This window comes from Spinacia oleracea, chromosome 1, assembly GCF_020520425.1.
Source record: "Spinacia oleracea cultivar Varoflay chromosome 1, BTI_SOV_V1, whole genome shotgun sequence".
Classification (NCBI taxonomy): domain Eukaryota; kingdom Viridiplantae; phylum Streptophyta; class Magnoliopsida; order Caryophyllales; family Amaranthaceae; genus Spinacia; species Spinacia oleracea.
This window is the reverse complement of record NC_079487.1, coordinates 118520239-118648568: the sequence shown is the minus strand read 5'-3', so window position 1 is coordinate 118648568 and position 128330 is coordinate 118520239. Positions and strand designations below refer to the sequence as shown.

Here is a 128330-nt window from a genome sequence, read left to right as displayed (position 1 = left end):
TTGATATAATGATATTGTAGTTTAGTAATTAAAAATACTCGTAAATCGGTAAATACGTAGATTAATAACTTGTTTAATTAGAAATAGAATGAAAACATTAATCGATAATGACTTGACAAGATCTAGAATGAAATCGATCCAACCCGAGACCTAAGTGAGATGACCCTAACCGAAATCGAACTAGTGCTGAATTGACCCGAACTGAAATGACCCGAGTCAAAGTCTACCCGACCCAAAGTTACCCAACCCGGGTTTGACCCGACGAAACCCGTTTAGAATCCGACACGGGATCACCGGGTCCGTTTTTTACCCGAACCGAACTTGACCCAACCCGAAATTCACCCGGACCCGACAACAATTGACCTGAAATTGACCCGAACTCAATAGACCCGACTCAAACCCGATCTGATCCCGATAAATTAACTTTCTTCAAGTCTATACGCGCAAAAATCATAGAAAGTTAATATGATAACGGGTTGTTTGGTTGACATCTAAAAATGGGGAAGTGAAAATTCATGGGAATTTATAAATTGGTTAGTTGTTTGGTTGACATAAAAAAAGAAAAAATGAAGGAAGTTGAAATTCATGGGAAGTTTGAGTTCCTACAAAACCTGAGAAGTAAATTATCAAGTCCTTCCCTTGGTCATTCAAAGTTCATGGGGATTTCTAGTTCTCATGTTGTCAACCAAATAACTTTAAGAAATTCCCATAAATTTAACAAGGGAACTAATTTCCCTTGAATTACAACTTCCTATGGGAATTTAATGCTCATATCAACCAAACAAGCTCTAACTACATTGAAAATGGGTCTAATAATATCCGACATGACTATAATACTTTTTGTAGGTTGGTGAAACTTTATGGTCAAACTTTTTAAAATTTAAACCAAAAAAATACAATGGGGCGAAAATTTAGGGAAGAAGGGAGTAGTATTGAATAAAATAAAATTAGTTCTTTAAAAAAAAATACAATGCCAATGTTGATGTTTAAACTTTGGAATCCAAACCGCTAGGCTACATGTGTTATATTAATGCATGATTTTCTATTAAATGCATTTTAATAACTGTTTTAGTTTGTTTGTTTTTTTACATGGGTAGATATTAGTCCAACCTTTGCAACAAAAAAAAAAGATATTAGTCTAAACTATGTGCAACGTAGATCCGCCCATGAGTATAATGATTTGGTATAATTTGATTTGGTTGGAGAAAGGGTGGAGTCTTAATAGAGTCTTGAATTTTCAAACTCACTTCAAGACTTGTTGTAGTCTTTTACTCTTTTACCACATTATCCGAAGACTTATACTCGAGACTCACCTTAAGATTCACTTTAAGACTTGGGATTAGCTGGGCAAGCATCAGCATTTATTGCTAAAGGATATACAACTATTTTGTAACCTGTAACCTGATTTTATTCGAGCCCAAGTAACCCGAAAAGTAAGGGCAATAGCAATAGTGCAAACCTTATCGAGGTTTATTTTTATGCCACATTATCATTTTACAAACCCATTTTCAACAAACCTTGTGCTAACAAAAGACAAACCTATTTAAAATTTTATGTATGGGACCACCCATATATCATTCAACTCACATAAAAATAAAATATATTTTCTAATTCTTTTTACTTTATTAGATGCAAAGAGGTTTGTTTTTAGTAACCTCTCTTGAAAAAAACTTAGGTTAGCAATAGTAAAGTTTGTATACAAACCTCAAAAACATGAAACAAACCTCATGAAAAACCTCTTACTGTTATTGCAATATTGCCCTTATGAGTCAAAACCCAACAGAAATCATTTTTTACCTGACCGATTATTGAAAATCATTGTATTTATAGTAACAAAATGAAATTATGAGAAATTTTAAACGTAGTAAACACGTTGTTGTTACTATTATTGGGTGTAATATTATTTTAATTTGAATTATACTATGGATAAATTTGAACAAATACAAACTTGTGTAGGAAAATTTGTTAATTTGTGCTCATATATTGTTTATTTATTACCTAAATTAATGAAAATATAATATAAGCTTTAAAATCTCTCAACCTTTTGGGTCGACCCAAACCCGAAAGTTATGGTTCTTGAACAAGTATTTGTAAACCTAAATCTGAAAGTGACCGATCCAAATTAACTCGATTCCGAAAATAATTTTTTTACAACCCGATCTGACTGATCCGTTGGGCGGATAACTCTACCTTGTAGATTTGATAAAATCTTAGCCACTCAATCGAATGGAGGGGGTAGATTAAAGCAACGTCATTAAAAGTTAACAAAATAAACAGAACAAATCAACAACCCTAACAAGCATAAACTCCTAAAGAAATTAGGGTTTGTTCTGAAATTCTTGAGCCACCCTCTTCTCTTTTCAAATGTAACTAGTTTTAGGCCCGGATGATACCCGGGTTACTGCAGTAACATTTAATTCCCTTTTTATGTATTATATTTATTAGTATATTTTTACAATGATAACATCTAACGTGTTGTACCTAATGGTAAATACTTTATTGTTTATACGTAAGGTCGCGGGTTCAAGTTTTATACATGCTCCATTTATAAATTTCTAAATATATGAAGTTTACATGAAATGAAATACTCATAAACAGAGCACCACATAACACATAAACTTCTTTAGAAACATATTTTAATATATAGTATAGATATGTTAGTATAGTTTTTGGTAAACAATTAGGTAATTTGGATTATTATTTTTGTGAAACACGTAGTAGTACGGAGCATTTTTTTTTAAGGAGTACAAAGTATTAATTAAATATACGAAGTAGTGTTAGTATTTCTAATTTGTTTGCTTATTTAAAATAATATTTGTAAAACTAAATACTTTGTACTTGTATTTAGTTTTGGCCTTGCCGCTGCATAGTGCGTATAAAGCTTCCTTTTATAAATATTCACTTTATAATTTCCATCTACCCCTTATGTGAATAGATCGATTCTTAAAAGCAGACATGAAAACACGCTCTTATATATACTTGTATATCTTCTCCTTTTAGGAATATATCTTCTCCTTTTTAGAAATATATCTTCTCTTAAATGCATATACGCTTGTAAACACGCTACATACATAGAAGATTTATTTTCTTTCTAATAAATACAAGATCTACGTTAATTATACTTAAAAAAAACTAAAGATATTATAAAAAATTCCCTTAAAATCAAAATATACACAATAATTATTTTTGAAATTAAAGATCACACAACATCAACATTTATGTATAAATAGAGCACTTCAATTCACACATCCATCACTCTAGAAAACCAACAAGTTTACAATTTTTTTCCTTCATTATCTTACACACGTACTACGTATATTTCTCCAAAAAAATGGTTAAACTATTTGCAACAAATGCCTTAATCTTGGTCCTAATTTTCTCAGGTTTATACTCTTCACACCTTTTTTAATAAATGTTTTAATTAATGAATAGTTTTTTTAAAAAAAAACTTTTAAGTTCTGCTACTTGTTTATCTATTGTACTCGTAATACTTGGTTGGCGAGTTAGAACTTATCACTTATGTCTTTTGCACGAAATATGAATTTCCTTAATTAGTTGTATTGTTACTACCTTATGAAGGATCGCTAACTACAATATTTTCATTCCTTAATTTTCGGTTGGAGTCAAATTATCATTTCCGGTTGGAGTCGAATTATCAGGTTGTGATTAATCGTGGTGCTACTTATTTCAAATATCTAGACTCCGTTTCTTGTTGAATTTATTTTACGTATATTGATAGGTTGTTCCCTGTGTAATTATGGAAATTTAGTCCTTGAATTATTATACTAGCTCACCTTATTCCCTTAAAAAAAGAACTATTTTCTTCGTAATTCTTTAGTAATATTTTATTCATTATTTTCTTTGCAGCAATGATGGCTATTAGTGCACAAAGGATATGCCCAACTCCTTATAGTGAGTACAAAAACTGCACTCTTACCGACTGTGGGAAAAAATGCTATGAAGAAAGAAACCATGCAAGGGGAATATGCGTCGAAACTCCAACAGGGAGTGATGAATACATATGTTATTGTAACCAACTGTGTTGATCTTATGCTATCAAATGTTAAGAAGCTTCAAATAAATTAATTACTTCATATATATTTTGAATTAATTATATGTTGCTCACCATTGATTAATAGTAACATTCTTATATATTGAAGTATAACTAGTTTTAATCCCGTGTGATGCACGGAAGTTCTATGGATTAGCAAATACATAATGGAAAAAATTCACTAAAATACAATATTTATTAAATTCAAACAACACATTACAATCATCAATATCCCTACTTTAATAGGACATACGGAGTACATCATTATAGTAATATTCCATTAATAAATATACTTAGTATATAGTAGATTATAAGCATTGCTAATAGCAATACATTTTCCCACACATTAAGAGTTTAACTCGCTATTACTAATACATTTCCACCTACATTGTATTTACCTTATCAAGAGCAACAATCAAACATACAATGTAGCATTTACATTGGATTTTCTATAATGTCGTCTTCTTTGGTTTCATCACCTACTCTTGGCAAAATTTAATTTGTTTGATTCTTTGTACAAATAGTTGAAGAGATACTTGATTGCCTTTGTTTCGTCACATTTTTTCATATCTTCATTCAACGTCAATCCATTGGTAGGACTAGTAATATTTTTTCCAACGACATTACCTTTTTTACACCTGTAAAGTGGGCGTTATGTTGGTATGTACCTCAATAGATCGTCTAACGTTTGTTTTATAATTTTATTACATGTATTAAATTACTCGGTATAAATTACTTTTCTGCCTCACTCTCTCGCAACAACATCTATACTAGTGAATCATAATAATTTACTCCTAATCACATAACAAAACATGTTGATAAAAAAGACAACCAATAATCAGAAGATCCATAAAAAAATCGATTACAAATCAGAAATGCAACACATCTGAGTGAGTTACTTATGTTATCAAACGGTGAACAATGAAGTAACTATTTTTTTCTCCATATTTCTAGTGACATGCTATATATTATGTTAAGTGCATAAATCTTTATAGAAGCATTTTTTTAGAACGTTTAGATTGCTGGAAACAATGCAAAGAATGAGTTTTAATTCTACCATTTTGTGAAAATGTCCCACGTTGGTAGAAAAGAAAAGTGGAGATTTTATGTTTAGTATTTAATGAAAATTGCTTTGTCCCACATGGAAAGTAAATGGAGTTCTCCCTTTTTTTAAATATAGGGAAGTATTGTTTATACTTTGAAGTACTTCCCCTAGTGGTTTGGGCTAGAAGGGGGTATCTCCACGTGCGCCGCCGCCGCCGACCGGCCGGTTCGGTTCGGTTCGTGACGGTTCCTTGATTCTTGCATACGTTTTAATTACCCATTTGAATTCTGATCTTCGGTTTTATAACGTTTTGATTGCCTCATTAAAATCTGACTTTCAGTTACAAAATAATTGTTCCTATATAATCCGTTTTGGGGGATCGGTTTCTGGAGACCAAATAATTCAAACTCTCTCTTCTCTTTTCTTCACCTAAATTCTAAGCATCATTATGAGTTCCAAATTCCTCCTTAGTTGAGTGCAAATTTCGGAGGAACGCTGTGTAAAATCTTGGGGGGCATCGCCATTTCAGATTGCACCATAGTCGGGGCGAACTTTGCTTCTAAGACAGTGTTTTATAACACGTTGCAGCTTTACATACATCAAATATTCGGCCCACATTTTATTAACATTTTCGGTTTTTACGGTATTATTTCCTACAATTTAGAAGCAAAATTTCCTACTGTAAAATCTGAGTATGGACTCATCTTTTATCAAAACACTTCCCGATCTCTCAAAATTTGAAGCTCTCAACGTTACCAATTACAAACGATGGGCTCAAAAATTGATGATCTTTTTTGAGCAATTGGAGGTTAATTACGTCCTTTTCCAAGACAGTCCTCGACGTCCTCTCACCGAGACATCTGATGCTGCCGCTGCCACACCAAATGTTGATGAACAGATCTCCAAGTATGAGAAGCATAACAAGTTCATTAGAGGTCACCTTCTCAGTCATATGGGTAACTCTTTTTTTTATCTTTTCATCAATAACAAATCTTCTAAATCTGTTTGGGAGACCTTGGAAAAGAAATATGGTACAAATGATGCTGACAAGAAGAAGTATGCTACGGGAAAGTGGTTACAGTTCAAGATCGTTGATGACAATTAATCCAATCATGGATCAAGTCCATGAGTACGAAAATATGGTTGCTGATATTCTGGCAGAAGGTATGAAGATGTGTGAGGTGCTGCAAGCTAATGTTCTAATTGAGAAGCTTCCTGATTCATGGTCCAATTACCGTAATCATCCGAAGCACAAGAAGAAAGATATGTAACTTGAAGAATTGCTCAGCTACATGAAGATCGAAGAAGCCAACGGATTGAAGGATAAGGATTCTTCTCCTTATGAACTTTCTGTTAAAGCTAACATTATGGAATCTTCTTTCTTAAAATCTGACAGGTTTAATAAACAAACAAGAATGCTGGAAAATTCAAGAAGAATAATCAGAATACCATACAACTTGATGTTCAAGGTAAGAAAGCTGGAGACTTCAAGAAAAATGGGAAGTCCGACAAGGGATCTGGTGGCTGCTAAGTTTGTGGTAAGTCAGACCATAAGGCTTGGCATTGCTACTACCGCAAAGATGTTTCAAACAGTGGCCAGAAACCGGATCAAACCAAGAATCAGGCTCATATTGTTGAAGATTTAAATGAAATTATTGCTGCTGTAATTTCTGAAATTAATTTAGTGGATAATAAAACTGAATGGATTGTTGATACAGGTGCAACTAAGCACTTCTGTTCGGATAAGGAATTGTTTGCAGAATTCAAAGAAGCTACGGGAGGTGAACAAGTTTTTATGGGAAATTCAAGCAGTTCTGAGGTGCTTGGCAAAGGAAAAATACTCCTAAAGCTGAATTCTGAAAAATCTTTATCTTTGCAAAATGTATTGTATGCCCCTTCTCTTCGCAGGAACTTAATTATATTTCTGGTGCTCTCCTTAACAAAGCTGGTGTGAAACTTGTTTTTGAGGGTGATAAGCTTGTTTTATCTCGTAATGGGGAATTTGTGGGGGAAGGGATATTTATCTGGTGGTTTATTTATTTTAGAGACTGTATCTGTTGCTGATTTTATGAATAAGACTTCTAATTCTGCTTACTTGCTTGAGTTTGTTGATCTTTGTCATGGTAGATTAGGACATGTCAATTATGGCTCTATGAAACGTTTGCAAACAATGTCTTTAATTCCTAATCTGAATATTAATGGTCAAAATAAGTGTGAAATTTGTGTGAGGCTAAGCACTCTAGAACTCACTTTAAACCAGTTACTTCTAGACAACCACTTTTGTAGATGACCATTCTAGATATACTAAAGTATATCTTTTAAGAACTAAAGATGAGACAGAACAAAAGTTCTTAATTGATAAGGCAGAAGTTGAAAATCAATTAGACCGTACGATTAAATAGATAAATATATCACGTAACTAGATTACAACTTTTGTTGACAGGAGTTTTATCATCGTGCATGTACCACTTATGGGTCATTTCATAATTAACGTATAACATACATACTCAGTACAATTGTTTCCCAAAATTCTATCTACTCTGTAATTCTTATGTCATGTGTTTCTATACCACTTGAAATCATACTTCTTAATGATTTTTTCTATATGTTGATGTATTTTCAAAAGCTCTATTATTTCATGTAAATAAGAACAGATGAAGTATTAAATTGTACTCTTATTGTGAACAGGTCTTTAATTATATTGGAGTTCTCATTGTCTTGTAAATCTTTGAGCACCATTATATCCTGCTGACAGCTGTGTATTGTTGTTCTGTTCAGTTTTCCTTTATTTTGATATAGTCCTCTTGATTGTCTCTAACATTTATTTTATAAATTTTTTTTTTGCAAAAATAGGATTTTGTAAGGTACTTTTAGACAAATTTACTTTTTTTTTTTTGGATTCAAAGAGAACTAGAACTGGAAAGCAGTGTGTGCTCCCTTAAGGTTACGAGCATAGTGATAGAAATTTGAGGACGCACACAAAAGTTTTGATGGACTTGAATAATATAACAAAATTGCATTTTTATCATTAATTACATTAATAATTAATAAGAATTGTACAACAATATTTGCGAGAGCCCATATCTCTGACTTATCTTTTTGGTAGAACCCTTATTTCTACCCCTCATATTTGTGGGAGCTATCTTGATTGGTTCACCTCTAAACTTATGCAAATACAACATATTTATATTTGGTGCATACTGATTTCTATATTTATCTATACTTGTCTAATATTACATATTTTCACATCACATGTCTAAAATATTTCTAGATACATCAATACTTGATTTTTTTCATTACTTATCTAGAATTTTCTAGATTAACCTCTAATACATAGCAATGTTATGGTTCACTGTTCACATATACATAGTCGATTGCAACAACCATTAGCTGGCGTAGTTAGCATGAAACATGTAATAGCTTAGTGGTAAAAGATTCCATGTTTAAACTCAAGGTTATGAGTTCAAACCTTACCCAAACGATGTTAAAAAAATTCATGTAGATGAAGATTATATTGAGCGAATGACCCATAAGGAGAGGATCTGAAAAATACAACTTTGGTTAATCAAAATAAATCTTAAACCTATCAAAAAAAACAAACTTCTAAACGCAACATTTAAAAACGAAGGAAATTAGTTAAATTGACACTTATATAGCAACTGGATTATATCTACCTATATATGTCGCATAATGTAGTGGTAATATAAGACTCAAAGTAAATGTCGCATAATGTAGTGGTAATATAAGACTCAAAGTAAAGCAGTAAAGCAAAACGAGGGAGTTCTATGATCGACAACGTAAACATTCTCAGCTCCTCCTATGTCTTATCTCTAAATATCAACCAACTAATTAATTAACTTATCACTATTAAAACGATTCATGCTTGAAGTCTTACTACTTAGTTTTACGCTAGCTCTGTTTTAATCAATCCTCATCACATTATTTCTATCATATTTTTTTATTTTTTTGACAAAAGCATATTTTGGCTGCACATATATTAATTACTACTAATTTAATTAGCTAAATAAGCGAAACCATAATAATTATGATTGGAAAAAAAATCAAATATAATCTCTTAAATTAAAGTGTTATATACAAAACGCGAAATTAAAAACGTAATGATGATCCCTAGTCAATGGTAAGGCGTGACCATTTTTAAACTTTGCTCCACGTTTGGTCGAATGAAGTATTTTTGGATATCTGATATGTGCTTGCAAATGCATATCATAACAAAAGACAAAATAGGAAGAAAAAAAAAACAAAAAAGAAATTGAATGGTACTTTTTTAAACAAAAATAGTACTTTTTTTTACAGAATTGTACTTTTTTTAACATGAATGGTAGTTGAATTTGCATGATACAAAGAGGTACGCCGCTTCTCCCCTCTCTACCTCTTTTCTCTAGGGTTTACAAAAATTAGGGTTTTCTAGGGCGGAAATAGTCAATTTTCTTCGGAAATTTGGTTATCTCCGCCCCTTCTCTTTCATTTCTGTTGTGTTTTTGCGTTAGATCTCAATAAAACTACATAGTTTCAGTGTGGTAAGTACCCCTATGGTGGGTTTGATTGTTTCGGTGTAGTAAGTACCTCTATGGCGGGTTTGTTTTTAGTTAAGTTTTGTGTGTTTAGTTTAGTTCAGGTTGTTTCTTTGGTAAATATTTATGTGGGATCGAGGAGGATGTTAATCTTTCGACTACAATCAGACGAATCGGACGGAAATCATATTTTTCACGGCTATAACAGATCTATAGACCCCCTCGTCAATGAAGGCTGTAAACACAGCGATATAAATGAGGGTATACAGAATGTTTGATGTACTACGATCGTAGTTATGGTGAAAAGGAAGTTTTTATTTGATTAGATTGTTATGTATTTGTTATATTTAAATCTTTATGGAGATGTCGTATGACTTTTTATCAATAAATTAATTTGTTTATTAAAAAAAGTAAAAAAAAAATAATAAAAAAACATTAATAGTACTTCTTTGAGGGTTTTTCCATTCCGAAGGCTCGAACCCGAGACCTTGGTTAAGGAGCAAGAGGTCCGGTTAAGGAGCAAGAGACCCTTAACCACTCATGCCAACTTCAATTGATAGAGAGAGTTGACTTGTAGAAAAGAATAATCCGTAATTAGGTTTTGAACTTTTTGGTTTTGCGCCAGACACAATATTTTGAGTTAGGATGACGCCCAAGAGTCAGTTTCTTTTTTTCCTTTTTTTAAATGGGAATATAGTACGCGCTCTAGCACAACTTAGGGATGTCAATGGGGCGGGGCGGATGCGGATGTAGGTCCCTCCATCCCCATCCCCACCTAAAATTTTCATCCCCATCCCCGCCCCATCATCCATGGCGGGTACAAAATTCATCCCCATCCCCGCCCAAACGGGTGTAAGCTAAAATTCATCCCCGCCCCACCACCCAACTGGGTATCCATCCCCGTCTTATCCCCGCTTCATACCCGCCTAATTTTTATTATTTAGCAAACATTTGCTATATATACGGAGTAATCAAAGTTAACTATAGAAAAAAAATACCTTATGACTAAAGTAACCTATATAATCGTAAAAAATACTCGTCATAACAAAAAAATCCAAACAAAAAACATAAAAATCTCACCTAAATTTATATTATCACCTAAAGATGCAAATAAATCCAAACTCACCCCATGACCCATGGCGGGTATGAAGCGGGGCGAGTGGGGATGGAGCGGGGCGAGTGGGGATGAGGCGGGGCGGGCGGGGATGGGGCGGGTTCAACACAAAATCCACACCCGCTCCATCATCCATGGCGGGTACGATTTTTATACCCATCCCCGCCCCATCACCCGCCAAACCTACCTCCATCCCCGCCTACTTGGGGCGGATGCGGGGCGGGTCTCCCTCGAAACCCGCCCCACTGACATCCCTAGTGCCACAACTGCACCACCGCAGTGTATACAATTAATTCGTTCCAGCTACATATTAGCTTTAAACTATTTTTTATTGGGGTGAAAACATACGAAACGGTTAACTGCTCTATATTCTTTCCACTATGAAACTGCCATCATAGACGAGCGCTCTATATTATCTTGTGGAACGCTTAACACACTTGACCGCTCTATATCCAACGTTTACTTAGACAATAGGCACAATTACTATTAATATTTTCTAAGTGTTACTTGCATTTGTAATTTCAGTTACTTTTATAGTTTTAAGAAAGTTACTTTTAATCCAACTACTTATATAGTCACTTGAAACATTACGGTGTTAAATATTCTACTAGTGTTGCTTTTAATTTGTATGTCAATTGTGTTACTTTTAAAAACTAGGCACAATTACTACTTATTTACTAAGCGTTACTTCTATTTGTAATTTCAGTTACTTTTACAATTTTAGAAGAGCTAATTTTAATCAAGCTAGTCTCAATTAAAACATTATGATATTACTTTAATATTTTACTAGGATTACTTTTTGTATGTTAGTTGTGTTACTTTTAAATATTACGCTTAATTAGTCGATCAATTTACTAATATTATTGAGTTTATGGTAATGATGTTACTCTTAAATTATATGCACAATTACTTTTACTTACAATGAGAAAACATTTTAGGTTTTATCTAATAATAGTTATTTACTAAATATGAATTACTTATTTTCAAAATTGTTGTTACTTTTTTAGTTTTATGGTAGTTACTATTATTTCATTTAGTATTCCATTAATATATTAACAAAACACTGAAGTATTTATATGTATATTACTTTTCCAGTTTTAGCGTAGTTACTTTTACGAATAAAATGCGTTACTATTATTTTAAGGGTTACTTTATTTTTTGTATAAATGTTATTGTCGTCCAAAATTTGGTTACTTTCATATTATTCGGGAATTAGTTGACTCAATAAATAAAGTTACCCTTCATAATCTTAAGGGTTGCACAATTTTTTTTAATAAAAAAAATAATAAAAATAAAAACGGATAAAGAATGTTAAATAAAGAAAATGACAAAAGGGGGAAAAAGTAGCTAATTGGAGTTCCCTGGACGTACTAGGCAAAAGATAAGCATTGTAGTTTTGTTAAACCACTAATCCACGTGACATTTATATTACACAATTCTCCTCATTTGTTTAAAACGTATATAATCCTGTTACGCTAATAATTTCATATCTAATGCATGTGAACATGTCACAACACACATATAAGATTTTGGGTTATTGCCACATATAAGCTCTTATTTAATGGCTGAGAATAATATATTAATTATATAACGGATACACACCATTTTATTGTAGTTATTGTAAAATCATCCTAATATGATCAATTTAGTTTAGCATGCAAAGAATAAGACATTGTGTAAAATTATAAGACAATTAAATTGAATTTCATCAACTCTATATGGTTACCGATATTTTGTCACTCTTCATAGTCGATTAGAGACATTAATATTAATACTAATAATAGAGATCGATCATGAAAACCATATAATTATTCCATTATCTTTTCCATGTTACTGACAACCCGTCACGATAATAGATACCCGTAGATACCCCGTGTATAGCACGAGACTAATATTTAAGAACGATAGGAGTAGCTTGAATTACTAACTTTTAACATAAAATCCACATTTATACTCCATAACTTTTTTTTTATTATTATTATTTGGAAAGAAAACATGTCGTGCATAAAGGAGTACGATTTATATCACCCTTCCGGATGAATACAAAGAGTACGTCTTAGTTTCACGGTCAACGGCACTGGCAGATTGAATTGGGTGATACTTGGCTATGGAGGGCAAGGTTCGAACCCAGTGATTTCTGGATACTTACATCCTGTAATACATGATCGAATTTTCTACATTCCTTTTGATTTGTTTATATCCAGTTTTAATTCATGTAAAATGCATGTTTTACCATTGTGATGTCCTTTGTTGATATATTTTGTTACGTATGAGTAATATTATTTCACAAGATTCACGTGATATATTATTTGACATTTATAAATGTGTGAATTTAAGATCAAAGTTTAATTTTTTTAATTAACTCGGACCACTGAATGTATAGCGTAAAATAAAAAAAGGAAACGATGATACTATTGAACATGAAAAAAGTACTCCGTAATAAGTAGTACGTAGTAGAAGTTAGTAATACAACCTGATGCCACAAAGATGAGCAGTATTCCTAGAATAAGGGGCTTCAAGAAGGCCGCCATTTTCATTCTCTAAATAATTAGCTTAGCTTAGCTTAGCTTGTTTTGAAGGATAATACTTTGGAAAGTTGGTTTTGGTTCACTTTTCAATCACATATATGTCATTATTTATAATGTTTTAACAAGGTAAGGCATAGTTGCCTGGAAATTATTCTCCTCAAAATATACTAATAAGATAGTATTTTAAAGATGACTATAATTAATGTAGTCAATAAATAAGGCACTAGCTCATTTAATTAGTTAAGGTTAACAAACCTATTTTAATGATCCACAATCTAATTAATAATACTCCTATAGAAAGTCAATGATTCCAAAGCTAAGGGAAACCATGCCCTTTTATCATTTCATATCACCAAAGGGCCAATCCATGAGTTATTTGGATAGAAGAGTTATTGTACTAACATCATCGGTCTTGCACGTACAAGATGTATAATAAATTTATTATACAACGGGATAACTTTTATTCATATTTTTGTAACTTTTTCTCAGTTTTTTGTAACTTTTAATATGTTTTTATTAAATTTTATATTATGAAAAAGAAGTTGATGGACAAACATTTTAAAGGGTTAAATAGTTACATTTATACATTATTAGTGACTTTGAATGAGTATTTTTTATTAAAATGAAAAAACTTATCACTAAAAAAATAGATAAATTTTACATAAATTAGGATAACTTTTAAGCATTTTAAGTTAATTTTTACTCTAATACGTAGTATACACTATTTATTGTACACCACTTGTAAATAAGAATTTGTATACTCACATTGTTGAGAACATACCTTATACGGAGTATATATATATATTTATTGTTAACGTGTTCTCCACCGTGAAAGACCTTTTTGTCATTTTATACTAAGGCCATGTTCTTTTTGGCTTAATTCCAGTTTTAGGACTTATTTGGCAGTTCAGTTCAGTTCAGGAGCATTCAGTTCAGTTCAGTTCAGTTTAATTCAGTTTAATTCAATTCAATTTAACTTAATAATAATAATAATATTAAATAATAATATATCAACAAAAAATCAACCCAGAAAATCAACCCAGAAAATCAAGAAAAATCAACCCAGAAAATCAATTCGAACAAAAATCAAGAAAAATCAACCCAGAAAATCAACAAAAATCAACCCAGAAAAATCAACATAACTCAACCCAGAAATTCGAACAAAAATATCAACAAAAAATCAAAAACTCAAGAACAAAAACCCAGAAAATTCGAAAACTCAAGAACAAAAACCCAGAAATTCGAACAAAAATATCAACAAAAAATCAAAAACTCAAGAACAAAAACCCAGAAAATTCGAAAACTCAAGAACAAAAACCCAGAAAAAATCGAAAACTCAACCCAGAAAATTCGAAAATTTAACCCGGAAAATCAACAAAAATATCAACCCAAAAATCAACAAAAACCCAAAAAAAATCGAACAAAAAAAATCAACAATTCGAACTCAGAAATTCGAGAATTCGAACCCAAAAAACAAGAACGTGAACCCAGAAATTCAAACCCAGAAATTCAAACCCAAAAAACCCAAAACTCGAACCCAAATTCGAACCTAAAAAATCAACAAAATAAAATAAAAATCAACAATTTTACCATGAATCCAAGATTTAGAAGATTTAGAGGTCAAATTCGACCATGAAAACTCTAGATCTAGAATTTTTATGGTCGAATTTCACCATCTAAAGCTTTAATATAGAGTTTTTTTTTAGAGATGGTGGTGGAGGCACAAAGGCGGCGGAGGTGTGGTGGTGGTGGTTGCGGCGGAGAGGTTTTGGGAGGAGAGAGAGTGAAAAAATTGAGGGAGGAGATTGAGGTAGGAGAGAGAGTGAAAAAATTGAGGGAGGAGAATCGGAGATTGAGGGAGGAGAGAGAAAATGAAATCAGAAGAGGGAGGGGAGGGAGGGGACGGACGTGAAATCAGGAGGGAGAGAGAGAGAGTGAAAATATGAGTGAGGAGAGAGTGTGAAAGTGATGGGAAGGTAATATGAATTAAATGATTATTTTTGGAAAAATAAATTGATTAAATATTATGGGTGGGGAAAATTAGGTGGAAATATAGGTAGAATCTTTAGGTATTTTGGTAATTAGATAGAAATGTAAGGGTATTTTAGGATAAAATGTACTACGTATGTCCAAAAATAGAATAGATTCTAAGTGGATACAACATTATGAAACGCCCAAAAAGGAAACGGATACAACAAAAAGAAACGGAGGGAGTATTTATTATTTATTATTTATTTCGGTAATATATTCTGTTAAGTTAGTTCAGTTCAGTTCAGTTCAGGAGCATTCAGTTCAGTTCAGTTGATGTTAACTTGATGGTGTGACTTGCCACATATAAGATTTTGGGTTATTGCCACATATAAGCTCTTATTTAATGGCTGAGATTAGTATATTAATTATATAACGGATACACACCATTTTATTGTAGTTATTGTAAAATCATCCTAAAATAATCAATTTAGTTTAGCATGCAAAGAATAAAACATTGTGTAAAATTATAAGACAATTAAATTGAATTTCATCCACTCTTCATAGTTTAAGGGAGTTGAATTAACTTATTTAGTTTAATAGGTAGTAGTTGATAGTGGGGTATTATTTTAATGTAGTTAGTGGGAAATGTGTAAAGAAGTGGGGTTGGGGGAGAGTAGGGGTTGAATTTTTAATTATTTTTTGTATGGAGTAGGGGGTATGTGGGTTAATAGGGGTGGAGTGAGAAATAATATAATATTGTTAGAATATTTCCATTTTTAGAAACAGTTCAAGTATTAAGGGACGGCCCGATAAGGAAAATAGGTCAAGTATTCCGGGACGGAGGGAGTACATTCTCAGATTTAATAAAAAAAAGGCTTTCAAACCAATGGTAAGTCTTGCAACTTTAAATATTGAAGGGAGAACAACCTTTTCTTTCTTGACCTTGAAAAAGAAGTCACCATTTTCATGGGGTTCAAATTTACAGGACACAGAAAAAACGGGGGAGGAGAGAGAAAAGGGAAAGAGATGGAGAGGCAAATCGGGGAAGTTGACGTGAATCACAATGAAGAAAAGGAAAACAAGAAAAATCAGGCAGGGAAACGTGTGAATGGTACGTGGGAGTTACTGTTCATAAGGAACAGTCAACCATCTCCCACTTTTTAAGGGTTACTAGTGGGCGGGGCCGCACGCGATGCGCGCGGTATGCTTAGGAATAATAAAGTTGGTATCAACTTTGTCTAATGCTATATATATATATATATATATATATATATATATATATATATATATATATATATATATATATATATATATATATATATATATTTGTACTAATGATATGTAGAGTGACAAGTTGTATCGACTTTGATTAATTTATTACTGTACAATATATGATATGTCATTTGTTTGCTATGTTATTAGTTTTTTGGAGAAAAAAAAGGTGTAAAATTTGGATTTAGTTATCTATTTAGTTAAAATAGAACAATGCTCGATTAGTCGATCGTCTTTATTAGGTTAAAGAGTTTACATTAACATACAATAAAAAAAAAAATTGTATTTCATTGCATGTGTAGAAAGAGCAATTAATTTTTTATCTTGACATAACAACAAATATCATTTCCAACTCTTAAACTTGAATAATAAATAAATAAATAATGTTCTAAGCCATTTTCTTGTCAAATGTTGTTTATATACAAATTAGAGGAATATGTAGATAAATTCGAGAGTTACATCCCAACAATTAATACATTCTTTCAACATCACTCTGTAAATAGATTCCCTTTACACCTCTTCATCACAAACCAACACCTATCCTAGAAATCCATAAATATAGAGCTAGATCTACTAATTTCTCTATCGTTCATCATGCCTCTTGACAGTGATAAATTGACACTCATTCAGTATTGAACCAAGAATAACAACTACCTCCTCGCAAGACATTAACAAAGTTGCAGCGCTTTAATCTTCACCCTCATGACTATGTTTTCTCACTCTGTAGGACTCATTGTCTTCTCCTTGACACAATTGTTTGTTCACCTTGAGCCTTCATGCAAAATTTAGTTATTATAACTAGATGCTTGAAAGCCCAAAGAAATAATTAATAATCAAAGGGTGTTTTTTCTTGCGAACTTTGAAAAATGCACTTGAAGTAGAATGTAAACCAACCTGATAATGAACACACTCAATTATTTGACAACATATTGAGGATCTATCAATAAATTTGGACTAAGTACTATATTAATGTTCTTCAAAACTGTCTTCATCCCTTTTTCCCTCTGCTTTCATGCGCACTCTCTCACAACTACAACCAATGTCATTTAAATATATCATCAAATGCAAGTGAACCAAAAAAAAAATCTAGTTTAGAGACTTTAAGCGCGCAACTACCCCTCTAACTTGTTCTTTAACAAACCTAGATGAAATCCCTAGCTAATTGCGAAACCCCAGTCCTATATTCCAGTGAGAACATTGGTCATAGATGATAATAATCACCCAATGATCCTTAATTTGAACAAAAACCAACCAACAAGTTCCATAGATATCAGCAATAAGACTCAGTAATAGACACCAGAAGATCCAAAGTAAAAGAATAAAGCATATCATCTACATACCAGGGAAGCAAACCCGCCATTTGAAAGATATAATTAATGTCCTAGTTCATTTTGCCTAGCTAATTAAGTCCCCTGACCTCTTTTTAGTTGTTGCCAAGTAAACATGCAATAAGTGAAATTTCTGCTACATAGATCAATATAATTATCAAAAGATACCTTATATTCAATTAGCTTTTTCTCGTCCTCCTTCTCAGCTCCATAGTCCTCTGTGAGACAGTTATCGTTGTTTCTTAGTCATAAGTGTACTCTAGTCGCAACATGCGTTTGAAGATCTGGAGATGAATCACCAGTGGTTCAATCAAGTTATACAATAGGTTTCCTCCATGGAACATCAACATTTTTAGTATTGAATATCTAGTTGTAACGTTGTTTGTGTACTTCTGTAGGAAGCCTAAAGAAAAATAATGATAAAACAAATAGATGCTCAATATTGAGAATGAATACTCGGTATATGGTTAGTTTTGTGTGTCATTACATGCAAGCATTATTTTAAGTAATACTGCATACCTCAGTTTATTGCCACAAGCAATCTGAGACTCATTCCCCTAGATGAGTTAATATGTCTCTTTACCTACTCATCATGTCGCGCCCAAAACCTAATCTTTACTTTATCACTTAAGTTGAGTCGCACAGAAAAATTGGTCAATTCATCAGATTAAATACAATTTGGACAAATACAAATCACACTCCTATATGTTTTTTAAGGTCATTCTTTCACTAAAATTGTTCCATTCATCAAAACAAAAATATGATTTTGATTTATGTCTTAATTGCTACTTTCTCTGACTATTGTAAATCAACAATAATAGGTAAAATTCATCAAAAAAATGGATAGAAACAAAAGATTGATTAATACCCAAACAACAAAAATGTCACACTTTATTGGGATTTCAACTACTTTAATGACATCAGGAACAATGGTTGCATTACCATCTACCAGCATCGAGCGCATCAGGCAATATGAAATGTTTTTGTTAATCACCATACAATATCAAATCCTAATATCCACTTTTATAGGAGAGAGAAAACCCAATTTAAATTCTAACAAAGAAGAAAATTGTTTAATTAAAGATGGTGAATTAAAAACCCAACTTGCATGTCTGAAAAAAAGAATTCATGTTTCGTTTGCCACTTAGACAATTTTACAAACAGATGGTGGGCATCGAAGCGTAAACAAAGTGGAACACAATACTAATCAGTCCATAAATTACTAACCTGGAAATAAATTGCTATGGATGACAAAATCAAACCTGAAAATATCAAAACAAAACAAAACAATAAAACGAAATTAAAAAAAAAAGAGGTTAAAATTAGATGCAAACGCCATTTTTGAGCTGTCAATAATGTGAATTTATTTTGATTAATTTGTGTGGATTAGAGAACTGGGAAGAAAATCTTAACAAATCATCATGCGATTAAGCGGTTTCTTTTAGATGAGAGTAAAAGTGAAGAAATAGAGAAGTGATGACTACATAGTACAGAGAGCTGAGAGAGAAGAGATTGGGAAAGAAAAGAGAAACGGAAAAAGGGCAGTTGGGGATGAAATGTACTCACACGTGGGAGCTGACACAGCCAACTACTGTTCATACTTTAGCTCCCACTTTTAAAGATTAAAGATTAAAGATATGTCATTCTCAATCTATAATCTATAACCATATATAACAATGATAAGTATCACAGTGCAATTACCCAAATTCTTATATGAGACTGTCCTCACCATTAACTGATGGTGAGACCAGTTCATACTTGTGAATTTAGGTATGTTACTTCTATAGTTTAGACATGTTACTTTTTTTTTATAATTTTAGTGGAGGTACTTTTTTTAGTTTAGGAATGTTACTTCTATAGTTTATACATGTTACTTTTTTTATACGGAGTAGTTTTAGGGGAGATACCTTCTTAGTTTAGGTATGTAACTTCTATAGTTTAGACATGTTACTTTTTTTATATATATAATTTTAGAGGAAGTACTTTTTTTAGTTTAGGTATGTTACTTCTATAGTTTATACATGTTACTTTTTTTATATGGAGTAGTTTTAGGGGAGATACCTTCTTAGTTTAGGTATGTTACTTCTATAGTTTAGACATGTTACTCTTTTTTTAATAATTTTAGAGGAGGTATTTTTTTAGTTTAGGTATGTTACTTCTATAGTTTAGACATGTTACTTTTTTTATAATTTTAGATGATGTACTTTTTTAGTTTAGGTATGTTACTTCTATAGTTTAGAGTATATTACTTCTATAGTTTAGATCTGTTACTTTTTTTATATAGTTTTAACGGAGGTACGCGAGACGCGCTGGTGCAATCAAGTACATCAACATGTGTGACCCTTATTAAGAGTGATATTAACTAAATCAATTATTAACAATTATTAACATGAGTGGCCCTTATTAAGAGTGATATTAACTAAATCAATTGAGGTTAATTGGTATGAGTGGTTAAGGGTCTATTGCTCATTGACCAAGCATGGAGGTATTCATGCAAACTCTCCTACTAAACTCTCCTACGGGAGATTAGTCCATGCAAACTCTCCTACTGGAGATTAGTCTATTCGCCGAAAGAGGTGGGAACTCCTCGTAGTAAAACAAAAAATAAACTAAAAAGAATCAATATATAATCTAGGATTTTTTGCCAAAAAGGACCTTTTATAAGCATTTTTTTGCGAGAAAGGACCTTTTATGTCAAAATTGGTGAAATGGGACCTAAAATACAATATTTTTTGTTAAGTGGGACCTTTGCCCGGATTCTTGGAGTCAACCCAAGTTTCTGGCGTTGACTTCGACACGTGGCAGCCGGAAACTGCCACGTGTCAATATCCTTATTTTAAAAAAAAAAAATTATTTTTTTTCCCAAAAATCATCGTTTTACTGAAACAGTTTTACCCCAAAAAAAAATCGATTCTCGATTCTCTTCTCTCTCCTCTGCTCCTTCAACTCGACGCCATTGTTGAAGATTCAAGGTTGAAGGAAAGTGCTTCTTCACTCAAATTGCTTGCCACGAATTGTTACTCAGGCCTCCACGAATCAGGTATGCTATTTCCCCCCCTCAAAATCCTCTTCAATTGTTGTAATTTTGGGTCGAAAAAATTAGGGTTCTTCCCAAATTTGGGGATTTTGTAATTCGTTGTGTATTTGTGTTTTAGATTGACAATGTCCCATCAAAAAGCGAAAATTTGGGGACTAATTCAGTTTTACTTAGTGGTTGGTGTAGAATGAAGAATCTAATGGAAGCTGGTGAAATCTGGAACGAGATGATTGATCAAGGTTTGAACCCAGATGTTGTTACTCATAACATAATGTTAGATGGGTTGTTGAAGGTTAATAAGAAATCTGATGCAATCAAGCTTTTCGAGGTGATGAAAGTTAAGGGTCCACCCCCAAATGTTCGGACCTATACTATATTGATTAGGGATTTGTGCAAGCATTCAAAGTTGAATGAAGCTGTTGCTTACTTTGATGGGATGACTTCTTCAGGTTGTAACCCAGATGCTGCTGTATATACTTGTTTGATTACTAGATTTGGGAACCTTAAAAAGATGGATATGGTGTTTGGTTTGTTAAAAGAGCTGAAGGAAAAGGGTTACCCACCTGATGGGCAACTGTATAATGCTTTGATTAAGTTGATGACAAATAGAAGAATGCCGGATGATGCAGTTCGTGTTTACAAGAAGATGATTCAGAGTGGAATTGAGCCAACAATTCATACATATATTATGATGATGATGAAATCTTACTTTGATTTTTTTTTTTTTGTGGGTAAAAATGTTTCAGTAAATGATGTTGGTTTTGGAGGGAATTTTTGGGAAATTTTTTTTTTTTTTTTTATTTTTTAAATAAGGATATTGACACGTGGCAGTTTCCGGCTGCCACGTGTCGAAGTCAACGCCAGAAACTTCGGTTGACTCCAAGAATCCGGGCAAAGGTCCCACTTAACAAAAAATATTGTATTTTAGGTCCCATTTCACCAATTTTGACATAAAAGGTTCTTTCTCGCAAAAAAATGCTTATAAAAGGTCCTTTTTGACAAAAAATCCTATAATCTAATAAATTTTATTCATTACTACTAATTTAATTAACTAAATAAGCGAAACCATAATAATTAAGATGGGTACAAAAATCAATATAATATCATAACTTTATTCATTATTATACTAAAAGAATGAATGCAACAAGTCTGCAATCAATCTTATTTATTACTACTATTATTACTACCATGTATACAATTATACATAGTAGGAGGAATTAAACAAAAACAAAAAATTACAGGCCTGTATCAATTATTAGACTTAAAACGGCATGTGTTTAATGATATCAATAGCATTAGTAGCAAGCTCAGCAAGTGGTTCCATAATATCTTCAACTCTTGTAATCTGTGCGTCTGTAGCACTCGATGTTTGGAGATGATTCATGCAAGTATTCATAGCATTAAGTACTGAATTTACGCTGTTGGCCATGCTTGCCCTCTTCGACACCTTAACAGCCCTACCTCCGCCGCCCAAGTGGGTGGTCAACTCATATGCATCCAACAAGTGTGTCACCGATGAAGCTATTGTAGTACCACATCTTTGAAGGGTCTTGACTTCGTTAGTCCATTCTTCAGGGTGTTCTGATAGGTTTATAAAACTACTTGACACAGATTGGACCTCCGATATTGTAGCCTGGATTGCAAAACGGGTTGCACTTTTGGGGTTACCACTTATATTGCTGGCTTATGGGATCAGGGTATCTAAGCAAAGGGTATCGTAAGAAGCGTCATTGCATATTTTTTGGACGAAATCCATGGCCGAAGTGTCGGTTGCTAAGGTAACAGAACACATTGAAACAAACAAAAGTGTTGTGGTGGCTAAGAGAACGAACAATTGACGAGCCATTGTTATTGTTTGTTTTCTCAAAGGCCAACTCAGTTGATCTCTACGATTTTGATGGGAATAAAAGCTTGCATGAACCCCATATATATAGTAGTACGTGTAAGGAGTTTGAGAATTACTCAACTTATACTACTACATAAATAAATAAGATATAAATAAATAGATAAATATATCACGTAGCAATTTTATTTGACAGTACAAGTGTTTCCTAAAGTTGTATTTACTCCGTAATTCTTTTGTTATATATCTTCTATATCACTTGAAATCGTACTCTATTCGTTTAATACATAAGATAATTTTTTGACATAAAGAAGAGTAATATCATTAGAGTTATAGCTATACCGTATCTACAAGAATACATAAGATAATTAAGTAGACAAGTATTTGACGTTGCTAGACGTACTACAAGTTTGATTGAAAGGATTTTTAGTTATCGGGAGATTTAGTTACACTAGAATACTGTTTACATGCAAATTTACGTATAGACGTACAGAATTACAGATCCTCTAACTCTCAATTTGTATACATTATATTCTTCCTCCGTTACGTTTCTTGTAGTACGACTCACTAGATTTTTCAGTAGTCAAAAGTAAAATAACTTTGACAAATTCAGCAATCAAACTTGATACAAATTCAAACGCATTACAGCAGTTTATGTTGGATATTAAGTATGAAACAACAAATTGTTTTGTGCATTTTTTCTTGTTCATGAATCAGGCCAATTTCAAAGTGAACTTTAATGTTGTCTATTTCAATTCATTCAAGTTCTATGGAAAAGAGAGGAACAAATAATTGAAAGGAAAATGGGTAGAAGAAGAGGGGCATCATCACTTATCAGTAAATGGCTGTTGGTCGGGTCGGCCCGACGTCCGACCAACCCGGCCCAAAAAGTCTGGCCCAACACGGCCCGACATGAGCGCGAAGTCATAGGCCTGGTATATGCCGCATTTTTTTTTGGAAAAAGCACAAGACAAGGTATGACAAAGCACGTTAAATTTAGTAAATTAGGTTTAGGCACGACGACCTAACCTTTCTTAAAAAACTGGCCCGTTCAGGCCATGGGCTCAGCCCAAATCCCACAGCCATCTTTAATATCAGTACTCTTTAGTTGATTAGGGTGGTACTTTTAGCAACTAAGACGTGAAAAATAAAGGTTCACAGCTATAATAATATATCGTTTTTCGAAAGATTGTTTAAAAGGTAAGGATTTCTGAATTAGCAGAATCGTGATCCAAATTTTGGGTTGGTTTTTCCCTGACCATTAGGTCTAGGTCTTGACCAATCCAAAAAGAAGGCTCGGCTCTACCGATGTTAAGTCATGGACTGGTTTCTTCAGCCCTTTTTCTGATTGCAGAGTTGCATGAGTTTTTATCATTTCAAACCATCAAATGGCCAATCCTTTTCACAAATTTAAGGTTACTAAAGTTGTTACTGAGTATAAGATATGAGAACCATTGCTTCTGGTTTTTCTTTTTTTTTTTTTTTTTTTTGAGGTTATTCAAAGACGAAAACAGAAACGACCTCATAAGATTCATAACACAACCTGGTACAAGCTGAAAGCAAATGCTGACAATTTGCCCAGTGATGGAGTCTAATAAAACATCATATTCGCTGCATTAATTCCAGAGGGACTTTCATCAAACTACCATACAACAATGTAATATATCATGAATTTGTAGGGATCACAAATGCTGCAACATAAGCTAAACCAAATAATCCAAGATAGAAAATATAAGGTACAATGGTGTGCAACACATATGTGGTTGCCTGGGGAAGGATCTAAACGTTGTTCAAAGCAAGCCCTTAACAAGTTAAATCTATTCGGTCATTGGCACGGGGCTTGCAGCAGCAGCACCCCAAATATCCAACAACGAATTCTGTGGCTCCAATTCTTCATGCCACAGTGGAAGTTGGTCACCTGGGTAGAAATTTCTGGTCACTCCCTCTTCGTTGATCTGAAACGATTCAATAAGAGTTAGATTTTCATCAGCATTGTCGCTATATTACATGCAACATTCCAGTTTAACTAGAAGAAAGTTAATAGTTGTTAACAGAAGACAAAAGGGAAGAAAGGGGGATCTTACTATGACAGTTCGAACAACACCACCACTGGCGCCATCTCGAGCAATAGCAAGGGAGACTGCTTTCTTCACTAATTCCTGAAATAGAAAAATAAATGGTTCTTCAGAGAATAGTATTTGCTTTCTCAAATTAAAGAGGAACAAAAAAGGGCAAACCAATTTATTATGTTGCATTTCCATAATCCATAATAGTATTCGTAGTATTTTACTTTGACAATTTTTGAGACAACCAGGAACGAAAAAAATTGACAGATTACAATACATTGATATGCTACAAAGACAATGAGATAAAAGATGGGGGGTAAGGGAGAGGGAAACACAGCAATCTAGGTCTTCTTTAAATTGACTGAATTTATCAGTTCAGAACCATTGAAAAAATTTAGCATAACAGTATTCAGACCAGTGAACAGCCAGCCAAATTATATTCATGACTCATGAGACAAATTGAGGGTTTCCTTGATGCAGGTCATGTAGCTATGAGTTTTGTGATCAACAAGTAAATACCTCAGCTTCATCCTTGGACATTCCGTCTTTCCATGCTTGATCAAGAAATCCATACAAATATGAGGAGCCAGATCCTGCAAAAGAATGATTTAACAAGTTAAGCATCCGCATGGCAACAAGGCAGCATCGCAATAAGTAATCAAGCTTATAAGAACACGTATAGAAAATAACTATAACCAATTAAGAATAACATGAAGGCAAACAGAGTTATCAAGTTGTAGCCCTGAACTTCTTTGGCCAGGTAAACAAGAATACGTATTTAAATCCTTCATCATCCAAGCACATACTTCCTCGTTTCATTTTAGTTGACACGTTTCTATAGGCACGTTTGTCCGATTTCAAACGTTCATATATTCCATTTTCAACAAGCAAAAAACTATAAAAAGTCAATAGTTGCAAAATATACATGAGACAAATCTAATAAAGTAGAAAACCAATAGGTACTATCCTACCATGCTTGTTGCAGGAGCCTCTATGAAGGCATTGGGGTAACGATAATGATGACAAATCACAAAAGAAAGCCAAATTATAAATAGTGTCAAAGCAAAAAGTGTGTAACTAATTAGAAACGGAGGAAGATTCAGTGTTCCAACACTTCCAATATAGTCTCTGTCCCTAAAAGATCGCCCATTTCATCTTTCAAAGTCAAAGTCAAAATTAGCTTTGACTGTAGTTACCACCAATAGACAATTAAAAACATACGGTCTTGTTAGATTCGTCTCAAATGTGTTTTCAAAACATCATCTTCTTATAATTTTATCAATACAGAATTGAAGAAATTACTAGTCAAAGGTGTGTCTTGGAGTTCAGATGAACAATAAATGGGTAATCCTCGGAGGAACGGAAGGAGTATCAAGCTAAATAGATCATTGAACTACTTCAACTCAAGCTAAGTTGGGAAATCCTCCAACTTATAATTACTTCTGCTAAATAGATCTCCTGATTGTTTTAGCTTTTATTACAAAACAATTAACACTTATTCATGGAAATCATAATCTAGTCATTTTCATCACAACAAGATGACCAAAACCACAACATCTACAAGCTATGAAGCTCGGGTACGCCTCCCAGGCGCCGTTTCCCGTACCGGGTACGGGTACGGTACGGATTCGCCTTGGATTCGTACCCAAAACAAATCCAAAGGGCCGGGTACGCGGGCTATGTTTGGGAACGGCTAAGGTGAAGTCTGGGACGGGGTGGGTACGTTTTCTAAGGAGGAAGACACGTACCCTATAGGTTTCATGAAATCTGAGAGGCCCGCCGGTCACCGATCGTCTCGCCCAATGATACAATGTCCATTGAAAAAGATGGCGAAGGAAGAAGAAGACGACTGTTTTTTTGTTTGTTAATAATGGCGATGGAGAAAAAGGATGAAGAAGACGAAAAAGAAGACGAGCCTTGTCCTTCTATTAATTTATTACGGAAGTAGTATTTTAGTTTTCTTTTATTCATTATTAAGTGTTTAGAGGCGTACAGCTGTACAGCAAGGCAGTTAGATTCTTAGTTTAATATTATGAGGATGAGGATGTACAGCTGTTACTCATTACGCCTGTTTGTTAGTACTGTATTGTTTTTTCACACTGACCAAGTCTTTACCAGCTGTTTTGTCTTATCAAAAAGAGTATTTTTTTCTTTATTTATTTTTCTTTTTTCATTTAATTTTTTATACAAGTAAGGAACACGTGATATAAACATTTATTTATTGAGAGGTTATTTATTTTGTTTTATGGTTTTAATTTTTACAGATTCTAAAATTTAAAGTCCCATAAAGGTTATTTAGATATTAAATTTAGTTATTTTTTTGGTATTTTTAACTATGAACTATTTATATGCGGATGTTTAATTTAGTTAAATTTTTTTTTTTGCCGAAGCCATACCCGTTTTTTGCAATTTTAATTTTGCCGTTTTCTGTCCCCGTACCCGTTTCCGTGCAACATAGTCTACAAGTATACACTCACAAAAAACCTGTGAATGCAAAATATTCGCACCAACATTAACCTAAAAGTGAATCTCAGTCATGAACATGAATCAACAATCTCAGACAGCAGCACAACTACAAAACTCAATATTTTTGAAGCACGTTATGTAATTATGGCAACTGGCACACCACAGACACTTTAAGGCTCTGTTTGGTAAGGCGTAATACGTTTTCATTGTAAAATGATTTTCCATGGAAAACATTTTTCAAGGGAAAACACAATTTCAAACTAGTTTTCCTTTGTTTGGTACTTTAAAGGAAAATGAGAGAAAATGGTGAAGATTAAGGGGAAGAAAGGAGAGGGAGGTAAGGAGGAAAGAAGGAAAAGTGTTTTCCCTCCCTTTCAAATGGAAAAGGGTTTTCCACCTTTGAGGGAGTCGTGGAAAATTGTTTTTCATCCCTTACCCAACCAAACAACGTAAAATGATTGAAAAGGGAAAATTCGTTTTCCATGAAAACGTTTTACGCCCTACTAAACGGAGCCTAAGTCAATCAGGTAACTACAATTATGAACTCAATGTCAAGTGTGGCAATTGCGCTCAAGAAGGGACATACCTCCAATGGAAAAAGGCTGTTCTATGATTGTCCCACCAAGTGGAATTCCATATATTTTACCCCCTTCATATTTATCCCAACCTCCGACAATCATGCCTGTTTGTAGTGTATCCTGTAGGAAGTTCACAAAACATTAGTTTACCATAAAGCAACCAAGGAAGAACAAACTAAAAGAGTGTTATGCATAACAAGACAGATGAAAAATATGATGAACAGGAAACAAAATGCCACATGCAGACATAGCACAATAACCTCCGTCGCCTAGTTAAAGAACGTAATAATTTACAATTTGCCAGGCAAAACCGTGAAAGAGCAAGTAATGAAGACAGAAAAAAATTATTACCCTCCAGATCCTCTAATCAAAATGTGCCTTAGGACAATTTACATAATTAATTAGGTAAAGACTGACAACAAGAACACCTTCCGCTGGCATGTTCAAGGGAAGACAATGTCCACTGTACACAAGGTTATCACTACCTATACAAGACTCGCACGAAATGTTGGTTTTGGTTACTCGCATAAAATACAATAATTAAGTACACTAAGGACAAGAATGGAGAAAAAGTTGACATGGCCGATCGGAGTAAACCCATAAACAGGTTGTTCCCGACAAAATAATAACAAAAACTGTATCAAGGTATGACAATGAGAATAAGACACAAACAAATTATAAATCTAAAAAGTTCAAACCAACCTTATTGCCATACGCTAGTAGTCTGACAAGATTCGCAGCAACTTTGACAGTAGCAGGCTGTCCCAACTGTATCCTGTTATACACAAATATAAGCAAAAAATATAAAAAGAATGGAAAAGGATAGGAGACATTAAAGAGTGCAAAACGTTCTCCAAAATTCAATATCAAATTGTGTATGGGTGAAACTCCCTTAATGTCATTCTAATATACGAAGTATTTCTTTATAACTTCGACGAGTAACATATAAAAATATAAATCTGCATATTACTCTAATTAATGTTCTAATTTTCACCATGGCGACCATGCTAAAAGAGTTTTGATTATCTTTAAGCCCTATCTAAAAAAAATGAGATGTTACTCCGTAACTAGCAATCTTGGAAGATTAAAAGGCCCAAAACAAAGAAAGGCGTCAGAAGCTCTTTAAAGGCCAGATAATAAAGATATGAAGCCTAAACAAGACTCGTAAAGGCTTTTGGAATATACATGTCTTATCCATGTCTCTCAGATCCAGCATCCATGCCCTGCATAGGTTGGAGCCTAGCTTGAAAAACTAGGAAAATGATTATGATTATCGTATTTGTACGTTTTATTAGCAATCTGTTACTGTGCCACATAAGTTCTCTTAGTTTGTGGCTGACAGCTAACTCGTTTGCAGTGCATAATTTGGTCTTCAGTTTTAGACCCATGAGTCAAGAGACTCAAGACCCGCATAATCATGAGGGTGTTCACTACTATTCTGAAACTTTGTAATATCTTTAAAATTTATGATACATAAATATCAAATGAAAGGTACTGTAATGGAAAAGCAATCCTGAGCTGCAGAAAGTTAATTTGAGTCATCATACAAAAACCATTTCCTGTACATTGAGGTTTTGCTTATAAATTTTAGAACAGCGTTTGTATGACGGCATTGGAGTCACACAAGACAAGCCTCCAACCAGATCCTTAATCAACAAAGGAAAAGAAGCTAGAGCCAGGATCCCTTGATTCTTTTGTATTCCCTACACTGAGAGGATCTAGATCCCTCGAATGGAGGATACATATTTGCAGAATCTGTTTTACCCTTTTGGCAAGTGGTTGGGCAGAAAAGGGAAAGAAACGGAAAAGTGAGCATAAGAACAAGAGAAAAGCCGATGTCAGTTTCTCTTCGGCTAAATGAAGTCCAAAATACTCTTACCTCTTAAAGCATTCCACAAAAACAGTTGTATAATATCATTATATCAACACCATTCAAAAAGAATACAGAAAGATAAGAGGGAAAAAGTTCAAGAACTTTGAAGCACGAGGAAAAATTCATCACAAAGAATAGCTTAAAAAACTAGAAGTTGAAGAAGCATGAAGAAGTAGGCTTACGTGTGCTGATGAAGAAAATATCGTACATAATCAGATACTATCTGAGAGTCTGCAGCCTGCAATATTGCCCATGATTAAAATCAGTGAACTGAAAATATCAGCCAGCACCTATGTATCTTATATCAGTCACTCGTTGCTTTATAATAATTACAGATTTACAGCAATAATAGGAAATAGAATATAACCAAGGAATAGTGAAGTTAGGAAATTAAAGACAGGTATCAGCATTAACACGAGCTTTAGGGTTTTTTTAAAAAAATGATACAATTTCGATATAAGTTGCCAAAACCTCGAATGCTTAAATAGTTAAATATTACGAAGTTCCAAATTCTATACATGCCTTGCATAGATATATAAAGAAAAAAAACAGGGGTGCAAGGAGTCCCCATAGCCAGAGAACGAGGCCCAAGGAGAAGGAACACATTTCACACACACAAGGCATTTATTTAAACAAAAACTTTGTTATGAAATTTTACAAAATGCTTTCTGCCCGAAACATCATTTGTGCAAAAAAGGATTGAAGACCCTTCATCCGTCACACATGCCCATTTTCTTACCAACTTAAAAGACACTTCTTTTATCAGCAATTTGGCATTGTTCTTCACTACTTAAAAGTGTAAAAGATAAGAGGATAAGAACCAGATATGAGAAAGAGCAGAACCAAGGAAAAGAATGAGGTGTAAATCAAATAGGAGATGTCAAAGAATCAAATTGAGAGACAGAATTCAGAAGGCAGAATGAAGGGGTTGAGATAACTAATTAGAAAATTCAATGTGTTCTTTGTTTACATATTACATATTACCTCTTCTTTGTTTAGTTAACTACAGCTCTAGGCCAATAAGTTCTCAGAAGGAAAAACCATAGAAACATCAGAGTGCCTCCCTTTCTAAAAGGCAATATGGAGCCTGCACCCCTTTCACCTTAAAGGTGTGTTCTATTCACCTGATTTTCACTTATTTTTTCTGAACTTATTAAAACTTACCAAAACTTAATTTAGTTATACGTTGTACTTGGTCAACCCTTATTTTTCCTGAACTTATCGTATCTGAACTTAACTGAACTTATTTTTCCTGAAATAAGTGGAAATAAGGTGAATAGAACAGGGCCTTAATAATGGGTGGTCTGGCAACGAGGCCAAAACGCCCTGTGCCTCATGCCTAGCAATGCACAAGCAATCTCTACACTTGCCATTATTTATAAAAGGTCCCTGCCTCCCTTGATCTTTCCGGGTAAAGCAGACCCTTGGTTTTCAAGACCTTATTTTAGATAATGGTCCTAACCAAATCCTATATAATAAGAACTTACTGCACTGCCTTAAGCCTATATCGTCATGACATAAAAAAAAAATATTACTCATTCCTTGACCCCCCCCCCCAAGGTTATATCTCCGAAACAGGTGAAAACAAGCTTCTGGAACAACAGAACCTCCATACTTCTTTACTTCATACAAGTTTTGAAAATAAATTGTAATTGAAATCAATAAAACTGAAGAGAAGGCAACTACAAATTGACGAATTGATATTACTTCTTTATTTTAATATAAACCCACTAAGAAGATCAATCTCCAAACCCCAACTTATTGAGAGAATAAATCTTGATTTCCAACTACTATCGGTTGTAACTAATGAGTAACTCACATAAATGGACCACAGATTTCTCTTTTTATAACACAACACTGCTAACACGGGAAAAATCTGAAGCAGCACTTGCCAACAAGAAAGCACCGTCTCATCGCAAATGGTTCAGTGCTCACTCCAAGAAATGCAATCTAAGAAAATGTTCACCGTTACCTTATTAACATTATCAATACCTCGGTCAAATGCTCTTCGCAGTCCTAAAAGAATAGTATGTAACAAGCAAATAACAGCATTCAATGGATCCATACATCTCCAAAAAGTTTAGCTGTCCAACCTTGGTAATACAAGGAAAGTTGTACATATAATTTTCAAAAAATTAAGATGTAATTGTTCTCCAACAAAAATAAATCCATACTCTACCAAGTTCCAAGTCTACCGACACAACGAACTAACATGTTTACGTTCCCAATTTCTACCAATTAAAACAGACAAGAGAAACTCTAGGCCTTTTTCTTTTCACTTCCCTTCCCGTTCTTTCTTGCCCTTCATAGTCATCACAGAAACCAAACGAGGAGAAAAATAAGTACCTTCTACACTACTTTCAAATAAATGAATTAATGGGGCTTTAACTAAGTAAAGATGGGCTATCTATTGGACCTTTCACCGGAAAGTATTACCCATACTAATAACAGCATCCCCTAATAATTCAAGAAACTAAGGAACATGCTTGCAGTTACAAGCCTAAAATTATTTGATTCCCTTTTCTCCCACTGATATAATATAGCAAGTTTGAACCGCTTATCAATGCTCAAAAGTCGAGGAACTGAACCAACATTCACAGAAGCCTGTATCTGAAAACCAGTAGGATGTGAATCTAACAACAAAACTGATCCGTCTAGCCAATCATACACACTAATCCCAGGAAGAATTATGATTTTAACTTGGAAATTTGTACCACGATAAAACACATCCAGCATCTCTGTTACTCTATAAACAGACAGCATACCCAAGAACTTCTAACTCTACAAAGAACAACAGCTGTAAAATGACTGTGCCACAAAAATTCCCTGAGTAATATCAGACACCTAAAGATTTAAGCTGAAAGAAATTGACAAGCATTCCCCCAATACAACCCCAGAAATGTAGTCTGACTGACGTACCAGCTAAACTATTAAGTATATCAGACCCTTAAATATATCAAAATACACAATCCTAGATAAGAGAAAATCAGATGATACATAAAACGCAATACTAAAGATACCAATATTACATAAAAGAATCAAAATGCCAACAATAAAGAGTAAAATTAAGATGGCATTACCGATCCAGAACGGCAAACATAAACATTATCAGTCAATTGAGTTATCTTGTCCGATGCACGATTCGCAACATAAACACCTGTCAAATACGAAAGCAACATAACAAAACTATCAAACTCTATAAAATAAAGTTCGAACTAGCTAAAACCCTAGAATCAAAAATCCCAAATTTTGTTTTAATCCCAAGTTCAAAATGAAATGAAACCCAAATCAATTGGTGCAAATTGAAGATTTGGGCCGGTGAGAAATCGCAAAAAAAGTGGCCCGAAAACCTAGTTACCTGTGCTAGTACGAGAATCGGCGCCGAGGATAACACCGTCCTTGTAAGTGACACCAATAATGGTGGTTCCCATGGAATGAGGGGCGTTGAGACCGAGGTCCTCCATTTTCGTATGCTGTGGAGAGAGAGATAGAGGGATTTGCAGAGAAATCGGACGGTTTTGCAGATGGTGAAAGGGGAATGAGGAAAGAGGAGAGTATAGATGGAGATCGCAGAGCACACTGACTTATTGAGCAAGGCAATAACGTATGAAAAAGCAAATGCGGCCTACTTTTTTTATTTCTTTACTTTTTCCTGGCTCGGCTCTCGGCTAGGTGGCTTTGAAAGCGCTGGTGACACGATACATCTCACAACTTAAGCTACTCAAACTCGACTTGGTTAAAGACTTAAAGCTCGATCAACATTTTCCTCAAGTGAACTCTACTCGAGATACTAAAAAAAAAAAAAATCGCCAAAAAATTGATATTATTATTTGAATGATATTAATACGAATACGGATCGGGTTTTTTAGAAAATATTTCGGTCCGTTTTTCCGGTGCAATCCGAATTTTTTTAGAAGTTTGCGGGCTTTGGGCAAAGTGAAACAACAATTTTAGTTATAAATTTGGCCGGTTCGAAATTGGGCCGAAAAGCCTGTTATTTTTTGGCCCGAAATAGCGGATTTTAAGACACACAAAATTGGCCCCAAGCTGGCTTGACCCGACATAATTGACTAATTTTTATGCTCTCAGCCTGGCCTGCCTTTTGATCAGGTCTAACTAAAGTTTAGTGACCTTCTATATAATGTTACATGGTTAATTAATGATGTAACACAATTTACTATTCTTGTATTACTAGCAATACCTTTTATAACTCAGTTATTTATCAACACTCTTTATGTAGCGAGTTGTATCTCATATGACACGAACGGCGTTTGTAAGAAAGTATATATGTAATTCATATATTATTCAAAAACTACAAATACAAGATTCGAACCCACGACTTGGTTAATTCATATAGCGTGTCAGTGTGTCACGCATAAATTTTATAAAATTATGCTGATTTAAATTGAAAAAAAACTCATCAAATAGGTCTCATTTTTCAAAAACTACTCTTTACCATGTTTTAAGTCCAAGGTAGATTTATAATAAAAAGGTTGCATGTAACGCCCCAACCTCTAATTCAATTATTAAAGCATAATTAGCAGCGGAATTAACCTAATTGGGTCGGGACATTACCCGCCGTAACTCCCTATTGGGAATTACAAGGCAACCATCAATCATAAGCTACTAAATCCCAAGAGTTATTATAATAATTCTTTATATTGCCGAAATAAAAGTACATAGCTTACTAAGAGTCTTTGATTAAACTATCAAAACTTAAAACATAAACTAGGTGGGAATTATTAAAGTGAAATCCTCGCCACTACTCGTTCCCATCGATCCCAGCGGTACCTAAAACAGAAAACAAAATAACGGTGAGCCGAAGACTCAGTAACGAACTATTCTAGCAACGTAAATTCTTTTCAATTCATTTTATTTAATAACACAGGGAGAGTAGAATAACGTAAAACATTTTATAAAATCCTTTATTTAATTCATTTTCAACTTTAGGGTGCACATGCTAGTCGTGGCAAGTATGACATGGTGGAACGTCTTCCACGATGGACCGCTGTCCATAAACATGGGGCCTTGGCCCGAAAACATGAGAGCCTTGGCTCAATGGGCGGATGCCCCATGGGTACATGCATGACCGAGAATCGTAACCTGTGAACATATACTGCCAAACGGACTAGGAATTTCACTTTCATTTATCATGTTTCGTTTAATTTTACATTTTAGCCTTTTTACTTCAGTAGAAGTAACATAATTCCTTTAGATCATGAGATCATGATAAAACATCATTTAGATCCTGGGATCCATAAAATATCATTTCTTTCCTGGCATCATAGAGACATCATTTCATTCATGGTTTCTTATAAAGATCGTTTTATAAGAATTTCAATCAATCATATTATAATAAATAATTCAATCAAATCACATTTCATTTCCCGCAATTCATAAAACATGTCAAAGCATTCAATTCATAAATAAATCATAACATTGTATTTTCATAAACGCATTTATTAGGGAATTGCGGGTACTAGCAATAGCCGTTACCTCACTTCCACGATTTTGCTAAGGATTTTCGTTGGTTTGTTCGTCCTGAGCTCCGAGTCCGAATTCTTTCAAAAGATTAAATTATTGAATTAATATTAAAACGATAAATATTGTAAAATCAATATTTCTAAATAAGTTTTAGTTGATAAATTCATAAATTAATTAGATAAAGTTTATAATCAAATTCAAGTTTTAAGGGAATACATGTGTTAGTAGTTTAAATTTGAAAATAATAATAATGCTAGATAGTTCTTAAATTTAATTGCATAAAATAACACTCATTGGAATGAAATAGCAAAAATCAGAAATTTTAATAAGAAGAATTGGGCCTAAGTAGAATTTGGGCTTACTTTGAGTTATTAAGCAAACCAAAGTTCCAAAGTTGGAACTTGGTTTCACGCACAAGGCAGAGCAGGCACGAAGGAGAGAAACAGGAGGGTGAAGCAGCGGAGGGAGAAGAGATGGAGGGCGGCGGCTGGGTGGTTCTGGGCGGCGCAATGCGCTGGTGATGGTGGTGGCAGGGAGGTACGGTGTCGACTGGAGTGGCTTCGTGGAAGAGAGAGGCGGAGGGAGTTGGGCGCAGAGGAGAGGGACGACGAAGGGGAGGTTGGGCGCGGGGGAAAAGGGACGGCGAAGGGTGGTGGTGCGGGTTGTTGGGGTTGCCGGAGAAATAAGGCAGTGGTGGTGGCGGTAAGTGGTGGTGGCGACTGGCGGCAGTCACGGTGGTGGTGGTTATGGTGTTCTAAAATCTTGAATTTATTTTAAATGAATTTCAATGGTGAATTATAAATTGGTGGTTAATCTGATTTGTGGTTCATTTGGGATGATTGAGCAGCTATTTATAGTTGTCATGGGGCTCCATGAATGCAACAACTCAGCTTGATTGTATTGACAAGTGGAAGAAATTGAATCAATGAAAGTGATGATTAAGATGAGCTATTCTAGTTTAGATTTCCAGATATTCAAATAGGTTTGATGAGTAAGTCTTGAGTTGCATTATGGTGGTGACAAGTAGATTGAGTTGCCTTGTGGTGGTGACAAGTAGAAAGTGAAGGTTTTGACTTCCATGGCCAAAGTGGCGTGAGGAAGAAGAAGAGAAAGAAGAGAAACTGACTTGTTTCATTTAGGTGTTAATAAGGGTAATTTCGTAATTTTGAGCTAATTTTCAGAATTTAATTACTATTAACTAAAATTAAAATAATGATTTGGCTAAATTAATTTCCGAAAATAATTTTATAAAGTGCAAGTAATTGAATTTATTTTCCGAATAAGTCGTTAACGAAAACGTACGAAATATTTAAAACGTAATTATTCTCGAAAATACGAGATTAATATAATCTGAAAAAAAAAATCGTGAAATAAAACTTTTGTAAAATAGGTTTAGTTTTCGAATAAAGATAAGAACGTTTCGAAATTATTTAGAATCCGAAAATATTAAGATTAAGCTTGTAAATATGAAATTTAAATTATAAAAATTAAAAATTCAAGCGAAATAAAACTTCGTTAATTAAAATAAAGTTTGAATTTAGGATTTAAAATGATAAAAATACTTAAGCATAATTAATCGAGTTTTAAAAATTCGGGGTATTACACTCTTACCCCCTTAGAAAAAGTTTCGTCCTCGAAACTGGAGCTCAGTCGAACTTTCCATTCTTAGAAATCATACATGTCATACTTAATCGTTTTATTCGTTATGCAAATATGATCGAATAACATTATAACATAATCATTCATATAACATAATAAAGATTCATACGTCTTATCGTTTCTAAACGAATAACTGGGGATATTTCGATCTCATTTGTGCTTCGACTTCCCATGTGGCTTCAGATGTCAAGTGATTGGCCCACAAGACTTTAACCATTGGAATTACTTTGTTTCTAAGTCGCTTTTCTCTTCGTTCAAGAATTTCAATTGGTTTTTCCTCATATGTAAGATCGTTACGCAATAACAAGGGTTCGTGCGTAATCACATGACTAGGATCAGGAACATATTTTCTTAACATCGACACGTGGAACACATTATGCACATTTTCCAAGTCGGTTGGTAAAGCTAGCCGATATGCTACTGCTCCTACTCTTTCTAATATCTCATATGGCCCGATGTATCTTGGGCTCAATTTTCCTGTTTGACCAAATCTCATTATTCCTTTCGTTGGCGAAATTTTCAAGAACACGTGATCTCCAACTTCAAATTCTAATGGTCTTCTTCGTTGGTCTGCATAACTCTTTTGCCTACTTTGTGCTGCCTTCATTCTCGATTGGATCAAACGAATCTTGTCAGTAGTTTCTTGAATCAATTCAGGTCCTATAACACGTGCTTCATCAATATAACTCCAGCACAACGGTGTTCGACATCTCCTTCCATAAAGAGCTTCATACGGTGCCATACCAATGGTGGCCTGATAACTGTTGTTGTACGAAAATTCAACCATAGGTAGGAACTTTTCCCAAGTTCCTTGAAAATCTAAAACACATGCTCTCAACATATCCTCAACAATTTGGTTAGTGCGTTCTGTTTGCCCATCAGTCGTTGGGTGAAATGCAGTACTGAAGTTGAGCTTTGTTCCAAGAGCTTTCTGCAATTCTTTCCAATAGGTGGATTGATATCTCGTATCACGATCAGAAATAATCGAACTAGGCACCCCATGCAATCTCACAATAGTATTCACATATAGTTCAGCCAGTTGATCTAAACTCGAATTGTTCTTTACTGCTAAGAAATGTGCTGATTTTGTCAATCGATCAACAATAACCCAAATAGAATTCATTCCCTTGGTTGACCTCGGTAAGCCCAAGATAAAATCCATCGACACGGAATCCCATTTCCATTCTGGCACATCCAGAGGTTGTAACAAACCTGCTGGTCTCTGATGTTCGATCTTGATTCTCTGACATGTCAAACATTTAGCCACATAATCTGCTACTTCTTGCTTCATATTGCTCCACCAATACACTTGCTTCAAATCTTTATACATCTTATTTCCTCCTGGGTGAATCGAATATGGTGAACTATGAGCTTCTTCTAAAATTCTCTTTTTCAACTTCTCATCATTAGGCACACATAATCTTCCCTGAAACCTTAACGTACCATCTTCTTGAATGACAAAACCGAGTGACTTTCCTTTTCCCACCCCACTCCTTATTCTCTCTAATTGTGAGTCTTTACATTGCGCTTCCTTAATCTCATCAATCAAAGTTGGCTTTATTACCATCACATTCAAACAAGCACTTCCTTCCTTGATAAACTCAATTTCCATCTTTTGCATATCATCTTGGTTGGCTCGAGAAAAAGTTAGGATTGAGCTTAGGTGAGATTTCCGACTTAATGCATCGGCAACAACGTTAGCCTTTCCGGGATGGTATTGAATATCAAGGTCATAATCTTTAAGAAGTTCTAACCACCTACGTTGTCTCATGTTGAGTTCTTTCTGGGTGAAAATATACTTAAGACTCTTATGGTCAGTGAAAATTTGACACGACGCTCCGTACAAATAATGTCTCCAAATTTTTAGAGCGAAAACAACAACTGCAAGTTCGAGATCATGGGTAGGGTAGTTTTGTTCATGAACTTTGAGTTGACGCGAAGCATAAGCTATAACTTTTCCATTTTGCATTAAGACACATCCTAACCCCTTCTTAGAAGCATCACTATAAATCACAAATCCCTCAGTCCCAGATGGAAGGGTAAGAATAGGGGCAGTGGTGAGACGTTTCTTAAGTTCTTGAAATGCACATTCACAATCATCGTTCCACACAAATTTGGTATTCTTCCTAACTAATCGAGTTATGGGTAAGGCAACCTTAGAAAAGTCTTGAACGAATCTTCGATAATATCCAGCTAAACCCATAAAACTCCGTACTTCAGGTACATTGGTTGGTCTAGGCCATCCTACAATTGCTTTTATTTTCTCGGGATCAACAGATACACCTTTCTCAGAAATAATATGACCTAAAAATGATATTTTCTTAAGCCAGAATTCACATTTGAACAACTTAGCATATAACTGGTTTTCAATCAACATATCTAACACTTTTCTCAGATGCTCCTCGTGTTCCTCATTACTCCTAGAATATACCAAAATATCATCAATGAAAACAACTACAAACTTATCAAGGTATGGTTTAAAAATACGGTTCATCAAATCCATAAATACAGCTGGCGCATTGGTTAATCCAAAAGGCATCACAACAAACTCATAGTGACCATATCTGGTTCTAAAGGCTGTCTTTGGAATATCCTCGGGTTTAATTCGAAGTTGATGGTATCCAGACCTCAAGTCAATCTTTGAAAACACTTTTGCACCTCTAAGTTGGTCAAACAAATCATCAATACGGGGTAAAGGATACTTATTCTTAATAGTAATCTTGTTTAACCCTCTATAGTCTATGCATAACCTCAAAGTTCCGTCCTTTTTCTTCACAAACAATACAGGGGCTTCCCAAGGTGAAACACTAGGTCGGATATATCCTTTTTCAAGTAACTCATCTAATTGTTTCTTTAATTCTTGTAACTCAGCTGGTGCCATTCTATATGGTGCCTTAGAAATGGGGGTTGACCCTGGGGTTAATTCAATGCTGAAATCTAATTCTCTTGATGGGGGCATACTAGGTATTTCTTCTGGAAAAACATGCGGGTATTCACATACAACAGGGATGTCAGTAATGGAAGACGCAGGGGTATTTAGGTCAACAACACTACATAGGTAACCAGATAAACCACTCTCAATCATTTTACGTGCTCTCAAAGCATGGACAATTTGAATCGTTGGTTTTCTTACTAACTTATGGAATGAAATTCTATCTCCATTTGGTGTTCTAAGGGTCACATTTTGCCTCGAACAATTAAGGTTAGCTTCATACTTAGTCAGCCAATTCATTCCCAAGATTACATCAAATTCAGATAGGTCAAACGCTACTAAGTCTGCTAGAAACTCTACTTTTTCTATTACAATGGGACAATCTCTATACATGGTTCTACATTTCACTCTTTCTCCACTAGGAAGGGAAACACTCATAGCATGAAAGTCACAACAAGGTTTCGAACTTAAACATTTAGCAAACAATGGTGAAATAAAGGAATGTGAAGCTCCAGAATCAAAAAGAACATGGGCAGGTAAAGAATGGATAGAAAAGGTACCGGTGATAACATTATCATCCTCATCTGCTTCATCTTGTCTCATCACAAAAACTCTTCCAGTTGGCGGTGGTCGATGTGGGTTGCGGTTTGAACCTGAGGCATGGTTGTTGTTACGACCACGATCGTTGTTAGTTGGAACTGGTCCTCTCATGGTTGACGTCACTTGATTTGGGCAATCTCTGACGTAATGATCATGACTTCCACATCGGTAACAAGCATTTGTGCCCACACGACATTCACTCTCAACATGACTCCTTTTTCCACATTTGGCACATCCTTGCGATCGATTGTTCCTTCCCTGAAATCCTTGTCCCCTATTATTTCCTTGATTACCATCGTTCCTCCTTTGATTTCCCTGATAACTTTGGTTAGGCTTCTTTGCTCCTCCTTGGCTTTGGTTATCATTTCTCCTTTTATACCCAACATTCTTCGCTTCTCGAAGTAATACCACTCGCTCTACATTAACTGTGATATCGACCAAATCCTGATATGAAGTAAACCTTTGAGTGGACAACCTATCCTGGTACTTAAGGTGCAGACCTCGCTCGAAACGGTTCATCCTGGACTGTTCTGTCGACACCAAGTCTGGTGCAAACCTTGACAACTCCATGAACTTATTTGCGTATTCCAGCACGCTCATTGTTCCTTGTTGTAGGTGGAGAAATTCATCTTCCTTTTGTTTCCTTAAGGATGGTGGATAAAACTTGTCTCTCATTAACTTCTGGAGTTGGTCCCAACCAAATCCTGACACATTCTTTCGTTCCTTGTTGACTTTCCACCATAATCCTGTTTGGCCCGTTAAATAAAACACCGCAAAGTTAACCTTCCATTTCTCCGGGCATTGCAGGGTTTCAAACAACTGATCAATGCGACTTATCCAATCCTCGAACTCAACTGGATCGGGCTTGCCATCGTAGGATGGTGGGTTGAGCGATGAAAAGTTCTTGAACATCGTTGCGTTCTCGTTCCCACTTACATCTTTCTTTTTCCGAGAATCATGGACTAACTCGGCCAACATTGCACTCACATTTTCCAACCGTTCCATTCTCTCCTCATGTCCATCAACATGGACATTGTTATCATCATGAACATGGTGCTCATTGTGAGCCCCGTTGGTGACATCATTGATAGCATCGATAGTCGACATTCTGTGTAACATATCTTATCAGATTGAAGCAAAATAATAATAAAATAATCCCTTTGATCCCATTCCTACACTCACACTCATATTCATTTTAACTTAGCAAGATTTAAGAGCATTCATTTTAATTCATTCCTTAAAACTCTTTACTTAAAGCCTAATAAATTCAATTCGTGCGAAAACCCATAAGGTTTAGCACTTATGGTCCAGAACCTTTGCTCTTGATACCAAACTGTAACGCCCCAACCTCTAATTCAATTATTAAAGCATAATTAGCAGCGGAATTAACCTAATTTGGTCGGGACATTACCCGCCGTAACTCCCTATTGGGAATTACAAGGCAACCATCAATCATAAGCTACTAAATCCCAAGAGTTATTATAATAATTCTTTATATTGCCGAAATAAAAGTACATAGCTTACTAAGAGTCTTTGATTAAACTATCAAAACTTAAAACATAAACTAGGTGGGAATTATTAAAGTGAAATCCTCGCCACTACTCGTTCCCATCGATCCCAGCGGTACCTAAAACAGAAAACAAAATAACGGTGAGCCGAAGACTTAGTAACGAACTATTCTAGCAACATAAATTCTTTTCAATTCATTTTATTTAATAACACAGGGAGAGTAGAATAACGTAAAACATTTTATAAAATCCTTTATTTAATTCATTTTCAACTTTAGGGTGCACATGCTAGTCGTGGCAAGTATGACATGGTGGAACGTCTTCCACGATGGACCGCTGTCCATAAACATGGGGCCTTGGCCCGAAAACATGAGAGCCTTGGCTCAATGGGCGGATGCCCCATGGGTACATGCATGACCGAGAATCGTAACCTGTGAACATATACTGCCAAACGGACTAGGAATTTCACTTTCATTTATCATGTTTCGTTTAATTTTACATTTTAGCCTTTTTACTTCAGTAGAAGTAACATAATTCCTTTAGATCATGAGATCATGATAAAACATCATTTAGATCCTGGGATCCATAAAATATCATTTCTTTCCTGGCATCATAGAGACATCATTTCATTCATGGTTTCTTATAAAGATCGTTTTATAAGAATTTCAATCAATCATATTATAATAAATAATTCAATCAAATCACATTTCATTTCCCGCAATTCATAAAACATGTCAAAGCATTCAATTCATAAATAAATCATAACATTGTATTTTCATAAACGCATTTATTAGGGAATTGCGGGTACTAGCAATAGCCGTTACCTCACTTCCACGATTTTGCTAAGGATTTTCGTTGGTTTGTTCGTCCTGAGCTCCGAGTCCGAATTCTTTCAAAAGATTAAATTATTGAATTAATATTAAAACGATAAATATTGTAAAATCAATATTTCTAAATAAGTTTTAGTTGATAAATTCATAAATTAATTAGATAAAGTTTATAATCAAATTCAAGTTTTAAGGGAATACATGTGTTAGTAGTTTAAATTTGAAAATAATAATAATGCTAGATAGTTCTTAAATTTAATTGCATAAAATAACACTCATTGGAATGAAATAGCAAAAATCAGAAATTTTAATAAGAAGAATTGGGCCTAAGTAGAATTTGGGCTTACTTTGAGTTATTAAGCAAACCAAAGTTCCAAAGTTGGAACTTGGTTTCACGCACAAGGCAGAGCAGGCACGAAGGAGAGAAACAGGAGGGTGAAGCAGCGGAGGGAGAAGAGATGGAGGGCGGCGGCTGGGTGGTTCTGGGCGGCGCAATGCGCTGGTGATGGTGGTGGCAGGGAGGTACGGTGTCGACTGGAGTGGCTTCGTGGAAGAGAGAGGCGGAGGGAGTTGGGCGCAGAGGAGAGGGACGACGAAGGGGAGGTTGGGCGCGGGGGAAAAGGGACGGCGAAGGGTGGTGGTGCGGGTTGTTGGGGTTGCCGGAGAAATAAGGCAGTGGTGGTGGCGGTAAGTGGTGGTGGCGACTGGCGGCAGTCACGGTGGTGGTGGTTATGGTGTTCTAAAATCTTGAATTTATTTTAAATGAATTTCAATGGTGAATTATAAATTGGTGGTTAATCTGATTTGTGGTTCATTTGGGATGATTGAGCAGCTATTTATAGTTGTCATGGGGCTCCATGAATGCAACAACTCAGCTTGATTGTATTGACAAGTGGAAGAAATTGAATCAATGAAAGTGATGATTAAGATGAGCTATTCTAGTTTAGATTTCCAGATATTCAAATAGGTTTGATGAGTAAGTCTTGAGTTGCATTATGGTGGTGACAAGTAGATTGAGTTGCCTTGTGGTGGTGACAAGTAGAAAGTGAAGGTTTTGACTTCCATGGCCAAAGTGGCGTGAGGAAGAAGAAGAGAAAGAAGAGAAACTGACTTGTTTCATTTAGGTGTTAATAAGGGTAATTTCGTAATTTTGAGCTAATTTTCAGAATTTAATTACTATTAACTAAAATTAAAATAATGATTTGGCTAAATTAATTTCCGAAAATAATTTTATAAAGTGCAAGTAATTGAATTTATTTTCCGAATAAGTCGTTAACGAAAACGTACGAAATATTTAAAACGTAATTATTCTCGAAAATACGAGATTAATATAATCTGAAAAAAAAAATCGTGAAATAAAACTTTTGTAAAATAGGTTTAGTTTTCGAATAAAGATAAGAACGTTTCGAAATTATTTAGAATCCGAAAATATTAAGATTAAGCTTGTAAATATGAAATTTAAATTATAAAAATTAAAAATTCAAGCGAAATAAAACTTCGTTAATTAAAATAAAGTTTGAATTTAGGATTTAAAATGATAAAAATACTTAAGCATAATTAATCGAGTTTTAAAAATTCGGGGTATTACACTCTTACCCCCTTAGAAAAAGTTTCGTCCTCGAAACTGGAGCTCAGTCGAACTTTCCATTCTTAGAAATCATACATGTCATACTTAATCGTTTTATTCGTTATGCAAATATGATCGAATAACATTATAACATAATCATTCATATAACATAATAAAGATTCATACGTCTTATCGTTTCTAAACGAATAACTGGGGATATTTCGATCTCATTTGTGCTTCGACTTCCCATGTGGCTTCAGATGTCAAGTGATTGGCCCACAAGACTTTAACCATTGGAATTACTTTGTTTCTAAGTCGCTTTTCTCTTCGTTCAAGAATTTCAATTGGTTTTTCCTCATATGTAAGATCGTTACGCAATAACAAGGGTTCGTGCGTAATCACATGACTAGGATCAGGAACATATTTTCTTAACATCGACACGTGGAACACATTATGCACATTTTCCAAGTCGGTTGGTAAAGCTAGCCGATATGCTACTGCTCCTACTCTTTCTAATATCTCATATGGCCCGATGTATCTTGGGCTCAATTTTCCTGTTTGACCAAATCTCATTATTCCTTTCGTTGGCGAAATTTTCAAGAACACGTGATCTCCAACTTCAAATTCTAATGGTCTTCTTCGTTGGTCTGCATAACTCTTTTGCCTACTTTGTGCTGCCTTCATTCTCGATTGGATCAAACGAATCTTGTCAGTAGTTTCTTGAATCAATTCAGGTCCTATAACACGTGCTTCATCAATATAACTCCAGCACAACGGTGTTCGACATCTCCTTCCATAAAGAGCTTCATACGGTGCCATACCAATGGTGGCCTGATAACTGTTGTTGTACGAAAATTCAACCATAGGTAGGAACTTTTCCCAAGTTCCTTGAAAATCTAAAACACATGCTCTCAACATATCCTCAACAATTTGGTTAGTGCGTTCTGTTTGCCCATCAGTCGTTGGGTGAAATGCAGTACTGAAGTTGAGCTTTGTTCCAAGAGCTTTCTGCAATTCTTTCCAATAGGTGGATTGATATCTCGTATCACGATCAGAAATAATCGAACTAGGCACCCCATGCAATCTCACAATAGTATTCACATATAGTTCAGCCAGTTGATCTAAACTCGAATTGTTCTTTACTGCTAAGAAATGTGCTGATTTTGTCAATCGATCAACAATAACCCAAATAGAATTCATTCCCTTGGTTGACCTCGGTAAGCCCAAGATAAAATCCATCGACACGGAATCCCATTTCCATTCTGGCACATCCAGAGGTTGTAACAAACCTGCTGGTCTCTGATGTTCGATCTTGATTCTCTGACATGTCAAACATTTAGCCACATAATCTGCTACTTCTTGCTTCATATTGCTCCACCAATACACTTGCTTCAAATCTTTATACATCTTATTTCCTCCTGGGTGAATCGAATATGGTGAACTATGAGCTTCTTCTAAAATTCTCTTTTTCAACTTCTCATCATTAGGCACACATAATCTTCCCTGAAACCTTAACGTACCATCTTCTTGAATGACAAAACCGAGTGACTTTCCTTTTCCCACCCCACTCCTTATTCTCTCTAATTGTGAGTCTTTACATTGCGCTTCCTTAATCTCATCAATCAAAGTTGGCTTTATTACCATCACATTCAAACAAGCACTTCCTTCCTTGATAAACTCAATTTCCATCTTTTGCATATCATCTTGGTTGGCTCGAGAAAAAGTTAGGATTGAGCTTAGGTGAGATTTCCGACTTAATGCATCGGCAACAACGTTAGCCTTTCCGGGATGGTATTGAATATCAAGGTCATAATCTTTAAGAAGTTCTAACCACCTACGTTGTCTCATGTTGAGTTCTTTCTGGGTGAAAATATACTTAAGACTCTTATGGTCAGTGAAAATTTGACACGACGCTCCGTACAAATAATGTCTCCAAATTTTTAGAGCGAAAACAACAACTGCAAGTTCGAGATCATGGGTAGGGTAGTTTTGTTCATGAACTTTGAGTTGACGCGAAGCATAAGCTATAACTTTTCCATTTTGCATTAAGACACATCCTAACCCCTTCTTAGAAGCATCACTATAAATCACAAATCCCTCAGTCCCAGATGGAAGGGTAAGAATAGGGGCAGTGGTGAGACGTTTCTTAAGTTCTTGAAATGCACATTCACAATCATCGTTCCACACAAATTTGGTATTCTTCCTAACTAATCGAGTTATGGGTAAGGCAACCTTAGAAAAGTCTTGAACGAATCTTCGATAATATCCAGCTAAACCCATAAAACTCCGTACTTCAGGTACATTGGTTGGTCTAGGCCATCCTACAATTGCTTTTATTTTCTCGGGATCAACAGATACACCTTTCTCAGAAATAATATGACCTAAAAATGATATTTTCTTAAGCCAGAATTCACATTTCAACAACTTAGCATATAACTGGTTTTCAATCAACATATCTAACACTTTTCTCAGATGCTCCTCGTGTTCCTCATTACTCCTAGAATATACCAAAATATCATCAATGAAAACAACTACAAACTTATCAAGGTATGGTTTAAAAATACGGTTCATCAAATCCATAAATACAGCTGGCGCATTGGTTAATCCAAAAGGCATCACAACAAACTCATAGTGACCATATCTGGTTCTAAAGGCTGTCTTTGGAATATCCTCGGGTTTAATTCGAAGTTGATGGTATCCAGACCTCAAGTCAATCTTTGAAAACACTTTTGCACCTCTAAGTTGGTCAAACAAATCATCAATACGGGGTAAAGGATACTTATTCTTAATAGTAATCTTGTTTAACCCTCTATAGTCTATGCATAACCTCAAAGTTCCGTCCTTTTTCTTCACAAACAATACAGGGGCTTCCCAAGGTGAAACACTAGGTCGGATATATCCTTTTTCAAGTAACTCATCTAATTGTTTCTTTAATTCTTGTAACTCAGCTGGTGCCATTCTATATGGTGCCTTAGAAATGGGGGTTGACCCTGGGGTTAATTCAATGCTGAAATCTAATTCTCTTGATGGGGGCATACTAGGTATTTCTTCTGGAAAAACATGCGGGTATTCACATACAACAGGGATGTCAGTAATGGAAGACGCAGGGGTATTTAGGTCAACAACACTACATAGGTAACCAGATAAACCACTCTCAATCATTTTACGTGCTCTCAAAGCATGGACAATTTGAATCGTTGGTTTTCTTACTAACTTATGGAATGAAATTCTATCTCCATTTGGTGTTCTAAGGGTCACATTTTGCCTCGAACAATTAAGGTTAGCTTCATACTTAGTCAGCCAATTCATTCCCAAGATTACATCAAATTCAGATAGGTCAAACGCTACTAAGTCTGCTAGAAACTCTACTTTTTCTATTACAATGGGACAATCTCTATACATGGTTCTACATTTCACTCTTTCTCCACTAGGAAGGGAAACACTCATAGCATGAAAGTCACAACAAGGTTTCGAACTTAAACATTTAGCAAACAATGGTGAAATAAAGGAATGTGAAGCTCCAGAATCAAAAAGAACATGGGCAGGTAAAGAATGGATAGAAAAGGTACCGGTGATAACATTATCATCCTCATCTGCTTCATCTTGTCTCATCACAAAAACTCTTCCAGTTGGCGGTGGTCGAGGTGGGTTGCGGTTTGAACCTGAGGCATGGTTGTTGTTACGACCACGATCGTTGTTAGTTGGAACTGGTCCTCTCATGGTTGACGTCACTTGATTTGGGCAATCTCTGACGTAATGATCATGACTTCCACATCGGTAACAAGCATTTGTGCCCACACGACATTCACTCTCAACATGACTCCTTTTTCCACATTTGGCACATCCTTGCGATCGATTGTTCCTTCCCTGAAATCCTTGTCCCCTATTATTTCCTTGATTACCATCGTTCCTCCTTTGATTTCCCTGATAACTTTGGTTAGGCTTCTTTGCTCCTCCTTGGCTTTGGTTATCATTTCTCCTTTTATACCCAACATTCTTCGCTTCTCGAAGTAATACCACTCGCTCTACATTAACTGTGATATCGACCAAATCCTGATATGAAGTAAACCTTTGAGTGGACAACCTATCCTGGTACTTAAGGTGCAGACCTCGCTCGAAACGGTTCATCCTGGACTGTTCTGTCGACACCAAGTCTGGTGCAAACCTTGACAACTCCATGAACTTATTTGCGTATTCCAGCACGCTCATTGTTCCTTGTTGTAGGTGGAGAAATTCATCTTCCTTTTGTTTCCTTAAGGATGGTGGATAAAACTTGTCTCTCATTAACTTCTGGAGTTGGTCCCAACCAAATCCTGACACATTCTTTCGTTCCTTGTTGACTTTCCACCATAATCCTGTTTGGCCCGTTAAATAAAACACCGCAAAGTTAACCTTCCATTTCTCCGGGCATTGCAGGGTTTCAAACAACTGATCAATGCGACTTATCCAATCCTCGAACTCAACTGGATCGGGCTTGCCATCGTAGGATGGTGGGTTGAGCGATGAAAAGTTCTTGAACATCGTTGCGTTCTCGTTCCCACTTACATCTTTCTTTTTCCGAGAATCATGGACTAACTCGGCCAACATTGCACTCACATTTTCCAACCGTTCCATTCTCTCCTCATGTCCATCAACATGGACATTGTTATCATCATGAACATGGTGCTCATTGTGAGCCCCGTTGGTGACATCATTGATAGCATCGATAGTCGACATTCTGTGTAACATATCTTATCAGATTGAAGCAAAATAATAATAAAATAATCCCTTTGATCCCATTCCTACACTCACACTCATATTCATTTTAACTTAGCAAGATTTAAGAGCATTCATTTTAATTCATTCCTTAAAACTCTTTACTTAAAGCCTAATAAATTCAATTCGTGCGAAAACCCATAAGGTTTAGCACTTATGGTCCAGAACCTTTGCTCTTGATACCAAACTGTAACGCCCCAACCTCTAATTCAATTATTAAAGCATAATTAGCAGCGGAATTAACCTAATTTGGTCGGGACATTACCCGCCGTAACTCCCTATTGGGAATTACAAGGCAACCATCAATCATAAGCTACTAAATCCCAAGAGTTATTATAATAATTCTTTATATTGCCGAAATAAAAGTACATAGCTTACTAAGAGTCTTTGATTAAACTATCAAAACTTAAAACATAAACTAGGTGGGAATTATTAAAGTGAAATCCTCGCCACTACTCGTTCCCATCGATCTCAGCGGTACCTAAAACAGAAAACAAAATAACGGTGAGCCGAAGACTTAGTAACGAACTATTCTAGCAACATAAATTCTTTTCAATTCATTTTATTTAATAACACAGGGAGAGTAGAATAACGTAAAACATTTTATAAAATCCTTTATTTAATTCATTTTCAACTTTAGGGTGCACATGCTAGTCGTGGCAAGTATGACATGGTGGAACGTCTTCCACGATGGACCGCTGTCCATAAACATGGGGCCTTGGCCCGAAAACATGAGAGCCTTGGCTCAATGGGCGGATGCCCCATGGGTACATGCATGACCGAGAATCGTAACCTGTGAACATATACTGCCAAACGGACTAGGAATTTCACTTTCATTTATCATGTTTCGTTTAATTTTACATTTTAGCCTTTTTACTTCAGTAGAAGTAACATAATTCCTTTAGATCATGAGATCATGATAAAACATCATTTAGATCCTGGGATCCATAAAATATCATTTCTTTCCTGGCATCATAGAGACATCATTTCATTCATGGTTTCTTATAAAGATCGTTTTATAAGAATTTCAATCAATCATATTATAATAAATAATTCAATCAAATCACATTTCATTTCCCGCAATTCATAAAACATGTCAAAGCATTCAATTCATAAATAAATCATAACATTGTATTTTCATAAACGCATTTATTAGGGAATTGCGGGTACTAGCAATAGCCGTTACCTCACTTCCACGATTTTGCTAAGGATTTTCGTTGGTTTGTTCGTCCTGAGCTCCGAGTCCGAATTCTTTCAAAAGATTAAATTATTGAATTAATATTAAAACGATAAATATTGTAAAATCAATATTTCTAAATAAGTTTTAGTTGATAAATTCATAAATTAATTAGATAAAGTTTATAATCAAATTCAAGTTTTAAGGGAATACATGTGTTAGTAGTTTAAATTTGAAAATAATAATAATGCTAGATAGTTCTTAAATTTAATTGCATAAAATAACACTCATTGGAATGAAATAGCAAAAATCAGAAATTTTAATAAGAAGAATTGGGCCTAAGTAGAATTTGGGCTTACTTTGAGTTATTAAGCAAACCAAAGTTCCAAAGTTGGAACTTGGTTTCACGCACAAGGCAGAGCAGGCACGAAGGAGAGAAACAGGAGGGTGAAGCAGCGGAGGGAGAAGAGATGGAGGGCGGCGGCTGGGTGGTTCTGGGCGGCGCAATGCGCTGGTGATGGTGGTGGCAGGGAGGTACGGTGTCGACTGGAGTGGCTTCGTGGAAGAGAGAGGCGGAGGGAGTTGGGCGCAGAGGAGAGGGACGACGAAGGGGAGGTTGGGCGCGGGGGAAAAGGGACGGCGAAGGGTGGTGGTGCGGGTTGTTGGGGTTGCCGGAGAAATAAGGTAGTGGTGGTGGCGGTAAGTGGTGGTGGCGACTGGCGGCAGTCACGGTGGTGGTGGTTATGGTGTTCTAAAATCTTGAATTTATTTTAAATGAATTTCAATGGTGAATTATAAATTGGTGGTTAATCTGATTTGTGGTTCATTTGGGATGATTGAGCAGCTATTTATAGTTGTCATGGGGCTCCATGAATGCAACAACTCAGCTTGATTGTATTGACAAGTGGAAGAAATTGAATCAATGAAAGTGATGATTAAGATGAGCTATTCTAGTTTAGATTTCCAGATATTCAAATAGGTTTGATGAGTAAGTCTTGAGTTGCATTATGGTGGTGACAAGTAGATTGAGTTGCCTTGTGGTGGTGACAAGTAGAAAGTGAAGGTTTTGACTTCCATGGCCAAAGTGGCGTGAGGAAGAAGAAGAGAAAGAAGAGAAACTGACTTGTTTCATTTAGGTGTTAATAAGGGTAATTTCGTAATTTTGAGCTAATTTTCAGAATTTAATTACTATTAACTAAAATTAAAATAATGATTTGGCTAAATTAATTTCCGAAAATAATTTTATAAAGTGCAAGTAATTGAATTTATTTTCCGAATAAGTCGTTAACGAAAACGTACGAAATATTTAAAACGTAATTATTCTCGAAAATACGTGATTAATATAATCTGGAAAAAAAAAAAATCGTGAAATAAAACTTTTGTAAAATAGGTTTAGTTTTCGAATAAAGATAAGAACGTTTCGAAATTATTTAGAATCCGAAAATATTAAGATTAAGCTTGTAAATATGAAATTTAAATTATAAAAATTAAAAATTCAAGCGAAATAAAACTTCGTTAATTAAAATAAAGTTTGAATTTAGGATTTAAAATGATTAAAATACTTAAGCATACTTAATCGAGTTTTAAAAATTCGGGGTATTACATTGCACCTCCATCTAATTAGCCTTCTGGATATTTCGTTTAATTTAAAAACTTTTTTTTTCAGGAGAAACAAATTGTTTTCCCTCCATCCCTTTTATCTCCCATAGTTCTCTCTTCCCTTATCATCTCCCTCCACAATTCCGAGTCTCCTTGGGGAAGCTACAACAATATCCTTTTTTTTTTTAGTTTTTTTTTTTTTTTTGACATTGGGTGAAAATACAGATCGAAAAGCAGGGGAAATAAAATAAAAATAAAATAAATACATAACCTAAATAATAAAGTGATATACGGAGTAACATCTAATCACGCTCGAGCGGGTGAAGAGTGGGAATAACACCGTTGTCCACTGCAGATTTTGCACACATATGCGCCTGATGAACTTGAGATCTGTCGACCTTGAATATCTTAATATTGATGATTAGATAAATTATACAAACACGGTGTATTTTTCAAACCAAACAAGCGGTAGCTAGTTCGATTCTACACACGTTGCAAGGTTCATACCTCGTACTCCCTAACCCTATTATCCCCCTTCTTATACACTTCTTCAGCGTCAATGTTATTCTCGTACCTATATCTCTTGTGTTGCTCTGGCCTTCTTCTTTTTCTAACTCCATGATATAGGTGGATGCAATAGAAATTCGGTTAAGGTTGTTGTCGGTGTAAAGGTGAAATGGTTGATTAAGACTCTGTTTGATTCACATGTATTTTGATTGGATCTGAACTTATCGACTCATCAGAAATATGTGAACGTGCTTTTTGTTGGAAAAGCTTTTTTGGTAAAAAGAATTTATTTGTGTGTTTAATTGTCTTAAGGGAAAAAAATTACTTAACTTATCAAAACTTACTTCTTACAAAAATAAGTCATAATTAAGTTAAATAAGTTGTAACAAAGGGACTAAGTCAAAAATATAGTAATCATCTCCACGAGCACCATAAAAGTTTGCTTTTTAGGAGGGGGTATCCTCTTGCAACTAATTATGGATAGGACACCATTGTGATGAACAACCTTGTTCTTGTGGACTTCTCTTTGAAGACCCAATAACAATATATCATCAAATGGTTATGGAATAATATTGAATGTATAGTCTCCCTATTTCAGGGATAACAGATAGATAAGGTTATAAGGCAAAATAAAAGATAACAAAATAGAATAAAATAAAATAAAATAAAATAAAAAGTTCCAACATTCTCAAGGAAGCCAAAAACTAAACTTCTGAAGAAACTAATCCAATTCACAATTGGTGTCGACAAAGAAAACCAATAGCAAACCATCAACCAAGTGAAGTCGAAAACACCAAGAACACAGACACATGCAACGGTCATAGACTCATAGGAGATGAGTATGGCGGCTACTGCGACGACAGACCACCTACATGTCTTGGGTCGTAGATCTACAAATCATGGCGATAAGAGATTCATACCACCGATGAAGGGAAAACCAGTCAAACAAGAGGGCCGGGTGAGACACCGAAGAAAAACCACCAACGACAAGCAATCCAAGGGCCAAAACGAATTTGGGGGCTAGGTGTTTAGAGAGAAGGGAGAACCCTCTCTTTAGAAAACCGGACTGATTCACCTTATTGACCATATATGTTAAACATTAGTTGTAGAATACCAATGAACGACAATTGCAATTTGCTTATAGAAGAAAATAATAACTGCAAATGACAATTGTAAAAGTGAAGAATGACAATTGCTCTGTTTGGGCAGAAGTTGTACAAGAATTTCAGCAATCTTACAGAAACTGTACTCTTTTTAGTCTTACCTTCTTGCCACTTCTGAGACTCTTATGTTAGCCACAAGGCAACTAACTCGTCATATTCCGGGTTAAAACAAGACACAAGTATCAACACTAGTGAGATACATAAACTCATCCAAATTCATAGGCGGAAATTCTGGGTTCACATAACTTCCATGTCAAATGTCTTACAGTACATAATTGCCTCATTGCGGTCAAAGCAAAGGGCTAACAAGCTAACGGACAAGCCGCTGATATATATCTCTTCCATGTTAGGATACAAGTATTACTCTTTGCCTACAATGAGTAAGAGGAAACTAAAGAGGGTATCAGAAAACTGCAGTTGTTAGGAGCACCTTTAACTTCCTACAATTAATTTATTGGTGTAGTTACGAGTCCATTGCTACAGTTTCTTGACGTGGAAGAAGTTGAAGGGATGGAATATGATCCTTAACAGTCACGTGTGGTGCTGCAACGAGCTTTTTCTCCTTTGTTGCTCCCTTCACAACGTCAAGTACCCTCCTCACCTCGTTGGCTAGCTCAATCACATAATCATCCTCATGATCTGCCCAAGAAACCAAATGTTAACTTGAGAGCTTGGTTACAAAAGAACACATTGCATACAGTTCATGAATAAAACAATCAGCAACATCCAAAGATACGAAATGGACAGCTCATCTCGGACAAACAATGGAAATGCGTGTCACTTGTGAGGGAGGAATAAAATGGTTTCCAACTCTTTCAGAAAACAAAGACAAAATAGGGATTGAAGGTTGCGTGCGGAGCCACGTGTGTTATTTCACTCATTCATCTATCCGTTAAGTAGACAGCACACGTGTTATTTCACTCATCCACCTATCCGTTAATTAAACAGATGTATGCGAGGGACCCTGAGGGGCTGAGGGTATGTGCATATTTCCATCCAAGCATGTGTTAACAATAGTTTAGTATCACATACGTGATAAAATATGCATATATGCACATACAATTACTACTGTAATTGCAAATAATTACTTGTGTTCCTAGATGCACAAGCAACCCCTTTATGTGGGTATCACCGTATCAGTGGCAAATACTTCTACGCTTAGGATAGATATGTACAGAACCATTTTCCTTTAATAGGCATTACTTCAGTGTTTTGCCATTTTTGATATTGTGCAAGTGTGTAACAGATGCCAATCCAAAGTTCATCTGCTTCTTTTTAATATACTTCTATCCATTTATTCATATTCAGATTAAAAAGAATATTTATATTCATATTCTTCTTTCAGGATAAGTTTTTTGCTCATATTCATATTCTTATTCTGTATGATTTTTTTATTCATATTCATATTCATATTCATTTTACTTTACATATTCATATTCCCTTATCTGTATTACATTATCATCTTAAAGCCACTTGATTTTTAACCAAATGAAGATAACCAACAGTTAAAAAAAAAAAAAAAAAAGATAATTAACAATGAACGCTATCAGAATTGCCTATTGTAAATGGCGTTACAAAAAGAACACAAGAAGCTTACCGATCTCACGCAAAGCCTTTTCAAGCAAGAAAAGATACTCTCTGTTGTTACCACATGGTCCAATTGCAGTTGCAATTTGCCTACATTGTATAAACTATCTCTTCAGTACATGCTGAGAAATAAACCAACAAACTAATATCGCAAAGAGGAAAAAACATCAAGGTTCCTCACCAGGCCATCTTATCCAGTGGAGCTGGCCCCAAATAGTATTTGTTAGATACTGTATCAGGAGTTGACATGAAACTGCATAACATAATAATATATATGAGGATCCGGATTAGTATTAATTCAAGAACCCGTGCTCAATTTCTAGGAAAAAGAGTTAACAACTAACAATTTCAAGACAACAGCAACTTACACTATCACTTCAGTAACTAGAGGCTCAAGATCCTCCCCTTCCTAAACTCAAACAAAAGTTGCACGTCAGAAATAGTCCACAAACATATGAAGAACCGATCCATCGAAATGGCATTAGAATTATCTCTTACCTTGTAGAAATCAACAGTTATCTTGTGATCGTACTCACACTCCCTACGCTCCAAATACTGCAAATAAGAATTACACACTGGTGAGGACATAAAGATTTCATAATTCACATCGAAGTAAATATTTGCAGAGAATTCCATTTACAAATTTATGGTAGCAATAAGAAGGGAACAGTTACCTGCATCGCTGCAGCTTCTATTTCAGGACCTCCTCTTACACAATATGCGGCACCCCACTGGAAGATAGAACATATGTTAAAATCAATTAATCTGAACATTTAAATGCAATAAGATGATACTCCATACTAGATTTCACGCATTTGTTTGATACAAGTATGAACCTGAGACAAAAATGCAGGACACAAGGAAAATTAATAGAAATTATTCTACTTACACATAGTGTTCCTTCGCTGTACTCCAAAGTACAAGTTCTGGCTGGGTGTTCAGGTGTACCTCGGTGGTCAATGCATGCTGCACGAGAAAAGCATCCTTGTAAGTACAATCAGAAAGCACAGTCTATACCTCAAAAGAATTTCAGAGCACGATGGATAACTTACCAAGATCAAAAACCCGTTTGTAATCCTTGATATAACCAATCACTTTCTCATCATATTGGAAACCAAAGTTCCACACCAATGAACCATAGCCAAAAATCCAGAACACCATGGCTGAATATCTGATAAAAGGTACACGTATTTTAGTTACTAGAAGTAGTAAGCTAGAATGAATGTGGTATCTTGAAGTTGAATTCCTTTGTGTTATGCAGGGAAGGGTGACTAAGGTTAAGGGGCAATTGAGGGCAGAGGAGTTTCCAAACAATTTATGCTCCAACTTACATGATTACAAAATCTATAAGCTACCAGTTGTATATAGGTGTCAACGTGGTCCACTTTGCCGTGTCAACAAGACTAATTCAAAAACAACCAAACAAGAATTGAAGGGACAAGTGGACAGGACCACGAAAGTGACCCATTAGACATCTCATGTTCCACATGCCTACTAACAATTTTATAATTTAGTAACATTTCATTCTATGTTACATTTATTACTTCACAAATTATTTTGCCTAGAACTGGGTCATACATTGCAAGAAAATTTCAACGGTATAAAGTATCATCCCCTCTTGTACTCACCCCTCCTCCCCACCAACCAAAAATAAATGACAAAATTATTCCCTTTTTTATCTTTTCACCGGCTCAAAGGACAACTCTCAATAAGAAGCTAAATGACCTCCTTGTGATAACTCACAATAAAGGAGAAACCAAATGATGTGTCAGCCAGCAATAAAGATTGCTAGCAAGTGGCAAGCAAAGTGATTTAACCCAGCCAAACAAATACTCCCTCTGTCCCCTTTGTATGCCCTAATTTCAGTATCAATGTCCCTAATGTATGTGTATGCCACATCATGGTCATGTGATCCTCTCACTTTACTCTCTCACAAACTACATATAGTCCCACAATGATGCTCACTCATCGAATCCACCCGATTGAATGTCAAAAATTGTGCTGAACGCAACTGGTGCATGCAAGAAAGAACGAAGGACGTATCTTTATATCACAGTGAACCAAACTTCGTTTTATTTCCTATTCCTTCGTCAGTCAAAGGTCAAAAGAAAATGAAGAAGTATCCTACCCCTTATCGGCTTATCAATGTTACATAGTTAAATTTGATTCCTTGGCTCCCTTTCTCTTCGATTTTCACCTCCCTCATTCCCCACATCTAATCCCCTAACAGGTCTATAAAGAACAAATAAAGCTGATAACAATTTTTCTATACCCATCTCTTCTGATCCTCAAATTTCTTCCCTTAGCCTTTCACCTTCTCATCAATCTTGCAATTGGTGCAAAGTTCATCTAACCCTAAGCAAATTCAAATTTTGACCTTAAAAAAGAGATTAAAATTTTAGAACAAATCACAACAAAAATCATCAATATCCTAAACACCCAAGTAAGACATTAACAACATAGACTCTTCCGAAAACCAGGGAAATTTAATAGTAGTCAAAACATCATTCTACCCATTGAAGTAAAACGATCTCTACGATCTCTATACTCCCTACAAACTCTATATCTCGGACTTAGGTATGCATCGGCTAGCCTATAAACAATAAAAATGACTTCTTACACAAACTACAATATAAAACTATAGTCCTTTTTGCAACAAAAGGCATTAACTTTGGATAGGCAAGTCTTACAGATGTCATGATCATGAATGATAAATTATTTTAAGGAAGGTGAGCTTCACAAACAACAATATCTGAGTCAAAATGTCAAACAAACACAAGCATGTGGATGTGCAAACTAGCAACAGCTTGTCACGTGACTCCTAATAGAAAAACAATTTACCTAATTACAATTACCAACAGTATTTGTCTTATTGGGATTATAATGAAAAGGGGGAAATCTCCAGACTAATATTTTAGGGTTTATACCGAATGAACAACCACCTCGACACGTGATTTTGTCTTCAATTTCTAAAATGATACAGTACTTCTTTATTCAGCCCTAAATTTGGCCTGCGTATATCAAAACCGACTTAAAAACTGGTAAAACGGTGAACTATCACCAATCGATGTGTGATTTTGTGGTGAATTCCTAAAATACTACAGTACTGCTTTAATCAGCCCTTAATTCAGGAAGCATATTTCAGAAACGATTAAAAACTGACAAGAGATTCATTCATGGTTATGAATCACACTACACAATATCAATCAAATTCTGGAAAGATCTAGAAAAACTCAATCAAACAATCAACTACAAAAAGAAACTTTAGAAAAAAGGATCGAAATTTATTGATGATTAATAAATAATAGTACCTGAAATTAGCTCAGAAACACAATGCGATCAAATTGAAACGGAAAATCGAACAAATACGCAATCTGGTCGCGGTAAATTAGGGAACAGACGTAGAGAGAGAAAGAGAGATAGAGTAGTGAGAGAAACGTGAAACCCTAATTTCTTCCTTTTCGGCGGATATTTATCTTTCTCTCTCTAAAACGGAAATGCTATTGCCCCCTTTCTCTCTCTTCAACTCTACGCAGCAATGGTGTTTTTCTGAGAGGGGGAAATACGGTTGGGGTGATGAAGTATTTATATTGACAACAAAAATTGTGAAATTTAAATTTTTAAAAAAAAACAATTAAAAAAAAGAAGAAATGAAGTTAATTTATGTGGGCCCACATGCCCACGTATTTGGTAAGGTAGGTGTGTAATTAGTTTGAATTACGAGTATTCTTTTTATAAGTGTTTAATTACGTATTAGGAGTAATTACGTGTTAGGAGTATAATTTATGTGTTAGGATAATATGAGTCATGGGAATATTTGGATTTTGATTCGGTAATTTAATAAATAGTAAATGTCTAGGTTCATTTTCTTTGTATTTTCTAATCTTGTTCTTGCATTGATTCTTGTGTGTTAACAAAGATGGGATTAAATAAAAAAATAAAAAGGTGAGAAAATTAAGGAGAGATTGTGTTGTACATGGATGTTAAATCAATCTAGATACATTTTAAACACTTGCTTCTTTTTAGAGTTAATGAATATCTTGATGCGTTAATTTGTTAAAATCTCATGAGATCATGTATGTATTGTGTTGGAAATTGATTAATAAAGATGGGATTAAATAAAAAATAAAAAGGTGAGAAAATTAAGGAGAAGATTTTGTTGTACATGGATGTTAAATCAATCTAGATACTCCGTACATTTTAAACATTTGCTTCTTTTTAGAGTTAATGAATATCTTGATGCGTTAATTTGTTAGAATCTCATGTAATCATGTATGTATTGTGTTGGAAATTGATTAATATTTTGAAATGAAAAAAATATTACCTCTTTCCTAAATTATTTTTACGTTTATTATTTATAAGGTAATTAAAAAATATTGGTGAACATGTTGATAATGGGGTAACAAGTGGAAAAATGATCGAGTGGCTATAAATTGTTTAACAATGTGATCGAGTGGATGAAAATTAATATTAAAGTATTGTGAGTGAGTAATTATATTGGACTCTCATATTTAAATATTGCAAATTGTATGTTGTGGTGGGCCAAATAAGGGTGAAAATATAAAATTTATACGTCAAAAATTGAATAAAGTAGACTGTAAAGAAGTTTCAGGAACGGACTAAATCGAAAAGCGTAAATAACTTTCAGGAACGGAGGTAGTATGTCTATAAGAGCACCTCTATTGGTGGTGAGCTTTTAATTGAGGCTCAAAAATCTTTCACAAACGCCTTTATTTCTCTGGCCATGAGAATGCTCAAAAGTCCATTACGAAGTAGTAAGAGTCTCATAAACTAACTTACTAATCCCGTATTATTTAAGTGGTGCACTTTGACCGGCACAGAGTCCGATGAAGGTGAATTAATTTTATTAAATCAAATAAACAAGGGAGGTATGTAGATTAAACAATTGGAGTAAAAGATAATTCAGATATTAAAATTTAAATATGACTAGGGAGAGTAAAAAAATGATAGTGGGGTCCATTCATAAATAAGAAAATTACTGTATAAAATAAGATGAAAATTTTCGATAAATAAAAGTGCACCACTTAATAAAATGAAGTCGATTATGAAAAGTGATTACTTAATTAAATACAAAGGAGTATAATTTATTATTTCCCTAATTATGGATGCCAAATGAATGGATGAGTTTGAAGCTTATCTTTGTGCACGTGAATTAATCTATGAGAACCAGATGAAGTGCCTATCTGGACGGAACCCCACACAAGTCAACTCGCCCCGAGTTAGCAGGTTAGATACTTTAAGAGTGGGGTGGTAACTACTACTCCTAGTGACTAGTAATGGAACCTTCCCTCAAAATGCTCCGTGTGGGAATTGAAACCCAACCTTTTGGTTGGAAGGTGAAATATTTTTCACTAGTTCAACTCATTGCTTGAAAATCAATGAGAATTAACACAAAGAAATATGCAATCTTGTTTATACAAATAGAGTATTTTTTTAATACAGAGTACATTAATACATTTACATTTTCTATTTTTCTAGTGACTTAACCAACGTAACATAAGTTGGTGACTCATCTTGTGACTTGAAGTCACAAGTCGAGCCCCGATGCCCCATCATCTATAATTTTATTAGGAGTGGCTCAAGTATTAACCTGTATAACTAGACGGCTAATTTAAGATAGATGTAAAATAAAAGTTTTAGTGACTACGGAGTACTTTTTACCCCTATGACTAAATTTCACTCCCAGTGAATGATTACTTTAGTGACGTTACTTGAGTTTATAAAAGATAAAAGCAATTATTCGATTAAGATCCGCCACTGATATCGCATACATGCGATTAGTTTCTGTTACCACTGTTGGAAATCCTAGTGAGAAAACAAAAGAAAATGAGTGGGAAAATGTGGGAATATGAAAAGTCCCACATGGGAAAAACACAAACCATATTCAATGTTTATATTTGGGGGTTTGAGGGAAACATTTGTTTAAGAAAGCATGTGAGGGGCATGGGTGGTCACAACACACACACGCGCGCGCGCGCCGGGCCGTGGGTCGTGGGCCTTGGGCCTTGGTACTTGGTACTTGGTACTTGGCGAATGCGGTTCGCGGGCGTGGGGTGAGTTTTGTGGGCCGGGTTATTCTTTTTGGTCAAGGGCGGTTTGATTAAATCAGAAGAATTAATCAACCCACTAACTTTGGAAACTGCTCCATTAATCACGTCATTACTCCCCACTAGCCGTTTTATGACTGTTGCAGTTCCCCATTACTCCCGTAACTTCTCCACTAGCTGTTTTTTGCTGTTACAGCTTCCCAAAAGCCTCACTATAAATTCATCGTTCATTTCCACAAAAATATACAAAAACTTACAATCGATCTCTCTCTCAAATTCCTCTCTTTCTGGGCAAATATTCTGGTCTCCAATCGGGGATTGTGAGTGCACATAATTCTCGGTGTCGTGTAAACCCTGGAGGACAACCGCAAGCGTTCTACTGCATCGGAGGTAGCGCGGAATTGTCTTTTAGAGCAGTGGTCCGGCCACGGCACGACAATTGTTTCAGTTCGTATTACGCAATATCCAGTTAAGTCGTTCCAATTACTTATTTAGCTAACAATCTAAAAGACAATTATTCTGTTATGGCTATGAATATGTCGAAATTTCTTATTCCTGATATGTCGAAATTGGAACCTCTTGATGGGAAAAACTATAAACGTTGGGCTGTTAGGATGAGATTTTATTTGGAGCAAATTGATGTTGTATATGTTATTTCTGATGTTGTGAAACCTGTTAATGATGATGAATTGCATGATTTTGAGGTTAAGTTTGCTAAGGATGATAGAACCTGTAAGGGAATGCTATTGCATCATATGTCGAATGTTTTGCTTGACATTTACATGGGCTATAATCATGCTAGGGATATTTGGGATGGTTTAGAGAAAAAGTATGGAACTGATGATGCCGGTACGAAACGTTATTGTGTTAGTAAATGGTTAGGTTTTCAAGTTGAAGATGATAAACCTATTATTGATCAGATTCATGCATATGAGAATATCTGTATTGCTATGGCTGCCGAGGGTTTGAGTATATGTGATATAACTCTTGCTATTGTTTTAATTGAGAAACTGCCACCCTCATGGAAAGACTTTAGAAACCAGTTAATGCATAAGAAGAAAGACCTTACCCTAGAGGAACTCGTAGGTCACCTAAAAATTGAGGAGGAGAACCGTATTAAGGATAAGGGTCAATTTGTATTTTCTGGGTCTGCTAAAGCTAATCTGGTTGAACCTAGGGGCAATTTCTATTCTGATAAGTTTAAGGGGAAGGGCAGTCAGTTCAAGCCTCAAGGGAAAATTCAGAAGTATAAGTTTAAGGGTAACTGTTTTGAATGTGGGAAGGCTGGTCACAAGTCCAGGGATTGCAGGGTCAAGAAGAAGCCAGATCATAATCAAGCTCACCTTGTTGAAGCAGTTGCTGATCCTAACAATTTTATTGCTGTTGTTTCAGAAGCTAATCTGGCAGGTGATGTTGCTGAGTGGATAGTTGATACAGGAGCAACCAGGCACATTTGCACCAACAAAGAAATGTTCACTTCCTACGAGAAGACTGATGGTGAAAATGTATTCATGGGTAACTCTGCTTCTGCAACTGTTCAAGGCAAAGGGAAGATCGTTCTCACTCTCACTTCTGGAAAAACACTCACTTTAACTAATGTTTTGCATGTCCCAGAAATGCGTAGGAATTTAATTTCCGGTAGTTTACTTATGAAAGCTGGTTTGAAGTTGTCCTTTGATTCTGATAGGCTAGTTATTACTCACAATGGGGAATTTGTGGGAAAGGGTTTTTGTAATGGGGGGTTGTTTACTCTTGATGTTTCCATTGAAATTATGAATAAGAAAGCTAGTACTCCTTCTGCTTATATTGCTGAGTCTATTGATTTATGGCATGCTAGATTGGGTCATGTTAATATTGCTTCAATTAAAAGACTCAAACAAATGAACATGATTCCAAGCTTTTCTAAAACTGATTTTGCAAAATGTGAAGTATGTGTTGAAGCAAAATTTGCAAAGAAACCCTTTAAATCAATATATAGACAGACAGAAGTACTAGAACTTGTTCATAGTGACTTGGGGGATTTTAAAAACTATGAAAGCAGGGGCGGTAAAAGATACTACATTACTTTTGTTGATGACTGCTCTAGATTCACCATGGTTTATCTTCTCAGGTCTAAGGATGAGGCTGAGGAGATGTTCCTCAAGTACAAGGCTGAAGTTGAAAACCAGCTAGACAGGAAAATCAAGAGACTTAGGAGTGATAGGGGGGGGGTATGACCCTAACACTCTTAAGGCGTTTTGTGAACAGAATGGTATAGTTCACGAAACAACAGCTCCTTACACACCCGAACAAAACGGGATTGCTGAAAGGAAAAATAGAACTTTAAAAAATATGATGAATTCAATGCTTATTAGTTCTGGGCTTCCTGATAATATGTGGGGGGAAGCTATTCTTTCTGCTTGTCATGTTTTGAACAGGGTGCCTCACAAGAAGCTGGACAAGACCCCATATGAGTTATGGAAAGGTCGAGCACCAAGCCTGAAATACTTGAAAGTGTGGGGGTGCTTAGCAAAGGTTGCCTTACCTAGTTTCAAAAGAGACAAGATTGGTCCCAAAACGGTTGATTCTATCTTTATTGGTTATGCTTATCAAAGTTCTGCTTATCGTTTTTTAGTTAAAGGTGCTAACAACTCTTATGCAAGTGGTAACATTATTGAAGCAAGAGATGCTGAGTTTTTTGAAAACACTTTTCCTTTAAAGATCTCTTGCATTAGTAATGATGTACCATCCTCTAGCACCTCTAATGCTTTACCCATTGCTCCTTGTTCCACTACTAATAATGAGTCTGATTTAGAACCAAGGAGAAGCAAAAGGGCAAGAAAGGAAACAAGTTATGGTGATGATTTTGTTACTGCTTTCCTAACTGAACCTTTCTTGATTACTGATGATTTTGTGTATGTATTTATCCTAGAAGACGACCCTAGAACCTATGAAGAGGCAATGAGGTCGGTTGATGCAGTTTTCTGGAAAGAGGCCATTGATAGCGAACTTCAGTCAATCCTAAGTAATAATACTTGGGAATTGGTTGATCTGCCTAGAGGTTGTAAACCCATCACCTGTAAGTGGATTTTTAGGAAAAAGTTGAAATCATGTGGGTCCATTGATAAATATAAGGCCAGGATTGTGGTAAGGGGTTTTACTCAAAAACATGGCATTGATTATTTTGATACATACTCTCTTGTAACTAAGATTGCAACCATTAGAACCTTAATTGCTCTTGCATGCATTCATGATCTTGTTGTGCATCAAATGGATGTGAAAACTGCATTTTTAAATGGTGATTTAGATGAAGAGATTTATATGGTTCAACCTGAAGGTTTTGTTGTTCCAGGTCAAGAAAACAAAGTTTGTAAACTGGTCAAGTCATTGTATGGGCTTAAGCAAGCGCCTAAGCAATGGCATGACAAGTTTGACAAGACGATGACTAGTAATGGCTATCATGTAAATGAAGGTGATTCTTGCGTTTATTATAAACATGATTCTTCTGGTTGTGTGATTATTTGTCTTTATGTGGATGACATGCTAATTTTTGGTACTGATTTGGATCGAGTGAATGAAACAAAAGAATTCTTGAGTTCAAAATTTGAAATGAAAGATATGGGTGAGGCAGATGTGATTTTGGGAGTGAAAATTATTAGAACTCCAAATGGCATTTGTCTCAGCCAAGCTCACTATGTTGAAAAGCTTCTTAAAAAGTTTGATTCATTTTATGTCGATCCAATCAAGACCCCTTATGATATAAGCATTCATTTAAAGAAAAACAAAGGTGATCCTGTTTGTCAATCTGAGTATGCTAAAATTATTGGTAGTGTTATGTTTCTCATGAACTATACTAGACCTGACATTGCCTATTCTGTAAGTAGATTGAGCAGGTACACCCATAACCCAAGCAATGAGCATTGGGGTGCGTTAAGGCGATTGCTTAGGTACCTAAGGGGTACCATGGATTGGGGATTGCATTACTCCAAATTTCCAGGAGCATTGGAGGGTTATTGTGATGCCAACTGGGTATCTGGAAATGATGAAGTCAACTCCACTAGTGGTTATGTCTTCACCCTAGGGGGTGGAGCTGTCTCTTGGAAATCCTGTAAGCAATCTTGTACTGCTATGTCTACTATGGAATCTGAGTTTATTGCTCTTGAATTGGCAGGTCATGAGGCAGAATGGTTGAGGAACGTGCTTGCAGATATTCCACTGTGGGGGAAGCCAGCTCCTTCAGTTGCACTTCATTGTGATTCGCAATCTGCTATTGCCGTGGCAAACAACCAAGCCTACAATGGAAAGAAAAGACACATTCGTTTGAGGCACAAGGCTGTCAAAGAATTGCTGTCAAGTGGAGTGATATCACTGGACTATGTCAAGTCCGAAAAGAACATCGCGGATCCGTTAACGAAAGGCCTATGTAAGAAACTAGTTTTGGAAACGTCGGAGGGGATGGGCTTGAGGCCTATTGGATGAATTGTAAGGTAATGAACTCCTACTCACCATGAGTTCAAAGGGGAACATTATGTAATAATTCAGAAGCACAAATTTTATTTTCTGTCCATCCCTTAGATGTTTATGATGTGCTTGCTATTATTGAACGAGGTTGAGCATACGGCTCTTAATGAACCCATATCCATATTTTTGGTGGTGTGATGTAGCTCACACTTGATGGGATTCACCTACTTAGGTGTGGAAGTGAGGCCGCTTCCTATGAGAATTGCATGGGCTATTCTCTAGAGCACCTATGAGCATCCAGGTTATGGACGTATGGCCAGTATAATGCGTCACTTTTATTGGCGGAGATTCAGAATATCATACATGTTCAATTGTGTGCTTTGAGTAATGAGTTTCTAACCCCCTATTAAGTTCAATACGAAAGTCACTTGGTAGGAAAGAGATTCTAGCTTGAATGTCACTAAGTGTCAATTCAAGTCGCAAGACATTGACACCTATTCAATTGTTTGTTTTGCCCAGAAATTCAATTCTTTTACTTCTTTCTTTTTCTTCTCATCTTCGGACCTGTGGGGGATTGTTGGAAATCCTAGTGAGAAAACAAAAGAAAATGAGTGGGAAAATGTGGGAATATGAAAAGTCCCACATGGGAAAAACACAAACCATATTCAATGTTTATATTTGGGGGTTTGAGGGAAACATTTGTTTAAGAAAGCATGTGAGTGGCATGGGTGGTCACAACACACACACGCGCGCGCGCGCCGGGCCGGGCTCGGGCGAGGGTAGTGGGCCGTGGGTCGTGGGCCTTGGGCCTTGGGCCTTGGTACTTGGCGAATGCGGTTCGCGGGCGTGGGGTGGGTTTTGTGGGTCGGGTTATTCTTTTTGGTCAAGGGCGGTTTGATAAAAATCAGAAGACTTAATCAACCCACTAACTTTGGAAACTGCTCCATTAATCACGTCATTACTCCCCACTAGCCGTTTTATGACTGTTGCAGTTCCCCATTACTCCCGTAACTTCTCCACTAGCTGTTTTTTTGCTGTTACAGCTTCCCAAAAGCCTCACTATAAATTCATCGTTCATTTCCACAAAAATATACAAAAACTTACAATCGATCTCTCTCTCAAATTCCTCTCTTTCTGGGCAAATATTCTGATCTCCAATCGGGGATTGTGAGTGCACATAATTCTCGGTGTCGTGTAAACCCTGGAGGACAACCGCAAGCGTTCTACTGCATCAGAGGTAGCGCGGAATTGTCTTTTAGAGCAGTGGTCCGGCCACGGCACGACAATTGTTTCAGTTCGTATTACGCAATATCCAGTTAAGTCGTTCCAATTACTTATTTAGCTAACAACCACTTACCGGATCAATATCCTATTGGCCGGAACTTCCGCCATCATGCAAGAAAATATGGAGTAAGAATGACAATATATATGGAGTATGAATTTAGACTTATAAAGTCGGTGGTATACTTTGATGATTATGAAAATTGCACTGAATGAACTTGGACATATTTTGTATGTGAAAGGACCTTTTGATTTTCTAAAATGGAGCATATATCGTTATCCGCGTAATTAGTGTGATTAGTACCACAAAATCTTTGAAATGTTTACCTTATGGTCCTGTTTTGACAGATACCACTGGGTCAAAACCAAGTAGTGTAGATTCATTGAATCTGGACGTTATAATTTTAACAATTTTTTTCTTTAGAAGAATGGTTACTCCATTACTAATTTACTATACATTAAAGATGGTTGTGTGCAAGGCCGGCCAAAGCCCTATCCGGCCAGGCACGAGCACAAAAAAGCACGATACGACACGGGCATGAATTATTGGGCCGTGAGCCTTAATTTTTTGGAAAAAGCACGACAATGCACGACACGACTCAACCCACCACGACAAATCACGCTAAATTTAGTAAAATACCCTTAGGCACGACGACCCGCCCCGACACGAAAGCTTATGTGCTTGGAACGAGAGTGGGCCTTGTTTTGAACTTTTTGGCCCGACCCGATACAATGTGGGCCTGGAGTGAGCCCGTCTTTGTTATGCCTATGGCCCGTTGGCTCGGCCCGAAGCCCGACTCGACCCACAACCATCTTTACTATACATAACGTGGATTAATACTGTGTATCAAATAAAATGTGCATTAATCATAACTCTATACTCTACCATTATCTCTCGAGTCTGGATAAGACATCATCAAAAATCTCTCCAAAAAACATCCAATATTTCCCTTTTTAACTATTTGGTGGTCCCATAACGGCCTTGTTTGACAATTAGTTGGTAGTTGGTAGTTGTTTTGACTAATTGTTACGGAGTATATGTTAGATGTTTGTAGTAGATGATTTGAGTAACTGGTTGAATTAGTTAATTGTGTAAAATGTTTGGTAAATTAGTTGTTATTTGTTACTTCCCCATCCTTTTTTTTGTTCTTTACGGTTGGTATCATACACGCGATTTAACGACTAATTAATGCGAATTGAGATTCCTTCTATTTTTTTAAACAATGCAAATTACATTTATTTATAATGTTTTCACTTTTATCAAAATTCTGGCCTTGTAAAAGATTTAATGTCACAATGGAAATGTGTGAGAGATTAAATGTTTCAATGAACTTAATTGATTAAAATATTTATTTGGAATAGTTTTGATAGAATATTAGCATTATGCGATAATATAAAATGAAATATTAAAAACATAAAGATTAAAGTGGGACAACCTAAACGGAATACGTAAAGAATAAAAAGGGACCAAGGGAATAGTTGTTTAATACGAAGTATGTAATAATGTAAATGATCGTTAAGGACATTGCTATAAAATGATGTAGGTGTGTAACTAAGGGTTGTAATTTTAGTCAATAACAGAACAAAATTGTCATTTTAAACCCTCTTTTTTAACCTCTAATTGAAAAAGCTCTTATATTGAGCTTTTTAAAAATTAGTTTTTTCATCCCAAAATTCTCTTTCCAAACTTCTCATAACCAAACACTTCCATTAGTTTTTTTAAATGGTCAAATCAACTATAATTCAACTCAAAAAGCCTCTCTTGTTTCCTCCATACTCCCTCCGTATTTTAAAAAGAGATATACTTTCCTTAAACGACCATATTTTATAAAGAGACACACTTTCCTTTTTTGACATGTTTTGGTCCCCACTTCCAATTATATTAGGAAAAATTGATATTATCGGTCCCAACTATGGCCGATTTACTTTAAAAGGTCCCAACTTTTGATTATGTCAGGGTGGTCCCAACTATAGAGAGTGTTTTCCAAAAATGGTCCCTTAGTTAAAATTAAGTGCTAAATAACTTAATTAACACTAATATCTCTCGTGCAATAATCATATTTTTTAATTAAATGAAGTAAATGGAACAGTATGATATGCTTAAATCAACTTAATTAATAGTTTAATAAACCAAAGGACCATTCTTGGAAAACACACCTTAAAGTTGAGACCACTCTAGAATAATAAAAAGTTGGGACCTTTAAAAGTTAAACGGCCATAGTTGGAACTGTCAATATCAATTTTTCCATTATATTACTCCTTCCATCCTAGAATACTCGTTACACTTTCTTTTTTCATCCGTCACAGATTACTCGTTACACATTTTTTCCAACCAATTTAGGAAAATTTTTATTACATTTTAATAGATCTTCCTTCTCACTTTGGCCCACCACGCAATATTTTAACTCCAACTCTCCTATCCTTCAATATAAAAATATCATACATTCTCTTTCCTCTAATATTAAAATATCCCACTAACTTCCATCCCGTCTACTTTTTAATAAAATAATACTTGATAACCACACTACTATTTATCGCATTAAACTGTGTGCCCATGAGAGTGTAACGACTGCTATGAGACGGAGGGAGTAATATTTTTCTCTTTCTTGTGGTCTCCACACTTACTCACATCATCTTTTACTATAATAAATAATTCACCCACTACATCATTTTCATCTTTTTTTAATAAATTCAACTCACTCTCCTAAAATTGCATGCCGGTCAAATTGTCTCTTTTTAAACGGAGGGAGTATTACTTACCAAAGATAATTAAAAAGTCGATAAACGTATGTTACAAAATAATACTTCATATTAATTATGATAATTAAATTTCCAGTAATCAAAAAAATAATAATTTGGATTTCCATTAAATTTGTGGTGAAATTGTGTTTGGAAATGGGGTCATGAAGGAGAGTTACTAACCCTACGTGTAACTTGATTTTTTGTACGTCTATTGATGATGTGTTTGGATATGAGAATTTCATTTAAAATTGTGGAATTGGTGAAATTGGATGCTTGAGACGAAAAAAATTAACAATTTTGAAATAGGGCAAAGACCTTAATTGTTGCGAAATGACCCAAAATTTTTGAAATGATGTCATTTCAAATTATATTATTGCATGTTTTACTTTTATCCTCCTAAACTCATTATCTCTCTCTCTCTCTCTCTCTTTCTATCCTCTTCTCTTTCTCTCTCTTAAACTCTGTATTCCCTCCTCCGGATCCCTCACCCTCCATCGTTGTTGCCACCAACATATTCTCAACGTCTATTCTCCTCGATACTCTACTACCAATATAGGAGGCTATAAAGATTTTAGATCGTAATTGTTGTTTTTTTGTGAATTTTTTCAATTGATGAAAGTTGGAAGAAAATTGAGATTAAAGGTTTCAACAATGGAAGGAGAGCGGGAGGAAGGATAATCTAATACTCTGTAGTATAATTTTTGATATTTTAGTTTTGGGGACTTTTAGGCGTGTTGAATTGATTGAGGGCTTGAAGTTTTGGTAATTAAGCAAAAGAAACTTTTATTTCAGAAAAATAAACTGGATAAGATTTATTAATTTGAATGGAGGTGGTGTAATTTAGGATTAAGAGTTTCTCTTTGAAATCTGGGTACAAGCTAACATTAAATATTACTAGGTTAACAATATGCAACAATTTGGTGATACTTCCAAAACATGGAGTAGAAATGAAATTCTAAAATTCAAATTAGTTTTTTTCGACACTTGAACTAAGATACATTTTCATCATTTCAATTTTCAGATTTGAATTCAATAATTTCAAATCAAGTACTTCATCAGTTCTTGAATGTTAGTTCCTTTTGTAATCTAAGACCACAAATAATTAAGGGGTTCAATAGGGATAAATCTGGGAAGCACGGACACGCCATTGGGCTGTCGTGTCCCGTGTCCGAGACGTATTGGACACCGACACGCCTTCGACACGCAAAAATATGTGTCCGACACGCGAAATTACATATCCGTTTTTTTTCGAAAAATTAGGACACGAGACACACGGCCGGATACACGATGGACACGTCATGAACACATATTTCATTATTAATTAATATTTCAGATTACTACTAAGGCCTCATGAGCAATCTACAACCTTCATAAATATAGGACCAGATTCACAAGCCACCATGACATTAATTAAGGTCTCCTTTGTGGGTTTCTCCATCCATCATGTGAATCTGATCTTATGTTTATGAAGGCTTGGTGTTTATTCACAACAATCTTCGTCTACTTTCTAGGAGGAGTGAAATTATTACAAGGGAAGAACAAAAATGTGGGATGTAGGAGGAGATGATTATTGTGTCATTATCGTGTCATTTTGTGTAGAATAGTTCTATTTTCTTATTTGAATGTCGTTAATAAATTTAATTACTTTTTGCATATTATTTATTAATGATTCTAATTTTATCTTTTTATGATATACTTGTTGTTGGATCGTGCGCGCTAGCGCACCACGATCCCCCAAGGTATACAAAATTATTTTTGTAAAAATGTTACTTAAAAGCTAGGAACTTACAATTTGTGGTAAATGCTAGAAATGATATGTTAAAGTTAGATGTTGGATTTACATGTAACAGGAAATAGAAACCATGTGCGTTTTAATTGATAGTTCGAAGTTACAATATATAGGAAATTATATCCAAAGAAAACAATACATTTTGTATAGCAATGGAAGGGTGAAACCGTAAATGCTCTATTGTTAAGAATAAGACAAAATAAAACAAAGAAGGAAATGAGGGACATGCACGTAAATGCACTATTGGGTGAATAGTAATCAAAGTATGAAGCTTTATAAGTGTTAGGATTATATTATTTTAATATTATTATTTTCCGTGTTCCCGTGTCCGTCATTTTTAAGATGGCGTATCCCCGTACCCGTATTGTGTCCGTATCCGTGTCCATATCCGTTTTGGTGCAACCTAGGGATAAAGGTTTAATTGAGAGTAAACAAGTGGACTATCTAGATACTTATGGGGGGTATAATGGGAATAAATCTTGGACAAATAAGGAAAGATTCCAAAAGAGACTTATAAAAAAATGAAAAACCAATACGGAAAGAGGACTAACATTAAAAAACAGAGGGAGCACGTACATGTTACCAAATACTACCTGATGGAATTTGAATGAGGGTTTGACTTTCTTATATTTGGATTCTTTGAGCTTTTGGAATTAGACTAGTTGAGTTCGTTTCCAAACCATGCACGTACTGTTAGGTTAAGAACAGACATGCGGAAAAACCATAATTGTCAAAATCCATGTAAATCACATAATCAATTAGACGATGGTCGTGGCATATGTGGGGCTTGCCTTAATAGTAGTTGACGATGGAGTAGAAGAAGGTGAGGGTGGTTGTAGACGTGATGTCGTGGTGGTAGCTGTCGGAATACCAAGGTGGGTGGGGTGGTGGTGATGGGTGGACATTTTTAAAGGACAATATCTTACTTCCGAGCATTAAATACAAAGGGACATTGAATAACGATACATTAGGTGTTCCCTCAAAAGTGTGCGAGTAAAAATTCAAAAGATCTTACACGCATTAGGTGTATAATAAATTTATTGTACATCGGGATAACTTTTATCCAGTTTCTGATAATTTTTAACATGTTTTGATTACATTTTATATTATAAATTTGTTTTTGGATGAATAAAATTTTTAAATAGATATATAGTTGCTTTTATACATAGTGATTTTGAAAGGATGATTTTATCACTAAAAAATTATTTCGTAGATAACTTTTCATTAAATTTAGAGTAACTTTTAAACATTTTAACTTAACTTTTACGTTGATATAAACTATCTATTATACGCCTCCCTTAAATTATAACTAGATTTTAGCCCGTGCGATGCACGGATTTGATTAAATTGTTAAGTTAAAATAAAACTCCTATTACAACTGCTATATTTTATATACTAGATTTAAACTCCCTACGATGCACATATTCTATTAAATTGTTAAGTTAAATTAAAACTCCTATATATACCAACTGCTATATTTTATGTATTAGATTAGATTAGTTTTTTAATTTGGATTGAATTTCATTTAAGATTTATTTTTTAATTATTAGAGTGTTTGATTTTGAATGAAGAAGTATATGCGTAATATTAGTAATTAATTAATAAAAATATTTACGTGACACCTAATTATTTATTCATGTGGCACTCAACTTTTATAATTCAAAAATGATTTTGAAATCTTATTTTTCATTGGCCGAAACCATTCGATTTCCTATGTGGCGCTCTCATATTGAATTAGTGTTTGACTTTTGATTGGATTTTATTTTAGATTTGTAATTGACTAGATTTTAGCCCGTCCGATGCACGAATTTCATTAAATTTTTAATTTAAAAACTCCTATATATACCAACTGCTATATTTTACATATTAGATTAGAATAGTTTTTTATTTTGATTTTGGATTGAATTTCATTTTAGATTTTTTTTTAATTATTAGAGTGTTTGATTTTGGATAAAGTTGTATATGCGTAATATTAGTAATTACTTAATAAAAATATCTACGCGGCACTCGAATTTTTTAATTCAAAAATAATTTTTTTCATTGGCCGAAACCAGTAGATTTCCTACGTGACGCTCTAATATTGGATTAGTGTTTGATTTTGGATTGGATTGAATTTTATTTTATATTAGTGTTTAATTTTGGATGAATTTTATTTTAGTTTTATTTTTTTAATTATTAGAGTGTTTAATTTTGGATGGAGTTGTATATATTAGTGATTATTTAATTAATTAAAATATCCATGTGGCACATAATTAATTATCTACGTGGCAATCTTATTTTTTTAATTCAAAAATAAATTAGAAATCTTATTTTCATTGGCCGAAACCATTAAATCTCCTATGTGGCACTCTAATAATTCAGCAAATATGCCTCCTTTATATATATATTGGATGAACTTTATTATAGATTTATTTTTTAATTATTAGAGTGTTTGATTTTGGATGGAGTTGTATATATTATTAATATATATATATATATATATATATATATATATATATATATATATATATATATATATATATATATATATATATATATATATATATGTATGTGACACCTAATTAATTATCTATGTGACACTCAATTTATTAATTCAAAAATGAAATTAGAAATCTTATTTTTTATTAGCCGAAACCATTAGATTTCCTACGTGGCGCTCTAATAGCTCAGTAAATACACGGAGGTTCCGGATTTATTGCACCGTATACTACTTTAGGAAATTTCACAAATATTGCACCATTTCCTATTTTGGAAACTTTTTCTTTGCAAATTTACTTTTTTACCCTTACTAAATACATCTAATATACCTCTAATACTTCCGTTATCCATAATTAATAAAATCTAAGTAAACTAAACTCCTTCCACCTAAAAATCACACACAAATAATTAATTTCTTTCATCTAATTTTCAACCACCCTCATTTACTTCCGCCTTTCTGGATCCTTCCACCTAAATATTAACCCTCATCTTCCACTCATCTTCTAGTCTACAGAAAACTTGTAATTCTAGATCCTTCATTTCCCTTCCCTTCTCAAACTTAAAACTCTCTGTCTTCGTCCATTAAAATTTCTGGATGCTTCCCTTCTGAAACTCAAACCCTTCTCTTCACTCATCTTCCCTCTTCACTCGTATTCACTCTTATCTCGTCTTCACTCCTTACATCCGCACACACACAAAAAAAACTCAGATTATCTTCACTTTTTCCTCCCTTGCTGCCTTTTTTTACTTGTTACATCAATGATTCTCTTTTTCCCAATTTGATTTCGTGCATTAGCCCAAATCCTACCAACAGTGGACCTATCTATCTACTTTGAATTTAGTTGCTAAATTTTTGATTGCATGTTTTGACACATATTTCCCTCCTAATTGAACCCTTCTCCCTTGTTGTCCTAAGATAAGTGTTTGAACTATTTCTTGTCGATCTAGGTCAGTCAATTCAAAGGTTTTTTTCCCATTTTTTGTTGACATGACATTAACTTCTTCATCTAATTCTATGACTATATTGGATTTGTGTTAATTTCTAAATACTTTTTTGCACTATTTTCTAAATCAGTTTCATTATCACTGTCAGATTCAGATTCAGAAGAAAAGGTTACCTCAATATCCTCAAATCCTTCCTCAAATATTTGACTTTGTTCCAGATTGTAAAGTTCTTCAAGTTCTTCAAAATCCATCATTTCTCCCGTGTTAGTGTGTGCCGTGAAGACAACAAAACAGAAGCCTAGCTATGTGCCATGTGTCCGTGTGTGATGTGATTGTGCAAAATGTTAAAACTCATAGTGTGTTTTTTTGTGAAAAAATAACTTTGTAATTTTAGGAGAGAGATTCAGACATTTTGTAAATTTATGAGAGAGAATCAAACATTTTTATGATATCTCACAGCTTTCTTTTAACAGTGAATATGGGTTTGTAAATTTCCCACCAAAAGGTAAATTTTCAGATTTTAGTTTTAGTGGGAGTTTTGAATTTTTCAGTTTTGAATCTTGGTGGGGGTTTGAAGTTCAGAACATATTTGTTATCTCTTTATATTTCGAGCGTTATTTTTGGTGGAAAAACTTACCTTTCCAATGAAATGTCAGTAAAAGTAGACCACACATAGCAGATTCATCCACTGTACATGAACAGTAAAAATAAATTACTTTACATGAATAGTAACAACAGATTCATCCACTTGCATTTCACTTTCTAATTTTGTTTTAAACAACTAAACATATGGGCAACAAAGTAATTTTACACCTCATTTTCCAATCCAAAAAATCTGGCTGAAAAGGAGATGGTGCGATAAATCCAGAACGGATGGAGTATATATATACTTTATATTAGATTTGTGATATGAATTTTAGTTCAGATAAAATTAATAAAACAAATACGCCGAATAAAAGCAATCGAAATTATCTTACCTTATTTCGTCCGAATAAAAACTGAAAAATCAATAATTTGTAAGTTGTAATACTCTGTAGAATGGAGGAAGTCTTGACCTCAGTAGTAGTACCAATACAGAAAATTTAGTACTAATACATAATACTAGAATTAAGCCCGTGCGATGCACGGGTCAATAAATTAAAATTACAGAGGGAACGCATGATTTGTTATTTTTTTTAGGATTCCGTCGTAGAATATTTCACTTAAAACCCGGGATTTGAGCCCGTCATAAATAGCTTTCTCTAATGAGATGCATTATATAGAGCATGATAGTTGACTGCTAGTAAAAGTTATCTCTTAGACTGTTATTATCTTTAATTATAGTATTTATTTATCTATTTGGACTCCTAACAAAATTTCTTTATTATAGTATTTACTAGATTTTAGCCCGTGCGATGCACGAATTCTATTAAATTGTTAAGTTAAAATAAAACTCCTAATTTTGGGTTGAATTTCATTTTAGATTTATTTTTTAAATCGTAATTACTAGAGTGTTTGATTTCAGATGAAATTGTATATGCGTAATATTGATAATTAATTAATAAAAATATCTACGTGACACCTAGCTAATTATTTATCTACATGACAATCGACTTTTTTAATTCAAAAATAATTTTGAAATCTTATTTTTCATTAGCCGAAACCATTAGATTTCCTACGTGGCACTCTAATATTGGATTAATGTTTAATTTTGGATTGAATTTTATTTTTGATTAGTGCTTGATTTTGGATGAATTTTATTTCAGATTTATTTTTTTAATATATTATTTGAGTGTTTGATTTTATATGGAGTTGTATATGTTAGTAATTAATTAAACAAAATATCTACGTGGCACCTAATTAATTATTTACGCGGCACTCAACTTTTTTAATTCAAAAATAATTTAGAAATCTTACTTTTCATTGGTCGAAACCATCAGATTCGTACGTGGCGCTCTAATATTATTTGTATTAGTGTTTGACTTTGGACAAAATTTTATTTTAGATTAGCGTTTGATTTTAGATTAAATTTTGTTTTAGATTTATTTTTTCATTAGTAGAGTATTTGATTTTGGATGGAGTTGTACGTATTATTAATTAATTATCTAAAATATCTACATGGCGCCTAATTAATTATCTAAGTGGCACTTGATTTTTTTTAATTCAAAAATAAATTAAAAATCTTATTTTTTATTGGCCGAAACCATTAGTAATCCTAGGTGGCGCTCTAATATTTCAGCAAATATGCCTCCTTTATATATATATACATATTATTAATTAATTATCTAAAATATCTACATGGCGCCTAATTAATTATCTAAGTGGCACTTGATTTTTTTTAATTCAAAAATAAATTGAAAATCTTATTTTTTATTGGCCGAAACCATTAGTAATCCTAGGTGGCGCTCTAATATTTCAGCAAATATACCTCCTTTATATATATATATATATATATTAGATTTATCTATTTGGACTCCCTAACAAAATTTATCTTTTACTGGATCTTTATTTATCTATTGTTGGTATAATAAATGTGAAAATAAAATTAGTTATATGTACGATGATGTAGAAATCCTACGTGGCGCTCCGAATACTCTTCGATAAAAAACTGCACTTTATCAATAACATAAAATGACTTATATTTTGAAATTTCTAAGCAATTTTATGTTATTGATATTAAAATATCAGTATTGGTCCTAATTTTCTGAATTGGTACTTACTTAGGTTTAGAAATCCTCTGTAGAATGTTGGGAAAAGAGGAATGTATATTAGAGTGAGAACAATTTCTAGTTCATCTGAATTGGTTGGTTTTCACATTCAAATAGATCAATCGATTTACAGTTCCGGCGATCTTCGACGCTATCCGCCACCAACTTTGCTCTATTCAGCTCCACTAGAGCTTCAAATTGATCCTAAAACCCCTCAATTTTCCAAACAGCCGCCGTGTACCCTCCGTGTCATGGCTTCCGGCAAAACACCTGTACTCTCCGATGACCGGCGGCGAAGTTGAAGCTCTAAGTAATCAAACTAGAATTTCTGCATTAATGTAACCGACCTTTGATTTTCAGGTATAAACGAATCTAAATTATCTTCCCCTCACAAATTTCTCAGTTTAAATGCTAACCTTTTTGGGTTTAATGGATTAATTATATGTCGAGTTTAACAGTTATGCGCTAAAATTTGATTGACGAAGTTGTTTTTTCTGGATCTGTGATTTTATTTTCTGAAAACTACAAGATATGTTGAAATTGATTTGTTTGATGGATAAGTTGTTCCTTCTTCTGAATCATGGCGTAGAGTGTTTAGTTAATTTTTTTATAGCTTCTTGAATACTTCGTATTTAGCAATATTCAGCTTGTCGAGATTTAGTTGTCACAAGATCAAATTACACTATCAACCCGATTATTAATTCCGGAAGGCGGGAGTAGTTAGAACACTTAGAAGGTAAAATGAAATAACGAAAGGCGGGATATTGGCTTACTGTCTTACTTTGCTAAAGAAACAAGTGTTCTAGTCTTACAGAAAGAGGTAAGGGTGATGAATGGTGATAGTATTTGGGATGCTAGTATGTGAACAAAATGAATAATGCTTTTGATGAGGTTTCCGAAGAGGCAGTAGATATATTTATTCATCTGTGAAGTTCTAACTTCAGATGGTAGATATTTTATTTTTGAGTTTTGTTTCATGGGATCGGTTAATTTGATTAAACTGAATGTTGACAAATCTAGAAGGAAATTTGTGGAGTTTCTTGAAGGCAACAGTCCATTTACAGAAATCAGGAATTTATAGATAAAGTGTGCGAAGGATGTTGAGCTACTCGCTATTTGCAGAGTGGTAGAATTGTTGGCCAGTGTTTATATTCAGACTTTTTATTATGCACACATTGAAAGGTTTTCAGTTACCTTAGTTCATCCGAAGAAGCGGGGCTTGTTCTTTGTTTGTTTTATGAACATTTTTGCGAAGGAGTAAACTGTAAAAGAATAGGGGGTCCCTTTTCTTAAGTATGCTAAGATTTTGTTGCTTATCTTCTACGAGTATCAATTGTTGGTCTAATTTGATTAAGAATAATTACGATCTCTAGCCTCTGATTGGAGAATTTTAGTTATCCTGTTCGCTTAAAGAGGATAATTTAAGGGTCTCTGACAATTTTTTAGATAGTACGAAGTACATACTCTACTTAGCAAATTCATTTATTCTATATACAATATGTTGTTTGACATCCATGCTCTGACATTTGGAATCCCTGCTTACATACAAAAGAATTTTCGAATTTCTAACTCTTTTTAGTATCAGTGGATACTTTGATTACTAGTGCAAACTATTTTAGGTACTCTATCTTCTTTCTATTTTGAATTGCAGAATTCATTTTTTTTTTACTGAGTAAAGATAGATTAGTAAGGACAATGTTCATAAGGAAATCAAGGAAGAAAGAACATGCATGTGTTGCAGCATAGTAGATATGGGGTTCACTTGGGAATGGGAAAGTGGAGCTCATAACTAAATTAGTTAAATAAGGTAAAGCTCTTTGTTTTTGTTTTACTAGGTGGTGGGCAAAGCAGCCTAGCACGTTAGGCATTGTTAGGAGTTTGCTTTGTTTGAAATTGGACCTCTGAAAAGTAAAAACTTGACTATGCTGTGAAATTCTTTGTGAAGGAGAATGAATGTAGGGAGTTTGGGGGTGTATAGACTATATATGCTTTTTGTCTCTAGATTTTGTTTGTTGTGATATTGATTCCAAACGGTTTTTTTTCTTCTTCCGTGGGATATTTGAGGATGACATTAACTGGTCTTGAAAGTTATGAGGTTTAGTTATGGACCAATTTGGGAACTTAAATTCGATTGCAAAACAATCAAGTGATGACAGACTGTTGACCAGATGGTTAGGAACTAAAGGATTCTAGGAATAGGAAGGAATATATGCGAGGTTAGCTGAGGAACGTTTAGAAAGCAAGGGCTATTCATTGTCTTGTAGTAATGGTGATCTATGGTTAAGTTCTTTGTGCTTTTCTATCATATACTTATACTCGCTTATCAGATTGTTGGAGGTGACATGGCACCAAAAGACACTCAAAATTAGATTCCCTAAAATAAAATCCAGAGAACTCATCATTTCCATCCCCTAGATTCTACTTTGATAGCTATACATGCCAAATGAGTACATTCGTACTAGAAGGTGAGTAATGAAGTCTAGCAACTTCTTCTCACTGGTTGTTTCAGACAATCAGCAATTCAGCATATAGATGTAGGAGTTCTTTTGAGAAGGGTTTAGTGTTGTGGAAGTTTGGTTTATGTTCTTTTATAGATTTATTTTCGAACTTATCTGAATGGAGAATGAAATAGTGATTTCTCAAATGGAAAGCATATCGAATTTCACTAGAATTTGAATCAAGGATCACGATTGAAGGATTGAATTCCGGACTTACAAAAGTAGCATGCATTGCTCCATAGTACTGATGAACTTAAGAACAGAGTGTAGCGTGCAACTAGTGCCTCTGCTGTATATGCTGGCCTTTCCTTTAGACTCTTTATCTTTTTATTTCGCGTCATTCCCATATTCTCCGTGAGCATGGCTACTTTACGTGTTATCTTCTGTCCCTCACATATTTGCATCCTGTCTCTGTTGCTGCGTGGAAGAATTTTTAGTCTTATTGTTTTCTCTTCCTCCTTAAAAATCGGGAGATGCTAATATACTATGTTTTTATCTGTTAATTGGAATCCTACCAGAGAGATGGAACATCTATGTGTCAGTAAGTTTGATCGGACATTTTGTTACATGTTAGTAGAGGTGAACGAATGGAGCTTGCTCATCAGTTACATTTGCTTGGTTTGGTCAAACCTTCACTCTAATGATACTGATTTGAATTCGCGCTCAACTTAAGGAGCTGAGTTGTGTTGTAGAATGGGACATCGTAATTTTATCTGATTAGAGAGATGCACCTGTCATTAATCTTGAAAATGATGATTGAGATAATAAATTCACCAGATGTTAGGAAGGAATACTAAATCCAATGTAACACTGTAACACATAAATTGGTGTTCAACATGTTTAATTATATTTCTAAAAGATGCAAACAAAGTCTATGAGTCCTTGACTCCTTTCTGATATTACCTGCAAATTTCATTTCACCTCAAATACCTATGTTGGATCTTAAATGCTATGACATGGGTATGAACTCTTGACACTTCATTGTGGGTGAAAAACATGGAAACTTTATGCTTGTGTAAAGTAGCACAATCCATTAGTTTGGCTTGGCTTTATCCTTTTTGGATAGGGTATTATGGTCAACTGATAATGATTAGAGAGAGAGAGGGGGAAAGAGAGAGAGAGAGAGGGGATCAAAGATGGTAGCATGTAGGTTTAAGGTGGATATGCTTGTCCGACATTGCTGGATGTAGGATAGAAAATTCTGAAAGGGTCTGTTGCAATAAGGACAGAAAGGCAGATGGCAGGGAGTTTGGTGATTTTAAATTGCTAACTAATTCTCGTACTTTGAGTTGTCCTATTCAATCTACGAAGTGGTAAGAACTCAAATGCAATGGGCAGGTGTGCAGCCTTACTAATTTTATAATTCCCTTTTGTAATACTTTTCTTGTTTAAGTGGTCAAGGCTTCCATTTTCTGATTTGTAGACCATGAGTCAAATCTTGGCCTTCCTAAACTTTGTTTGCAAGTTACCTCCGATAGTCCGATATAATCTTGTTCCCACCAGCATTATAGTGAGCTCATATATGTACCACCTCTGGTCCATCCGTAATCATTGAAGTCTGACTTCTCATCACAGTTATCACGACTTTCATGAGTGACTTGTATCATATTATATTTAAGAAAATATTACAAATGTGGCTAACTAATTAATATTCTCTTTTGGGTGCATAGTGTGTCAGGTGCCTTAATTAAATCAACAAAAAACAAGAAGGAAGACGCTGCTTAAGTTTCCGGAACTAGATAATAGACACAATGTGGGAAGCAGATGTTGGTCAACAACCACCAGAATCAACTTCTGGTTCTCGACGCACCAGATCACATTTACAAGAAGCAGCAGTGTGGACTATACAGGATATGCTCATCCTTGTGAATGAAATCGCTGTTGTTGAAGGGGACTGGCAAAATTCCCTGTCTACTCATCAGAAATGGACCATAATAGCAGAAACTTGTAATGCGCTTGGAGTAGCAAGGAATGCGAATCAGTGCCGCAGAAAGTGGCAGTCCTTGCTTGCCGACTACAATCTTGTCAAAGAATGTAAATTAAATTCTGGGAGTGAGTCTTACTGGTCTCTTGGATCTGAAAGGAGAAAGGAAGCTGGGCTTCCGTCGGAGTTTGACAAAGACCTGTATAAAGCAATGGAAGATTTCATGAAAGCACCAGATAGGGCAGATACAGACCCAGAATGTGATCCCGAAGCTGGAGAGGTTGATGTGCTTAATGTTGAGGAATCCGGTATGTGCATTTCTATACAAGTCATGATTTGAGCTTAAATGATGAGATTTTTTCTGTGATGTGGCGGTTCTGCCATTTCTTTTTTTTAAGTCGTTTTTCTTTTTGATTTAAATTTGTGTATTAGTACCTTTTTTTTTGATACGGAGGCTGCCATTTTGTTCTCCACCTACGATCCCCCAGCAGCTGGCTAATCCAGGTCGAAAAATGACCTGAACTATCCTATCTATTGGGTTTTGAACACGATTCTATGACTAGAAATTAAAATTGACCTGAAACTGAAAATAACCCTACTAGAACTACTTCAAAACTAGATGAATTTTGTGAAGATATGTTGCAGATCTGGAGGTGTTACATGATTTTTATTTATTTATAGTTTGGAACTGAAATTAAGTGATACAAAACTTGCTCGGTTGACTTAGTGTTCTGTGGTTCTGCCTTCGCTCCCTCGTGAGGAGTGATACACGTATCTCTGTTCATCCACTCTGAGAGGCTTTTAGGTAGTTTGTAAGGGGGAGTGGGCTTTTTTTGGTATGCCCAAGAAAAAGTAGGGGGTTTTCTGGGGAGAAGAATGGGTGAGACTGACAGTGGACTGAAAACCACTCTCTATGAAATATTGTGCGACTTGAGTATACTTCTTGCCGCCCTACCTGGCTCTTTCTTGTGTTTTCTTCAGCACCTTGCATAGTTCATACCAAATTGCGCGGGTGACATGTAGCCTTTTACTGAAAATTACTGAGGTAGTTAGTTACGAGTTACGGAGTATTCGGAGATTATAAGCAGTAAAAGTTTGTGTTGACCCAAGCAAGGGTACTAGCAGTTAGAGCGCATTTCCCTTACCCCTGATTACATGAATTTGAGTATTTGTTTGAATCCACAAGATTCTCATTGATTTTGAACTCTGCCATTAGTTTTCCATGGCCATACCAATTACCAAATAAGTCAACTGCCTTCCAATCAAAATTGTTCTCCCGTGTAAGAGTTATGCCACCTGTTAGGTCTCTCAGGCTCCTTTATATGTTGATTCAACCTGTGCGCTTTCTCAGCTTACTCTTGTTTTGTTTTAGGCCCAGAACCCAAAAGGCGAAGGCGTCGATCAATTCCTCAAAACCGTTTATCTGAAGAAAGGAAACAGCCTAAGTTAGAGGTGGAGCATGTGAATCCAGAGCCTCAAAACCGTTTATCTGAAGTAAGGAAACAGCCTAAGTTAGAGGCGGAGCATGTGAATCCAGAGCCTCTAGTTGTTGAAGACATGGGGCAAATCCTGGCTGCAAAACTTATGGAGAACACAGAACTGATTCATGCCATACTTGCAGGAAATGTTACTGAAAATGTTGATGATGATGATGATTTGGCCGATGTAAGAAACGAGGAGTCACTGAAGATTGAGAAAGTCAGACGTAAAGCTGACAAGCTCGTTGCATGCTTCGAAGATCTTGCCAAAAATCTGGAACACCTCTGTGGTGTAGTGGATAAAGGTTAGCAAGGCATCTCTGATCGACTAATCTTTTAGGTTTAGAGACCATGTGAATTTTATTCTTCATGATGGTAAAACAATTTTGTTGGTGATTTTCTGTTTTTTGGCATCCAATGTTACATGAATTTTCGTATGGTCAATGGAATGGAAGGCTTCCCAATTCATATAGCCATATAGGTGATGATTGTTATTTTGCATGTATTGGAGATATGTTAAGGAGGAAAGATGACAACATAAGGAAGGGCTTTGAGAACATTGGGAAAAGGGGGGCATTTTGAGGAGAAGGGTTTTTTGTTCATAGAAAATTCTAACAACGATGGAAAGAAAGGCAAATATAATTTGGCGTTGAAATTCATCATACATTCAGCTACATGGGAATGTGATGCATAAACAACGATGTGGCTACTTCTGCTTTATTTGGTGGAGTACAATATTACTCCGTAGTAAAGAAAAGGAAGAGAAGAGAAGGGAACGAAACGGAAAGGAATTACAAGTGTATTTTATTTTATAATGTTTGGTTCAATGAGAAATGAAGAAAAGAAATGAATTTTGATTGACAGATTTCTCAGGAAGCCCATAGGCCATGGGTGCCTTGGTGTGCGCGTCCCGTGTCACCGATACACATGGATGTCAAATTGGGTCATTGAATTGGTTTCAGGTCGGTTATCGAAATCGCATAATGGCTGGTCCGAGTGAAGTCGGGTCTTATTGTGTCGGGTTCGAGTTTGTTTCGGTTCTGGTAATTTTTGTTTTGGTCAATCTCGTATTCGATTTGAACTAGTTCGTCTTTCAAACGGTTTTTTTCTGTGTCGAGTTTGGTTTGGATGTATGTCGGATTCAGTGTTTTGCGCAGGTAAGGGTCATGTTCGGATCAGATAAGTCTCTGGTACAAGCCAAGTTTGCCAAGTTTGGATCGGCGAGTCTCAGGTTTGTGTTAAGTTATGATAGGATGTACCTCGAGTTTGGGTCGATTACGGATTGAGTTTGTGGTTTGAGTTTAGATCGAATTAAACTTTTATCTTTGTGTTCTATATAAGTAGGCAACACCGACGACACGTAAAGAGGGTACCTAGTTTGTCGCCCCTGTAGAGTCCCCTGTACGTGGTTAAGAGAACACTAAGGGGTTTTTTTTTTTTTTTTTTTTTTTTTTTTTTTTTTTTTTTGTAGTAGTAGTAGTGTATGGATAGGTTTTTTTTGTACTAGTGTATGGGACGAGCGACTGTTGAGTTAACGATCAAACGAATATCTTTATTATTTTTAAGACTTCATGTGTATTGAAGATTTTTTAGACTCCTATTACTTTGCCTCCAAATTACTTTGTAATAAAAGAAACATAGAATAATATATCGAAATGAACTTACATAATTACATTATGAATAGTTTAAATCGGTTAACTTGAGTCAATTTAGTAACGAGTACATTGTTTCGTGTTCAGGTTAAATCGGGTGTGTTTTATCTCGGGTGGCTTTAGGTTATCAAGTCAATTTTAGTCGGATTATTATTTCGGATTTCAGATATAATCGGTTCTGATGGACAAAAAATCGGTTGAATTCGGATTCGGTTTGACACGGGTCGGGTTAAATCAGATATCGGATTTTATTGGTTCGGGTCGATTACGGTTGTTATTGGGAAAAACCAGTTTTCAGATTGCTATCGGATCGATACGGGTTCGGTTCGGTTAAAAGGTATCGGAAGCAAATCGTGTTGCAGATCTTCTCGAGTTGCTAGCGGTTCGGTACGGTCTTAGATTAATGGGTCAAATCGGATAACGAGTCAACTTCAGATCCATCAGATCAATTTTTCGGATATATTTGATTCGTATGTCAGTTGGTTTGTAGCTTTCACATTTTGAACTATGGCCATTCTTTTCGGTGCCACAAAACGTGAAAACCACAAAACGTATCACTGCAGAAAAATTCCCATTTTCCAACATTCGTTACCCTTTTTAGTTCATAGGAAAACTTGACCATTATTGTTTGAACTTCGAAGTGATATAACTATCTAAGTAGGAGAAGAGAACTTAAGTTGCTTTTCTTCTTAAACCGCTTCCATTTGTTTTTTTTTTATTTTTTTTTTATTAACAAAAGCACAAACAAATAAGAAAGAAAAAGCAAAAGAAACTAAAACCACGTACCCCTTAAAACCGATGATGAAGGAGATAGCGTTTACGAGCGGAACCAGCCAAATCATGCGCTGGTTGAATCATAGAGCGATGAACCTTCAAGAGAGAGAACCAAGCTAAACCAGAAAGGTGATGACGAAGCATCCTGAGTCCTGACCAACCACATGACCGGAACCGGAGGTAAGCAAGATGACGAAAGAAGACGAACCAAAATCGCAGAATCTGAGTACAACAGAATCCTAGAAAAACCCCGGCGAGTGGCCATTTGAACAGCAAACAAACAGGCAGTCAACTCAGCCTGAATAGCTAACCCAAGAACACAAGCCTGAGCTCCACCACCCATAGTAGCAAGAGACACAGGATCCCGAAGAATCCACCCAATCCCAGCTTGATTGGACGAATGAAGGCAAGCACCATCAAAGATAAGGCAGACATCAATAACAGAAGGAGGAGGCAAAACAGTCAAGGAACCTTCACAAGTAGCAACAGGAGAGGAGTTGACATGCGTCGACAACAAGGATTGAGGCAGACAAGAACGTACCCTGAAGAAGACGAACAGCCGAACAACGGCTAAGACAACCCTGGGAAATAAACGAAATGGCACCAGGATGTAACACCCCGACAATTCCCTTTTTCTAAAACAACCCTTTTATAAATATAACTATAGAGAATTATCAAGGCATTATCGCCCGTGTGGAAACGTACGACTTATTCAGAATTTTGCAGCGGAAAACATAAAACTAACTTTTAGGTTCATAAATAATTGATTACATATTAAGTCCAAAACCAATTAACGGAAACAAAGAAATACGAATAGTACGACGACTTTCAAATATAAGTTAACAAATTAAATCACTTAATTAAACAAATAGAACTATAAGCTCTCTAATCCCGATCCCAATGATGCATCATCTTCAAACCTGTAGATGGGCAACGCTTATTGATCCTTAGAGACTGCTCACCAAAGATGGGTCATCACAGGATCAATAGGCATAGCCATGATCAACACACACAAACAAGGCACGTAATCAGCAAAGCTGAGTACTACATACTAAAGCAATAATAATCCTAACATGATACTATTAAACATAATTAAGGGCAGACAAAGCATGATAACCTGACGACCATACTTAACTAGACTAAGCTAGACTGGACTAGACTTTTATAACAATAATATTAATTTAATTGAAATAGGCAATGGACCGAGTTTTCTAGCTAGGCGAGGTACGGGCGCGACTCCGTAACCTCAGTGACCTGCGATATCGAGGAACGTTTGACTGAAAATAGGACGCGGTGATCAATCCGGTCCGAATGAAAGGCCATGGGCTACCACCATGAACCCCAACTCCTGTTTGTCCGTCACTTTAGACGTGCACAGTCTAAAGCTATTGCTACTCAGTTTCACTTTACATGATTTACAAATTGACACCCTGTTATGACTCAACAATCACATAAGGCATGCAACTCACATTTATTTATAACTGTTTTATCTTGGAATTGAGTAAGTGATCACAAAGGCCTCAAACAAGACTCATTCCAATTAACTCCAATCTTTTCTTTAATACTGATCAACCCCTGAATATGGGTATAAGGTTTCAACTTACTAAATGAGGTCCTCCGCCCTCATAAAGTAGTGAAAAGCTAAAAAGGGAACAACAATTAACTGATCTGAATTATATACTAAATAATCTAGTGTTCCCAATAAAACATGTTTGCATCAATCTTCCATACTAACATGTTATAATCCTCAAAATGCAATAAAGGTTTAATATGTTCATCCAACAGTATCAAACATGCAATTTCAACCTGACTAAGTTCATCCACAACATTAACATAACCAAGTTCATCAATAATTCAACATGGTTTCAACAATTAGCACACATTCCAAGCACACAGGTATGTACGTACCTTGTGTAAACAAACTAATAGGCCACTTTAACACTTTCAGAAGTCGCCTAAAGAGAATTCTCCGCCTAAAACAACCAACAAATATTCCCAATCAACTTCCAATCACTCACAACAATAACAAAGCATTCTAAATACATCCTAAACATATTTAGAACATTCCGTAACATTGAAACGTGCACATTTGATTTCCTAGCATCATAATTATTGAATTAGTGATTGAAATTCGTTGAAAACTCTTCGCAAACATTATACTTTAAATTTCCAGCAATATAAATTCGTTTAAACTTCGTCAAGACCAAAGTAACATGCTTAGAACATCCCAACAATAATTTTAATAATCCACAATCATCCTACCATAATTTAAAACCATTAAAACCTTAAACATTCATACTTTAATAATTAAAATCATTATTTCAATCAAATTGCATAATCTGAAAATTAAATTATTAATTACGCAAAACTTAAAATCTAAAATTCATCATTAATTTGTAAAAACTATAATTTAATTCAAGTAAAACATGAATTATATTAATAAAACGTAATTAAAACATTAATTAGTTTTAAGGGTTTAAGAATTAACCAAGAGAGAGAGAATGAGTTTGCCGACGGGAAAGGGGCGGCGGCAGCAGGCAGGGAGGTGCGGCAACAGGATCTGGAAGGGCCACAAAGGCTAGACACCGCAGCTGTGGCGCCGGTGGGTGGTGGCTGTGCTTGTTGCGTGCGAAAGGAGAAAGGAGAGAGGGAGCTGATGGTCGGTGCAGCAGCGTGACAACAGGTGTGCGACTGCTGTGAGGACGACGGCGGTAGGGGTTGCAGCGACACCGATGGAGTGGTGGCTGCGCAATAACAGAACGTGAGTGAGGAGGAGGAAAGCCAAGTAACCATGAGAAGGAGAACGAAGCAGCAAGAAAAGAACGAAATAGAAAAGAAGAGGAAGGAGAGGGGGTTACCAGCGAGGATGACGGTGGTCCGGTGGCTGGGTCGACGGTGGTCCGGTGGCTGGGTCGGCGGCCAGCAAGGTTACACGTGAAGGAGGGAAGGAGAGAGGAGGGTTTTGCTTTTTTTTTGATTTTCACGTGAAATTGAAAAGGGAAGGGTTTTGGCTTTGCTAATTGATTTCACGTGAAATAGAAGAGGAAGAGAGGAGATTCCTTGGGTTTTATTATTTTGGGCTTCACCCATTTGGGCTAGAGTTTGGGATTTAGTTTTAGGATTTCAATCCAAAATCTTTTAGGATTGTTTTCTAAATTCAATCGTTTTTCGAAATCCGAGTTCTTTTCAACATCAAATTTTAAAATTAGTTTTGATTTCATAAATCGTTGAAACATTTAGAATGTATAAAAATAAATATTCGTAAGTTACATATTCATTTCTAAATTTCGTAAATTCTATTTAAATATAATTAACTATACGTTAAAATATATTAATAAAATGTATAATATTACGGGGGATTACAATCTACCCCTCTTAAAAGAAGTTTCGTCCCGAAACTTGACACGAAAATTGAAACATTTTTCCAAACTTTTCAACTTGTTCTTACTGGAGAAGTACTTGTGCACTCATGTGCACTCTTTTGCCAACTTAAAGTTGCTTGTGTTACTTATGAACATCTTTTTCTTATGCGGAGAATCTATTTACTTTGCACCAACATGTATAAGTTGCTAAAAATGAGCATAAAGTGCATACACTTGCCATAAAAATAGGTAAAAAGCGCGAATTTCTATCTCATTCTACCCCTCTTAAAGAAAACGAGTTACGCCCTCGTAACTCATCTCCGGGAACAACTCTGGATAATTCTCTTCAACAAATTCTGGCCCCAATACTATATTTTCACCAAAATCATTCCAGCAAGTGGGACTTATACGCTTCTTTCCATACATTTCCTCAAAAAGGTGTCATCTTAATGCTCGCATAGTAACTATTGTTGTAAGAAATTCAGTCACTCTAGTTGGTCTTCCCAATTACCCTTAAAGTCAATAACACAGGATCTCAACATATATTTTGTAGTAATCTCAGTCTTGTCTATCGGTTGCAGGGTGGAAAGAAATACTCATTTCAATCTCGTTCCCAAGATTCACTAGACCTTTTTGCCAAAATTTTAGACTTTTATGGTCGGTAAGGATCTCAAATGTTGCCCCATAAAGATAATGTCTCCAAATCATTCAAGGCGAACGCACTAGCGGCTAGCTTTAGGTCATGGGTAGGGTAATTGGTTTCATAAAGTTTCAATTGACGCGACAACAGGTGCGGAGGTCAAACGCTCTTTTAAAATCTAGAAAGCTTTCTCACATTTCTCACTCCACTCGAATTTCGATTCCTCTTTCAACAAGTTGGTCAATGGTTTTTTTCTCTTCGAAAAGTCTTTCACAACCTCCTATAATGGTCATCTAGGCTTAGAAAACTTCAAGTATCAGACACGTTCTTTGGAGTAGGTCACTCACTCACAGCTTGAATCTTAGCATGATCTATATAAACTCCTTCTGTTCAACTTTTCGTTGTTACCGAACCTCATTACACTTTTCATGGGTGTATAACTTTTGGGCTTAACTCTTAGCTCTTGCACCAATTCATGTATTTCTTTTCATCTTTTCCAGACAACAATGATTCTAACGATCCTGGACCACTCAAATCTTCTCTTAAATTTAATCCCTTACGTAACATAGTTCTCAATTAATTTAGTCCTTCACTTTTCCGTCGGTGTCACTATACATATATGACTTCAAGATTTGTATACTTCATTTAATAAAACTAGATTCTTTCTAGGCGTCTCCAAGTAATCCTCAAGTGTTTGTCATGCTCTTTCTCATTCTATGCATAAATAGGGATATCATCAATAACATCATAACGAACTAAATTCGGAATTCGTAGAAAATCTCATTCATCAAATCCATAATTAATGCAGGTGCATTGGTTAACCCAAAAGACGTTACTCTAAACCCATAATGACAATGACGAATCCTAATGAGGTCTTAGGCCCTTATCAGCTATTCTCAATTGGTGGTACTTTAAACGCAAATCAGTCTTCGAGAACACGCTCGTCCAATTCAATTGATCCAATATGTCATCTATCCTAAGCAAAGGATGCTTGGTCTTGATGGTTGCATTGCTTAGCTCCCTAAAATCGATACCCAATCTCACACTCTCATCTTTCTTCTTAATAAACAACACCAGGGCTCTTCGTGGTGATGCATTAGGCCTAATATACCCCTCATCGAACAATTCTTGAAACTATGTCTTCAATTCACTCATTCCAGGAGGTGTCATTCTATCAAGTGCTCTGGGTATAGGTGTCGGTCCGGGATTCAACTCTATTGTGAACTCAAGGGCTCTAGCTGGTGACGTACTCGCAATTTCACTCGGAACACATCAAAGAATTCATTCACCATGGGAACATCCTCGATCTTCACTCTAACTTCTTTACTCACATCTAGCACCCTTACAGAAGAAAAATAGTTCACGCTCCTTATCATCAATTTCCTCACTTGCATTGCAGGAATAACCCCAAGGTTCTTGGTCTTCCCAAAACGTTTATATGAGGTCAACTTTCCAATAGGGTTCCTTATACTTACTTTCTGAATTTCACAGTCCCTCTTAGCCTTGTACAAACTTAGCCAATCCATCCCTAGAACTACGTCTAGGTCCCTAAAGTTAAACTTTTGTCAAATCCGAAGGGAGAACGCAATCCTCTGTCTTCAAAGGCAAGTTCTTAAATAATCTTATACACCTTATGGTTACACTAGTAGACATAATAACAGGTAAATCAATCATTCAAAATCTACTAACTTCAGACTCTTAATAACATATGACAAAACGAAAGAATAAGTTGCTCCCGAATCAAATAATGTTTTAACTAGCACGGAGTTAATAGAAAAGTACCATGAACTACGTCTGCAGAATGTTCAGCTTCATTTCTAGCCATCATGAACGGTTTTCCTGGAGCCTTATTCTGGTTGTTGTTATCATTTGCAGGTTTATTATAGTTCTCTTGATTGTTTTGTGCCCCTCCAGGCTTTGAATTTTGACCTCCAGACTGGTTAAATCTCACTTGGTTCCCACCTCCATTACTATTTTGTTCCTTTCTGTGCTTAGTGAAGCACTCATACTCCCTATGCCCCCTTTTCTGACAATAGTTGCAGGTCACTAATTCTCCTTTGCAATTCTTACCAGGGTGATTATTGTTGCACCTCTTGCAGTGATACATTCTCACGGATTGCCTCCTATTGTTGTGCCCCTGACTATTTCCTCCTCGATAATTTCCATTTCCATTTCCATTCCTATTCTCATTCATATTCCTCTTGAAATTCCCTTGGTTTTCCCGGACATTAAACACTTTTCTTTTCTTCCCAACAACGTTTTTCTCGTCCCTTAAGGACTGCAAACCATAAATATTAGCGGTTCCCTCATACACATTATCTAAAGATGTAAAGGTTTCTCCACCTAATCCCAACTGGATCTCATCGGTCGACCCTTGCTCAAACCTCTGAGCCTTTATCTCTTCTGTGGCTACAACCTCAGGTGCAAACTCCGACAGCGCTATAAATTTGCTATAATATTCAGCCATGGTCATACTCCCCATCCCAAGGTTTATGAATTCCTGCGCTTTTCGTTTTGTTATGAAAGGAGGATAAAACTTTTCCCTCAACGCAACAACAAATGAGTCCCAATTAAATCCTTCAACAACACTTAGCCTAGTTCCATTCTCTTTCCACCATAGATCGGCCTCATCTTTTAGGTAAAGGACAGCTTGACCTATTTTCATATTTTCAGGACAGTTTACTACCCAAAATAGTTTTTCAAACTCCCTAATCCAGTTTTCTATGAAGGTCGGGTCTGCTTGCCCCTCGAAATATGGTGGCTTAAATTTCGCAAGCCTTTCAAACATGTCCCCTGCAGAATCGGGGAGCTCAGTTCTTTCCTGGGCTAGTTTTTCCGCCAAGAGGCGAAAAACAACAGCTAGGTCATTATTGTTGGTCATCCCAGAACGCGGCCTGAAATTAATATACTCTAATTCAGGTTCGAAACTTTACTTATATTATCCTCTAGCAAGGTAATATCACACCAACATCCAAAATTCACGTAAAATAAACAAACATTTACGAATGTGCAACAATTATTTACGAAGGTAATCCCCTCGATCATTTATGAATGATATTCACATACAGGGCATTCAACTGAGAAATAAGAAACACAGTCCAATCATCACGAATAACAAGGAAGCATAAAAGAAGAAAACATTCTCTTTGCGTGCCCAAAATAAACTCTTGATCCTTTGGATAATCAATGATCTAACTCTATTCCTCAAAAGAATGTTAATAACAATCCTAAATATCCACAACACACATGTCCTCAAAATAAAATTAAAAGTTCTATGACATAAACATAAACTATTGTTGGCGAATTATGGAATTCTCACATTGGAAACGAATGCCTTAACTTTTATTGCTAATTCTATAAAGGTTTAATACATCCTTGAAAAGAATAAAGAATAACTCAAACTCTTATTGCTTTAACTTTAAACTGTTGTAGCTTTGCTACTTATTCTCCAAAACATTTAAGAACAAACTAACTATTACAACTTCAAATGTTTAAGGCATCTTGTCTATCTGTTCTTTCTTTGGAAATTTGTGAAGTGAAATCTAGATCCTCAGTATTCGTCGATCTTCTCAAAGGATCCTATGTTGGTGTACTTGGAAAGAAGCGTTGTATTCATGAAACAAACAACTTAAGATCTTACTAACGATTTCCCAACCAAAGCATAATCAGAATTCAATAAAACAATAAGTTTGGTGTAATCAAACAATTTTTATGCACATTTACATGCAACACTTAAACATTTAACATATGCACATAGCAATTAACTTCTTATGCTAGCAATTAACTACTAATGCACATATAATTCTATCCTATATGCCCTTTCCTATATTACCCATCTCTCATAATAAATCATAATAGGTCAAACATTGAAGAATTTACAGAATAAAACAAGAACGATTAGTAAGAAAAAGTTTATTAAACGAATTAATAATAAACGAATAAATAAAATAAAGAAATTTTATTATTATTTTTATTTTCAAACGAATAATTAATAAGAATTTTTTTTATTTTTTTATTAAACGAATAAATAGTAAACGAATAAATATACTTAAGGGATAAGATTTTTTTTTTTTTTTTTTTTTTTTTTCCCGAATATATTTAATTTAATTTCGAAAATAACGAAAAACGTACTTAATTCACATAAACGAAAAGTTTCGAATAAATAAGTTAATTCTGAACTTAAATAAGAAATATTATATACTTTCAAACAAGATAAAAGGAAATCGGCCCCCGAAAAAAAAGTACCAATTTTTGAACACTATAATACGTAGAAGCTCGATTTTTAAGAAGTTTATTTTAAATAACTAGATAGTTAGGCGCCTAAAATTTTATTAAAGTAAAACCTTAGCTTCTAGATACCACTTTGTAACACCCCGACAATTCCCTTTTTCTAAAACAACCCTTTTATAAATATAACTATAGAGAATTATCAAGGCATTATCGCCCGTGTGGAAACGTACGACTTATTCAGAATTTTGCAGCGGAAAACATAAAACTAACTTTTAGGTTCATAAATAATTGATTACATATTAAGTCCAAAACCAATTAACGGAAATAAAGAAATACGAATAGTACGACGACTTTCAAATATAAGTTAACAAATTAAATCACTTAATTAAACAAATAGAACTATAAGCTCTCTAATCCCGATCCCAATGATGCATCATCTTCAAACCTGTAGATGGGCAACGCTTATTGATCCTTAGAGACTGCTCACCAAAGATGGGTCATCACAGGATCAATAGGCATAGCCATGATCAACACACACAAACAAGGCACGTAATCAGCAAAGCTGAGTACTACATACTAAAGCAATAATAATCCTAACATGATACTATTAAACATAATTAAGGGCAGACAAAGCATGATAACCTGACGACCATACTTAACTAGACTAAGCTAGACTGGACTAGACTTTTATAACAATAATATTAATTTAATTGAAATAGGCAATGGACCGAGTTTTCTAGCTAGGCGAGGTACGGGCGCGACTCCGTAACCTCAGTGACCTGCGATATCGAGGAACGTTTGACTGAAAATAGGACGCGGTGATCAATCCGGTCCGAATGAAAGGCCATGGGCTACCACCATGAACCCCAACTCCTGTTTGTCCGTCACTTTAGACGTGCACAGTCTAAAGCTATTGCTACTCAGTTTCACTTTACATGATTTACAAATTGACACCCTGTTATGACTCAACAATCACATAAGGCATGCAACTCACATTTATTTATAACTGTTTTTATCTTGGAATTGAGTAAGTGATCACAAAGGCCTCAAACAAGACTCATTCCAATTAACTCCAATCTTTTCTTTAATACTGATCAACCCCTGAATATGGGTATAAGGTTTCAACTTACTAAATGAGGTCCTCCGCCCTCATAAAGTAGTGAAAAGCTAAAAAGGGAACAACAATTAACTGATCTGAATTATATACTAAATAATCTAGTGTTCCCAATAAAACATGTTTGCATCAATCTTCCATACTAACATGTTATAATCCTCAAAATGCAATAAAGGTTTAATATGTTCATCCAACAGTATCAAACATGCAATTTCAACCTGACTAAGTTCATCCACAACATTAACATAACCAAGTTCATCAATAATTCAACATGGTTTCAACAATTAGCACACATTCCAAGCACACAGGTATGTACGTACCTTGTGTAAACAAACTAATAGGCCACTTTAACACTTTCAGAAGTCGCCTAAAGAGAATTCTCCGCCTAAAACAACCAACAAATATTCCCAATCAACTTCCAATCACTCACAACAATAACAAAGCATTCTAAATACATCCTAAACATATTTAGAACATTCCGTAACATTGAAACGTGCACATTTGATTTCCTAGCATCATAATTATTGAATTAGTGATTGAAATTCGTTGAAAACTCTTCGCAAACATTATACTTTAAATTTCCAGCAATATAAATTCGTTTAAACTTCGTCAAGACCAAAGTAACATGCTTAGAACATCCCAACAATAATTTTAATAATCCACAATCATCCTACCATAATTTAAAACCATTAAAACCTTAAACATTCATACTTTAATAATTAAAATCATTATTTCAATCAAATTGCATAATCTGAAAATTAAATTATTAATTACGCAAAACTTAAAATCTAAAATTCATCATTAATTTGTAAAAATTATAATTTAATTCAAGTAAAACATGAATTATATTAATAAAACGTAATTAAAACATTAATTAGTTTTAAGGGTTTAAGAATTAACCAAGAGAGAGAGAATGAGTTTGCCGACGGGAAAGGGGCGGCGGCAGCAGGCAGGGAGGTGCGGCAACAGGATCTGGAAGGGCCACAAAGGCTAGACACCGCAGCTGTGGCGCCGGTGGGTGGTGGCTGTGCTTGTTGCGTGCGAAAGGAGAAAGGAGAGAGGGAGCTGATGGTCGGTGCAGCAGCGTGACAACAGGTGTGCGACTGCTGTGAGGACGACGGCAGTAGGGGTTGCAGCGACACCGATGGAGTGGTGGCTGCGCAATAACAGAACGTGAGTGAGGAGGAGGAAAGCCAAGTAACCATGAGAAGGAGAACGAAGCAGCAAGAAAAGAACGAAATAGAAAAGAAGAGGAAGGAGAGGGGGTTACCAGCGAGGATGACGGTGGTCCGGTGGCTGGGTCGACGGTGGTCCGGTGGTTGGGTCGGCGGCCAGCAAGGTTACACGTGAAGGAGGGAAGGAGAGAGGAGGGTTTTGCTTTTTTTTTTGATTTTCACGTGAAATTGAAAAGGGAAGGGTTTTGGCTTTGCTAATTGATTTCACGTGAAATAGAAGAGGAAGAGAGGAGATTCCTTGGGTTTTATTATTTTGGGCTTCACCCATTTGGGCTAGAGTTTGGGATTTAGTTTTAGGATTTCAATCCAAAATCTTTTAGGATTGTTTTCTAAATTCAATCGTTTTTCGAAATCCGAGTTCTTTTCAACATCAAATTTTAAAATTAGTTTTGATTTCATAAATCGTTGAAACATTTAGAATGTATAAAAATAAATATTCGTAAGTTACATATTCATTTCTAAATTTCGTAAATTCTATTTAAATATAATTAACTATACGTTAAAATATATTAATAAAATGTATAATATTACGGGGGATTACACAGGATCCCAAGAAGAATTACGGAACCGCACATCATTCCGAACAATCCAAATAGACCACAAAAGTGAGACGAAGTGGTCTAACAGACGAGTGGAAGCGGAGGAAGAGGACAAATTCCTGACAAAGCAAGCACACCAACTAACAAAGGACCCTGTAGCCATCGAAGGAAAAAACGATGCAAAGCAAGAACTCCCCCAGACAGAAGAGATCAAAGAACAATCCCTAAATAAATGAGAAGGAGTTTCCAAATCCAAATGACACAGAGAACAAGCAGGGTCTACCCCCATACCCCGCAACTTGAGATTAGAGCCCAACGGAAGACCATTCTGCAACAATTTCCAGAGGAAGATCTTAAACTTTGGAAGAATGGAAAGGCCCCAAAAGTGTTTCCACCAAGCATCCGAAGGAACTGACAACGAAGAGGCAACATTGTGACCTTTCAGAAGAAGCATAACATAGGCAGACTTAACCGAGAAAACGCCATCCAGCGAAAACCTCCAGTAGGCCAAGTCATCTTCCTTCGACGTTGGACGCTCTAGAGCCAAGATTCCATTAGCAGTTTCGTCCGCAAATAAATGGCGGACCACCCCAGTATCCCACGCGTAAGAACGCGGATTCAAAAGAGAGGAAACATGAGTTGGGAAATCCAACCCAACCAATAACGGATTGAAAGATATCCGCTTATCCGAAACCCATACATCATCGAGAATGCGAATACAAGAACCAGCACCAGGCTTCCGGGCGATCCCATCATTAAGGGCTTGAAAACCCTGAGAGATACTCCTAAAACCCCAAGAAGGACGATTGACCCTAGGCGTAGCATTTTTAATAGACAACAAGGGATACATGGCCTTGAACAAACGAGCAAGCAAAAGTTGGGGATGATGAACAATCCGCCATGCTGCTTTGGTTAAGAGGGCCTGATTAAAAGTCCCTATTCGACGAATACCCAATCCTCCCAAACCCCTAGGGAGATGAAGAATAGAAGCCGGAACCAAAGACATACCACGAGACAACCTAGAGGAACGCCACCAAAACCGAAGATAGAGATTATCAATCCTATCACAAATGGTTTGAGGAATCTTAAACACAGCAAGAACATGAGTAATGGAGGCTACCAAAACAAAGTTTATGACCACCAATTTAGCAGCAGACGAGAGGCGGCATGAAGAGAAATTAGCCAAACGACGAGCAATAACATCAACAAGGCCATAAAAGAAAGCACACTTTGAGCGACCTAAATCAACAGGCACCCCTAGATACGTCCCCAACGAAGGCCGCTGGCCAAGACGCAACGAAGACGCAAGATAATCACGATAATCCTGAGGAGTGTTGGGGCTGAACTTAACAAACGACTTTTGGTAGTTAATGATCTGGCCTGAGATACCGCTGAACTGAGAAAGCAGACGTAAAACTTGATCGCAAGCATCCGGCGATATTTGAAGAAACAAAAGAGAACCATCCGCGAAAAATAAATGAGAAATGGTCGGAGCACCACGGGAAATAGAAATACCCTTAATAAGATGACGTTCCTCAGCCTGTCGGAGCATTGCCGATAGAATTTCCATGCAGATGACAAAGAGATATGGGGATAAAGGATCCCCTTGGCGAAGACCACACCGTGGCTGGAAGGATGGGGTTGGCTCCCCATTTACCAAAACTTGATAAGACACCGTAGAAACACATTGACGAATAATATTCACCCAGTAGGGAGGGAACCCAAAAGCCTGGAGAGCAGCAAAAAGGAAATCCCATATGACTCTATCATAAGCTTTATTCATATCAAGCTTTATAGCAGCAAAAAACCTTTTCCGAGCTTTGGCACCATTGATGAAGCACATAAGCTCATGAGCTATAAGGCATTCATCCGACATGAGACGCCCTGGCACAAAAGCACTTTGAGTATCACTAATCAAGAACGGCAGAATCCGACGCAAGCGGTGAGTAATGCACTTAGCAATGCATTTATAAATGAAATTGCAGAGACCAATAGGAAGGAATTGGGAAACCAATTCAGGATGCTCAACCTTTGGCAGAAGGATAAGGAAAGTCCGATTCCAATCCTTAAGCATAAAACCATGGGCAAAGAAGTGAAGCACAGCGGAGACAACATCATTACCAACAATATTCCAATGATGTTTAAAAAAGGCTGCAGAAAACCCATCAGGACCTGCAGATTTAGAATCACAAATATTGAACATAGCCATACGAATATCAGAGCTCGAAAAAGGAACCATCAAAGAGTCCATGTCAGCTGAAGAAAGGGTCGGAAGATTCAAGGCATCCCAATCAAAAGAAGCATGGTCAGGCATCAACGAATGAGCATGAAACATATCCATATAGTAAGCAGAAATTAGAGAACGAAGGCCATGAGGCGAGACCACATGGAGGCCCTCGGAGTTCTGCAAACTAGAAATCTTGTTCCTACGCTTCCTAGCCTGAATCGATGCAAAAAGTAACTTGGAATGACAATCGCCGAAGGCATCCCATTTAACTTTAGAGCGCTGACGCCAATACATAAAAGTTGCCTGGGCACGAGCAACACACTCATCCCTTGAGGTAATAAAAAGAGACGCCGAAGGCCCTGGAGAAATAGCAGAGGCAAAAGAAGCAACCTTAGAAGAGAGGTCTCTCCGATTAATACCCCAAAGGCGACGATTATGAACACACCAGGATAACAGAAGACGACGAATCACAGAAAGCTTAGAAGACAGGACAAACATCGGAGATCCAAGAAAATGATTCCCCCAATGAGAGTTAATGAAATCAACCACAGGCTTTGCTTGTAAACACCAATTCTCAATGCGGTAAGGCCGCTTGCAGCGGCTCCCAGAGTCTGAGCAAAGAATAATGGCTGCATGATCAGATAAAATAATTGGTTGGTGTTTTAGGACAATGTCAGGGTAATGATTTAACCAAATATCGGAAGCATAAGCTTTGTCAAGACGCTCAAAAATAACTGAATTATCATGATGGCCATTTGTCCAAGTATACTGAGAAACTGAAAACGGAATGTCAAGCAACCCAAGCCCCAGACGCCAGTTAATGAATTCATGCCTCCCTTGGATATGAGTTGACCCACCCAGTTTATCATCTAGAAACTCTACTTGATTAAAATCCCCAATAAGAAGGGTATTCGGATATCTGGTAAAAATACCAGATATTTCAGTCCAAATAGCAAAGCGGTCAGAGACATGAGGCGCACCTTACACAATCAGGATGTAGCTTATTTCATTACTTACATTCAGATATTTACAAAACAAAAGGTGACTAGAAACAGACAACGGATCTAACTGAACATCAGACGACCATAAAAGAGTAAGACCACCACTGAGGCCCACAACATCCACCCTACAAAAACCTGGGAAAAGGAGGGATGACAACTTATGACGCACACTATCTATAGGTAGCATAGTTTCCATAACAAGCACTATATCTACATCAAAAGAGCAGACTAAAGAAACCAGATAAGGAATTTTAGGGGAGTCCGCCAAACCCAAACCCCTACAATTCCAGGAGCATATTTTCACTTATCAACTGGTGACCCATTATGGGAGGCCACAATAACTGAAATGGCTTTTTGTATTTTGAAGTTAATGAAATGAAAATCTCAAAATGGAGGTGAACTTTGCGTTTATGAGATAATATAATCAAAACAACTTAATAGTTAGCCCAAAATATTGATAAGAGGTTAACTCAATGCATGACAATGTACAACAAAAAATTGTTCACTCAATGACTAGAAAAGCTTTTGGTAACAAGGTGATTAATTAACTGGGAATTTCTTGGATAAATTATTTTGGCTATGAAAATGTGACCCCACACGAAACAAGTTTTACCATGTAAACTACAGTTGCATTAGTCGCAAATCGTGTCTTCAAAAAACCATGTGTTTAATTTTGTGCGAGGATAAAAATCTTTCTTTTATTTATACCATAAGGTTGATATTAGCCCGTTGCATATCTCCTTTTAAAGCTTGTTTGGTTGACATGAGAATTTAATTCCCATAGGAAGTTGTAATTCAAGGAAAATTAGTTCCCTTGTTAAATTCATGGGAATTTCTCTAAGTTGTTTGGTTGACAACATGGGAATTAGAAATTCCAATGAACTTTGATTGACCAAGGGGAGGCTAGGTGATTTACTTCCCATGTTTTGTAGGAATTCAAACTTACCATTAATTTCAACTTCCTTCATTTTTACTTTTTTATGTCAACCAAAGAACTATCCAATCTATAAATTCTCATGAATTTTCATTTCCCCCATTTTTAGATGTCAGATTGTCAACCAAACAACCCCTTAGTTAAACCCACATTAGCGGAATTAGAACCCACCTACAAGAGATGGTTTTTTTTTGTGTGTGAAAGGTACAAAAGATGGGTAGTTGTTTCAACACTCGCATCAAACATTAGCGGAATTAGAATAATATATTAGTGGGTGCAAATAGTCAAAATTTTATTGCAAAAATTGTACTGTGTAATATTAAAAAAAGGACAAATGGTTTTTTAGCACCTAAAATAATCCAAAAATTATTTTTTACCACCTAAAAATAAATGTCGTATTTTACCACCTAAAAAAAATTAAAAATTGTGTTTTACCACCTAATAACGGAAAATTTAAAGGAACTGTTATATTGGGCCCACAATCAATCAATAATCTATCTATTACTATATACTAAAAGAGACACCAGGACTGACACGTGTCATCTCCTGGTGAATCCTTAGTATTTTTCTTTTTTAAATTACTTTTTAACTATTTAAAATAAATTATTATTTTTCCAAAATTTTCAAATAAATGATAATAATAGAAAAAGTAAAAAAAAAGAAGTGTGAAATGGAATAAACAGAAAAGTAAATTTACCGCCATTTTTAACAAAATTTTCAAATAAATGATAATAATAGAAAAAGTAAAAAAAAAACGTGTGAAATGGAATAAACAGAAAAGTAAATTTTTTGCCATTTTTAACAAAATTTTAAATTAAATGATAATAATAGAAAAAGTTAAAAAACAATATATGTATGAACTGGAATAAACAGAAAAGTAAAATTTTGGCCATTTTTAACAAAATTTTCAAATAAATGATAATACTAGAAAAAGTTTAAAAAAAAACGTGTGAACTGGGTTGACCAGAAAAGTAGGATAAATCCTTTGTTAAAAAATAAAGTAGAATAAATTCACAAGATTACATCAATCTTTACAAAATCCCGTGGAAAAGAAAACATCAGATTTGAGACTAAATTTCCGGATAGAATAATGAGTTACAAAATTAAGTTTCCTAAATAAATGGAGTATCTAAAATTTAGGGGAAAAAACGGTTTAACAGCTGATTAAATTCCCTTAAAAATAGAAAAGAAAAGAATAAAAATAACCTACGGTTTACATAATGTACAACTGATTATAAAAATAATCTAAAAATAATGTATCACTGCAGTAGGTAACAAAAGAATAAAAAATTTCAAATAAAAGAAAATAATGGCTAAGTTTTGTACAAGTTTCTATTCAAATCCACAAATTATTCTACAAAACAGATATTCCACCTTCCTAAGTCCCTGCAAAATAGGAAAGCATAGAACAAGATTACAAAAATATCTCAGAAATTACGTATAAAACATTAAAAAATAAAATACGTAGGAGTTAAAAAAAATTATAAAATACGAAATTTAAGGGGATGAAAAAATTATAAAATACTCCCTGCTTATCCAGTAATCCTAAAAATCCAGAATAATTACAACAAATTAGGGTAACCTAGAATTCAACCGGCCATAAGCAACATTATATATACTCCCTTCTCAACCAATAATAATATCAAGCATCTATCTATTAAAATATACGTGAACTCTGAGAAAAAAAAATGGCCAAAATTTTTACTCCAATACACACTATTAATCCTTCTATAGAAAATATAACGATACAAGCAAGGGTTATCCGACTATGGACAGTTCCTTCCTTCAATAATACGAGTGAAACACATACTATTGAAATGGTTTTACTAAATGCAGAGGTAATTCCATCATTCATATTGTGCTATATTCGATATTAATATTCGAGTTTTAGTATGTTGCTAACTACTTATTTTATTTTAATTGTATACTAGGGAGGCAAGATTCAAGCTTCTATAAAAACAAGTCTTTTATCTCAAAATTTAAGGATGTTTTCACCGAAGGAGAAGCATACAATATTTCAAATTTTGGTGTTGGAAAGAATGCTAGAGACTACAAACCCACGATGCATCCATACAAAATTAACTTTAGAATGTTTACTCAAGCCGTAGAAGTGGTTGGATCGACCATTCATATACATGATTTTGATTTTAAGTCTTATGAAGCACTAAAAGATCTAGACAGCAGTGTGTTAATTGGTATAAAAATCTACTTAGTTTTTGGGTATTATATTCACTTTTTTATATTATTTACTGTTATTATCGGTTTTTTGTAAAAACAAATTGTATTGGATATCTTTCTGGAATATTATCAACTGATCCATTTATTAGAGATGGTAACCCTCAAAAAATGCTCAATATTCAACTAGAGGATTTGCAGTAAGTGTATTTTTAATCTTCTTTAAGCAAAATGCAATTATTATTTTTGTACTAACATTGTTGTGTTGTCAATATCAGGAAAAATTTCTTGAGTTGCACTTTGTGGAATCAATATGCTGATCAATTGACATTATACTTATCTAATCATCCAAATTGTCAAGTTTTTATTGCCATCCAGTATGCAAAAATTAAGACTTTTCATGGTATATATATTATTTGAGTTGAATTAAATCCTTATGTCATTTTATGCCGGGGTTTTGCATTCTTATACGTTTTCTTTCTTACGCATTTAAAGGTGTTGTTGGAAGATCGAGTTTCCTATTTGTGACTAGACTCCATATAAATACTGATATTGCAGAGATAAATGGTAGTTGATCCAAATGAAATAAGACAATTAATAAGACTTTCGATCAATATATTTTCAAAGATCCAGAATATTTTCATGACCTTTTTTCGATCAAACTATTTTCGAAAACATTCGTTCAAAATATTCTCAAAATCCAGAATTCAACCAAAATTGTATTATACTAACCTGGAAGACATTGGTAGGAGGAAGAACGCAGGACATGGTGAAGCACTTCCGATTTCTACCCAATACACTACATCAACTTCAAAATATGGAAAGTGTGAAAGATTGATTTGGAGTTTTGTATTGGATTACCAAAACAGTTTTCTATCATCTTGATCTAAATTTTGGAAGGTGTGAAAGAAATATAGCAAACCAAAAATTTCAGGCCTAATTTACTTTGTTTTTTGGTTTGGCTTGAATCGATCTGGTTTTGGTTTGGCATGAATCAATTTTAGGCAGTGGAACAGAGGAGAAAGATGCTTCTCAATTTTTAATTTTTTTTGTTTGTTTAACACCTATTCAAATTAAAATATTAAAGAATATTGTCTTAATAGATTATGAGATTATAATATTGTCTTAATATTATAAGTGCAACGTGTTTTTACAAAAAAAATTATGTCTTTTTCTTTTCCCAAATTGTATATCCATATTTAGTATAAAGAATTAAAATTGTTTCTTATTCATGTATATATTCATATTATTAGTAGATAGATTGTTCACTTTTGCACCGTAAGAACATCTCAAATTAATAATTATACAAAGTATTTGAAAAACGGAATATTAATGGTACGGAAAATTAGATGGATACGAATTAATTTTTAACAAAAATATGTATAACATATCAATAATTTTGGATTATCGTGCATGGCACGGGTCCTATACTAGTATATACTAAAAGACACACCAGAAATGACACGTGTCTGATAGGTTGTCGTACACCCGTCAAAAATAAAATCCTAACGAAACCTCCTAACAATGTAGTAGGGTAAGCAGGGTCGAATTGAAGGAAATAATGCCCTTGGTCCAAGTATGCATTCTATGATAAGTCTAATAAATGCGGTTCAGTATTAATTAACAAGTTAATAATTCAGTGAGATCAAGTGAGCTGAATGCCTAGCTAGAGGCCGCTTCAGTTCAAGTGGAATTAATGATATTAATCCACAGCTTACTCTTGACTGAACCCGTAGGGTCACACAAATAGTACGTAAACGGATCAAGTATTTAATGGCATTAAATACTCCATCTATGAATATTCGAAATCGACGGATCTTGGTTTCAGTGGGAGCTGAGATCGTCACAGGCAAGAAATGAATACTCCGGAAACGATGATATTACCGGAAACGGAAATATGGATCGTATCGGAAATATAAATATTATCCAAGTCGTAGATGTTGCCGGAAACGAAAACATTGTACGTATCGGAAAATATTATCGGAAATGGAAATATTGCCAGAATCGGAAATATTGCCGGAAACGGAAATATTGTCAGAATCGGAAATATTGTCGGAATCGGAAAATAATTCCGGAAACGGAAATATTAAATATTTGTTCGAAACGGAAATTAATTCCGGAATCGGAAATATTAAATATTGTTCGTATCGGAAATGAATTCCGGAATCGGAAATTTAATCGGAAGCGTATCGTACGAATAAGCATCGGACGAGGCCTGCCGGACGAGGGCCCAGCACGAAGCCAAGCCATCGCCCAGCAAGCCAAGCGCGCCACACGAACAGCCAAGGCCACGCCAGGCCCAGCGCAAGGCCAGGCCCAGCAGGCCGTGGCAGCGCGCGCAGGAGCTACGTGGGCTTGTAGCTCGCGTAGGCCTCGTTGCGTGGGCTGCCGCTCGCACGCACGCGCATGGGCGGCCTATCGTGGCTGCCGTGTGTGTGTGCGTAAGTGTTTGTGTTCATGCACGATTCCTAAATCATGCAGAGTTCGGTTAATGATTAAATTCCTAATTCTATTTGATAAATTAATTAAATAGAGTTCTTGTAGGATTCTAGGTTTAATTAATTTGTATCTGAATAGGATTCCAATTCCCTTTCCATACCCCTATAAATATGTGGCCTGGGTTCACAATTTATAACGAGTTTTTAAGTATTCAAAGTGAGTTTTTGAGAAAAAAAATTCAGCCACACATCTTGCTCAAAAGTGCCGAAAATTCTAGTACCTTAAGGGCGATTCTAGTTGGTCAATCTTAAGGCGGATCCGGACGTGCTGTGGACTATCTACGGAGGGACGACACTTGGAGTCCTAAAGACTTGTTCTTGTTCGGTTCGGGCGCAGCTAGGGAGGGCACGCTACAAATTATATGATCCTAAATTATGCTAAATGATTATGTGTAAATAATATGTTTCCTAGCATTAAGGTTTTTCCGCCTGATTTATGTTTTGTCATATGAATCATAACCTAACAGTGGTATCACGGGCCTCTTATTCTTTTCATAATCTAAATTGCATAGACATGGTTAAATATTACAAATTTGCAAGAATTAAAAGGGGTGATTAATTTTCGTAATTGTTAATTAATTGCAAATTGCGTTTATTTAATTATACGTACGCAGTTTTTCGGCAGTTTTTCGGCAGTTTCTTCGTTACTCATCCAAATCGAGTGATTTTTGTGTCAATTCCGGATGTAAAAGGCATTCTAAATTTTTGACAAAAATATTAATTTTCGGCCGAACCCAGAATTCCCAAATTCGAAGCCTAACTATGACTTTTCGAAGGTTTTAGTTTTTCGAATGCAAAATTTCGTAAATTTAAGATGTTAAATTAAATATTTGCGATTCTTGTTGATAAATCTTGAATTTTTGATTGACCTACTGTATATGTTTAACAAGTTTGAATGCCTAGCCTTGTTAATTATGCAATCTAATTTGTAATTATGATTAATTTGTTGAAAATTAGAATAATTTAGAATTAATTTGATTTTCATAATTAATTATAATTTAATTAGAAACCTATGATTAAAAACCACCATAAAAATTGTAAATTTATGATAAATTTTAAATTTTTATGACCTAGACTTGAATCCATAACAATCGGAAATCAATTGAATAATAAATTTTCGATTTTTCGCCCTAAAATTATGAAATTAATATTATTTATTAATTTGTCATTAATTTTAAATATAAAATTTAAATTTTATGCGATTCGTTAATAAAACTTGCACGCACAAAGCAATGGACGCTTCGTGTTACCCTTAAGGGGTGTTGTATAGTGCGGGCATGCGACGACGAGCAAGGGAGCTCGTCGCCCGTGCGGCACGAATGCAATGAGCAAGGGCGTAGTGCACGAGCACAAGGCAGCAGCCCTGCCTTGTGTCGTGGGCCACGAGCTATGAACAAATGGGCATGGGCGAAAGGCAAGCCAAGGCAGTCGCGTGTGGGCAGCAAGCGAGCTGCGCCACGACGCGCGCTGCCTCGCGCAAGAGCGCGCAGCCTCGCGCGCAGCGAGCGCAAGCTCGCGTGCCACGAGCGCTGCGCCCAGCGTTGCTCGCGCGCACAGCGAGCGATGTCGCGCGCCCAGCGAGCGATGGCTCGCGCGCACAGCGAGCGCTGGCGAGCGCGCACTGCGAGCGATGGCTCGCGTGCGACGAGCGCTGGCGCGCGCGCAGCAAGCACCACAGCGTGCGATGGCTTGCGATGGAGATGCAGCAGCTATGCGACGAGCGCATGGGCTGCGCGCATATGGCCAGCAATGGCTGTGTGCGTGCGGCCCATGGGCGTGCAATGCGTAGGGTGTTTGCGTTACGATTAGATCGTTTTGAATGTTTAATTTGAAAATTTCAGTTCACGTAATTTTAATTAATTTTAAAATTAATAATTTAAATTATTTTCTTGGATTTTAATTTTGAATATTGTAATTATAATAAATGTTATTTATTCTAATTATTTTACTAAAATTAAAATCATGAATTAATTTAAATAACGACTGAAATTAAATTAAACTTTTTGGATTCAATTATAAATTTATATGAGCTTTAAATTTTAATTAAATTTGTATGTTTCCGGTTAGACTAGAAATACATTTTTATGTTTAAAATTAGTAAAGCATATGAATTTATTGGTTTAAGTGGGAGCGCTTTTTAGTCATGAACTCTTGATTAGGTCTACAAATCCTTAAGGTTAAAACAACTTGATTAGAATTAATAAGGACTGAATAATTGGTAGATTATTGGTGCCCTTGATTAATTGCTGCAAATGTTTACGTGATGCATAATGTGTTTTACTAACCAGCTATGTGGGCCATTCATGATAATGAATGGGTGAATGGTATATATTGTATATGTACTGTTTTGCAGGTTATGAAATGACTAGTATGGCCCAAATAGGATAGAAAATATGGTCTGCGTACCATTAATTTGAATGTAATTGGTCTGAAGTACCAAAGTTATTTTTCGATTCAAATATGGTCTGCGTACCATCAAATAGTTGTAATTAGTTATAGCTTATCCTATTTGAAGAAAATGGTGCCTCCCACGGAGATTTTCAAGACGGACTTTGAAGTCAAAGCTTCAAGATGAAGTCGGGCCATACTAGATCACATTTATCTTATGCATGTTTTAAGTTATTTATTGCTTTTAAATATGTCTTAAAATGCATGAGATCAAAAGCTTGATTATGTTGCATGATTAAGGATTTTAGTTCACTTAAAATCTAACCAACATAGTAAGAGCCTTAAGTTCCAAACTTAAAAATTGAGTTAAAAGGTGCCATGCCAAAATATACACTTGCTTGGATATCCTTTACATCAATCTAGTAATAGTTTTCGCTCAGCGAGGTGTTACTTATTGGTCCTAAAGGGGCAAGGTACACAAATAATTGTGAGTACATGTTAGTTTTGGTGAAACTCAACGATATAAGTAAGGAGTCCTTTTATGTCGTGGCAAAATCGATAGGTTTACCTAATAAGTTCTTAGACGTACCTATCAACCAAGAATAGTTTCTAGACTATTAGCAAAAGGCTTTTGCTTACCTAAGATGTTCTAGGATTAAGTCGACAAACTGTGCTTAGTTCTTCAATGATTTTAGGATCTTGGAATCATTTTATTCACACCTGCCGGAACACATAACTTGAATAAAATGCTTAATAAACATTGAATTATGCATGTATGCTAGAATTTAAGTTTATTAAGAGAAACTGTGAATGATTATTTATTTGTTTATTCTTTTCAATTGTAGTTTTTAATATGGCAAACAACAATTCATTCAATATTCGATCAATTCTCGAAAAGGAGAAGTTGAACGGGAAAAACTTCCTTGACTGGCAAATGAACTTGCAAATAGTTCTTATGCAGGAAGAAAAGGAGTATGTCCTAGATGAGGCGATGCCCGAAGCTGCAGGCGACGGGGTCACTCAGGCAGCCCTCAATCGTTGGATTGATGCCAACAAGGATGTGAAATGTCTAATGCTCGCCACCATGAGTGCGGATCTGCAGAAAACGTTCATCAACTCAGATGCTTTCACAATCATCAGTGAGTTGAAGAACATGTTCCAAGCACTAGTAGAAAAAACCCTTATTGCAGCGGGCTTTTAGACCCCTGTTGCAGCGTACATCGTATGCTGCAACTGGGGGGCCTGCAACAAGTCTGAACTTGTTGCAGCGTACAAGTTCGCTGCAAAAAGTGATTTGTTGCAGCGGGCTTTTAGATGTACGCTGCAACAAGTGCCAAAAAATTGGCAAAATTTTGGACTTGTTGCAGCGTACATATATATGTACGCTGCAAAAGACTCAACTTTTTGCAGCGTACATTTATTTGTACGCTGCAACAAGTCTGAATTACTCAATTTTTTGCAGTGTACATTTATTTGTACGCTGCAACAAGTCTGAATTTTTGCGAATTTTTTTTCCCTTGTTGCAGCGTACAACATATATGTACGCTGCAAAAAAGCACTTTTGGCGGGAAAATTCTAATTTTGTTTAGGGATACCTAGAGTGCCTTGCACCAAATATAGAAACATGTCAAAACAATAATAGAATAACGCAACCTGTATAACAAATATAAAAACAACAACTGGAGTTTTGTATATATCCCAAAACCAAAAGTGCACATACCGATACATTTAAATATATTTACGTTCCAATTTCAACGTACGCATACATTTTAACATAAAAGATTGTTCTATAACATCTAAACCAACACGATCAAGCGCCCTCAGGTCAATAATAAATACTTGGTGGTAAAAAACTTCGCCCATTGCTCACGAACCACATCAATTTCCTCACTAGCATAAGGCGCGGTCCTCGGAGTATAGACCTTACAAAAACAAAAAATTGATGGAGCATTAGATCGATTAAATGCAAATGAAATGTCACATTTTAACATTCAAGCAACTAATGACAATGTATTAATAGTCTAGAATACGAATCAATTAGTTACTTAATTACCTCATCTAGCCGGCCTTCATAGTCATGTTGTAACGTGACTATCTCTAACATGAACTTCATAACGTAATAGCCACACTCAGTTCCGCCGATTTGTTGAGCACACTGATTAAGAAACATAATACTTTATCTTGCAAGGCCAATAATTAATAAAAACAAAGCAAAAAGCTAATTAAGAAACATGTTATACCTCTATATGAATGGGTTTACACGACTTAAAACTCGTTTTATTCGGACAATGCCCACCATTGCACTTGTACACTTGGTATGCCCTAGAAAATTAACGAAACATGGGTACTCATGAATATGATTTTGGCTTAGGTTTCTTAAAGACTAATGTAATTTGTAAGCAAAAGAACTTACAAACTCAAGATTCCCCATGCATAATCTGTTCGACGTGGATCTCTAGCAGAATCGAAAATATATACATATTAAACATGTCTTAAGTTTAAAATATGACCTACAATGACCTAATGAGCCTTAAAGGTGCATAAATAGATTGGAACGAGTCTTAGAAAGTTAAAATTTTGCATATTAAACATGTCTTAAGTTTAAAATGAGTGCTTAGGTTCTTTATTTTAAAGTTAGGAGCGAAAATGCCTCATTTTAGCCTAAATATGACCTATAACTATCAAACAAGCATTAAATGTGCATAAATAGATTAGAATAAGTCTTAGAAACTAAAAACTAAGCATATTAATCATATAATAAGTTTAAAATGAGTCATTAGGTTCTTAAGTTCAAAGTTGGGAGCGAAAATGGCACTTTAGCCTAAATATGACCTATAACGACACAATGAGCCTTAAATATGAATAAATAGATTGGAATGAGTTCTAGAAAGTCAAAACTAAGCATATAAAACATTTAGTAAGTTTAAAATGAGTCCTTAGGTTCTTTAGTTCATAGTTTGGAGCGAAAATGTCATTTTAGCCTAAATATGTCCTATAACGACCAAACAAACCTTAAATGTGTATAAGTAGTTAGAATAAGTCTTAGAAACTTAAAACTAAGCATATTAATCATGTAATAAGTTTAAAATGAGTGCTTAGGTTCTTTATTTTAAAGTTAGGAGCGAAAATGCCTCATTTTAGCCTAAATATGTCCTATAACGATAAAACAAGCATTAAATGTGCATAAATAGATTAGAATAAGTCTTAGAAACTTAAAACTAAGCATATTTATCATATAATAAGTTTAAAATGAGTCATTAGGTTCTTAAGTTCAAAGTTGGGAGCGAAAATGGCACTTTAGCCTAAATATGACCTATAACGACACAATGAGCCTTAAATATGCATAAATAGATTGGAATGAGTTCTAGAAAGTCAAAACTAAGCATATAAAACATTTAGTAAGTTTAAAATGAGTCCTTAGGTTCTTTAGTTCATAGTTTGGAGCGAAAATGTCATTTTAGCCTAAATATGTCCTATAACGACCAAACAAGCCTTAAATGTGTATAAGTAGTTAGAATAAGTCTTAGAAACTTAAAACTAAGCATATTAATCATGTAATAAGTTTAAAATGAGTCCTTAGGTTCTTTAGTTCAAAGTTAGGAGCGCAAATGCCTCATTTTAGCCTAAATATGACCTATAACGATAAAACAAACATTAAATGTGCATAAATAGATTAGAATAAGTGTTAGAAACTTAAAAATAAGCATATTTATCATATAAATGAGTCATTAGGTTCTTAAGTTCAAAGTTGGGAGCGAAAATGTCATTTTAGCCTAAATATGACCTATAACGACACAATGAGCCTTAAATATGCATAAATGGATTGGAATGAGTCCTAGAAAGTTAAAAATAAGCATATAAAACATTTAGTAAGTTTAAAATGAGTCCTTAGGTTCTACATATGGAGGGAGAGGAATATGCGAAGATTCCAGAATATTTCTCTTGATGGCCCTAGTATTAGGCGACAGATTCAATTAGCTATATATGTTAGGTGTTTCATGAATAGGAAACTCCATGTTATGGGAGAGAGTTTGTATTAGCTTTTGAGTGGCTTGTAAGTTGAGGGCCTTCTGCTACCGTCTTACTTAACCATATTCTCTTTGTTTATTTCCACATTGTAAAATCTGAGGTGTTACAGTATGCACGCTAGACTACAATTATAGGTACATAGATATTAAGAAGCACAACCTCAATCAAAATTCTCTTTATATACAAGGATGCAATTTAGTGAGTGAACTGTGAAACATGTGAACTTGATCAGAATATACTTCTTAATTTGGAGTCCTTCAACACCATTAGGTGATGAGGCAGAACTGAAATGAAAGGCAGAAAAGTCGAGATATTTTCTACTAATAGGAAAGAGCAAATAACTGATTTATCAAAACATTTGGCCCCAAAAGTGGAAAACAGGAAATAGGACGGATAACTGCAGTACTGCACAACAGCAGGTCTGATCAAAGCACCAAACACATTGACCGTAAGTAGATTGATAAACTTGGAGAGATTAAATAGCCAAATTACCTTCCATAGCTCCTTTTTAGCTTCAGGTTCTTCAGCAAAATAAAATCAGAGCCATTATGCTCAGAAGCAATTTTTTGAACCAGCATAGTCTGTTCACGTGAATATGCTTCTGCAAAATGACGAAGAGATTAAACATTATCATTCACCAACACAAAAAGAACCTTGGTAAAAAACCATAAGATAAAAGCACAAAGCATCCAACCTCGATTTTCTTAAGTCACTCCCCTCTCCCCACCCTTCCGCCAACCAAAAACACCAACAAATACTTTATATGGCTTTCATGAAAACAAAAAAGAAAGAAAAAGGAAATCAACATACATCCCTCCTGATTTTACACACAGAAGCGCAAGCATGAATACCAGCACAGACAAACACGCAGAAAAGTACCCTTCAGCACTACCTGCCTAATATCTCAGGACTCAGTAAGCAATGTATTGCAAGTGACCTCTACCAGGCAACTGAGACAAACATGTTTGCAGTATCTGGTGGAACTCTAGCACTCTAAAGACAGAAGAAGAGAAATAGAACACAACGTTGATACCAGACATCTGCTGTAAAGAAAACAGGACAGACCCAATGAAAACCACTGCAAAATGAAGCAAAATATGAAATTTGGAAAGTGAAAATTTGACTGCATCAACATTGAACAATAATTTGGTAAAAAATAAAATAGAAAGGGCCAATTTATTGTCAAAACAAGTGAGAAACTTTACCATTATAATGTCGACCATAAAATAGCTCCGAGAATTTAACTGTATCAGCCTCATCCCCTCTATCCGACTTTGACAATTAAGCTATTGCACTTTTGACATGTAAACCTCCCAGTAGCCTCTCGAACTCAACTTCAGCTTCAATACTTCTTCCTTTCTGTGTCACATCAGCAGGATATTTAATGCATAATGGAAATTACTCCATATTGAGGGTGGATATAAAACCACACTACAAAAAAATTTACAGGACAACACCATTAACAATGAATCAAAAAGACAATTTTGAAGCTACAAGATTAAGTAATAAGAATGATGTGGTTGTTTATAAAGCTAGGTGAATCAAAAAGACGTTCAGTGACCTCAGAAAAAATAGATACTTCAACTACTACGTTTTATTGACCTCGTCTACAAAAACAACCGCATATCAACGTTATTCTTTATTCACATTCCTTATTCCTCTAAGATGAAGATTTCCATTAGAAATTGTCGAGGGAACATGAAGACTTTCAAATTCCAATTAAACATTATGACAACCTGTTCATTCATAGAATTACTAACTGAGCCAAAATAAAAAGATATTGATTTTTCCATCGAAGATAGACACTGATTCAATTTTTAACCACTTAGAATTTTTCCAATTTGTTTGCGGTAGCTATGTTCTTCAAGTTGAAATTGCTAGATACCAACCATAAAAGAATGGACAACTTTCTGAATGAATAGTAATTATGTTGCATCAATATGTATGAGCATGACATAAATTAATATTTCAATAGTACAATGCAATTAACAACCGTCAACTCTACCTCCCATGCTCCACCCCTCCACCACCGCCACCACCCCCACCACCATTCTCTAATTCCAACACCACCACATCTTTATCTATGAACAAACCCTAAAAACGAATTGAACTCTAAAAACGAATTGCACCAACCCTAAAACGAATTGAACAAACGCATAGAACCCTAAAAACGAAATGAACAAACCCTAATTCTTAAAACGAAAATTAGATAAACGACTTGAACAAACCTAAAAGAGGGGACAGGGAAGATTACTAGCCGCGGCGAGGAGGTTGACGGAGAACAGGACGCGGACAACTTTCTTTCTTGGAACCACCGACGCGAGCAAGCTAAGTTTTTCCTTGAAACCACCGGCCGAGCAAGCTAACAGGTGGCGGCTGGAGAGGAGGCGAGAAAGAGACCCACCGCCGACTGGCAAGGAGGGCCAGTATGATCGACGAGGAAGCTTTTTCGGCGACGCAGGGAATGGGTTTTTTTTTTAGGGGACGACGCAGGGAATCCAAGGGAAGAAGAAGGAGTTAAGCGCGAGAACTCAAATTTTGAGATGCTTGATTTGTTCTGAATTAGTTATTCAACCAATATTGCAGCAAATGAATTTTTTACCCGGGCTATTGCAGGGGGCTTTTAAACTGTACGCTGCAACAAAAACGGGCTATTGCAGGGGGCTTTAAAATGTACGCTGCAACAAACTCTTTTGCAGGGGGCAATTATATTTGTACGCTGCAACAACCCTTTAAAGGTTTTGACCCGCGTTGACCGACGGGTTGTTGAAGCGTATTAATACCTGTACGCTGCAACAAGGGGGCTGCAACAGGGGTTTTTTCTACTAGTGAAGATCTGGCTCGAGTCGAAAGATTCGAGACTCATAGGCAAATTCTTGAGACCAAGCTTAAGAAAGGCGAGCCCGTAAGTCCACATGTTCTCAAAATGATTGGACTCATTGAGAATATGAGTCGGCTGGATCAGCAATTTTCTCAGGAAATGGCTATAGACACCATCCTCCATTCTCTTGATAGCGGGTATGATCAGTTCAAACTGAACTACAGTATGAATAGTCTGGACAAAACGCTCACTGAGCTTCACGGTATGTTGAAGACCGCTGAAAAGACGCTCAAAAGTGATAAGCAGGATGTGCTTATGGTGCGTGGGGGCAAGTTCAAGAAATCTGGAAAGAAGAGAAATGCTAAGAAAGGTGGCAACAAGGCCAGCCCAACTAAGCAAACTGGCGCCAAATCTGTAAAGAGGAAGGTCAGTCAACCCACTTCTGAATCCGAATGCTTCTACTGCAAGAAGAAGGGGCATTGGAAGAGAGATTGCTTGAAGCTAAAGGAAGATCAGAAGAACGGAACAGTCGTTCCATCTTCAGGTATTTTCGTTATAGACTGTATACTTGCAAATTCAACTTCTTGGGTATTAGATACAGGTTGTGGCTCACACTTATGTTCCAATCCACAGGGACTAAGAAGAAGTAGAAAGTTAAGCAAGGGTGAAGTCGACCTACGAGTGGGAAATGGAGCACGGATTGCTGCATTAGCTGTAGGAACATACTATTTGTCGTTGCCCTCCGGGCTAGTTTTGGAACTGGAAGAATGTTTCCATGTTCCAAGTCTTACTAAAAACATCATTTAAGTTTCTTGCTTAGATGCTAAGGAATTTTCCTTTTTAATAAAAGACAATAGTTGTTCGTTTTATTTTAAAGAGATGTTTTATGGATCTGCTAGATTAGTCAATGGACTTTATTTATTAGATCACGACAAACAAGTATATAACATAAATACCAAAAAGGCCAAAAAGGATGATTCATATCTCACCTATCTGTGGCATTGTCGATTAGGCCATATAAACTTGAAACGCTTAGAAAGACTTCAAAAGGAAGGAATTCTAGAACCATTTGACTTAGAGGATTATGGTAAATGCGAATCATGTTTACTTGGCAAAATGACAAAGCAACCTTTCTCTAAAGTTGGAGAAAGAGCAAATGAACTATTGGGTTTAATCCATACAGATGTATGTGGACCAATGAGTACAAATGCTAGAGGTGGTTTCAGCTACTTTATCACTTTCACTGATGACTTCAGTAGGTATGGTTATGTCTACCTAATGAAGCATAAGTCTGAATCCTTTGACAAATTCAAGGAATTTCAGAGTGAAGCAGAGAATCAATTAGGCAAGAAGATTAAGGCACTGCGGTCTGATAGAGGCGGTGAATATCTGAGCAATGAATTTGATGACCATCTGAAAGAATGTGGAATTCTATCAGAATTGACTCCTCCTGGAACACCACAATGGAACGGTGTGTCGGAACGGAGGAACAGAACCTTGCTAGACATGGTTAGGTCAATGATGGGTCAGGCCGAACTTCCATTAGAATTTTGGGGACATGCACTAAATACAGCTGCACTCACTATAAATAGAGCTCCGTCCAAAGCTGTCGAAAAGACTCCATATGAATTATGGTTTGGAAAGCCTCCAAATGTGTCTTTTCTTAAGATTTGGGGATGTGAAGTATACGTCAAACGATTAATTTCAGACAAACTTCATCCAAAATCTGACAAATGTATCCTTGTGGGCTATCCAAAGGAAACAAAGGGGTATTACTTCTACAATACATCTGAGAACAAGGTGTTTGTTGCTCGAGATGGTGTCTTTTTGGAGAAAGATCACATTTCCAAAATGACAAGTGGGAGAAAAGTAGACCTCGAAGAAATTCGAGTCGAACAACAAACTCTAGAGAATGCTCAAGATGACATTCAGGATGAAACTCAGAGATCTTTAGAAGAATCTGGTGAGAATCATGGTCAATCTAGAAATGTTACCCCGCGTAGATCGCAAAGATATAGATCTCAACCGGAAAGGTACTTATGTATTTTGACAAACGAGAGCTATGACGTTATATTACTTGAAAGTGATGAACCTGCGACTTACAAACAAGCTATGACGAGCCCTAGCTCCAAGCAATGGAAAGAAGCCATGCAATCTGAATTGGACTCCATGTCTGAAAACCAAGTATGGGATTTGGTCGATTTGCCAGATGGCTACCAAGCCATTGGAAGCAAATGGGTTTTCAAACTGAAAAAGGACAAGGATGGGAAACTTGAAGTTTTCAAAGCTAGATTGGTTGCAAAAGGTTACAGGCAAGTCCACGGTGTGGATTACGATGAAACCTTTTCACCAGTTGCAATGCTAAAGTCTATTCGGATAATGTTAGCAATCGCTGCATATTACGATTACGAAATATGGCAGATGGATGTCAAAACTGCTTTCTTAAACGGCGTTTTAACAGAAACTGTGTTTATGACACAGCCTGAAGTTTTTGAGGATCCAAAGAATGCTAAAAAGGTATGCAAGCTAAAGAAATCAATCTACGGATTGAAGCAGGCATCCAGGAGCTGGAATATACGTTTTGATGAAGCAGTCAGTGACTTTGGTTTCATCAAGAACGCAGACGAATCTTGTGTATACAAGAAGGTCAGTGGGAGCAAAATTCCTTTCCTAGTATTATATGTCGACGACATATTACTTATCGGAAATGACATTCCTATGTTGAACTCTGTCAAGATTTGGCTTGGGAAATGTTTTTCAATGAAGGATCTAGGAGAAGCACAGTACATATTGGGCATCAAGATTTACAGAGATAGATCTAAAAGGATGATTGGAATTAGTCAAAGCACTTATATCAATAAGGTGCTTGATAGGTTCAAGATGGCGGACTCCAAGCGAGGCTACCTACCCATGTCTCATGGAATGACTCTAAGCAAGACTCAGTGCCCAAAAACACTTGATGAGCGTAGACGAATGAATGGGATTCCATATGCATCATTGATTGGTTCAATAATGTATGCTATGATATGTACACGCCCGGATGTTGCGTACGCACTCAGTGCTACGAGCAGATACCAGTCAGACCCAGGAGAGGCGCATTGGACTGCTGCCAAGAACATTCTGAAGTACCTGAAAAGGCTTAAAGATGACTTCCTGGTCTATGGTGGAGATGATGAATTAATTGTTAAAGGCTATACGGACGCAAGTTTCCAAACCGACAAAGATGATTTCAGATCACAGTCTGGGTTTGTCTTCTGCCTCAACGGAGGAGCAGTAAGCTGGAAAAGTGCTAAGCAAAGCACCATTGCGGATTCTACAACTGAAGCGGAGTACATTGCTGCACATGAAGCAGCAAAGGAAGCTATATGGCTAAGGAAGTTCATAGGTGAACTTGGTGTAGTCCCCTCCATTAAAGGACCAATAGCCCTGTATTGTGACAATAACGGAGCTATTGCACAGGCAAAAGAGCCTAGACACCACCAGAGAGTCAAGCATGTACTTCGTAGATTTCACCTTCTACGAGAGTTCGTTGAAAGAAAAGAAGTCGAGATAAGCAAAATTGGAACTGATGACAACATATCAGATCCATTGACTAAACCTCTGCCGCAAGCGAAGCACAACTCGCACACTGCAGCTATGGGAATCAAGCATATTGGAGAATGGCTTTGATGTCTCTATTTAATGTTTTTAAAGTTTTAGAGTTTAAATCTTTGTAAAACATTATTGGTTAATCATTCACAATAAATGAAATGAATTCATTTTTCCATTTAATTTGTGGTTTATTAAATGATGAGTCCCTTCAATTTGACGATATATTCAAGATAGACTGTCAGGACCAGTCCTGTGACTAAGAAATGTCTATCAAGTGAACTTGAATGTCAAAGGTTGAAAATGGTCCCTAATCGGAGTTTTCTATAAAATTGGACGCATAGAAAACGTTAGACGATTAGAATGCAAGATGACTAGTAGTTCTGTTTCTTGAACTATGTGGACATGGCAATGTCATAATCATTTGCATAGATACTTACTTTGGGAAGACTAGTATCGGACAAGACCTATGAAACTTTACTGTAAGAGATGAAAGTCTGTCATAAGTAAATTTCATTAAATTATTAGACACTAAATCCTCAATACCTGAGTGATTTGAGATTACTTGTTTGAGAACTGGTTGCTTTGACGTTGACCAACCGTCGCACCGCAAAAGGAGGCTATAAAGGCAACGCTCAGGTAATCACCTATCAAACGAAGTCTAATCTCAAGATCGCAAGATTGGAATTGTCCTCCCATAAATCGGGATGAGATGCTTAAAAGTTGTACAAGGCCACTCGGAGAGCTAGAAACTGTGAAATGCATGGCCGTGCTCGGATGAATCATAGGCTATGATTATCTGTTTATTTGATCAGTTGAACTCTGAAACAGAGGAACACCTCTGGACATAATAAGGATGACAACTCTTACCTTATGTTCAAGAGCAAGCATCGAGAGACAAAGGAATTAGGAAATGCACACTTGTCCCTAAGGACAAGTGGGAGACTGAAGGAAATAATGCCCTTGGTCCAAGTATGCATTCTATGATAAGTCTAATAAATGCGGTTCAGTATTAATTAACAAGTTAATAATTCAGTGAGATCAAGTGAGCTGAATGCCTAGCTAGAGGCCGCTTCAGTTCAAGTGGAATTAATGATATTAATCCACAGCTTACTCTTAACTGAACCCGTAGGGTCACACAAATAGTACGTAAACGGATCAAGTATTTAATGGCATTAAATACTCCATCTATGAATATTCGGAATCGACGGATCTTGGTTTCAGTGGGAGCTGAGATCGTCACAGGCAAGAAATGAATACTCCGGAAACGATGATATTACCGGAAACGGAAATATGGATCGTATCGGAAATATAAATATTATCCAAGTCGTAGATGTTGCCGGAAACGGAAACATGGTACGTATCGGAAAATATTACCGGAAATGGAAATATTGCCAGAATCGGAAATATTGCCGGAAACGGAAATATTGCCAGAATCGGAAATATTGTCGGAATCGGAAAATAATTCCGGAAACGGAAATATTAAATATTTGTTCGAAACGGAAATTAATTCCGGAATCGAAAATATTAAATATTGTTCGTATCGGAAATGAATTCCGGAATCGGAAATTTAATCGGAAGCGTATCGTACGAATAAGCATCGGACGAGGCCTGCCGGACGAGGGCCCAGCACGAAGCCAAGCCATCGCCCAGCAAGCCAAGCGCGCCACACGAACAGCCAAGGCCACGCCAGGCCCAGCGCAAGGCCAGGCCCAGCAGGCCGTGGCAGCGCGCACAGCGCGCGCAGCGCGCGCAGCGCGCGCATGAGCTACGTGGGCTTGTAGCTCGCGTAGGCCTCGTTGCGTGGGCTGCCGCTCGCACGCACGCGCATGGGAGGCCCATCGTGGCTGCCGTGTGTGTGCGTAAGTGTTTGTGTTCATGCACGATTCCTAAATCATGCAGAGTTCGGTTAATGATTAAATTCCTAATTCTATTTGATAAATGAATTAAATAGAGTTCTTGTAGGATTCTAGGTTTAATTAATTTGTATCTGAATAGGATTCCAATTCCCTTTCCATACCCCTATAAATATGTGGCCTGGGTTCACAATTTATAACGAGTTTTTAAGTATTCAAAGTGAGTTTTTGAGAAAAAAAATTCAGCCACACATCTTGCTCAAAAGTGCCGAAAATTCTAGTACCTTAAGGGCGATTCTAGTTGGTCAATCTTAAGGCGGATCCGGACGTGCTGTGGACTATCTACGGAGGGACGACACTTGGAGTCCTAAAGACTTGTTCTTGTTCGGTTCGGGTGCAGCTAGGGAGGGCACGCAACAAAGAGTATGCATCTAAATTATGCTATATGATTATGTGTAAATAATATGTAATCCTGGGTTAATGGTTGTTTCCGCATGATTTATGTAATATCATATGTATCATAACCTAACACGAATCCACAGAGAAATGGCTATTTAAATATAGCTTTCAAGGTATGGCGAAACTAGCGATGTCACGAAATTTAGGATTGAATGTTTAAACTAAAATAAATAGGAAAATAAACTAAAAGATCTAGGGCAATGGTTCACCATGTTTATAGTTCAAAATCAATCAAAACATCATCAACAATTCAAATATTCAAATTATCTAGAGCACAAGTTAATCCTACGGTCGGGTCTTAATACTCTCAATTCAACATATGCAGTACGATCGCTAACATAATCAGGATTGCTAGTTGTAGGTAAGCCTCTAAAATCCGATCTTTCGATTCTAAACCCTATTAGCATGATTTAATCAAACAATTGATCAGATTGCAAAGATTAACAATATAAACCTAATCAACTAGAAATATCAATGAATAATCAAACCATCAACAATAATAATAAAGATTCATAATATTATCATGGATTCCCAAACCCTAGAAAGCAAACTACTCAATCATGAAATAAATTATGAAACGTAAGTCTAGGAATGAAAACATAATTAAAAGCGATAAATAAAATAAAGAGAAAAATCAATACTACCTCAAAGAATTACATAATGGAGTATGTAGAAAAACTAGGGTTCATGAAAAAGAGAAGAGAAAAAGGAACGTGAAATAGAATTCTAAGGGAATTAAAACATAAAGGAAATAAAGCATAAGGGAAATAAATAAATTCCCTTGAAGTATTTATATGCTTCCTAAATTCTAAACAAAATAGGAAATAACAATAATTACATAAGTTATCATTTAACTGAACGATCACGAGAAGCGACGCAACGAACCCGCGCGGAAGTCAGTTGGGCGGAGAAACCAGCGGCCCCGCTGGTTGGTCGCTGGTTTTCGCGCCCAAGGAGAAGAGTTGGGCCTGCGTTGTGGGCCGTTGGCGAATCAGACAGTCGAACCATCTTGTTCATGTCATAACTCTTGTTCTACAATGCCTATAAGGACATGTGACCTGTCGTTGGAAAGCTCTTGAAGCCTACTTTCTAGCCCAATCAAAATCGTCTCACTCCGAGATGTAGAACTTGAGATATCATCAAAAGAGTGAACGATTGTCCGTTTTGATACTTAAAAAATAGTGTTTAGCTTCGTTGTTGACTCAAAATTATTCCTAGAGACATGTAATGATCCTCGAATCAACATCCCATCCGTTCATCACCCAAATCAACTCATAACACTCTGAAAGCATCCAAATGAGCGTGAAATCACCTGAAACATTAAAGAAAACACAAACGGGGCGTAATAGAGTACGACAACGATAACTTATACAAATGTGACCCTAAATGCAACTAAAATGATATAAATGCCTAATAATGCAACCTAAATGTGCCTAAAATACCCTATACAAATATGACTCATGGGTGTCATCTCCTGGTGTGTCCTTCCATTTTTTTTTAAATAAAATTTTAATTAAAGAATCTTTTAAAATATCTAATTTCCTGATTTTTTATATTTTTTTTTCCAAAATTACCATTTCATGTGTATTGTGGCAAGAATTTAACATAATATATTAATACTAATTCGAAAAATATATGTCAGGAATGAGAAAATCATAATTTTTATGATATTATTATTTTTATAATATACGTAGTAAGTTGATATTCCGTAATAGCAAGATAGTATTTTGATTTTCATAAACCTTTTTCAAAAAAAAAAAAATTATACTCTTATCCTACATGCAATAGTTTTAAAAAACAATGTGTAATTATATGTCCATACCCAAACAAGCATTTTTATTATTATTTTCTTCCATTTTATGTAGCGGGTACGGGAATGGTTACAGTTATGGATATCACTCAATTTTAAAAGAACACGGTTACCCGATAAAGGTATGATAAGTTTTTTTTTACCAACTTAAGTATTTTTTTGCCGAAACCCTAAACACCTAAGATTGCACTAATCACTTTATAATTCGAGTAAATAATAATTTTCTCTAATTTTTCAACAACCCATGATAAAATTTGATATGATTTTGTTTTAAATAAATTAGTCAGAATAGAGATAAAATTTATTTAGTCTCATCCGTGCGTTGCATGGGACATAACCTAGTAACGGTAATATTTCAGTTTTTTCCCTTATTCCCACGATTTCATTTCTCTTCTCTGTCGTTCTGTTCTAATTCTTCCCTTCTGCAAAATTTGTTACCCAGTAATTTTCTAATTCTTCCCTCCATTGATTCACGAAAATAAAATTTCTCCAATTGATAATCTTTCCGGCTTTGAAAAGGAGATTCAAGAGGTTCTTTAAGGTATGATTTACTTGTGTCAACAATAATATCTCATCAATTCGTAACGAGTAATTTAAACGATGTTCATTGTGTTAATAAACCAATTTGTGTGTGTAATTGATCCGGAAACATGAACCAATTTGTGTGTGTAATAAACCAATTTGTGTGTGTAATTAAAGCTTTATAAACAGTATAATACTTATAAACGAGGTCGGGGAAGCAAATCAGCATAGCAAATCAGCAGCAGATTCATGACCAAGTCAACCTAAGTCAACTTTGGTCATGGATCTGAATCTGCATAGTAAAGCAGAAGCAACATAGCATAACAACAATAACTTGTGTTGTGCGTAGCAGCAGATTCAGCATAGCAAAAATACAGTTTAGTAGCAGCAGATTGTGCAGACAAAGATGCTCACTTGTACCTAATTACATTACCTCAAACACATAGCCCAACTTTTACTTACCAAACCTCAAACACATAGCATGGCACAACAACAAAATACAACAGTAACATCACATTACATCAACAATACAACAACAAAATACAGCAGAAACAACACCATACAGCAACAACATATAGCAGGAACAACACAATACATCAACAACATAGAGGAACAACACAATACAACAACAACATACAACATAAACAACAACAGTACAACAACATCATACAACATAAACAACAATAGTATACAACAATAACACAATACAACAACAACACAATACAACAACAACACAATACAACTACAACAACAACACAATACATGAACATCACAATACAGCAACAACACAATACAACAACAACATATAGAAACAGCAAAATACAATAACAAAATACAGCAGAAACAACAATAACAACATAGAAGTAGCAACACACGTCTAGAAAGCGAATACAGAATCTACACAGATTAAGAACAAAAAATATGCACAGAATTAGAACACAATATCTGCACAAATTTAGAATAGAAAATCTGCACCAATTTAGAACAAAAAATATACAGTATTGTAGATTTTAGAAAAAGAACAGAAATAAATTAAAATATAAAAGAGAGCGAGCAAGAATATAAATAAACGACTGAACAACCCAAGAAATTAAAATCGAGAGGCCGAGAAATGACATAAATATATTTGTTTGTCTTAAGCATAAATAAGAACATACATAGCTACCGTAAATAAGTTGTTCACCTAACTTTCCCCCCAAAAAAACATTTTAGTTAATTGATTACATTGTTCTAAACATACGCAATAATAACCCGAGAAACCTAATTCTAATCATTGAGTGCTCCTAGCTACTGAAAGTGTAGGCCTAGTCGGGGGAGGTGTTGTGCTTGATGACCCTTGGCTATATGATGTTTCCATGTGTTGCCTGCCTCTCTTGAGGAAAAGTCTTGTTAGCGATGCTATTTGGCCCAGCCCCTTCTGAAGTCTGTGGAAAATGACAAAGATAAACATTTAGGATATGAACATAAACAAGAAAAATCACAAAAGAACAATAAATTAATCTACACTAACCCTCCTTACAACCTTTTCTTCTTTTTTCTTCCTTTGTTCTTTGAGCCACGGAGTGTGCAGTGGAGGTCTACAAGTTTCCATTGTTGTTCTTGGTTCAGTTAGAGGCCACAAGTCTTGGCATAATGCCCAAAACCACCACAATTCTTGCATTGGTTCTTCCTCTTTGGTTTCTTAGCCTGATCAGCACCTTGTGAAGTTCCTTCTCCCTTTTCAGGCTTCCTTTTCTTTCCCTTGGGTCTTCCAGGTTGGAACTTGAATGCTGGTGGGAGCGGTTCCCTTAAATTAGATTTTTCCCAGTGTTTTGGTCCAGGCATAGGCTTAATGCATGGGACTTTCATAGGCTAGCAGGTATGTCTCCTTAGAGTAATAAGGGTGAACATATAACTCTGGATCCACCCTTTTGTCTAGCATACATGCAAAGACATGCACACAGGGTATCCCAGTTAACTCCCAATGATAACAAGTACAAGTTTGTTGTTCTAAGTCAACTACGCATTGATCACCCTTTAACTCCACTTCATAACTATCACCCCTTGACACTTTCACTATGCATGACCTAGCCAACTTCTCAAATCCAGTGAAAACACTTTTCACAAAAGGAACTAACTTCCCTTCCATTTTTTGGCTGCCTCCCACTTATCATTGCTCCTTTTCATCATGTATCGTATTAACCATTCCATTTGGGTTAGAATAGGTTTGTCTCTAGCTTCCTTAATCACTGCGTTGAAAGTCTCACACAAGTTATTCAACAACAAGTTCGACTTGCAGTTTGGGGAGAAGGCATGCCTAGACCAATGTTGGGCGGGGATGTTTGCTAGGTACTCATGTGCATCTTCAGACAAGAAGTTAATTCATTCCATAGCAACCTCAAAGTCTAACTGAAACACCACATCAGAAACGCAACATTTTAGACAACAAGTCAGAAAATCGAAGGTCGAGCAAGAATCTTAAAATATAGCAGATTCAGTAGCATAGAAGATTCAGTAGCATAGCAGATTCAGTAACATAGCAAATTCAACCAAGCATAGCAGCATAACAACAACAACAACAACAAAAACAACAACAACAACAACAACAACAACAACAACAACAACAACAACAACAACAACAACAACAACAACAACAACAACAACAACAACAACAACAACAATAATAGCATAGCATAACACATCAACACCAACAGTATACCAACACCAGCAATAACATAGCAACACCAATAAAATATCATAGGAACAGAATAGCAGATGCAAATCAGATGCAAACATCATAGTATAGCAACAACAGATGCAAATAGCATAGCATAGAAATAAAAAAATAGCAAATAGAAAACATAATAGTAGATGCAAATCAGATGCAAAGCAGTAGCAGAATAGAATAACAACAAGCAGTAGCAATAGTTTTCAAGTCAAAGCAACTCACGTGAGTAGTTGCCCTAGCCGCATTCCAAAATAGGTCCTTGAAAGTTGATCCATTGAATTGGCCCTTAAAATTGGCCCAAATGTGTCTCACACAATACCTTGTCTCAGCTTTCGGTACAACAGTTTGGGAAGCTTCCAACAAACCCTATCACAACACCAAAACACACATTACAAAGTTAGCTTGATGAGTTGTTATAAAATGAATAAAAAGGCATGAAAGAAAACTTGGAAGGTTACCTTCTGTCTGTCAGACATGAAGGTGAAGCCAAGACCTTCAACACCTCCGAACTTAATCATTAAAGCTTCTAATAACCACTCCCATGTTTCCTTGTTTTCAATCTCAACAGTGGCCCAAGCCATTGGAAAAATGTTGCTATTCCTATCTTTAGAAACAACCACAAGGATTTTCCTGGGGTACACTCCCTTAAGGTGACATCCATCTACCCCAATGATAGGTCTACACCCTCTTCTAAACCCATTCCTTAGTGGAGAAAGAAAAATGAACATTCTGAGAAAACGTGGAGGTTCGGGCTTCTCAATTCCATTAACAACAACTTGACATCCAGTTCTCGGGTCGCATTTCATCACAGCCCTAGCGTAATCCCAAACCCTAGCATATTTCTTAGATGCCAATCCATAAATTATTAACTTAGCCCTACACCTAGATAGAAAAGCATTTTTAGTAGCTAATCTTAATCCCTAACTCATTGTGCACCCTCACTTTGTACTTGCTTAATGTTCCACGCACAAGGTCCTCTGAAATCTTCCAAATACCTCTCGGCTATGTATTCAGCAGTCACCTTTTTGTTAAACTTACTCCTCATACACAAATGCTTCGTTTGCAAACTCTTAATATTCCACGTTTCTTTCTTCACTAATCTTGCTGCATAAACCTTAAAAGAACACGTCACCCCCCCCCCCCCCACACACACACACACAAGTACACTTAGGCATCTTACTTCTTTTCTTGTTATAAACACAACCACATATACTTTTACAACGAGAAGTAATCCTAGTACGATCATTATGTAGGAAGTAATAGTCATACCTATGCTCAATTGCATGATTTCTCAAAGCCTTTCTAAGTACGTAAACATCCCTGAACTTAAGCCTTTCCACTAGCTTAATAGGCTTTTTGAAATCAGTTTCTCCATTGAACCATGGACTGTTGTCCACTTCCTCATCAGAATCACCCGGCAAACTCCTAAGATCATCAGATTCATCCTCGATCACAGTTAGGATGTTCACTGCATTACAGTCTAAATTTTCATTAATCTGTGAAAACCTAGGATCCTTCACTGCCTCCCCACCAGAACCCTCTGAATCTGATCCAAAAGTACCCCGAATCTCATTAGAATGTTCCCCGTAGATTTCCTAAACCATTCTTCGCCATCTCCATACCCCTCCTCTTCCCCTGCCTCCTAGTTAATGTCAAGATCACTAAAATTGGTGCTGGATTCAGACACAATTCCATCTTTGGAATCAGATTAACTCACCTCCTCATCAATAAACAACTTCTTCTTAGCTCTTCTCTTCCCCGTACCCTCTACAATATCTTTCCCCTTTCCCTTTGAAATCCCCTGACCCTCTACTGCTTGTAATTTCAGTTTTCCTTTACCACTTGTATTTTCTTTCTTTGCAACTGTCTTAACCCTAAGAGAAGTTCTTTGTGGTGTGATATTTAGTGTGGGTTGGATAGCCTGCCTTTTAGGTGGAATGGTGGATATTGGTGTAGGATATTTTTGGGACTTAAGTAGCTTCTCACTAGTGCAAATTAGTTCAACAACACTTGTAACAGCCCGTCCTTAACGAGTTGCTTTCTAAACAAACTTAGACTTAATTTAAACAAACTGAACGTGATTTCAACTTTAAACCCTGCGAAACAAACTTTAATTCTTCAAACAACTTCAAAGATTTAATCACGTTTTAGCCTATCTCAAATCGAGACCCTTAAACTTAATTAGTTATGAAAAATTTCGGCAGCACTTCCCCTAAATATGGACAACCTAAAACGTTGCTTAGGATATTACGTCAGATTTTCTTTCACCTGCTTCAATTACAACATTCCAACATATAACATTTCCCAAGACATCACTAGGGTGTCACCAAACTCAACAAGGATATATAATCCATAAATAATAAACCAACA

At 35.7% G+C, this 128330-nt stretch overlaps 4 protein-coding genes and 3 long non-coding RNA genes across 15 annotated transcripts; 1 reads left to right on the top strand and 6 right to left on the bottom strand.

The window, feature by feature from the left end:
* Window positions 1-24228: 24228 nt before the first annotated feature.
* Window positions 24229-33314, bottom strand: LOC110783914 (proteasome subunit beta type-6). Its single transcript, XM_021988299.2, has 8 exons — window positions 33063-33314; window positions 32785-32861; window positions 29887-29942; window positions 28534-28606; window positions 27840-27951; window positions 25307-25380; window positions 24806-24880; window positions 24229-24676 (listed from the first exon to the last, which is right to left on the bottom strand). The coding sequence occupies exons 1-8, from the start codon at window positions 33166-33168 to the stop codon at window positions 24539-24541; spliced, it is 711 nt and encodes a 236-aa protein (XP_021843991.1). The 5' UTR covers window positions 33169-33314; the 3' UTR covers window positions 24229-24538.
* Window positions 33315-53701: 20387 nt separating this feature from the next.
* Window positions 53702-58861, bottom strand: LOC110783915 (gamma-glutamylcyclotransferase 2-1). Its single transcript, XM_021988300.2, has 9 exons — window positions 58381-58861; window positions 56122-56240; window positions 55959-56035; window positions 55744-55800; window positions 55568-55624; window positions 55438-55478; window positions 55251-55322; window positions 55080-55159; window positions 53702-54121 (listed from the first exon to the last, which is right to left on the bottom strand). Exons 2-9 carry the CDS (start codon window positions 56228-56230, stop codon window positions 53946-53948), a joined length of 669 nt encoding a protein of 222 aa, XP_021843992.1. The 5' UTR covers window positions 56231-56240; window positions 58381-58861; the 3' UTR covers window positions 53702-53945.
* Window positions 58862-77461: 18600 nt separating this feature from the next.
* Window positions 77462-103394, top strand: LOC110783916 (trihelix transcription factor ASR3). Of its 8 annotated transcripts, XR_008932088.1 has the most exons (6): window positions 77467-77859; window positions 81668-82229; window positions 83294-83704; window positions 84264-84442; window positions 84557-84630; window positions 84744-84809. XR_008932088.1 is itself a non-coding variant. In XM_021988301.2 (5 exons), exons 2-4 carry the CDS (start codon window positions 81749-81751, stop codon window positions 84580-84582), a joined length of 918 nt encoding a protein of 305 aa, XP_021843993.2. In that variant the 5' UTR covers window positions 77467-77859; window positions 81668-81748; the 3' UTR covers window positions 84583-84630; window positions 84744-85021. The 8 variants fall into 8 exon arrangements, 5 of the variants coding, with proteins under 5 accessions (XP_056697706.1, XP_021843993.2, XP_056697719.1 ...); XR_008932087.1 differs by having other exon boundaries at window positions 84557-85024; XR_002532211.2 differs by having other exon boundaries at window positions 84264-84630; window positions 84744-84834.
* On the bottom strand, window positions 86645-88496 carry LOC130471550 (uncharacterized). The gene is made up of 3 exons (XR_008932093.1): window positions 88314-88496; window positions 87734-87798; window positions 86645-86779 (listed from the first exon to the last, which is right to left on the bottom strand). It is a non-coding gene; the product is annotated as an uncharacterized lncRNA (long non-coding RNA).
* On the bottom strand, window positions 94311-96253 carry LOC130471547 (uncharacterized). The gene is made up of 3 exons (XR_008932089.1): window positions 96072-96253; window positions 95492-95556; window positions 94311-94536 (listed from the first exon to the last, which is right to left on the bottom strand). It is a non-coding gene; the product is annotated as an uncharacterized lncRNA (long non-coding RNA).
* On the bottom strand, window positions 102154-104327 carry LOC130471554 (uncharacterized). Its single transcript, XR_008932094.1, has 2 exons — window positions 104015-104327; window positions 102154-102493 (listed from the first exon to the last, which is right to left on the bottom strand). It is a non-coding gene; the product is annotated as an uncharacterized lncRNA (long non-coding RNA).
* A 5544-nt stretch (window positions 104328-109871) lies between these two features.
* Window positions 109872-114932, bottom strand: LOC130466168 (uncharacterized). Of its 2 annotated transcripts, XM_056834870.1 has the most exons (6): window positions 114426-114932; window positions 113403-113556; window positions 112690-112798; window positions 110409-110490; window positions 110222-110323; window positions 109872-110090 (listed from the first exon to the last, which is right to left on the bottom strand). In XM_056834870.1, the coding sequence occupies exons 3-6, from the start codon at window positions 112773-112775 to the stop codon at window positions 109989-109991; spliced, it is 372 nt and encodes a 123-aa protein (XP_056690848.1). In that variant the 5' UTR covers window positions 112776-112798; window positions 113403-113556; window positions 114426-114932; the 3' UTR covers window positions 109872-109988. The 2 variants fall into 2 exon arrangements, with proteins under 2 accessions (XP_056690848.1, XP_056690849.1); XM_056834871.1 differs by lacking the exons at window positions 113403-113556; window positions 114426-114932 and having other exon boundaries at window positions 112690-113232.
* Between the last annotated feature and the right edge of the window lie 13398 nt (window positions 114933-128330).

Excerpts from the sequence above, each read along its gene's own strand:
- LOC110783914 (XM_021988299.2), bottom strand. The coding sequence starts at position 33,168 with ATGGAGGACCTCGGTCTCAACGCCCCTCATTCCATGGGAACCACCATT. Across the intron at positions 29,943-32,784 it reads ATGTTTGCCGTTCTGGATCG|GCTGCAGACTCTCAGATAGT; the intron begins GTAATGCCATCT and ends GCAATATTGCAG. Across the intron at positions 28,607-29,886 it reads TATTTTCTTCATCAGCACAC|GATACAGTTGGGACAGCCTG; the intron begins GTAAGCCTACTT and ends TGTGTATAACAG.
- LOC110783915 (XM_021988300.2), bottom strand. The coding sequence starts at position 56,230 with ATGGTGTTCTGGATTTTTGGCTATGGTTCATTGGTGTGGAACTTTGGT. Across the intron at positions 56,036-56,121 it reads CAAACGGGTTTTTGATCTTG|CATGCATTGACCACCGAGGT; the intron begins GTAAGTTATCCA and ends TTTCTCGTGCAG. Across the intron at positions 55,801-55,958 it reads ACAGCGAAGGAACACTATGT|TGGGGTGCCGCATATTGTGT; the intron begins GTAAGTAGAATA and ends TCTATCTTCCAG.
- LOC110783916 (XM_056841728.1), top strand. The coding sequence starts at position 81,749 with ATGTGGGAAGCAGATGTTGGTCAACAACCACCAGAATCAACTTCTGGT. Across the intron at positions 82,230-83,293 it reads GCTTAATGTTGAGGAATCCG|GCCCAGAACCCAAAAGGCGA; the intron begins GTATGTGCATTT and ends GTTTTGTTTTAG. Across the intron at positions 83,705-103,038 it reads CTGTGGTGTAGTGGATAAAG|GGAGGCAAGATTCAAGCTTC; the intron begins GTTAGCAAGGCA and ends ATTGTATACTAG.
- LOC130466168 (XM_056834870.1), bottom strand. The coding sequence starts at position 112,775 with ATGCTGGTTCAAAAAATTGCTTCTGAGCATAATGGCTCTGATTTTATT. Across the intron at positions 110,491-112,689 it reads CTAAAAAGGAGCTATGGAAG|GGCATACCAAGTGTACAAGT; the intron begins GTAATTTGGCTA and ends TTAATTTTCTAG. Across the intron at positions 110,324-110,408 it reads GTAAACCCATTCATATAGAG|TGTGCTCAACAAATCGGCGG; the intron begins GTATAACATGTT and ends TTTCTTAATCAG.